We start from the raw sequence: 122214 nt of genomic DNA, 5'->3' as shown, positions 1-122214 counted from the left end.
AGCATACTATAAGATTTTAACATCATTAATTTCATATTCTGAAATTATTATGAAAATAAACTCATTTATCTTTTTATTAAGATGGCTAATAAGAAAGAATAATTGTCTGGTTGCTGGACCCAGTCCAACAGCCCATGATTAATAAGCACAGGCATATCTAAAACTCACTGTCATTGAATGATGTTTCTACATTCCATTGTCCTTCTCCTTGTCATTTACATTGAAGTCATTTCCACATTAAAATCTTCATTAGCACCCCAGTGCTTATGTCAGAGAACCCAAACTCTTGAACCTGTAAGATCTGACCCTAATTTGGGCTTTTCAGAAGTATCCACGCTAATGCCACGCCCCATCCTCCTCGAAGCCATTCTGCCAGCTAGTCCCCACAAGTGGGCCATGTCCTACCTCTGTTCCTTCTGTGTTTGTTTTCACACTATTTCCTTAACTTCAATACTGTGAGCTTCCTCCCTTTTTTTAACCTTTAAACATATTAGCCATTGTTACAGGTCTATCTCAATATCATCTTCTGAGAAAACTTTTGTTTTCATTATAGATTTTTATTTGTTGTAGACTTGTCCAATCTACTAACTTTCCATTCTCTCCTCCTGCATTCCCATAGCATTCGGTTCAGTCATACATGCATCTATTGATAACATGATTTACTTTTGTATCCTACAAACTTTTAAGTTCCTGGAGGGGAGGGACTATATTTGGTTCAATTCTGCATTTCCCATGGCCCATGAATATTTGGTAATTTAATAAAACTGAACTGACTTATATGAATTATAAACTGGCATTCTAAGAAGCTCTAGACTATGGAAATGAAGTGTCATGAGGTACATTGCGATTTGTTTTCAAATTCCTAGCCAGAGGAAAACAACTTCATTATCTTTGAAACACAAGAAATCCTAGGCTTTGGAATATTTTTGTTTCCACTCCCATATCTTATGCCCTTTTTAAGGTGAGAAAAAAATCTGAAGGCTCATCAAATTTTGTAGGTTAATCAAAAGCCATAAACATTGTGAACTCTGTTTTTTTTCCACAGGGTAACATTTTTCTAGTTCAGAGAAAGTTAATCACTACTGTGTGGAAATAAAGATTAATTCAGACAAACTGAGTGAGTGTAATCCTGCCAATTTAATAATCCTAAGGTAGAAATTTAAAGGACACTTTCTTAAACAGAATGTGTGTGCTTATCTGCGTGCCTCATCTTGTGCATGAGTCCCATGTAGTAAAAAAAGGACTTTATTGACATTTCTTCCTTGATGTTTAACTCTTTCCAATGGTGTTGGGTTGTTATACAAAGAGTATTCTCCCAGTTTAGGTAAGTCATGATTTTTTTCTAGGCTAAAATTATTGCAGCTATGCCCTATTGAGCAGCATTTGCCATCCTTAAACTTCTATTTCACTGACAGTGTCACCCCATCAAGTTTAGCCTTGTCCATAGGTACTTCCTTTGCCAACCTCTATAAAGAGGTGGAAGGGCCATTGGGCCATGTGTCTTTTTGGTTAGATGTTCTCCTTTTCATAACAGAATCTTAAACTAACCTTGTTCTGTTTGATATACAAAGCATATGAATTAATCAACATATCAAAGTTTCTGCCCTTAAGTTTAACCAGAAAAAATGACCTTGATCCTTCTATTGTCTGAAAATCATCAAAAGCTTATAGTAAGAAATGTTTTGAGGACTGCCTAAACAACTTGCATGCTACATCTTTATTACTACAAATCTAAAATGCCAGATAGGTTGTTCCGGCACCCAAAACAGACATTGTTATTTTATTACAGAACTTTTTCCTTCTGAACACGGACTCAGCCACAAAACTTTCAAAGGCAGTTATTCAGTCAGTTGACATGTGACTTGAAACTTACTTGCCATCATGGGGAATGGTGATCTAAATGCTGCCTGCATACGGCCTCTGACCTGAAATGAAAAGGAAGTTTGGGAGTTTCATAGAATTGACTTAATGCACTGTGCTTTGTGATTGTGGCAACAGTTTATTTTACATTGAGGGTACCTATATAAAACTCCTTCCGATATTTTGTTCCCTACTTAGTTCACAGTATCATGAATAAAAGCCAAGAAAAACTGTTTCTCAAAAGCAAACATGGACCTGGAGGGTATTATGCTATGTGAAATAAGTCTGACAGAAAGACAAATACCATATGTTCTCACTTATACGTGGAACCTAAAAAACACAACAACTAACAAGCAAAAAACCGAACTCAGATACAGAGAACAGACTGGCAGCTGCCAGAAGAGGGGTGAGGGGTGAGAGGTAAGGAGTGGGGGAACAAAATGGGTGAAGGGAGTCAAAAGGGACAAATTTCCATCTATAAAATAAATAAGTCATGGGATGTATTGTACAATATGGCAACTATAGTTAATAACACTGTATTGTAGATTTGAAAGTTGCTAAGAAAGTAAATCTTAAAAGTTTTCATCACAAGAAAAAGAATCTGTAACTGAGTAGTGATGTTAATTAGACTTATTGTGATCATTTCAACATACATACAAATATTGAATCATGTTGTACACTTGAAACTAATATAATGTCAATTATACTTCAATTTTTAAAAAGGACCAGCACTTACCAAGTCCTTTTCTACATATTAACCAACCCTCATACCACACCTTCCTTAAGTTTGTCATTAATTCTTGTCCCATCCAAACTCAAGTGGGGTAACTTCAGGCTGTAAGTTTCCTGTGGTTTTCTTATTTGTCACTGGAACACAGTACTTCATAAATACAATTTAAACTAATGAATACCTGAATGGGTAATGGAAAGTGCCCTGCCCCTAGGAGTGCCCCTTCAGAGATTTCCGGACAGGGAAAAAAAAAAAAAGCTGGTAATAACTGCTTCACTTTTTCTTGTGGACCCAGAATTGTAACTGGAGGAAGTGAAGATTAATCTTGGAGCAGGGGGCTATAGGCAGACTTCTAAGTGTAGCATCGTCTCCACAGGCCCTAGACAACAGGTGGGCACTAGGTGCGTAGGAAAAATCATCTGAAGCCCCCATCACGAAGAAGAGCATGCTTACGTTTCCTATCCAGATTCTGCTCATAGCTGTGGTGTTTGGAGCTTGGAGAAATATGAAAAGTCAGTTATTGGACGAGGATCTAGGATCCCCAGGCTTGTTCCTTATAAAAACGCCGCGGAGGCCTAGCTCTGAGACCCGGGAGGTTTTCTCTGGAAACTTGTGGGCCCCACCCACTCCTCCGTGACTTCCCGAGACCCGGCTCTGCCAGCGGAAGGAGGGCGGGGGGCGTGGACTTGGTCAGCGTGGAACCCAAAGTGGACAGCCTGGGAACCCAGGGAGCGGCCCTGCCCGAATGCAGCAGAAAGAGCAAGAGCCGGGCGAGCCTGGCCAACGGGTCATTCCGCGGGGAAAGGAGAACAGGAAACGGGAACCGGACGCCGACAGGAGGGGCGGGGCCTGGTCTCGCGGGAAGGAGCGCTCGCGGCAGCGCCGGCCTAAGGGCGTGGCCTAGGCGTAGCCCCAGAGCGTGACCGAAAAGGTGGGACTAGGAGCGTGAAGGGCGTGGCCGTTTGTAAGGTCTCGACGAAGGTGGTGGAGAATGCGGGAGGGATAAACTCAGGCGGAGGAATTACTATAGTTAGAAGCAGGGACGTGGGCACAAGTGAGAGACGGAGTCAGCAGAATGAGTGTGAACACCAATAGAGGCGGGGCCACGGAGAAGTGTACGGAACACAAATAACGTAACAGGAAGGAGAGGGGTGTTTGTGGGCGGAGCGCAAGGACGTACCCCAAACATGAGGGCGCGCCCCATCCGTGGGGCGTAGCTTTGTTGCTCTCGGAGGCGTCACAAAGACGGTCCAGCGGAAAGGAGGGCTGGACCCAGGCGGAGGGCAGGGGCGGGGCGACGGCGGCACGGGCCCGGAGCGACCAAAGCGGAGGTGCCAGTTGGGAGCGTAACCAGGGCGGAGCTTAATGGATTTTTGCGCCGACGGGGGCGTAACGTAAATAGGCGAGATGACGTGACCGGCGTGAGGGGCGTAGCGAGGCGTAAGGGGGCGTAGCCAAGATGGCCGCGCGTATGAACGCATCTTCCCAGTAGCGAGTGCAGGGGTTTGCGCTTAGAGAAACGTTCCGGTAAGGTTCCGCGGAGATGTGGAGCGTGGGCAGCAAGGGGACTAGAAAGGACAGGTACCCTCCCACGTGCACGACCACGCTCTGCGATGAGTCCCGGAGCCGGGACAGCTGTTGACCTCAGGATAGTCACAGTGCCGGCGGGACTCCTCTGAAGAATGGCGGAGAGGGGGCAGGGAATCGCTCCTTCCTTACTCTAATCTTGTTCCTCCACTTTGAGTGTCATTGGACAGTTACACCCTCTTGGAGTTCTGTCCCTTTAGAAGTAGAACAACTGTCCCAAAGAATTTGGGAGCCGAGGGAGTTGCAGTTCCAGAAACCGAGGCGCCTCAAGCTGGGACTTAACTCAGACCTGAAATGTTTATACCCCTGACTATGCCGGAGGCTGCGAAAAGATTCGCAGCCACCCCGGAGCAGAAGGTCAGGAGCATAGCTGTGTCATTTGGGCTACTGTGAGACTTCTGTACTTCTCAGTTCGTTCTTCTTTCCTTTTTCTTTTGTATCCCGTCCCGGGAGCTGGAGGGGAAGAACCTACAAAATACAAACGTTGGTGCCTATGATTCTTTGTGGCAGGAGTTAAAACGCTTTTGCTCTAAGGCTACTGGGAACTCGTTATCAGTTAATAACACCCCGCCCCCCCACACACACCCCTGTTTATTTTTGCTGAGAAAGTTTGAGAAATATGGGGAGATAATGAACATGTGTACACCTTAATTTGGGTAGGATTTATTCTGTCAGACAGTGAAAACCACGTTGCTTTCTGCTTTCCCTTCTTCCTTTACTTACAATCTGGCTATCTCCACTTTGCTATTTAAAAGTCTTGCTGCAATATGGAGAGAAGTCAGAAATCTCTGGTAGGAAGGTGCCCTCCAGCCTACCCATAATTTGGCCGTGCACATCCCTCAGAAAGGTTCCTGTTCGCAGCCTGCATTGGCATCTACAGTGAACCAAAGTTCACTCTACCCACCTTCCCTTTCTGGCCCTGGTAAGGAACTGCACTGTTCTTGAATATTTTGGAAATGAAAACCTTTCCGTTTTCTAGGGCTTTTCTCCTTTACTCAGAGATTGTAAACTCAGCACTGAAATTCACATAAAAGCCAAATTCGGCAAGGGCTCCATTCCTGTGCCTGTGCACACCTGCCACGTAAAAGGTTACCACCACTCGTAGTCGGAACACAATAAAAGTTAAGTGAATTTTGGCGGAAGATAAATATTGTGAAAATCTGAAGGAAAGAGGGAAGTGCATTTCATATCATAGGCTGCACTGGGGCAGCACACAAAACAGGTTAAGAAATATATTTTGAAACCTTTGGCAAACCTTTCCGAAGAACATACTCTTGGGGAAAAAAGTGGGTGAAAGGAGGAGGCTAAGCTTTCTCAGTCAAGACATAGAAACATAACCTCTAAATTTCAGAGAGTTGCAAGAGGCTGACTTCCTTTCTATGTCAGGAGGTGAGAAAATGAATCGTTAATCTGATAAAAATCAAGGAATTTTTTTCAATGTAATTGTAACCTTTAGTAGGTACTTTTTTTTTTTTACTTTCTTTCATATAGCTGAGACATTTAATAAGTACATGATTTATGAATGATTTTAAAAGGTGGTTAGAATATTTTCATCTTTCACACATTTCTAAGTCTACAAAACAGATGAAGAATGTGTAAGTAAAATCTAACAGCATACATAGTCAGTGATAGCAAAGGGAATATAGCACAGAGAGCTTACCTTCCCTGCGACCCATCCAGCCTATGTTACCATCTTTATAGATCAAGGTCTTCTCCCCCTACTCAGATCATTAAGTAGCCATCATGTGCCAGGCACTGTGTCTCTAAGGGATGCAGCTATGATGAGGAAACATATTTCCTACTGCCATGGGGCTTAGACACTGGGGAGATGGAATCATAAATTACCTTCCTGGTGAGGTATGTAATTCAACTGTGATGAACACTGTGACCAAGAAGAGGGCCCTGGGCTCACCAAAAGAGGCCCCAGTCTAGGGAGGCTTCTAGGAAGTGACATTGGATAGGGTCATCAAGGGTTGGGTAGGAATTAACTAGGCACTGAGACAGTAAGTGTGGTCCAGGGAAGGAGGAGCATCTACATAAACACTGAGGCTAGACAGCAACAGCAGTTGGAAAAACCAAAGTCCATGTGGCTGGTGTGCAGAAAGGAGTGAATTGGACATGAGGCTGAGAGGTCAGGAGGGCTAAAGCATCCAGTTTTGCAGCCAAACCACACTCGTTGTTGCTCAAATGGTGACCTGAATAGTTGTCTGAATGCATCTCAAGTAATCACTCTAAACACTTTGAAATCTATAGTGGAGTGAATGAATAATCAAGAAGAAAAGTTTGTTTTTCGTTTTTGACCTTTGCTTACTTGGTTCAGGGATAGCAGATTTCAGGAAAAGGAGATGAAGCATTGAGTGGGGAGTGGGGAAGAAGCATTCAAAGTTAACGTTACCATAATTTGAGAGCACTGTAGTGAATGCCTTGGAAAGCACCCACTTCTGAGACGCAACTGTGAACATGTGAGGGGTAGGGAGGTTATCAGTGCAGCCATTCATGAATATTCAAATTGAATCTACTTGTAGATTAGTTCAGGGTTAACCTTCTGCACTTTCCCCATTAACCAAGGGAAACAGTGTTACACCTAAAATTGTCAGTCACAGGTTATATCTAAGCTTAGATTTCAAAACGACCCATGACTGTTTTGGCAGAATGTGTCTTGGGTTGTTTTTTGTTTTTCTAAGAAATCCAGATGCAGATTGCTTTTTTTTATTCAGGCTGCCTGGAGGGAGCTTTAATCTTTGGTTGCTTCTCATATATAAATATCTTGTTGGACAATTTGGGTATCAGGAAGTGTATATCTTTTTAAATTTTTAAAAAATATATCTTTATTGATTTCAGAGAGAGGAAAGGAGAGGGAGAGAGAGAGAGAGAAACATCAGTGATGAGAGAGTCATTGATCGGCTGCCTCCTGCGTGCCCCCAACTGGGGATCGAGCCTGCAACCTGGGCATGTGCCCTGATCGGGAATCGAACCCCGATTGCCTGGATCCTAAGTCGATGCTAAGCCACTGAGCCACGCCTGACCAGGCTATCTTTTTTAATTTTAAGAAACTGTACTGTAAACAGTCTATTCATTCTTGTGATTCAAGAGGATTGTTTCTCTGGACCTCTAATATTTGCCAACCCCAAGGGAAAGGCAGGGCGCCTGAGTCAGTCATCCAGCCCCTGCCAGTGAGGTGACCAGTGAGTTTGAGGAACAAAAGTAGATAAACTGTTGGCTCTCGTTTGGGCCTCCCTCATCCCCACAGTGTGTACTGATAGTCTGGATGTTGTGGTCTGACTTAGAGGATTCCATGTGATCTTCCATCTCTACAGCTTTTCCTCCTGTGTCCTCCTGCCTCTGGGTTATTAGGTTCCTGCAAGTTCTTTGCCAACTCACCAAGACTTCAAGCCAAAGATGGTAGTGATGAGTAACCTGAGGGTCGTCCTTCAAGCCTCTCCATGCAAATCGCTGTGGGGAAGATTCCAGATTCTGAGGTCCCTGCCAGTGAGGCCCTGCAGCCTCTACACCTGCACTTACAAAACCCGGAACCGAGCCTGTGAGTACCCTGCTGCTGGAAGGAGAGCAGGAGGCTTGTTTCATAACGATCACACGTATTAATTAAGGATTTGTGGATAGGATGTCAGTGGCTTTCCAGAGTGGGTCTAGATGCCTTAAGAACTGTGAGAATTTACTAGTTGTTTCTCTATCTGTCCTCTAAAAGAAATGTGGAAACTTCTTTTTGTCCCAGCTTTACTGAGTTATAATTGACACACGACACGTGTAAGTCTAAGGTGTACCCCGTGGTGATTTGATACACGTGTATGTTGCAAAATGACTACCACAGTAAGGTTTGGGAAGCCCTTTTCTTGACCAGTTTTAACATGTTAAAATGATGTCATGCAGAAATAGGACAAGGGAGATATCCCAGTTCCAAATACTTTGGAACCAGTTTTTTATTGTTTCTTGTTAGCAATTGTCTTTTCATTATGGTTGATCCACAGACTGAATGATTTCTGTGGATCTGAACATTCTGGAAGATGCATGTTAAATGTTTGCCAGCAGTTCAGAACAGTAGCATCACACTCTGGAATACTCTTTCCTGAGTTCCATACTGTAGTTACTTCTGGCTGAGCAACTTGTCAAGTGTGTGTTCTGCTGTAAACACAGCAGATCAAGTGAGGAGCAGGTCTTCACTGTAACCTCTCGCATGTCATGCCCCTGCTTTATGGCCAGTTACCATCCACGTCTCTATGGGGCAGGATTCTCTACTGTGGCACCACTGACAGGGGGTGGATCATTCTGTGTTGTGAGGGGCTGTCCTATGCACTGTCTGATGTTGGATGACATCCCTAAATGTTTCAGGACTGCTGAATGTTCCCTGAGGAACAAAGTAACCCTGGTAGAGAACACTGGGTTGACTGCAAAGGATAATGTGTGTGCAGGTGAAGAGATGAGTTTAATGAAATGGCTATGTGTATTTTATATATTCACTTTTCACCATAATTAACGGAGTTTTCAGATGTTTGCTTCAGTCAAAATTATAGATTTTTAACCTTTTCCTCCTAGGGTTTATTCTTTTTGACTCTATATGCAGATAAGGAAAGGAATTCAGTAGTAATTCTAATCTAGCTAAACCCAAGGATTTGAAACTGCTTCATCGATACATTTTTACTGAGAGTGTATTCTGTTTCCTCCCACATTGGCCATGTTCTCATTAAAATGAACTGCCCAGAGTTTAATACAGTTCTGGTTGCTGGATGTGGCTTCCTACCAGCAAGCCCACATCCTACCCAGACTGGCATATTCTCGACACTGGCACTGTGAGGCTTAAAGTGAAAAAAAAAAAAAAGTTATTTATCTAGTTTATAAAGTTTTGCTTTTTTAACAGAAAGTTGAAAGGTATAAGTCTAAAATCCAATATGCTCATATCTTTAGGATAGTTTTGCTTCTTTTTTGCTGACAAAACGGCTCAGTGCCTCCCTCAAGTGTTTCAGTCTGACCACTTTTAGGATGGGGTGAAGCAGATTGAGCTGTCAATGAAGGAGGAAGATATGGCAAATTCAGAAAGTAGCATTTCACTGGAGCCCTGTGCTCCCTGCTTTACCTTCACTGCCCACCCTCCCCCCAGCTAATCACTGGCTGTAAGCTCAAATTGCCATTTGCTGTTATCTCAAGTAGTAGACAGTAAATGTTGACAGTCTTAACTGTGGGGACTGGTAACATGATAAAATAAAGATAAAAGCCTTGCAGCTATTACCAGAGATGAAAATAAAATGTTTCACTTAGTGTATCATCCCATGCAGTTTAGACTAATTGTCACATTCAAGTAATTTAGGCATGAGAAATAAATTTAATTATGTTAATTCTTAATTTGATGAAATACAAAGACTATTATCCAAATGGAAATAGTATAGATTTGTTATTATTCCAGTGATTTTTTTTTTTTTTTTTAAATATATCTTTATTGATTTCAGAGAGAGGAAAGGAGAGGGAGACAGACAGAAACATCAATGATGAGAGTCATTGATTGACTGCAGCCCGCAACCCGGGCATGTGCCCTGACCGGGAATCAAACACCGATCGCCTGGATCCTAGGTCGATGCTCAACCACTGAGCTACGCCCGGCCGGGCTAGATTTGTTATTATTCCAGTGATTCTTAATTTCATCATCTCCTTACTTTTAGAAGGAAGAGAAACACTTCTTTTTAGGACAACTTGGAATAGAGTGGCACTGTATATATGTAGCCACTAGCCTCATGTATGTATTTATATGTAAATATAAATTTATTAAAATTTTATGGTCACATATGGCTAGCACTTACCATATTGGAAATGTCCATCATCAGAGAAAGTTCTGTTTGACAGGATTGGTCTATATTATAACTGAACTGTATTAGAAAGTTGTTCTGTATTTCTCCATTTAATTGTGTAGAACACAAATAAAGCCTGGAGAACAGTAGATAGTAAGTCCTCACCTAACATCATGGATAGGTTCTTGGAAACTGACTAACCAGTTTTACCATAGGCTCATTGATATAGTAAATAAGAGTTACGTTTCTATGGCATATTTCTGTATATCAATGAGCCTGTGGTAAAACTGGTTTCCTTATAGGTTGTTTTGCTTAAAGTCACAGTTTCCAAGAACTATGTTGAGGACTTAACTTTATTAAAAAGCTTGTTTTGCAGTGTCTTCTTCACAAAGAATTCTGTCAATCCCCAGATAGTATAGGCCAGGACACCCAGCCTATGTTGTCTTTCATTAACTTTGAAGTAGTCTTGAGAAACAGTGGACTGATTAAGAGCCCCTTGGGATTATATTAATGGCCCCCAAGGGTATCTGCAACTACAGGGAACTAACACAGGGCTTTAGTTTCCTGTGTTGATAACTGCATGTGTGTGTTGTGGTTAACTGGGTTCAGCATCACAGTGCCTTTTACAGTCCTGATGCTCTAATAAGGCAGTTTACTATGATCATCCCCACAAAGTCACATGGAGGGTCCCTAGGCATCCAGTCCTGCACTAAGCTCTAGGCCTAGTAGGGTGGTCTTAAATTAGGTAAGGAAATAGCACATCTCAAGTTAGAACACAGTACAGAGCAAAGCACAGGAGAAAAAGCTAACAAGTGTGTAGAGTAACACTCTCCATAAGATATAATGTGAACCCTAGCTAGTGTGGCTTGGTTGGTTGGAGCATAGTCCTGTGCACCAAAATGTTGTAGGTTCGATTCCTGGTCAGGGCACATACCCATGTTGTGGGCTTGATCCCCAGTCGGGGTACGTATAGGAGGTGGCCAATCAGTGTTTCTCCCATCGATGTTTCTCTCTCTTTCCCTCTTTCTCTAAAATCAATAAAAGCATATCCTCCAGTGAGGATTAAAAATAAGTAAACAAACAAGTAAATAAAATGATATGATGTAAGCCACATAGAAATTTAAATACAAATCAAGTATTTCTAATGAATATTTAGTATCCAAATTGATATATACTGTACATGTAAGATAAACAACAGATTTTCAGGAAGTATGGAAAAAAGTGTAAACTGCCCCAATAATTTTCATATTGATTACATGTTGAAAAGGCAAATACTTTTAAATATATTTGGTGAAGTAAAATATTTTATAAAATTAATTTTCTTTTTTAAAAAAAAACCCTTTTAAAATGTGACTCCTAGAAACTTTAAAATTACCTCTGTGGTTGACATTACATTTCTGTTTTTAAGCACTAGTGTAAAAGGATAAGGCAAATAACCCTAAATATGAAATGGTTAAAATGTGAGATTAGTTAAAAAATATATTTTAAATGGAATAAAAAGATAAAGGCAAACAACTATGGGAAATGAACATGAAAGGAAGTAATATTTATGAGTGCTGTGTGACTATACTCTGGCTAAGTGCTTTGTTTATGTTCCCAAGAGGTCTTTGATGGCATTATTATCATCTCTGTTTTTCAGTTGAAGAAAGTGAAGCTCAAGGAGGTAAAGTGTTTTTCTGCCAGGTCACACAACTAGCAACTGGAGAACTGGATTGAAAACCTGGGGACTACACTCTGCGCAGAGCCTCTGACCTCCTACAGGTTCCACAGGCGCAGGCCTCCTGCAACCTCCCTGCTTTGGTCCACTCTGGAGACAGTGTTTTAAGGGGACCCAGGATTTGGTTTAATCAGGTATGGTAAGACACACAAAACATGGAAATGACTGTCACGAAGGAAGGAATTTTATTATACACACAGATCCCTAAAAACAGGAGGCCTTGGCACGCCTTACCGGGCCATGTAGGGAAGCACCAGGGATGATGGTCAGAAAGCAGAGAGAGAAAAGGAAGACATGGACAGAGCCTTTATTGTGGAAGGAATGGGGTAGACAGCATAAGCAGGTTTAGGATTGGGTGCTTTGAATAATTTCAGTGGGTTCTGGGGCAGAGAAGCTGTCCATAGTTGTCTGGTTCCTGGCCCTGGGGTGATTAGGGCAGAGGAATAGTGGCCCAGAGATTAAGAACCCTATAAAGAGGGGGTTGGGATCTAGACTCTGGATTGGTTGGTTTGCAGATGAAAGGCATGTTCCCAGTTGTTTGTTCTCTCTAGGAATTAGCTAACCCTGGGAGGGGCAGTAAGACTACAGATATCAAAGTGTGAAATACAGAAACTGGGAAACGTGGTTATTACAATGAGGCTCCTGGAAAGAGCCCTTGAGGATTCAAGGGCCTGAGCTGAAAGCTTGGCCTTACTGTACTCTGGCTTGACTGACAACTTCAGCCTCTAGAGCTTCTGCGGGCCAGGTGCCAGGGAGGCTCAGAGTGGGGAGCTAATGGAGAACGTGATACCTTTCCCAGCAGACTGTGGGCTCCAGCCCGTCAGCAAACAGGCTGCTCATTTGTTTTGTATCTGCTTTCATTCAGTGCTGTTTATAACATTCTAAATTGTCAGTTTAAGTGCAGTTTCAGTACAGGGATTGTTTTTAGGTAGTCACCAGGTGTCTGATTTTAAATCACATTCTATTGCAATCGCATGACAGAGTGAGATGCCAGTTTTAACATTTTCTCATTTGTTGTTCTTTAGCTACCCAAGCATCATAAAGAGCTAAAGAAATTGGTGGATACTGTGCTATCAATTAAGCATAAGGTAATATTTTTTTCGTAAATCACTTGAAATATATTTTATGTTTCAATCTCAGACTAGAGACAGTAACATGGCCCTTTGTATTGGGAGATGTAATGCACCTCAGTGGATTCCTTTGGTGGGCACTGACCACTCTGGCTTTGCTGCCATGCCACTGAGCACACGAGGACTCAGGAACATAATGGGGTCCCCTCCTCTGCTCCTGACACCTGCTCCTTCTCAGTCCTTGTGGAAACACTCAGAGCAGCCTTCTTGACTCTAGCTACCCTCTCTCAGGCAGGAAGTAGAGAAAAGTTGAACAGAAACTTGGCTTGTCCACCTTTAAAGAACAATTACCCATATCCTTCAGGAGGGATACCTTTGTCCAGCCCCAAGATCAGTTGTTCAATATTCAGAACCCCAAAGGGGCCACTCCCTGGAAGTCCACATATTCTCCCTCTCTTTCCCTCTCCCTCCCTTTCCATCTCCCCCTTTTTCCTTCCCTCTTCTCTTGCTCCCTTTTGAGTCCAGGTTCCTGGCTCCTCCTAATTTGCATTGCATTTTAGAAAGGAGGATGCTATTATCTCTTGAAAAAGGAAGCCTCCTTATTTATGCATCAGCCACCACCTAATGCCTCCCAAGAGTTCAGAGGAGACCACCTGCTGGAAACGCACTAGAAAGGAGGGAGAAAATGGGTTCTGCTGTGTTCCCTCTAAAGAGTGTCAGAAATACACAGTTAATTGCAGGAAAGGCATGGTTGTGATTCAGTCCTAAGGTGCCCAGAGGGCCTAAGGAGCTCCTCTGGACCACTGCTGGTCCCCAGACACTCCTAGAATCGTTGCCTTGTCATCCCATTCCTGTGTGGTTGTCACCATGAAGTGATAACTCAGTGACCTCTTCTCTTGGCCAGGACACCCTAGTGAATTTGGGTCATTTGACCCTTCCTGCCTGATGCCCACCTGCCTGGACTACTGGACATACTCGAGATCCCTGACTACCCCGCCACTCTCCGAGTCTGTCACTTGGATCATTAAGAAGCAGCCTGTAGAGGTTGATCATGATCAGGTACGTTCTTTTTATATATATATTGGGGTGACATTGGTTAACAGGATCATATAGTTTTCAGGTGGGTTTCTGTGTTACAAGATCTGTATATTACACTATGTGCCCACCACTCAAAGTCAAATCATCTTCCATCACCATATATCAGACCCCCTTCACTTCCCACCCACCCCCACTTGTATGTTTTTTCCATGTTTCCATATAAGGAAATTCTAGTCTGCCCCTTCAGAACAAGGCTGGTCTCAAACTTTGGGATCAGTTTTTTTTGTGTGTTTTTTTTAACTGTATCTTTATTGATTTTAGAAAGAAGAAGGGAGAGAGAGAGAGATAGAAACATCAATGATGAGAGAGTAGTCATTGATCAGCTGCCTCTTACATGCCCCCATCTGGGGATTGAGCCCACAACCCGGGCATGTGCCCTGACTGGGAATCGAACCACGATCTCCTGGATCCTAGGTAGATGCTCAACTACTGAACCACGCCCGGCTGGGCTGGGATCAGTTTTTAGCATTGTATAATGCTTATACTTTTGTGTTAAAATATGCTAACTTCTTGTCTAATTTGGGAATGAATTACCAAATGCTTCACTTAACCAGAGAGAGGTGTTAAAAATAGAATGTAAGCTCTTTGCTTTCATTCTTGGCAATGACATATATTTTATTTTATATAAATTAGGTAGAATTTCTGTAAAAATTAAGACTATTTTAAATGGAAAAAATGAAGCTGGAAATAGCTGTGTTTAAAAACTTTTAGTTTCCTCAGGGAATTTTACTATGGAATCTCAGAGTAAAGACAGAACCCAATAATGCCTAAATAGGAATTTTATTCTAAGTTAGGAGTTTAAACTTGGTATTTGTTCCTCCTTTAGAAATTAAGTTTAAGTGGTGATTACTGTGTCAACACACAAAATTCTAAACTATAATAACTATTTTTACTTGTTTATATTAGATTTTTATTGATTAAATTTTTTCACAAGAACAAAATCTTCAAATTCTTTTTTTTGAAGGCAATGTAACAATGAAACCAAAACCCACCAAATATTGAGACCTCTCAAAAAGAGTAAGCAACAGGCCAGTATCTCTCAAGAATATTTAGGACAAAAGAAAGCTAAATAAAATATTAGAAACAGAATCCAGAGTACATCAGAAGAAACATATACTTTGTCCAAGTGTAGGATTTTTTTAGTATTGCAGGGATGGTTTAGTATTAGGAATGATACAGTTATGATTAATACACTTCATCCCCTTAGCAAATCTAAAGGGAAAACTCATATTTTCATTTCCATAGATTCCTAAAACACATTTGACAAAATTCACCATCTAATTTTTTTTTAAAAATTTTTAATAAAACAAAAGAAAGGGAATTTTCTAACTTGATAATCTCGATTACTCTCAACTCAAAAGTAAATAGTATACATAGTGTAGAAAAGGTACCTACTAACTCCATTATTACTAGCATATTATATATTAAATTGAATTAAATTCCAGTAGTAGGCAGTAAAGTTAGATGAAAAAAGATAAAGGAAATTGGAGAAACAATTAGTGGAGTCCCATATTAATTTATAGAAGTCAATTACTTTGATGTATAAAGGTCACAATTAGAAAATATAAGGTAAGAAAGAGCCCTACTTATAATGGAAACTAAAAAATTAAAATACCTTGGAAAGAACTTAACATAAAATGTCAACAAGAAAACTGTAAAACATTCCTAAGGGACACAATTCATACCATGTAATTGAATAGGAAGACATCATAAAGACATCTTTAATGTCAGTATCCCTTAGGTTGTTATTCTCCATAAATTTTATGTGGTCCCATTAAATATACCAATGGTTGTGTTGTGGGAGGCTGCCCTGTGGTAGGCTGTTTAGCAGCATCCCTGGCTTCTACCCGCTGGATGCCAGTAGTACTCCCAAGTAGTAACAAACAAAAGTATCTCATTGTTCTTTAATGTCTATTGCAAACTCACCCCTGGTTGAGCACCACTGATATGTGCTTATCTCCAATATCAACTAACTAATGAAATCCATTACATCTTGCTGCGTGAGAAGAAACAGAGGTCTTCGATAGCTATGAAATGGGTTTTAACTAATCAACATTGATTTACCAGTAAAAGCATATGGGTAATTGACTTACACCTGTAGCTTCCCAGCAGAAGACTGGTTTATCAGACAGTCGTTAGCCTCAAACCAGAATGACACCCACTGGGTTATATTGCAGATAGGATATGTTACTATTATTCCAACGTTCCAAGTTTAGAGAACACAGATAAAAAGTTGAGATTATTGTTTACCATGAGCATCACGAAAGGCACCCACCCAGTCCCCTGAGATGGGAAAAAGAAATGACTTGTCCATGTGTTTTCATACTCCACAATAGTATTGAAAAGCTGTTTCTCAGCATATAACTATTGATCTATTGCTCTGGAGGGTGAATTAAATATGAGATCACATGAAAAGAAAACATGTGAGTCATTCTTTTTACTCATTCGAATTGCCTTTTAAAGTTTATCTGAATTGTAAACGCATGTGGGCATATGTATGCTTCATTTACCTGTAATAAAACAAGAGGTAGTGAGAACTGATGTTGCTTTTGAATTTTGACCATCACAAACAGAAATTTATTAAACCTATAGCAGCTAAATCTACAGTAAACAGTGAAACCATTTAAAATATGTTACTTTGTACATTTTTATGTTTTGGGAAATATATCTGGCTGTGACACATTAAAAGATATCAACTAAACCTTTAATCACTGAATATGGAAAGCTTTTATAAGAGTTTTTAAAAACGCTACACTTTTTTTAAAAAAAATATATATCTTTATTGATTTCAGAGAGAGGAAAGGGGAGAGAGAGAGAGCTAGAAACATCAATGATGAGAGAATCATTGATCAAGCCCGCAACCGGGGCGTGTGCCCTGACCGGGAATCGAACTCCAATCGCCTGGATCCTAGGTCGACGCTCAACCGCTGAGCCACACCCGGCCGGGCAAAAAACGCTGCACTTTTGAAACTAGCATCTACTACAATTATTTAGCACTACTCACTAATTTTCTAGAATAGAAGTGGTAGAGGTTTTTTAAAATGTGTTTTTATTGATTTTAGAGAGAGAGAAAGGGAGAGGGATAACAAGATAGAAATATCGATGAGAGAGAAACATCAACATCGATCAGCTGCCTCCTGCATGCCCCCTACTGGGAATCGAGTCCGCAATCCCTGATGTGCCCTGACCTGGAATGGAACTAGTAACCTCTTGGTGCATGGGTCAGCGCTCAACCAGTGAGCCACATCGGCTGGGCAGAAGGGGTAGAGTTTTAATCAAACGTGATCCTTCACCATTTGATTAGAATGAAATTGATATATAATAAACAATTTCAAGAGGTTTATAATAACTACCCCCAATATTTTCAGAATAATTAGGTAACAAATGATTCTACTCTCTTTAAGCTATCATCAGGTTAAGATATATATGGGGATAAAATATTTTTGCCTTACATGCAAACCTATTATATTTTAATCCAGTGGCTCTCTATCGGGGAGAATTTTGCCCCCAAAGAACATTTGGAAATGTTTGGAGACATTTTCAGTTGGTGGAACTTTAGGGGGCTGGGAGTTCCGTGGCATCTAATCGGTAGGTGGAGACCAGGGATGCTGCTAACTGCCCTACAATGCACAGGACAGCCCCCACAGCAGTGCTGTCCAGTCCCAGATGTCGATAGCACTGAGTCTGAGGAACCCTGTTTTAAGGTAATGAATGGTGCCACTTTCATTGTTCAGATGCTTTTGGGCAGGGGGCCACGTATTCCTTCCTAGTTTCCCAGTATGAGAAACAGCAACCTAGAATCTAGTATATTGGAGAGAATAGTTGGTGCTGACACTTGGTAAATTGGCATCATTACTTTTATTGTTCACATGTATGAATAAACAAGCCATATGTCATATTCTGAGGAAAACCTCCTAGCTGTAGGTACAGTGAGTTTTCTTATTACCTGCTTAGGTACCAATGATTGGGTTCAGTCCTGACTGCTGGGTACAAGCTACTTAGGAATACAATTTACCTTGAAGAGTTCTCAACTTGGACACACCAGTATTATATTGAAAGAATGTAATGAGTTTGCTTTTAATTAACTTTTTACACTGCTTGTGCAAGTGAAGTTTGACTTTGACCCAAGTCTCTTCTCTTTTAAAACTGTTTCCCTATGGTGACTACAGCATTTGACTATTCAAAGCTCTCTATTTATGAAGGTTTCTCTCCACATTGCCACCATCAGCATAACGTCACTTTGCAAACTTCATCAATCTTTGCTTCCCTTTATTAACTCCTATTCTTATTTGGGGTTATTTCCATTAGCACAACTAATAAGTAGGAAGAAAAGGCCAGTTAAAGGCCTAACTAATGCCTCTCTAAAGATTACCATTTAATAAACTTATGGGATACTGGTTAAATGAGAGATCAGTCTACTAAATGTAATATGTAATTTTTTATCATACATATTATAAGCTTATAATTTATTTGCTCTATATTCTGAATTTATTATTACAATAAGTTCATTTATCTTATTAAGATGGCTAATTATAGAGTAGAACAATAAACCTATGATCTTATTTCTAATTAAATCTCAAGATGATTCTTACCATAACTGATTTATTTTACCCTTCCTCATCTACTTTATCTGACTTGCCTAATCACAATTTTACTTTGTTCTTCTGTTTAAGCCATATAGAAAAAAATCTTGTTTCAATTTTTTTTAAAATATATCTTTATTGATTTCAGAGAGAGGAAAGGAGAGGGAGAGAGAGCTAGAAACATCAATGATGAGAGTCATTGATCGAGCCCGCAACCTGGGCATGTGCCCTGACCGGGAATCGAACCCCAATCGCCTGGATCCTAGGTTGACGCTCAGCCGCTGAGCCATGCCTGGCTGGGCTTGTTTCAATTTTTAATATAAAATTTGTACTCAGATTTTATTCCCTTTACATATCCCCTTCTTTTTTAAAAAAAATATGTTTTTATTGGTTTCAGAGAGAGGGAGGGAGGGAGAGAGAGAGAGAAACATCAGTGATGAGAGAGAATCATTGATCCTCTGCCTCCTGCACGCCTCCTACTGGGGATCAAGCCTGCAACCCGGGCATGTGCCCTGACTGGGAATCGAACTGTGACCTTCAGGTTCATGGGTTGACGCTCAACCACTGAGCCATGCCGGCCGGGCTCATATCCCCTTCTTGAGTAAATAATTATTAGTATTAAGTAACAAGACTGAAAATTTTTTACAAGAAAATACTACATGGTTGCAACACCTTCCTCTTGGGACCAGTGAGTTGATTCCCACAAAGGCTGTTTAGGGAGAAAGCCACTTCTCCCCTCCTTTATCCCCAATGGGGTCCTGCAGGCCCTCACTTTCTCCAACATTCTCTAGTTTATGACAGTGGAGCTGTTTGAAAACCCCTTTAACTGAAATGCATGTATATTGCCAGTATCACTGTGCATTCCATTCATACCTAATGCTTAGTCTTTGCACTTGATAAGTATTCATAGTTTGCTTTTAATAATAATGTTGTTACAGATTTTTGATGGAAAATTGGAGTTTGTGGAGCTTTGGATATATCACATGGTTCCAAAAGGTCTAGCTGGAAAGTAAGAATAATTGATTATAGGATTTAAAAAGTTTTAATATTATAAGGGTTGCATTTCTCTTGGCCTATCAATATTGGAATGTTGACTATAACTCAATTGACTAATCATAATCATAAATTGTATTTCTAAGAAGCCTAAAACTTTTGGAAATTAAGTATCTTGAGGTACATTACATTTTTTTCTCTCGTTCCTAAACGGAAAGGAAAAATAAAACACTTTCAGGGTCTGTCATAAACAAGGCTTTGGAATATTTTTGTTTTCATCCTGATATTTTATGCTCTATTTTAAGATGCGAAAATCTTATGAAACTAGGATATTCAAATGGCTCATCAAATTTTATAGGTTAATTAACAGCCATAACCATTATGAACTTTGGTTTATTTTTTACAGGCTAACATTTTTTTACTTCAGTGAAAGTTAATCACTATTGCTTGGAAGCAAAAATTAGACTGAATGAGTGTAATTTTGCCAGTGTTATATTCCTACGGTGGGAATTTAAAGGGCAGTTACTTAAGTGGGATGTATGTGTGCCTGTCTCTCTGTGTCTCATCCTGTGAATGAAGACCAATAAATCATACTGACTTCCATGTAGTAAAAGCAAGACTCACACCGAATCTTCTGATATTTCCTTGTAGTTGTTTAAATATTTACACTGTGTTTTGGATGTTACATTGAAAGTTTTTCATGGTCTTGGCAGACAATGTTTCTTTTTCTAAACTAAAATCCTTGCAGCTAGAAAAATCTAGTAGGACTTTTTGGTCTTTAATCGACTCATAGGCTGCATGTTGGAGTTTACCCAGAAGTGTTTAGCCTTGCCCATATGTACTTCCTCTGCCAGCCTTTATAAAGAGGTGACAGGGGCATTGGACCACTTTGGTTAGATGTTTTCATTTTCATAATACAACCTTAAAGTACCTTCCTCCTTAAAGCATATGAATGAATCAGTATCTCAGAGTTTCTGCCCTGAAGTTGTGGCCAGTGACAATGACCTTGTACTCTCTACCACATAGGATAATTCTCAACACCCTATAATGAGAAATGTCGATTTGGGAGGGCTGTAAAAGACCTGTATGCAAGACCTCTATTCCTACAAATCAGAGATTCCAGATAGGTTGTCGCTTGCAGCCAGTCACCCATCCTGCCATGTTAATCACAAAACCTTTTCCTTCTGAGTATGGACTCAGCCACAAAACTTCACAGCATGGTTATTCAGGCAGCTTCTATGAATGAATCAGAGTTAAAATGCAAGTTGAAATCTACTTGCCATCCTGGGTAGCAGTAATCTAAATGGTACCCTGGATTTGGCCAGACCATTCAGGACTTGTATACTTTGCTCAGCTGCACAGGAAAGTTTGGATAGTATGTAGCATTGATTTAAAGCACTGTGTTCTGTCTTTGTAGCAGTGGTATCCACTGAGGGGGACTGTGATTCCTGATGACACTTATTTCCCACCTAGCTCACATCACCTTTATGAGGGATCAGGATTTCTCTTGATACTAAAAATAAAGAAAAAGTGTGCTCAAAATATATCAAACAAAAACCCTAGCTTTTATATCTTATGAACACAGGAAAACTTTAAAATGATTGTCATTCTCTCGATGGGCATTCAGAAGTTTACAGTCAAATTTCTGGCCCCCCTTGGACAAGGACATTTTTCTCTGTGTTCACAAAGAAAAGTTCAGGATCCAGTGGCTTGCCTACTTGCTTATCATTGGCTGTGTTGTTCTCTTTTTTAAAAAGTTCCCCTTTCCTTGATTCCTTCAACTTTGTCTTTCATCCAGTATTGCCTATATTTTCATAAGTTGTATCAAATCATTTGTGAAGTAAGCTATTGCTAACTACATAAAAATTAGCACAGTAACTTGCACAGTATTTAGTCTCATTTCCTGTTATTTTTAAGGCAAGAAATGAATGATATTTAAAACATTTTATATAAATGAAGCAGAGTTCTCAGGGTCAGAGTGAGCCTGGTGAAAGTGTTCTGTTGAAAAGTTGTTTTCTCTGTGTTCCTTCTAGTGCAGCATTTGTGAATGTTCCCACTGTCTTTAAGGTAGAAATGGAATTGAGGGTGGGAAGGGAAGAGAAGGGAACTGATACGTGATCTTAAAATCTTTATTGCTGGCATTTGAAAAATTATATGTAGCCAATCTTGCTTCTATGGAGGGGAAATGTAGCACTCCACACGAGTTAAAGGGGCATACAGTCAGTGATGATTTATTGATAATTTATTGTGTAAGGGGCTGTAGTTTGTACTGTAAAAGTGGCTTCCTATGTTTTCTGGCCAAAGATATTCCTACTAATCAGATCAAGAATACCTGTGGTTACTGTCAGATGACAAAACAATTTAGTAACGAGTTTGATGTCCTTTATTCAAGGGAATACAATCCATGGGTTGGGAGAGGACAGTGCCTTACAAGCACAGGAGTCCTCTTCCTGAGGGATTTTGGGCAAGAGTGAGTTTTATAGATATTAGAAGAGGCAACATGGAAATAGGACAGGATGGGCTAGGAGGCAGGGGTTTTCCTTATAGGGCAAAGCAGGTTGTATTTTCTAGGGTAGGTAAGCTAGCTAAGCTGACTTGGACAGTTGTGATTGGTGTGTGTGTTGAGTTTCCTTGACAGGTGTGTCCCGTAAGTGCAGGATGACTTAGGTTTAGATTTGTGATGTGGGCTGGGCCACTGGGGTGACCCCATTTTGTGGGTCCTGATATACAAATTAACTTTACCATTACCGTGTCCTTTGCATCTATCAACCTCCTTAACACGCCTTCCTTTGTAGTAGTTTCTTATTGTATCAAAACCCAAGTTGGGGCAGCTTCAGTCTGTAAGCTCCTTGAGGTTTGTCTTATTTGTCACTGGAATATAGTACTTGATAAAGATGGTTTACTTGATAAAGTGACTGAATGGCTAATGGAGAGCCCTTGTCTCAGAAGTGCCCATTTAGATATTTCTGGACAGGAAAGAAGGCTGGTTATAACTTCTTCAATTTTTTTTTTTCTTCTGGACTTAGAGTGGTAAATGGAGGGAGCAAGGGTAGCATGGGTACTAGACTTATTGGAGGTGGTCACTCCATAAGTTATATAATATATCTAATCACTATGTTATATTCCTGGAACTAATATACTATTGTATGTCAACTGTTACTGAAAAAATTTTAAAAATCCCTCGCCCACCTTACTCAACTATTTTGGATCTGATGGCCTGCATACTTAAATGCTAGTCTTATCATTGGCTGCATTATTCTCTTTCCATTAAGTCTTCCTTTCCTTGGCTCCTTATTTTTTTTATCTAGTAATGCTTATATTTTAGTAAGCTGTCTCAAATCATTTGTGGAAGAAGATTAGGTAGAACTAACTGTATAAAAATCAACTCAGTAATTTATAGAGGCTGTATTTGGATCAATTTCTGTGAGTTTATTTTTCAGGCAAAAATGACTGACAGTTGAAACATTTTATAAATGAGTCAAGGTTCTCAGGGTCAGGGTGTTGTGTTCAAACATTCTGTTCTTTGTCTAGTGCAACATTTGGAATATTCCCACTATCTTCAAGCCAGACATGAAGTGGAGGGTGGGAAGAAAAATAGTAAATATGCTATCATAAAAAGTTTTATTGTTGACGTATGAAGACATAAAAGTAGCAAATCTTACTGCCAGGAAGTGGGGAAATGTTCTCTTTCTTCACATGTGAAAATGGGAAATATCCAGTGAAGATTTATTGAGAATTTATTGCTTAAAGAAGTGTACTAAGTCCTATAAAAGTGGTTTCTTGTTTGGTACCCAAAAGCATGACTAATATTTTGAACAATAAAAAAAAAAAAAAAAGACCTGTGATTACCAAATCCTTTCCCACCTGGCAACCCCTTGTCACATGTCTCTTGTATTCTTGTTATAGTTGTCACATCTAAACCCAAGTTGGGACAACTTCAGGCTGTAAGCTCCTTGAGGCTCATCTTATTTGTTAGGGGAGTTTGTACTTAATTATATGATTTGAATGGATGACAGAGGGACTTCTGTACGGGGGTAGAAAAGCTGGTTATAACCTCGTCTGTCACCTTTTTCTTGTGGACCCCGAGTCGTAAATGGGGAGAGTAAGAAGGCAGGCAGAGTAATCTCTGAGCTCACGCAGGGCTGCGACCCGGCTGCCTGGGAAAGTTCGTCTGGAGGTGACGGCAGGAGATACAGGAGTCGCGTTTACCCCACGCATCTGCCTGAGGGGCTCGAAGGAACCGCGGTGCAAAATTTGAGCTCAGAGCACGTGAAAACTGGCTTGAAGAAACTCCGGTGAAGCGGACATGACAACTAGCGGGAAGGAACATGGCTGCAGGAGCGGCCCAGTGTTTGCGTTTCCCTCCTGAGCCGCCGGCTCTTAGTATATCCAGTTGATGGTTGGAAATAGGAAAAACTCGAGGAAAGCCATTTTTTAGATTAGGCTCTTAAGCCTGCAGCCTGACTTCACCCGACAGAATGACGCCAGCGCTCAGTTCTCGGGCTCCGGAGGGTTGCTCTGGAGACAAGTTGGGGGGCCGCCCACGCGACACCGAATTCCTGCGACAAAGTTCCGCCCGGGAGGAGGGAGGGCCGGGAGCTGGGCGGGGCAGGAGGGGCGAGGCCCCGGGGAGCGTGAGGGCGTCGCCGTACCGAGGTGGCGGAGCCGGCGCGGGCGGAGCTCAGGGGCGTGGCCCGGGGAGAGGGGAGTAGCTGGGCCGGGGGCCGGGCGAAAGGCTGAGAGGGGCCCCGTCTGGAGTGGCGTGGCCAGGGCCGCGAGGAAGGACGGGGAGTGGAGTGACCCGTTACGTGGGGCGTGGCCCTGGCCGTGGAGCATGAGGGGGTGTGGCTATGATGGCCAAGTTTGCAAGCCCCAGTCGTGGGACTAAGTAAGGCTCGCGCTCCTGGGAAAACGCTCAGGTAAGGGCCGGTGGCCGAGCCCAGTGGGGACGACAGCGGGGGCCGGCCCACTCCGGGAGGGCCGACCTTCCTCACCTAGCACCGCACCGCCGGGTCTTGGACCCCGGACAGCTGTGTGCGTGTATCGCCACGGGGCCCGCGGGCGACGGGGCAGGCTGGTAGGGCATCACCTTCGCCGCCCCCCTGCGCAGCCCTCTTCTACGGGAGGCGCTAACCGGATGGCTGCACTTCCTTTAGGGTATTTGCACTTGATGGGAAAACAGCTGCCCCGGGCAATTTGTGGGGAGCGTGAAGATAGTTCCTGTGGAGGGAGTGTTGATTGGGTGTGAATAACCCAAGAAAGTCCACGCTGCTGTGAAATAGCTGGACACGGGTAGGGACTGCAAGTCTGAGGTTGCGGTCCTACCAGCTGAGGCGCCGCAGGCTGGGACTGACTTGGCTCAGTATTGTATTTCTTTCCTCCCCCGACGATGCCAGGGTTTGTGGATGGAGTCTCAGCCACCCTCCACCCCGAGGCAGGGGATCAGCATCACAGCTGTGTCGCGGGGACAAATCTCAGCCTTCTGCACTCCCAGTTCCTTCTCTCCCTTTTGTTTTGTGCCCTGCCCCAGAATTGGAGAACCTCTGAAATACAAAAGTTGATGGCTGTGACTCTGGCTTTCAGTGTTAAAATGCTACTGCCTTGAGGCTAGTGGCAACTCATTAATATTCATATACTGTCCTCCCCGCCCGGATATTTTAACTGGGGAAGTTTGAGAGGTACAAGAAGTTAATGTGTACACCTTAATTTGGATAGAACTTGTTCTCTCCCAGCTACTGAAAACCACATTGCTTTCTGCTTCCCCTACTTCCTTTACTGATAATCTGGTCACCTTTATTCTGATATAAAAGTCTTGCTGAAATGTGGAAAGGAGTAGCCAGATTTCTCTGGTGAGGGAAGCTGCCTGAGACTCTCCCCCTGATCTGCCCCTGCACATCCCTCAAAACTGTCCCTGTTCTTGGATATGTTGGAAATGGGAAAGCTTTCAGCTACATAAGGTTGTCCTCCTTTATTCAGCTAACTTTTACATCAGTACCAGGACTGAAAGGCCAAGAGGGCTGCAAGGGCACCATTCTCTGTGCCTGTGCGCACCTTCTTGGAGCCAGTGGGGAGGCTGTGAAGCCTCATGGTTGGAATGCAGTAAAGACTGAATTGTGAGTGAATGAGTAAACATGAATATTTTAGAAATCTGATGGTAGGAGGACAGGCCCCACTTGGACAGTGAGTTGCAGCACACTAAGCAGTCACTAGAAATGTGTTTTGAAACCTTTGGCAACCCCGGATTAGAAGCATACTCTGAGAAAAGAAGTGGGTGAGAGGAGGAAACATAACCTCTAATTTAAATTTAGAGACTTGCAAGCTGGCTTCCTTTCTAAATCAGGAGGTGAGAAAATGAAGGGTCATTCTGATAAGAATCAAGGAATTTTTTCAATGTAATCATTACCTTTAATAGGTACTTTTTTGCTGTCTGTTTTGCATACCTATAAGTGACTTACTCAAGCAGAGTTCAAACTTTGTCATTTAATAAACAGGTGATTTATGAATGATTCAAGACTTTCAGAATCTTTACTTTTTCACACATTTCTAAGTCTGCAAAACAGCAGATAAAGGATATGTTAGTAAAATCCAAAGACATACATAAATAATTAGTGATCACAAAGTAATATAGTACAGAAAACTTAGCCCTCTTGGGCCCCATCCAGCCCATGGTTCTGCAAAAATTAATGTGAACAGAATCACTTCAAAATGGAGTCAGAGCTGTCATCCCAAAGGAACGACCTTGCACGTCTTACTCCTCAAACCTTTGGATTGGGCCTATGGCATTGTATCCCATACAGCTGTTTGCAAAGCTAACAGGAAAGTAGATGAGACTACATGACTGAAAATGAAAGACATTTTTTTTAAATATAACTTTATTGACTTCAGAGAGAGGAAAGGAGAGGGAGCGGTAGAAACATCAATGATGAGAGAGTCATCGATCAAGCCTACAACCCGGGCATGTGCCGTGACTAGGAATCGAACCCAGATCGCCTGGATCCTAGGTCGATGCTCAACCGCTGAGCCACACCCAGCCATCCGGGCAACATTCTTTGATATTAGCATCACTATGCTAGCTCATCTGCATCTATAGAAATTCCTTCCTTAGCTCATTAACACTCAAAGAAATTCCTTCTATTCCTGCACTTGTTCCCCTTTCCTTTCTCATAAAAACCCCTTGCCTTCACCCCCTAATTGGAACACTATTTGGGTTTCTGCCTGAATAGCTATTTTTTTAAATCTCAAATAAATGCTTGTTGCCTCTCACTTTAACCATTTATTTTTATGTGAGCAGCCCCATCTTTAAGGACAGACTTAAGACAAATTTTCTGTGAAATCCAGTAATGTACGGTAGTAGTTCATTGTTATATATTATGTTTGATAATTAAACATTATTTGTGATTTCACAAGCTTGGATTTAATGAGATTCTGGGTAAGTTTAAATAACCACTTCTGTAACTTTCAGTGTAAAAGAGGGGATTGGCTTTAGGCTTGAATATAAATGATCTCATGTATTGTTACAGGTATTGTAGCCCAGCATTAGCTAAACTGGTTTCTGTTTACTTGGATTTTCCCCGGAACCCTCCTCACCCCTGGCCTTCCATGCCCCATTCCTTCCTTGATTGCATTTAACTGTTCCTTCTCCATCTCTTGGCTTCCTTAATCACTGTATTTTTTTTTTTCGGTCTCCCTCTATACACCTGTTAACTTCTGTGGGGAGGGGGTGTTCCTTCTCTCTCTTGCCTCATAGTCTCTCCTTAGCACCAGAGCTGCATTGCCAACTCTCCTAGACCTTCCAGCTGTACCTTGGACGTCAAATCCAATATGTAATTAGATGAGGAGCTCCATCTCTCCCTTCCCACCTGCACCTTCTGCCAGATTCTCTTTCTCTGATCAGGGATTCATGCTCACCAGCTGTAGAAGCCTTTTTCAACTTCTTCCCTTTTCTCTCCTCCAGTTGTTGAGTTTTGTTACACCAAAATGGCGATCTCTCAAATGCAAAGTGCCTTGTCCATCTCTACTCCCACTGTCCAGTTCATTGCTTCATATTCTCCGATTGAATGATTGGAATTTCATTCCAAACTCCACATGCCAAACTCTGAGCTACTGATTTCCCACCCCAAACCTGTTCCACACACTATTGTCCTCATCTCAGTTCATGGAAACTCCATTCTTCCAGTTGCTTAGGCCAAGAGTCTTCCAGTCATCCTTGACTCCTCTCTTGCACATCTTACTGGCTGTATTTCCAAATTGTAGGCAACACCCAACCACTTCTTACCACCTCCACTACGACATCGTTAGTTACAGCCCCTGGATTATCCTCAGTGGTCTTCCTGCTTCTTTCCTGCCTTCCACGCCAGTCAGTTTCCAATAGGGCACCCTGAATAGTCTCTTAAAAATATAAATCATATTATGTCCTTCCTCTACTCCAAAAACTTCAGCATGTCCCCATTTTGCTTAGAGCAGTAGTTCCCAATCAGAGGTGATCCCTCTTCTTCAAGGACATCTGCAATATCTGGAGAAGGTGTTGATTGTTACAATTGGAAGGAGGGTGCCACTGGCATCTAGTGGGTAGAGACCAGGGATCTCACTCTAAATTCTGCTCTACTTTCCATTGAACATATTTGAATTTAATTGTCTCTACAACTGACTTATGTATTAAATTGGCATTTATTCTCTCCCTCCCCCTACTAAAATGTAAGTTCCACAAGGGTAGAGACTTTATTTTGTTCTCCAATGAACCTAGAATGATGTCTGGCATTTAATAGACATTTGATTGATGTCTTGATGAATGAAAGAATAAAAGAGTGATGGGACTGAATGAAGAATGGTTGAAGCAATCACCTTGTCACTGACTTTCCTGGTTCCACTCTTTGCCCACTCCCATCCATCCTGCACTGTGCTGACAGTCCTCAGGAACCATCAGTGCTTCCTCCTGTACACATAGAATAATTCCTGAAAGCCTTCCAGTCTCTTGGGAATTTATATTCTCTGAATTAATCTCAAATTCCCATCCTTCTCTACCTTCCATTGTGTCCCCTGGGCATGTGCTTGGCCAACACCTTAACAAATATTCATAACAGACTTGGGATTATGGGAAGTTCAGATACATTTGGCTTTATTACAAAAAGAAGGATTTTGTTTTTGTCAAAAAACACAAAGTCATCTTTAGAGTCAGTGTCTCCTGCAGTGAGGTCAGCAGTACTTTTAGGAGACAAACGGAAGTTCAGACTTCCAGACCACTATGTGCAGCCCACTACTGGGTGGGCTTTGTGAGGAGGACAACCTAGAAGTTGAGGTTGACATCAGGCCCTTTGGAGCTCTTGTATCCTCCTAGTCCTAGAGAGCCAGTCTGGAAGTAGGCAAGAGACACTTCCTCTGGGTGAAGTGTCATCAGGTGCCAGGCTTGGTGTTGTGCACAGAGAGCACGATTGCAGAATGCAGTCCCCAAGTTATGGCCTCGACCTTGGGGACTGCTGCAACCTGCTGCACCAGCTCAGCCTTAGCTTAGGGCTTTCCTGATGGCTCTGGAGCTAGACCAAGGATCAGTTACCCAGACTGCTCTGGGCGCCTTGGTAACAGGTCTCAGACCCTCACATGGTCCCTTGTGCAGAGCCAAGAGCAAGCCCACTCATCTTTACAACTCCCTTGGTGGTCAGGCATGCTGTTGACCCTGTCTTATCACAACATTCTCTTTGAAGGACAGTTCCCTTCTGTTGAGTATACCTTGTTCTTGGCATTGGGTTCCCGAAAATCACTAAGTCTCTTTTTAAAAAAACCTAGGTTGTAAACAAGAAGGGAGTCCTTTTCCATACATTTGCCCACCTCCCCCTGACACTGGGATGATTACTGAATAAACCTAAGGTTCTACCTATTTCAACCTCAGTTGTCCTCTCTGGCCTTGGCTCCTACGGCACTCCTGCCTCCCTAACAATGTCTTCATCATTGCTGACATTACGCCTATTCATCTCTCTGTTTTTGTGCCTCCTGTTAAAATAGCCTCTCTCCTAAGACACATGGTTCAGATATCACCCCCTTCTGTAACTTAGAGCCTCTGCCCTCTGTTCTCATTGAATTAAGTCAGGGCTGTCATCACATCTGACTTTGAGTAAGAAATACGTGTTTAATTCTGTTAAGTGAATAAACCATACTCAGAGGAAAAATATTATATAATGCCTCTTATATGAAGTATGTTGAATAGGCAAATACATAGAGACAGAAAGTAGAAAAGAGGCTGCTGGGGTTTGGGGGTCAGGAGGAATGGGTAGAGTTTATATAGAGGATGATGAAGAAGTTCTGGATATAAATGCTGGTGATGGGTGCAGGACATTGTGAATGTATTTAATGCCACTTTAAAAAGTGAAAATGATAAATATTATATATTTTTTACCACAGTAAAAAAAGGTAACTTAAAAACCCCCAGAAGTTGTTTGGTTAGATAGTGTTTGTGGATTGCAAGCTTGTGGGAATGGTGGGAAAACAGGAGTTTTTCATCTTTACCCAGCACAGTGCTTTGGATGAGATGGTTGCTCATTGCTGCTTCAATCTGGGGATAGAAATCAGTAGAAAGAAGAACAGAATTAAGGTACATTTTGATATACCTGCTCCCTCCAAAATTGTTTATATACAAACACACACATAAAAGTACTATGAACAAAAGTGATTTTAACTTGGTTTGAGAATCTCCAACCCCTTTTGTCAGTGAAGACATACTTTAGGTGTCACTGCCCTAAAGACCCCAGGTAGGGAGTCGCCTGCAGGTGAGGAGCCTCTATGGGATTGAAAAACTTTCTACCGGTCCCCTTTCATGAGGTATTTAATTCAACTGTGATGAGCACTGTGACCAAGAAGAGGGCCCTGGGCTCACCAAAAGAGGCCCCAGTCTAGGGAGGCTTCTAGGAAGTGACATTGGATAGGGTCATCAAGGGTTGGGTAGGAATTAACTAGGCACTGAGACAGTAAGTGTGGTCCAGGGAAGGAGGAGCATCTACATAAACACTGAGGCTAGACAGCAACAGCAGTTGGAAAAACCAAAGTCCATGTGGCTGGTGTGCAGAAAGGAGTGAATTGGACATGAGGCTGAGAGGTCAGGAGGGCTAAAGCATCCAGCTGTGCAGCCAAACCACACTCGTTGTTGCTCAAATGGTGACCTGAACAGTTGTCTGAATGCATCTCAAGTAATCACTCTAAGCACTTTGAAATCTATAGTGGAGTGAATGAATAATCAAGAAGAAAAGTTTGTTTGTTTTTCGTTTTTGACCTTTGCTTACTTGGTTCAGGGATAGCAGATTTCAGGAAAAGGAGATGAAGCATTGAGTGGGGAGTGGGGAAGAAGCATTCAAAGTTAACGTTACCATAATTTGAGAGCACTGTAGTGAATGCCTTGGAAAGCACCCACTTCTGAGACGCAACTGTGAACATGTGAGGGGTAGGGAGGTTATCAGTGCAGCCATTCATGAATATTCAGATTGAATCTACTTGTAGATTAGTTCAGGATTAACCTTCTGCACTTTCCCCATTAACCAAGGGAAACAGTGTTACGCCTAAAATTGTCAGTCACAGGTTATATCTAAGCTTGGATTTCAAAACAACCCATGACTGTTTTGGCAGAATGTGTCTTGGGTTGTTTTTTGTTTTTCTAAGAAATCCAGATGCAGATTGCTTTTTTTTATTCAGGCTGCCTGGAGGGAGCTTTAATCTTTGGTATCTTCTCATATATAAATACCTTGCTGGACAATTTGGGTATCAGGAAGTGTATATCTTTTTTAGTTTTAAGAAACTGTACTGTAAACAGTCTATTCATTCTTGTGATTCAAGAGGATTGTTTCTCTGGACCTCTAATATTTGCCAACCCCAAGGGAAAGGCAGGGCGCCTGAGTCAGTCATCCAGCCCCTGCCAGTGAGGTGACCAGTGAGTTTGAGGAACAAAAGTAGATAAACTGTTGGCTCTCGTTTGGGCCTCCCTCATCCCCACAGTGTGTACTGATAGTCTGGATGTTGTGGTCTGACTTAGAGGATTCCATGTGATCTTCCATCTCTACTGTTTACAGCTTTTCCTCCTGTGTCCTCCTGCCTCTGGGTTATTAGGTTCCTGCAAGTTCTTTGCCAACTCACCAAGACTTCAAGCCAAAGATGGTAGTGATGAGTAACCTGAGGGTCGTCCTTCAAGCCTCTCCATGCAAATCGCTGTGGGGAAGATTCCAGATTCTGAGGTCCCTGCCAGTGAGGCCCTGCAGCCTCTACACCTGCACTTACAAAACCCGGAACCGAGCCTGTGAGTACCCTGCTGCTGGAAGGAGAGCAGGAGGCTTGTTTCATAACGATCACACGTATTAATTAAGGATTTGTGGATAGGATGTCAGTGGCTTTCCAGAGTGGGTCTAGATGCCTTAAGAACTGTGAGAATTTACTAGTTGTTTCTCTATCTGTCCTCTAAAAGAAATGTGGAAACTTCTTTTTGTCCCAGCTTTACTGAGTTATAATTGACACACGACACGTGTAAGTCTAAGGTGTACCCCGTGGTGATTTGATACACGTGTATGTTGCAAAATGACTACCACAGTAAGGTTTGGGAAGCCCTTTTCTTGACCAGTTTTAACATGTTAAAATGATGTCATGCAGAAATAGGACAAGGGAGATATCCCAGTTCCAAATACTTTGGAACCAGTTTTTTATTGTTTCTTGTTAGCAATTGTCTTTTCATTATGGTTGATCCACAGACTGAATGATTTCTGTGGATCTGAACATTCTGGAAGATGCATGTTAAATGTTTGCCAGCAGTTCAGAACAGTAGCATCACACTCTGGAATACTCTTTCCTGAGTTCCATACTGTAGTTACTTCTGGCTGAGCAACTTGTCAAGTGTGTGTTCTGCTGTAAACACAGCAGATCAAGTGAGGAGCAGGTCTTCACTGTAACCTCTCGCATGTCATGCCCCTGCTTTATGGCCAGTTACCATCCACGTCTCTATGGGGCAGGATTCTCTACTGTGGCACCACCGACGGGGTGGATCATTCTGTGTTGTGAGGGACTGTCCAGTGCACTGTAGTGTGTTGGATGGAATCCCTGACCTCTACCCAATAGATGCCTGCAATATCCCCTCTGAGCTGCAGTAACCAAAAATGTGTGCACACATTACCAAATGAGCCTGGGGGACAGGATTGTCCTGGTTAAGAACCGTTGAGATGATGGGAGAGGATAACTTGTGTATCTGTGGAGAGATGGGTTGGAGTTTGTGCAGAGATGAAATGAATAAGTATATCACTGAAGAGGAATTTTTCATTATTTTAAAGGGGTTGACTCAGAGTTTTCAAATGTTAGCTTGCTTCTAGGTCTGGGTTTTTCTACTTTTTCTCTTTGGATTTAGTCTCTTTTGACCCCATTTGCACATAATAAAAAAATAGGTAAGAAAGGAATGCTTGTAAATTAAGAATGCGAATCTAGCTAAACCCAAGGACTTGAAACTGCTCCATAAAGATATTTTTATTGAGAATGTATTTTGTTTCCTCCCACATTGGCCATGTTCTCATTAAAATGAACTGCCCAGAGTTTAATACAGTTCTGGTTGCTGGGTGTGGCTTCCTACCAGCAGGCCCACATCCTACCCAGACTGGCATATTCTCAACACTGGCACTGTGAGGCTTAAAGTGGAAAAAAAAAGTTATTTATCTAGTTTATAAATTTTTACTTTTGTAACAGAAAGTTGAAAGGCATAAGTTCATAACACTGTCTGGTAGTTTAAAAATGTGAGCCACAAAAACAAGCTATGTAGGCAATTCTATATTTTCTAATAATCACACTTAAAAGTGTATGTCTGTTACATCTCAGTGAAACTGGAGGGAGTAAATTTTGTTCATTTGTGAAATTCTACTAATATAGAAAATATAGGTGAAGTATAGTATATAGGTGAAATTAATTTTACTAATGTATTTTATTTACCCCAATATTTCTAAAATATTTTAAAGTAAGGTGAATGTAAGAATTATAAATGAAATATTTTACTTTCTTTGTTTTATACTGTCTTCAAAGTTCCTCAATGTTTTACAATTACAGCACATTTCAATTTAAACTTATCACACTGGGCAAGGGGGTACCATGTTAGACAGTGCAGGTACAGAGAGCAGTTGCCTAGGAGTAACAGCAGATGAGACGACATTTAATGTAATGTGGGGCTGTCAGGGAAGGGGCTTGAACTGACCTTGAGAGCCAGTAGGATTTTCAGCAATGAAAAAGAAACAGGAAGATGTGATCATGTGAACACAGGAGGTTTTCTGGGTATACCTGCTTGTCTCGTTGGAGAGACTGTGAGCGAGAGGTAAGGTTACAGAGCCTTGGTGTCAACTTGTTTGGTTTTCTCTATCAGTAAAATAAGCATTAAGTGCCTCCTTTGTGCCTGGTACCAAGTTCAGCCCTGGACCTGTGGAAAAAGTACAGGACTCAGGCCCTAGGACTTAGAGTTGACACAAGCCCCTTAAGCAGATAAAGTAAAGGCACATTGCATGAGACATAGTAAGGTGCTAAACGGCGTGAGAGTGAAGGCAGTGTGAGTTCAGCACAGGGAAAGGTCAGAGTGGTTGGAGAAAATGTCAAGAGCAGAGTTTGGGAAAATGGAGTAGAGGGGAGTGACAGGAGGTAAAGCAACCAAGAGACATGTTATGAAGTCTGGGCTTTAGAGAGCTGAACTAGGCTGCTCGTCATGGGCGAGGTGAGAAAGAGATAAACCTAAAAGATTTTTAAAGAAAAAAATAATGTGGTCAGTAGGGTAATATGAAATAAAGATAAAAGGGGAATGAAACCTCCCCAGTGATGGTCTTTATTCTATTCCTGCAGTCCACAGGCGATTGAAAGTCAGCTCAGTCTGGTTTACAGAGTGGCAGGGAGACAGATAATTACACGCATATGTATAAAGGAAAAATTATTTTCATTCTACCCTTCTGAATTCTTGGCTGAGCCCCTCCCCATAATAAAGGACAGACTAATCAAAGAAAAACAAACAGAATTTTTAAAACATGGATACCAGGCCAAAAGGGGGGCGGGGAAGGATTTTAGGAACAAGTTAACATACAAAGTGGTTTTACATAAAACATCAATTGTCTTATATATTTTGATAAGCAGCAGGACCAGCTTCGTTTGTAACATAGTTTGTGGCACTGGAAAAAAAGGATTCTGTGATTGTTTAAGTGAATTATGTTATAAATACAAAGAGAAAAAAAATACTTAAAAACATATTCTCTAAAAAACAAAATAACATGGATACCTCCTGTACACATAGGAGAGACCCAGGAAAACTGAGTAACTCCTGGAAATGGCCCAAGATACCACCTTGCCCAGACCAAATTCTCTCAGTCTTCTCCACAGACTCGGGGTGTTTATAGTCTAAATGTCCCCTTTTCATAGTTGTTTCCTTATATGCTCCTATGGATAAGCCACTGTTGCAACCCTCAGCAGCTGAGCTACTGAGTGGTTATCAATGAGAACAGATGAGATGACATCCTGACACAGTTTATGTCACTCATATCAAAACAACCTCTAAAAACAACTTCATTCTTAGATCCAAACTTCAATTTTTGTCATAAACAAGATTTTAAATCCTGTCAAACTGATACACAACAAGTGTGAATTCTCAAGTCCCCAGCCACAAGTCTGAATATCTCAGAGGTGTTTCTAGAAGCTTAAAAACAACACACAATCAAATACAGCTTTTTATCCCAACAGTAGCAGTTCAATACTAAAATTAAAGGGCGTATGTCAGATAAGGCACTACAAGACAACAAAAAGGGTGGAAGATATGGCTCTCCTGCAAGGAATTTGCATTCTAATCCAATTATAATATGAATATATTGTACCAATTCATATACATTTTCCATTTTAGATTTCTGAAAGTTCTTGTTCTTCAAGTTTTTTTGTATTAAGGGAGAAAACCCAGAACATTGGTTTCAGACCTCTCTAGAGATGAGAGTACTGCATTATATGAATAAATTAGAAAGACAAAAAAGAATACTCTGAGTTTGCCTTTGCTTTTAGCTCTAGACCAAGATTTCTCTACTTTGGCATTGCTGACATCTGGGGCCAGGTAATCTGTGCATTATGTGATGTTTAGCTACATTCCTGGCCTCCACCCACTAGATGTCAGTAGCACCACCCTCCTCGAGTTATAACAACCAAAATTGTATCTGGACATTGCCAGATGTCCCCTTGGGGCAGAGTTCTGTTGAGAACTACTGGCCTAGAAACTGCCTGGAGAGCGTTATGTCTATACTGCTGGAGCACCATTGCCCAAAAAGACAAGGTTAAGATCTTACACTTCCAGCTTTGGGCAGCTACCTCAGAAAGAAGAATGTTGCCTATGTAAGACTAAATCAGAGGCAATTTCTGGTTTTTGTTGTTTTGCTTTTTAATGAAAAGAGGAGTGTCAGGGACCCTGCTATACACAGGGAAATTTGACTGGATAGCAGCTGCCTTGTCACTTTCTCAAATCCTTAGACTCATTCGTAGCTGTGGGGTGAAGTGCAGAGGGTCATTAGTAACGATTTCTCTCAATTCATATTTCTTTTAGTTTTCCTGTTGATTTTGGTTCTACCTACCCATGGTGCCTCTAAAGGGCAGAGAGCTATAACACCCCCAATTATATATGTGGCTTCAATCCATCTTGCATTGAAGTCTGAGCAGGTCTGTCTGTGTTATCAGGAAGTCTTCTGAGATTTATCAGGGACTTGCCACAATGACTGTTACCAAACTGAAGGGGTTCATTTGCCTACATGCATCAAAGCCCAATAAAACATGAACAAGAGTTTCCAGCAAAGAAAGTAAAGGTTTATTTAAGGAAATGGCACCAAGCCTGGAGACACAGGTGAGCTAATGCTCAAAGACCTGGTTCCCTAATGGCCTGCATGAGGACAGATTGTAGAAGGCAGAGGTGGGGAATGTCCAGCCCTCAGGCCATATACGGCCCTCGAAATCATTTGGTCTGGCCCTGCCAAGGCAACCACAGTTCCAGCCACATTAGGGGTGAGTTAATTAAATGTTTGACCAAATATAGCAGGCTAATTTTTAAGTTGATAATTTTGTATGGCCCTCGAATGATGTTATAAATATCCAAATGGCCCTTGGCAGAAAAAAGGTTCCCCACCCCTGGTATACAGGAACAATCATTAATCATGATGACTAAGGGAACTGGAGTTGTGGGCTCTGCTTACTAGTTGGGGCCAGGATAGGGAGTAGTGATCATTGTATCAGGTCCTGATGTCAGTCATGGTGTCATTCTGTCCAGTTTTATGAGAGTGTGGTCAGTAAGGACATTATGCTTTCATGGATCTGGGGCTGAACATAACTGAAGACAAGATGTTATCTTCAGTTTGAAACTGTTCCCTTGATCAAAAGACCTGAGATTTTGTTCCTAAGACCATATGATGCTAACCAGAACGTGATGCTCTAAGGGCTTAATGATTAAGGGAGTGGGTGTGCAGTGTATCATGGTGCTATTAGACTGCACAGAGCTAGCTTGAATTAAGGAAAAAGTCGTATTAAAGAAGTGAAGTTCCTGTGCAGTTACAAAACCTGGTGCTTGAATCTTTGGTAGAAAAATCAGCCTCAGTGATGTTTCAGTGCCCACGTGGGACAAACTGTGTATGTACACTTAATGTATAATGTCCATAGCTATTCATGTTACAAACAGAACTCCAAGAACCTTAGCAATGGTATAAGAACCCAGGTTTTGCAGAATGGCAGCCTAATCCTCAAAGCTTGCTTACATAAGAGGTGAACTCAGCATATACACTTATAAATAGGACCATATAGTTCCTCCAGTGGGATTTATCTCTCTCTGCTTCTCTTTGCTGTGACTCAAGAAGTATTTGAGTCTGTCCTTAAGGGCTTAAATATCTCTCTGCCCTCCATTTTCTTCTTTCTTCTGTTGATATGACAGTGTAGAAGAGGAAAAATAATTTTTACTCTACCCTTCTAGGTTCAGGCAGAGACCCACCCCCCTCCCATAATAAAAGACAGATCAACAGGAGAAAAAACAAACAGAAGTTGAACAACGTGGATACCTCCTGTATCCATGGGAGAGACTCAAGAAAACTGAGTAACTCCCCCAAATGGCCCAAGCCACCACCTTAAATACTGTCTTCAGCTCAAGACAAAAGATGGGGCGGGGGTCTAGTGTGGGAGGTTATCAGGCAAAGCACAGTAAACAAGGGCAAGGTGGTTATGTCGATTTAGGTCAGTGCCTTCTCCAGCGATGAGAGTCTCTACAGATTTAGTCTTCTTTCAGGTACGAGAGGGGAGACACCCTTACAAATGGAGATTCCCTTACAAATGTAAATGTCTCTTACAAGATGGGAACTTTTACTGGGTTTTCAGAGCTTCTCATGTGTCAGCTGTTTCTTAAAAATATTTAGCCTAAAATAATCCTTATGCCAAAGAGATATTAGGGTGACTCACTCTGCTGTCCATCAACAAGGCCCCCAAACCTTGAACATCTTATATATCTCAAACTAAGAAGTTACTCCTTTTCTTCCCAGAATCATCAGTATTTTTCGTAATTTTTCTAAAACGCTAGAGTGTGCTCCAGTGTCAGCTGGAAGCCTATAATATTACACTATGTGTAAGGATTCAAGAAATCTTCAAAACAGCAAGCAAAATTATAGGCTGCATGATGCAAGTCTTTATTTCTACTAGCCAACCAATTAAAACCTTAATGGTTGATTGAACATTTGCTTTCCAAAAATTCTTTCTCCTCTTTCCCCATTTACTTTGTTGAAAATATGTGCGTTATTGAAATTTTCATTAATATGTCCCTGTTTTTAAAACTAGTTTAGCAGTCTGTTCTCTGTATCTATGAATCTCTTTCTATTTTGTAAGCAAAACAACAGTCACAACAAAAAAATCCTCCTAGACACTGACAACAGCATGGTGATTATCAGAGGGAAAGGGGGTGGGGAGGTAGAAAAGGGGAAACGGGGGATAAATGGTGATGGAGGGAGACTTGACCTGGGGTGGTGAACACACAATACAATATACAGATGATGTGTTATAGAATTGTACACCTGAAACCTATGTAATTTTATTAACCAATGTCACCCCAATAAATTCAATAAAAATAAATAAATAAAAATACAATGGGCATGCGTCCCCTGCAAAAAAACTAGTTTAGCAGGTGGGGCTCAGGAAATTATCAATCCTAATCTCCATGCATTTTTCCTGTTATCATAAGACGGTCGCACTTGGTTAGGTGAAATTAGAAGGTTGACTGAGAGGCTTCAGTTTGACAAGACATCAGAGGCTGCTCCTCTGCAAAGGGCTTCCTCTGACCTGCCCATGTCTGTGTCCCGTGCTTTAGTCAGTCCATGAAGTCCCTAACTGGCTAAGTCCCGAGACTTCTAGTTTCCAGTAGCCTTTGCAGGCTCTCCACAAATAGAACTGCCTGATGCGTGATCCCAGATAAGGGACATCTGATGGCAGTCCCGATGTGCTTTCTCCTAGTGCATCCACTCTGGGAGAGAATGGACCTGGTCCCAGGGGGTGAGCGCCAGTCGCCCATCAACATCCGGTGGAGAGACAGTGTCTATGATCCTGACTTAAAACCGCTCACCATCTCTTATGACCCGACCACCTGCCTACACATCTGGAATAATGGGTACTCTTTCCTCGTGGAATTTGAAGATTCTACAGATAAATCAGGTGAGAGCCAAACTGGTAGTCTCATCTGGAGTTAGAGGCACAGTTTCATGTTGGCACAAGCTATATCACACTGTCTCCATGGGAGCACGGAGCTCTTTCGTTAGCAATATGGGACTCAGTGGATTTACTTTTTCAATGTATGGAAGTAGTCCCTTCTAGTTTTTATGCTCATTTTCTTCTAGTATGGGTAGTATTTTAATTACTAAATAAGCATATGTCTAAGTATAGATTCATAATTGATATAGAAGATAGGGTGTGAAATTAAAGCTGTGTCCAAAATTTATTTTGTGTGTGCTTATGAATGTGTACTAATTTTCTTTGCTTGCTGACTTTACAAGATACTTTTATGTGAGTAGCAATACTGTTTAATCAGATTTAACTTATCAGATTTTAATGCCTTTGTAATGGTGAAAGGAATATTCATGTGTGCATGCGATTTTAGTCTTCATATTAGAAAAATGGAAACTCACCTTCTGTTAATTTTAATTAAGCAATGTTACCTAATTTAAAAGAAACACAATTTTAAAAGATTTTAAAATTCAGACATTATATTGCATTTGAATCTTTTTTTCCTTAGCCAGATATAAACTAATCTGAATGATTTCAAAGTTTACCTGAAACTTGAGAATGTGACGAATTCTATATAGGTTTCATTTTTTGTTTTGTTTTCAAGCTGAATTTGATGGTCTCAAATAGTCCTAAATATATTGTAATAGTGGGTCGAGGCCAGGCATGCTGCTAAAGATCCTACAATAGACAAGACAGTGTTCATGAAGAGTTATCCAGCGTCAAATATCAGTAGAGCTGAGATGGAGAAATCCTGATCTAAAGGAAATTAATTTCCTCTTATGGTTATGAGGAAATGAGTCTGTGGAAGTGCTCATAAATGAAGAAAAAGTGTAACTTAAAACATAAATATAGGTGTTCACTCCTGTGTTTATCCTGGCTCTAGGATTCTCAACCGTATCTTGTTTTTCCTTGCATTTTCCTAGTGATGCTCTGATGCCTAGACTTGGTCCTCTAACCCAACTGCAGGCAGATTGATCCTGCAGCGGGGTTCCCCTCTCTCTGGTTCTCTTCCCTCTGACATACTTCTCTGCTGTGATTCAGAAAGTTTTCGAGTCTGTCCTTCAGGGCTTAGGTCTCCCTATGTTATCCCCCATTTTCTTCTTTCTCCTCTATGGTATTGCATGATCCCAAAACCCTCATTTATATTTCTGAAACTAGAAATTACTTATTTACATTTCTCAAACTAGGAAATACTCCTTTTTCTCCAGGTTCATCAGTGTCTTTCTTAATTTTTCTAAACCCTAGAGCATGCCCCCATTTCAGCTGGAAGCCTATAATATTACATTTTGTATAAGGATTTCAGAAATCTTTATAACAGCAAGCTAAAGTCCTGTGTTCCAGATGACCATTTTGTCCTATGGTGAGCTCTACTTCTCTACCTTAGAGCTCTACCATTACTCCTGCCAGAGCCAGAGTAATGGACAGACCCAATCTCCAGAACACCAGCTCTCGTACGTTCACTCTAGATGCATAGCAGTCCTTCAGTTAATTAGTATCAGTCCCAGCTAGGTCCTTGGCAACCTTCTTCCTTCTGAGAGTTATTGGTGGGGTGCTCTCTGTGTCCCCACCTGTCATTAGTGCAGGCAGGCTTCTCGGGGTGCCATGGGAATAACAATATCCTGATGCCCCCACAGGAAGATGAGGTATTGTGGAAAGCTTTATTGATGAGGTGATATTAAGGGGTTTCCGTTCCAAGGTCCCATCTCCCTCCAGTCCGCCATGGAAAAAGTCCCATTTTGTCTTCAGCAGAGCTAAGATCAAAGCCATTGCCCAGCATTTCTGCTCCATATTTGTACAGTCCAGTACAGCATCAGGCTAGCTAAGCTTGTGTTCCCAGCTGCAGTCCATTGCATGTGGGGCTGGCCATGCGGCTTCTAGGCCCCCATGGCTATGGAGGCACCCAGTGTGTGTGGGCCACGGAGTAAGCGAGAAACAGGAGCGCAAGTGGCAAGAGGAACAAGAGAGAATTATTTGTCTGGGGGATTTTACCCTTCCAAGATTTTGCATGCTTGCAGTGGATCCAGCCCATAGCCAATTATCACTGTTCCCAGGTTAGACTGAGAGGCAAACGCCTTCCGTACATCACCCCGACTTCACTGTGTGTGCACCTGTCTTACCCTTTGTTGAATCCCTTCCCGCAGTGATCTGCAGGGAATGCACTGGTGATTCCCTGGGGAGTGTGAAGCTGTAGCTCCCTGGTGAAGCTGCCCAGATGACCGTGCTTATAATGTCTGGCCTTCCCTTTGCTTTCTTCCTATTATTAATATTAATAAACTAGGTAGTTACGACAGTAACATTAGGAACCTAAATGGTGATCAGCCTTCTAATGACCTTGACAGTCTAGGGACTATTGCCAATATATTATTGCTTTATTGAGTTAAAAATCTTAGGAAGTTGTTTAATGAATTTCTTAATCAAGTGAGTTAATCCCAAGTTCATTCAAGGCAAATAGCTTTTTGTTATATTTTTTAGTCATGCTTTTCTCATTTGAACAATAGATTCAAGAATTTTCATCCACCCATTTGCATGGGAAATCTCATATGAAAAAACAAGCGACCAACATTTTCCTCATAGCAGCTCTCCAGATACCTCCAAACACAACAAACTGAATCATTTCTTAATCTTACCTCCCCTAGATGAGGCAGTCTCACACTCTTTTTAGAAAATGCAAGAAAAATTATAAAGAGGTTGCTAATTCTTCACTTGTTTTGTCAGGAAGGACCAAAATAGGTAACTCCTTTTCATTATGCTTTAATAATTATTTTCTTTAAGATACCATTAATCTTTAATAAGTACCTAACTCTCTCTCTCTTTTTCCACATTTCAGCGACTACATCCTATTTCCTACTTATTCTTCACTGCTCTTTCTCCATGCTGTTTCAAAATAATCAATAGCATTCAAAGAGGAAGAAAGAATGAATGAACATAAAAAATAAAGAAAAACAAAAGAAAGCAAAGACATCCTAGAAAGCAAGAAAGGCGAGAAGCAACTGATTCTAGAAAAGAAAGGATCTAATATCAATGTCTATAAATTTCCTCAAAAAAAGTAGAAAATGCGGCAATAGTGTGCTTTACGAAGAACTGAGGGTAAAGTGTGCAAGGGAAGCAGCTGGGGAAGGTATGTGACAAAAACAAAACATACCAAGCCTTATGGGATGCAGCAAAAGCAGTGCTTAGAGGGAAATTTATAGATGAAAATGCCTGTACTGGAGAAGAAATTTCTCAAATCAATAACCTAGCCTTCTACCTTAAGAAAGTAGAAAGAGAAGAGCAAACTAAACCCAAAGCAAGCAGAAAGAAGGTAATAATAAAGAGCAGAAATTCGTGAAATCAAAAGTTGTTTTTTTGGAAAGATCAACAAAATTGACAAATGTTTAGCTAGGTAGACCAAGGGGAAAAATAAGAGAAGATTCAAATTACTAAAATCAGGAATGAAAGAAGGGACATCACATCACGACCAGCTTACAGAAATTAAAAGAATAAGAGAAGGTATGTGAGCATCTCAGACCACTGCCCTCTGCTGGGTATTGTTTTGTTATTTGGCTCCCCTGAATGGGACACAGTTATTTATTTTAATGAGTGCATATGAGGGGTGCAAAATATTGTAGGAAAGGCAGTGAATTATATCTGGGCTGAGTCCCATGGGTGATTCCTGTAAATTATCACCTCCTCTGAAATTACTCTCATCGGCAGTATCACCAGGCATTAAAGAGGAGAGATGAGTCCTACTGTTCTCTTAAGGATGCTTCCTGCCCTGTTTGGCTTTACTTACTTTATACTTTTAGGAGCATCACCAATGAATCTACCAAGAATGCTTTCACAAACATTTTAAGTTCTCCTACCCTATTTTTAGTCCTACATCTATGGTTTTTTGGGGGGGAAACATGTAATGATTTTTTGTAAATTTACTTAGTGGTGCAACCATCATTACAATCCTATTTTAGAGTGTTTCCATCATCCCCAAATGTTTCATGCCCATTCTCGCATTTTCTTTGTATGGGGCTTGTGAATTACTTTCCCTTCACCATCCCTTTCTCTGCTAGCTCCCTCACCTCTGCTTCAAAAGCAAAAGAAGGGAGTGACCATTCCATAAGCTGCCTACCGGACACTGTGCTAGGTGTTTTATATTTGTTAATCTACTTTTTACAAATTTAACCTCTTCTCATCTTAGAGCACAGAAAGAACAAAATATCAACAACCTCAAATAAATAAGTATATAATTATTTGATATATCTTAATGACTGCTCTGCTTTCTAACTCACTATCTTTTGTCTCCCTTCTCTGCCCCGTTTCTTGCCAACTTTACTTGCCCCTCTCTCATCCATACATCTGCCCTGCCCAGTCCCACCCCTTTCCTTGCTCTTGCTGAGGTTACCAGTAATGTTTTAACTAACAAACCCAACGAACACTTTACAGTCTGTTTTTTTAGTTCTTAGTTTCATTGAGGATCTCCTAAATGTCAGGCACTGTGCCAGGTTCTCAGAATAGAAAGCGGAAGGGATGGTGTTGCCTTTAAGGAGTTTGCAGTGTGGTGGGGAAACAGAACTGGTGGGACCATCTAAAGGGGGCGACCGTTTCTCCTTTCCAGCCTATTGTTGCCAATGGGAGCGTGTCCCCAACATGGTCAGGGCATCTCATTTTCAAGTTAAGTTGGAAGTGGGGATTTTTATGTGAAAGCATCCAGATTTAAATGTTGGCAATGAATTTAAAAATGTCTTTAGTATTATGTGGGTGAATCCAAACGCACCTGAAGACCAGTTCTGTCCCACTCCCTTGAAGCCACCCATTGGTTACATCTCCTCCCTGCCTGGCTCATCGTCTTTGGAAGAGACACACAGTAAGTGTCCAGGAAATGTTGCCAGCGTGTTTCTGGGGATAGGAGAGAAAACCTGGCCCTCTCCTCTGCCCTGGTCACATAACTTGGGACCAGAACTTCAATTGAATTCAACAGATTAAATTGAGTATTTGCCAAAGTCATGCTTACAGTATGGAGTTGGCATAGAAAAATAAGAATTGTGGGGAGGCATTTTATTTTTATATCAGTACACTTTAGTACCATCCTCTTATTAATTTAGTGAATCATGTGGTATTATTCTCTGCACCTCCCCTGAGCCCAAAGAAAAGTAGTCTTTGGTGTCTTTGCTCATCTCTTACAAAACTCTTTCTTTTTAAAAAGGAAGTTAGGTAAAATATTTTCAAAAGCAAGTACAATACATAGCAGACCATTGTAAGACATATCCAGTGTATTTGGTCATTCACGTACCTAAAATTCAATGAATGATGTGATAAACGCTAAAGATCATTAAGATAGATGAGGTGGATGGTTTTTGTGTTCTTGTATTGGTTTAACCATGGACAGACATTACCAGGGTCTGATAAGATGGAATAAATGAGGAACTAAGTTGCTTTAGCAAATAGAAGCAAAAGAAAAAAATTAGCACCATCCAAAACCTGAGGAAGGGTGACTTAGAAAACTCACATACAAATATTTTACCTATACTATAATGTATTGATTTCACTCATTTTAGAAAACTTTAGTCTAAAAAGGTATTTATTATCCAACATGGTGAAGCTAGTGGTGAAGTGTATAGATGACTCACATTGTTTACTCTGTCCAAGGAGAGATGGGTGATAATTTTTAACTTGCAAATTTCCCATTCCATTTCAATGAAAGGGAAAGAAACTCTAGTATCTGCGAAAATGGAAAAGCAAAGTATCAGTGCATAAAAATTAAATAGAATGTCTTTTGTCCCCATATTTCAGTTTTATGAGATTGGGTTGGATAAATATGCTAAGAGAAATATGCATTTTACTGTACCCACAAAAATGGTCACAGTAAATGTAGAATATAAGAATGTCAAGAACTGGTCTTTAACAATTGCATGTAGCTTGGAGTCTAGTTAAATCTCAGTGTCATTCAAAGTGCAGGTCTCCCCCTTAGACATGTACTAACTGTGGAAATCAAATTTATAAACACTTGTGTACAATACAGTGTGCTCCATTTTTTTAAAATCTTTATTGATTTCAGAGAGGGGAAGGGAGAGGGAGAAAGAGATAGAAACATCAGTGATGAGAGTGTTGTTATTGATCGGCTGCCTCCTGCACGCCCCACACCGGGGATTGAGCCCGCAACCCCGCAAGCCGGGCCTGTGCCCTGACCGGGAATCAAACCGTAATCTCCCGGATCCTCGCTTGGTGCTCAGCCACTGAGCCGCGGCCAACCAGGCTGCAGTGTGCTCCATTTAAGACAGTTCATATAGACGGTTCACCCACAGATTTGCCCTTTCCCCCATCTTCCACGGTGTGAAAAGGTGTCCCCTAAATTGTTGAATGTGCCATTCCAGTGATCAAGGGAGGACCCCTGGAACATAACTACCGATTGAAGCAGTTCCATTTTCACTGGGGGGCCGTCGATGCCTGGGGCTCCGAGCATACCGTGGACAGCAAATGTTACCCGGCAGAGGTATGTTGAGAAGCTCGGGAATAGTGACAACTGTCAAGAAGCGGGGATAGTTCTGAGTTTCTAGTTCGAAGAAATTATCAGGAAAAATCAGGTGATTCCTCTAAATCTAAATAGTTCTCTCAGGGGCATATTAGATTATTCCCATTTATTACATGTGCCCTCATCTCAAATAATATAGTGGAAATGAACCTTAAGGTTCTAAAATGAAATTCATTCAGAATTCTAAGCTAAGTCAAATCATAGGCTAAAGTGAAAACCCAGGCAACAGTGCAGGGCCACCACATCCAATTAATCCAAGTGAGAGATGTTGGGAACCTAAATGAAGGCTGCAGCAATAGACATAAAGAAAAAGAGCGTTTCAAACTTAACCAGCGTTTCTAAAATAAGAACAACAGGACTTGAGGCGGGGTCCTCTTTAGGAGAGGACAGGAAAGGAAGGTAACCATGACCCTGAGGGGCTCACTTGGGAGGCTGGGTAATGAAGTGCTCAGGAATGATGGTGAGGAATGATTTGTCGTGAAATATAGGCAGCCCGTAAGCACCTAGAATTTCTTCTCACTACTTTCCCCCTAATTTAGTTTTCTGTTACCTTAAAAAGAAACACATTTAACTGGTTCTCCCTCAAAGAAATGTGTCTTCAACTCCTGTCTAATTCGAATAGGGAGAATCTATTTCTCTCAAGATAAACATCTCTCCTTTATATGCAAATAGATTTGGGATATAAGAGTTTCATGCAAATCAGGGCAGAAATGGATGAATATTATTCACTCTGCTATATATATTTTCTTTTATTTTTCTCCCCAAATAAATGTCTCTATTCCAAAGTAATATTAATTTCTGCAGCTGCATACATTTCTTCTCGTTCTTTACGTCCATCTTGCATGCTTTTCCCAGTGGCTTTATTTTGGGTTAGGAAACAGGTTAAAATATCATATTGAATAAGGCTGTCTATTTCTGAGTGATCCTATGTGGTCTTGTGTGAAACCATCTTTTAATGGTGTTTCAGCTGCACCTGGTGCATTGGAATGCAGTCAAATTTGAAAACTTTGAAGATGCAGCACTAGAAGAAAATGGTTTGGCTGTGATAGGAGTATTTTTAAAGGTAAATAAAAAGTTGCAAACTTTAATTGATGTCTAGCATTCTAGGATGAAAACATGGAACACTGCAATACTAAGTTCTAAGAATATTGGGATAAAAAGAAACTCGTTAAAATACAAGATTATTATGAATATATTTTAAATGGTGTAAAAATACATGGTTCAGTAGAGTAGTCACAAGCCCCAGGTGGCAACTGAGCACTTGAAATGTTACTTTGACTGTGAAACAATTTTTAATTTTAATGAACTTAAATTTCAATTTAAGAACTAGTTAAATGGAGGGGCACCTTTTCCTGCAGGCACGCCGACCGTCAGCAAACAGACTGCTCATTTGTTCTGTGTCTAATTTAATTCAGTGATGTTTTATAACGTTCTAAATTACCAGTTTAAGTGTAGTTTAAGTAGTGTGGTTGATTTTTTTTTTTTTATGTAATCACCAGGTGGTTAATTTTAATTCACATTCTATTACAGTTTCAAAAGTGAGATGTCAATTGTTTTTAATATTTTCTCATTGTTTCTTCTTTAGCTGGGTAAAAATCATAAAGAACTACAGAAATTGGTGGATATATTGCCATCAATTAAGCATAAGGTAATTTTTTTTTCCCAAAAGCACTTGAAATATATTTTATGTTTCAGTCTCAGAGTGGAAACACTAACAAGGCCCTTTGAATTGGGAAATGTAATTAATCTCAGTGTAATTCAGGTTCTCTTTGAAAGTCCCCTAGACGACAACTTGGCATTTATGATGCTTATATGCTGAGTGCACCTCTGGCCCTGTGACACCTTTCAGGGGACAGAAGGGATTTCATTGGTGGGCATTAGCCACTCTGGCTTTGCTGCCATGCCACTGAGCACACGAGGACTCAGGAACATAATGGGGTCCCCTCCTCTTCCTTCTCAATCCTTGTGGAAACACTCAGAGCAGCCTTCTTGACTCTAGCTATCCTCTCTCAGGCAGGAAGTAGAGAAAAGTTGAACAGAAACTTGGCTTGTCCACCTTTAACGAACAATTACCCATATCCTTCAGGAGGGATACCTTTGTCCAGCCCCAAGATCAGTTGTTCAATATTCAGAACCCACTCCCTGAAAATCCATAAATTCTCCCTCTCCCTCCCTTTCCATCTCCCCCTTTTTCCTTCCCTCTTCTCTTGCTCCCTTTTGAGTCCAGGTTCCTGGCTCCTCCTAATTTGCATTGCATTTTAGAAACAAGGATGCTATTGTCTCTTGAAAAAGGAAGCGTCCTTATTTATGCATCAGCCACCATCTAATGCCTCCCAAGAGTTCACCTGCTGGAAACGCACTAGAAAGGAGGGAGAAAATGGGTTCTGCTGTGTTCCCTCTAAAGAGTGTCAGAAATACACAGTTAATTGCAGGAAAGGCATGGTTGTGATTCAGTCCTAAGGTGCCCAGAGGGCCTAAGGAGCTCCTCTGGACCACTGCTGGTCCCCAGACACTCCTAGAATGGTTGCCTTGTCATCCCATTCCTGCGTGGTTGTCACCATGAAATGATAGCTCAGTGACCTCTTCTCTTGGCCAGGACACCCTAGTGGAATTTGGGTCATTTGACCCTTCCTGCCTGATGCCCACCTGCCCGGACTACTGGACGTACTCGGGATCCCTGACTACCCCGCCACTCTCCGAGTCTGTCACTTGGATCATTAAGAAGCAGCCTGTAGAGGTTGATCATGATCAGGTATGTTCTTTCCATGTTTCTGTATAAAGAAATTCTACTCTGCCCCTTCAAAACAAGGCTGGGCTCAAACTTTGGGATCAGTTTGTAACATCTTATAATGCTTTTACATTTTTTTAAAATATGCTAACTTCTTGTATAATTTAGATATGAATTAGGACATGCTTCAAATTACTCAGAAAGAGAAGTTAAAACTTAGGAAACATAAGCTTTATACTCCCATATTTGACAATTACATGTGTTTTATGCATTGTGTATTTTATATATGAATATGATTGTCTATTTATTTAACCAAGACCCTTTTAAAGGGGGGAATGAAAGCTAGAAATGGATGTACTTGAAACCTTCTTAAATTTTTATTTTTTTAAAAATATATCTTTATTGATTTCAGAGAGAGGAAAGGAGAGGGAGAGAGAGAGATAGAAACATGAATGATGAGAGAGTCATTGATCAAACCGCAACCTGGGCATGTGCCCTGACCGGGAATCAAACCCTGATCGCCTGGATCCCAGGTCAACGCTCAACTGCTGAGCCACGCTCGGCCGGGCGAAACCTTCTTAAATTTTTTTAAAAATTTTGTTTAAAATATTACAGATGTCCCTTTTTCTCCCCAATGACCGATTCCACCCTATCCCATCCCCCTCCCCAGTTCCTCTCCCCACCATTGTCTGTTTCCCTGGGTTGTGCATATATGCATATAATTCTTAATTTTCTTACGGTAATTTTGCTCTGGAATCTCAGGATAAAGACATTATCCAATAATGTCTGTCTAGAAATTTTATTTTAAGTCAGTTCTGAGTTTAGAATTTATTTTTTCCTTAGAAGTGAAGTTTAAGTGGTGCTTATTATGTCAATACACAAAATCTTGTGTAATTCATAATATAAGTAAACTACAGTAATACTTGCTTATGCTTGCTTTATGGGACTTTGATTAATTACAAAGCATTTTTGTTATTGGTGAGGAGCTCTCCTTGTCCCCACCAGTTGCTGGTGGGCTTCTTGCAGTATCACAAGAAAAAGAATTTTCTGAGATTCCCATGGAAGGATGAGATATAGTAGAAGGTTTTGTTGCTGTGGAATTATACCCCTGAATTTCCAAGGTCCCATTTCTCTTAGTCCCATCATAGAAGTATAGCTGTGGCTTCAACAGAGCTAGAATTAAAGCCGTTGCCCTGAGTTCCTGTTCCATGTTGGAGCAGTGTCCAGTCCATCATCAGGATAGCTTAGTTTGTATTCTCAGCTGAAGTCCATTACTCCATTGCATGTGGGGTCCACAGCCATGCAGCTATGGAGGGAACATGGGTGAATGCAAGAGAGTTGCACAAGAGCCAAGAGCACAAGCTCCTTTGTCTAAGGGATTATGTATCCCCCAAATTTTGTGGGCTTGCAGTGGCCTTGCCCGCTCTAGCCAACAATCTCTAGTTGTGATTGAAGTTGGGGTGACTGACAGGCATCTTCCCAACGTCACCCCAACTTCACTGCACATGTGTCCATTCTCCCCTGTGTCCAGTCCCTTCCCCTAGTAATCTGCAGGGGATAGGCTGGTGATTCCCTGGGGAGTGTGAAGTTGCAGTTTCCTGGTAAAGCTTCCCAAATGACATGCCTATGATGTCTGGCCTCCCTTTTGCTCCTTTCCTATTATTAATAACTACCTAATTACAACAATATCATTTTCATAAGAACAGAAGTTTCCAAAATCTTTTTTTATGAAGACAGGATAACTGATAACAATACATATAAAAAATTAGGCCAAAGAAAAGGAAACTACAGACTGATATCTCTGAAGAATATTTTTTTAAAAAAGCTAAAATAACATATTAGAAGCAGAATATTGCAGTACAGTAGAAGAAATGTATACTTTGTGCACGTAGCATTTATTTCAGTAATGTAAGGATGGTTTATTAAGAATGATATTAATATAATTAATCATAGTAATGAATCTAAATAGAAAAATCATTTAATCACTTCCATAGATTCTTTAAGAGCACTGGCAAAATTCATCATTCATTTTTTAAAATTTTCAATAAAATAGGTATGGAGACTTCCCCCACTTGATAACAGATTGATCTCAGTTCTAAAGGAAATAGTTACCATATTAATCTTTATATTTAATTATATTCTAGTAGTAGTCCATATAATTAGACCTGAAAAGAAAAAAAATAGAGAAACAATAGAAAAACCACTACAAAAATAATATAATTCAGTAATTAATGAAGTATAATATTAATTTATAGAAAACAATACATTTGACATATATAAATCACAATCAGTTAAAAGATATAATGATATAAAGATATAAGGGAAGAATAAACAGTACTTATAATGAAAATAAAAATATAAAATACCTTGGCATAAGTTTAACAGGAAAAGTTACAAGGAAAAAGATGAATGAATAAAATTCATACCATGTAATTGAATAGAAAGACATCATAAAGACATCTTCAAAAAAAAAGACATCTTCGATGTCAATTCTCCTTTAGTGTTATTCTCCATGAATTGTTTATTCCCAATACATTTAATGTAGTGCCAATAAATATACCAATAGGATTTTTAAATGGAGATGCTACTCTTAACCTCATGGGGAACACCAAACAAGAATAAATAGCCAGGGAAAATTCTAAAAGAGAAAATGAGGGATGATTAGATCAACAAAGTTATAAAGCCTCAATGATTTGTGTGGTACTGACACACAAAGAGATCAATCAAGGGAAGAAAATAGTAAGCTTAGAAATATGTCCAAATACATCTGAGAATGTAGTTTATGAGAAAGGTAGCATGTCGGCTGAGTGCGGGGGGGGGGGGGGGGGGGGGGGGGGGGGGGGAGATGAGGTTGTTCAGTAAATGCTGTTGGGAAACAATTAAGCAATTATTTAAGGCGAAAGAGGTGGGATCCACCATCCAAACCTTATACAACAATATACTCCAGATACATTAAATGTTAAAAATATCACCATAAAACTACTAGGCTAAGCATAGGAAAATCTTTACATATAGCTGTAAGGGAGGAAAAATAATTTCCAAACTCTACCCTTTTAGGTTTTTGGCTAAAACCTGCTCTCCCCCACCCCCATAAAAGACTTAAAGATTAATAGGAGAAAAACAAACAGAAGTTTAATAACATGGATCACTCCTGTGTACATGCGAGAGACCCAGGAAAACTAAATAACTGCCTGAAATGGCCCAAGCCTCCACCTTGAATACCATCCCCAGCTAAAGACAGATGTTGGAGGGGGGTCAGTTATGGGAGGTGACCGGGAAAAGAAGAAAACCAAGGGTAAGGTTGTCGTGCAGATCCAAGTCCATGCGTTCTCCACTGATAAGAGTTTCTAGAGATTTAGTCACCTCCTCTTCCTGGTATAGATGGGGAGACACCCTTACAAATGGAGATTCCCTTATAAATGTAAATGTCTCTTACAAGAGGGTGACAGAGCTTCTATGTGCCTGCAGTTTCATAAAAATAATCAGCTCAGCCTGGCCGGGCGTGGCTCAGCAGTTGAGCATCTACCTAGGATCCAGGAGATGGCAGTTCAATCCCGGTCAGTCTGGGGCGTGCAGGAGGCAGCCGATCCCTGACGATTCTCTCATCTCTTATCACTGATGTTTCTATCTCTCTCTCTCCCTCTCCCTTCTACTCTCTGAAATCAATGAAGATATATTAAAAATAAATAAATAAAATAATAGCTCAACATAATCCTTATGCTAAAAGCATATTTTGGGGTCACAAATTCTGCTCACCTTTATCTCCAAATGGAGGAAGCTTTTCTAACTATATATCATAACCAGAAGTCATAAAGAAAGCAACTAGCAAATTAGACCATATATATTTTTTTACTTCTGTGTGATGAAACCCACTGTAAACAAATGGAAAAATATAGATCTTTATTGCCCCTAAGCCTGGGCTTGGCGGCCTGTACATTTAATCTGCTACTATCCTTCATATTTAAAAATTGACATAACACTGAAAAATAAATAAATAAAATAAAGTGTCCCATATGGAGGACTTTGGAAATAAAATTTCAACAGGGAAAATTCAGTACAAAAAAAATGGTAGAGCTGTCATCTATAATCCTAGTCACCTGTAATCTAACCACTCAGTGTTAATCATTGTTTGGCTAAATCCTTCTGGTTTCTTATCTGTTTAAATATAGGAGTTTTTTTCAACAAAATGGAATCATTCTGTATAAACCATTTTGCTGCTCTTTTAATTCGGTGATGTGTGGAACATTTTGTAGATAATAAACATTATCTTCAATATCATTTTTAAGGGGGGTGTACCAGTCCAATTTATAGATCTAATGTAACTTATTGGCATTTGGGCTATTTCTAACCTTTGAAATTTGTCAAGTAAAAATAAACCTTAGTTACTTGGACACATTCATAATCAATGAGGGTAATTTATAAGTACAGTAAGTGTTTGGTGCTTTCCTCTGGTCCCAGGCCTGCCTCTGCAGCTCTACTTGGTCTGAAGCCTTTGATTCAGACAAATTGTCACGGGCTTGCCTACTGTGCCGCAGGCGGTCCTCCTCCAGGCTGTAGTGCACCTGACTGAATAATGAGAAACCTCGTGAACAGGTTCTCCTGCTGGAAGTCGAGTGTCCACAGCACAGTTGCTCAGAAAGCCGAGGTGCTACTGATGGACTCTATTGTCACATTAATGAACCCTTGGTTTGGGGTTGCTCCTTTTGTACTGAGCTGCTATGTCTAATACATTGGCCACTAGCCCCGTGTGGCCATTTAAATTGAAATAATAACATTAAAATGAAAATTGAAACGTCACTTCTTATTCGCACCGGCCTCGGTTCAGGCGCTCAGTAGCTGTGCCTGCCTCGGCTACCCTAATGAACTGCAGAGGACCGTGCCATCATTTCGGAAAGTCCTTGTCAGTGTCAGCAGGGGGCAGTGCACTGCCTGTTAAGATACCACATGCGCCAATTTGCCGACATTCTCCAGGTGCGGTAAGCAGTTAAGAATATATTGTATTAACAATTCAGTTAAAATTTGAAAAAAGAAAACATGTTTGGCACTGTCACTGTATGCACCAGCCGTTTCATTTTTCACTGTGTGGGCTGCTGTTTTGCCCACTTCAAGATGAGGTTCCTGGAATCAAAGATGAAGTAGCTTGTTCTTGGCAAATGGCTACTATGTGGGGGACAGGGCCTTTGACCCCTCAGTCCTCGGGTCCCAAGGTCACGGTGGTCTCAGGTGGTCTCCGCACGTCCTGCTGCTCCCCCCCCCCACGTCTTCCCTGTCCAGTGGGGAAGCCATTCCCACCCAGAAGGAAGCGCTCCTGTGCCCAGTGTCGGAGGGCTGTGTCAGAGTTGCAAAAACAAGAGGAATTTATCCACGCAGTGAAGCTGGTTTTCCATTGAAATTACTTATGCTTCCTGTTTCTATTTCTAGCTTGAGCAGTTTCGGACCCTGCTTTTCACTTCTGCGGGGGAGAAAGAAAAAAGAATGGTGGACAACTTCCGCCCCCTGCAGCCCCTCATGAACCGCACCGTGCGCTCCTCCTTCCGTCACGATTACGTCCTCAACATACGAGCGAACCGCAAGCCGCCCGCCGGCCAGGCGAGCCCCCACGGCGCCCATCTCTAGGTGGTGTTTTGCTTTAATACATAATAGGTTTGTAAACTTACTAACTAAGAGGATCCGAAACACCTGCACCTAATACTAATTATAGCTGTGCATTTCCTGTCATGGCCGCGCTCCTTCAGTCTCATTGATGATGGCGTTTATCACTGAAGTGGCGGCGAGAGACACAAGTTTCTCTCAGAGCAACCTGCTGGTTATTCGAACGTCTTTTTATGTCTGACATTTTTGAGCTGTCTTTCTATGTTTATCAGTTAGTGGTCATATAGAGTAATAAGTAGGGATGATAAAGTATTTAACCACTGGTAAGAGGCACAGACCCCGAGCATCCAGAATGCAGGCCTTTCAGAAACAGCCACAGGGCCCAGACTGGTACTTTCTGTCTGGAAATTGACCCTGATTTTAGGTATATTTTATTTCAAAATGTGGATGAGTTTTCCTTTATAAGGCCTTCTCAGTGAGCATGTTTGCCCTGATCTTTAGTTATCTCACTAGTGCTTGCTTACTTACTATCAGTTTATGATACAGAAAAAATATTTTGTAATCCTAGGCAAACAAGGATTTACTGATATCTGGAAATCCTTTTGCTTTTCTGAAGATCAGATATTTTACTTAAAGGCTTAATCATTTAGAAAGCATATGCAGCGTAGAACATTTTAAAGAAAATGTTTTAAGTGCCTAGAACTTAGAATTCTTTCATGATATATTTACAGAAGTATTTTTTCAAATGACTAGTAATATAACAGTCTATAGTTTATAGTATTATTTTGCATTATTTGTACACTGTTTCATAGACTATGATAGTATTTTCCACAATGACAGAACTATCTTGGCTTCCCTTTAAAACTGTCTGAACTTTATTTCCTTAACTGAGGTTCCACGCAAGGGAGGCAATCAAATAAATCTCCCAATTTATACAGTGGCTTAGAAAACTTTTGCTACAGTAATAGGGAGAGAAACTTGTCAGGCAGACTAAAACCTAGATAATTCTACATATTCCACAGAATCTATGCCATTGTTGCCCTTGCTTCTAAATATCTTGGAATGTCTCTAATTGCCAATAAGCCTGTGTTCAGACTCAATATTGCATTAACTAGTAGTATTTCTTTCATTAATATGCTAGTCATCTGGTCTGCAAGGTAGAGTTGGATAAATATACTTAACACTACTGAACTGAACACTGAAAACGGTAAGATGGTAAGGTCTATGCTATGTGTATTTTACCACAATTAAAAATAAACAATAATTCAGTAGGAAGAAAAGATAGAGTTGGAGTTGTATGTGTAAGTTTAGGGGGATATATCTTCCCTAAAGAAAGTTGGAAGCGGGGATGAAGGCATTTGCTTCTAGGGTGCATGCCTTTTCTGGGAAAGGGAAGGAAGTATACCCTAAGAAATTAATAAAATTCTTAAAAAGATAAATGTGGGGGGGAAAGTTTATGTTAACTTAATTGACCTGTTTCAAACCATAGTTATCTTTAAAAGCATAAACACATAAGATATGCATTATTCCTCTCACACAGGCTTCCCTCCTAGGCCTCCTGCAAACTCTTAATGCAAAATTCTATTGCAGAGAGTCTTCCAAATTGGAATGAGAAGCAATGTACAGAATGCCCGCTTACCCTTATATTTTAGAGGTACAGAAGATGTACAGTTGACCCTTGAACAACAGGGTTAGAAATGTACGGGTCCACTTATACATGGATTTTTTTCAATAAATATGTAAAGTACTGTAAATGTGTTTTCTCTTCCTATGATTTCCTTAACCTTTTCTCTAGCTTACTTTATTGTAAGAATACAGTATATAATATAGAAAATATATATTATTCAATGGTTTATGTTATCAGCTAGGCTTCTTTCTAGTCAAGAGTAGTCTATTAGTAAAGTTTTGGGGGAGTCAAAAGTTATACACAGATTTTTGACTGCAAGGATGTAGGTGCCCCAACCCCCACATTACTGAAGGGTTAACTGTACAGGGTGGGGCAAAAGTAGGTTTACACTTGTTTGTATGGAAAATAATACAATAATTAATAAATAAAAATACAAGAATAAACTTAGTGTTTTGCACACTCACAGCTGTAAACCTACTTTTGCCCCACCCTGTATTTATAGGGTGTTTCTCAGTTTGCCACTCCTGATTTACTTACACCTCATGTTCTAGTGTAAATATTAACAGCACCCTCTTTCACTCTCAACCATGTTCTGATTTACATAATAAATTCTTGGTCACTTTCCCTGCAGAGGTTGTGGAAACTGCCTTGGGGGCGTGGTTTCATGCATGCCTTAGTCATCCGCCCCCAAAGGGATAATAGAGATTCCCTGGCTACTGATACAGCCTAGAAGGAAACATTTTATGTCTTTTATGCCTCCAAAAGTATTTTACTTGTACCTTCCTAGACCTGAAGGGGATGAGATCTGTCAAAGGGCTTGAGAAGGAATTTTGTATTTAAATTGCTGTTCATCTTCATTAAATAATGCTAGATTAATAAAACCATATCTATATAATATTAATATTTGTTGAATGACTTTTTCTTCCTACTAGTTGTTTTGAGTATGGGAGATTTCTGTAAATTTAGTGAGACATCCTTTAACATGTAGATTAGAAAGTGACTGGAAAACACATAAGGAAGTTGCTAGAGAAGTAGGAATGGGAAGAACCTCAGCTCACCTCTTTCTGTGAAACTGGGGCATGATCTGCTGACATCACCAATAGGACAGGCTGCCAGCCCCTTCCTCCTTTTCCAGGGCTACATGGGTTAGGGTAATGTTGGTTATACTAAAACCAGGCATCCACATCAAAAAAGTTTAGCAAGATGTCTTTCTGGGGGCCACATTCTTTGGCATGATATTAGCAAAAATACAGTATAGTAATCACTTTAGGTATTTTTCTTTGTCATTAGAAGAATCAACATTATTTACTTGACATTTATTCTACTTAATGTTTTATTGTCTTTTTAATATAACTTTGTTGGTTAAGTTCTTTCATGTAAAGTGTTATTGATCAAAATGGATATATACTTCATTTAAGTGAATAAGGTCTAATTTTACCATGGAATTAGTACATATAAACAATACCGGCTACTTTACAGATGAATAGAAATTCTTGTATTTATGGAATGTTTGTGTCCCCACCCCCCCAAGGTTCATATGTTGAAATCCCAGCCCCCAAAGTGATGGTATTAGGAGGTAGAATTGGAGGTGATTGTGTCATGAGGGTGGAACCCTCATGATGGGGTTAGTGCCCTTATAAAGGAGACCCCAGAGAGCTTCCTCACTTCTTCCACCATGTGAGAACACAGTGAGAAGATGCCTCTCAATGAATCAGTAAGGAGGCACTTAGCAGGCATGGAATCTGCTGGCACCTTGGTCTTAGACTTTCCGGCCTCTAGAATTGTGAGAAATAAATTTTGGTTATTTATAAGCCACTCAGTCTCTGGTACATTGTTATGGCAGCCAGAATTTACTAAGACATTGTCATTATATGTACATTTTTATTCCTGTGTTTTGTTTTTTTAATTCAACCAGTCTTCAGAAGTGGTAGTACTTTGGTTTGGGTTTTAAGTGGGGAGATCAACTCTGCCACCATTCATTCTCAAACCACCAGTAGTTGTGATGCTTTGACCTAATCACTAGACAAAAGAATCAAGTTCACCAGATAGTTCTCTCCTCCAAAGAAAACTTTTAATCAGCATTTTTTATATTAATATGCATTCATAAGTATTTTATCTTGCTCTTTTAAGTTATAACTGTAATCTGGAATATACATAGGCCCTTGGCATAGCAATGAGGGTTGGAGAGATGAGACCCCATTGTATATCCTTGAATAAATCTAATACTGAAATTAATAGTAAATAAAAAACAAAATTTTCTTCCTGAGGATTTCTGCTTTGACCATTGAGTGACTCTTAATACCACTGTTCTACTAGAGCAAGAAAAAAAACTAATTGAAAGAGTCCAAACCTGGCATTCAGAGAGTAGACATTTTTTTTCCTTGCTGTCCTTTTATGTTTGCAGTAACAAAAAATACATTTATGGATTATCCTTTCGTCACTTTATAATAACTAAGACTCATATTTAGTAATAACATTACTACATCATTTATATAAGTAAAATATTTTCTTTTTTAGATAATCAGCTATTTTCTACTGACAATTTAAAATAAAAATTTAGGCATTTTCCTATAGAAGGGGGATAAACTGAAATATACATACTTGAAAATAAGTAGATGTATTCAGGCATCAAGAAAAATAGGAAATATATGTTATATTGCAGAATAAAGATAACTCTGTTTTATTTATTGGAATATCATAGCAGAATGTATCTTTGCATTAATTTTTACATAACATTTTTATCTTATTAAATGATAAAATTAATTCTTATCAATTTAAATGATGGTAACTATAGTTTAGAAATGGAATTAGCTTTTTAAATTAGGAGTATCTTCCTAGAAGACATTCTTATTGTTATTATCTGGTGCAATTTATAAGAAATGTTACAGCAACCCAAACAGTGCTCTTTCAGAATGGCAGTAATTCTCAGCACAAGTCCTGGTCACAGGAAATAGCAAAATGCTGATTTGCATAGCTACATTCTGCGTCACTCAGGGCGTTCTGTAGTTTGGGAATATAACTTCCAAGTTCCCTACCTTCAAGGAGTTTAAGTGCAAGAAGCAGACTTGTGAAAGCAACAAAGTGCAATGTAGTGTGATGTTATGAAAGGTGAAATACCTATGCTGGGAGCGCAGGCAGGGCAAATACTAACCCACTCCTGAGGGGGTCGGATAGTTTTCACACGGATGGTGATATAGCAACAAGTTTGTCGGGAACAGGAACTGTTGCCAGGCAGTATGCCAACATGTAGCATATCTTTGGAAACTATTGTTACTATCTCGATTTTTACAGATGAGAAAACTGAGGACTAGACATTAAGGAATTTACTGAAGATCAGAGAGCCAAGGCTTGAGTTTCGTAGTCCATCCAGCTCCACAGCATGTATCTAGTTACTGATGCACTGAGCTGGACAAGATCAACTTGGAGGCGTGTTACTCCGAGTGTCTCTGTAAGGGGGAGTAGGGACAGGCTTCCTGTAGAGTTTGGGCTTCTGTTGAATGATTCCGAGGAGGAACTAGGGAAGCCGGGGCGGTTTAGTAATTGGATAGCTCAGTTAAGCTCACCTCGAGCTGGCAGGTGCGTGGAGGGGGAGAGACTGGAGCTTCGTCGGAGGCGCTGATAGGTGGGATCGCGGAGGGAGGCGGGGCCAGGGGGAGGCCGACTGGGAGGCCGAGCGAGCTGCTGCGGGTGGATGAGCAGGGCAGAGGGAGAAGGGGGTCTTTAACCTCCTGCCCGCGAGCCCTGCCACTGTGGGCTAGAGGGTGGCAGGAAGGAAGGAATACCTGGAGGGCGAGGTAGGGATTTCTGAGAAGGAGACAGTTATTTGTGCAGGGTTTTGGAAGACAAGCCACCTACGGAAACCTCCCGTTTTCTGTCTTGGGTCCGCCCGGGCAGAAGCTCGTCCCGCCTTCCGAGAGCCCGAGGGCACGTGGTTCTGTAGGCGCCTGCGCGCTGCGTCCCGAGCCCACCTTTCCCGGCAGGCCCTTGTGGGCGTGGTGGCGCTGACAACATGGCGGCGCCCCAGGCGGTGATGCTTCCGGACAAACTGAGGTAAGTTGGACTGAGGCAGGTAAGCTGGCCGGAAGAGGGGACGGAGCGGGCCGATCCTGGGCCGGGGGGGTGGGGCATGTGCAAGCAGGAAGGAAAGCGGAGCTAGTTCAAGCAAGTGAGCCCCCGCGGCCGCTCGGGAGGGCGCGATCCGAACTGTCACGGACACCCGTGGGCTCAGGGAGACGAGGAGGGGAACAGGTGGCGGGGTGGGGGATACCTGCGGTGCGGGCGTGCAAGGGCGAGGGATGGCCAGTGCACGTTCTGTAATCAAAACACGGGGAGCAGGATTTCACTCCCGAGCACCCGAGCAATTTCCTGTCATCGGGCGGGGAGGAGAGGGGAGCCCCACTGACGCCAGACTGTGCTTGTCTCCCTTTTCCAGCCACAAAAAGTACAGGGCTGCCCTGAAGAAGGAGAAACGAAAGAAACGTCGGCAGGAACTCGCTCGATTGAGAGACTCAGGTAACCGGCGTCTTATCCCGTTTTGTGTGTATGAATGAAATTGCTTTCCCCACTCCCGCCCTAACTGCCACAGTGTCAGAAGGATGCCAAGAACTGTGTCTGGTAAGAATCGCCGTGGCTACTGCCTCCTAGGTCAAGTCATGTTAGACCCCTGTGGGAAACAGTGCTACCTGCGGCACTGCAGAGGGGGGGAGGTCTTGGCGAGTCGTCATTCACTGATTATGTGTAAGTACCTGTGGACTGCGCAATATTACAGATGCACGCGTCATGAGTTGCAGCAGCTAGCGCAGCGCTTGCATGTACGAAGTATTCGGTGAATCTTTTTCTTTGCAAAACCAGCAGGAGTTGAGAATTTTAGACATTTTGCAAATGTCTCACAAACTTGAGTAACATAAGAGACCCTTTGTTGACTCAAGTTATTATTAATACATTATTGAAATATATAAGCATAAAACTAGTTATGAAACTTTTACTTAACTATAAAACAATATATATACAAGTTACAAAACGAAGTGAAATTACACATCCAGTAAAAACCACATCTGCATTAATGTGATGTTATGGATGATGGGAGACAGACACAACATGAATATGGCACTGATTGGAGTTTGAAATACTACTACTAATGCTGTTGCCCTGTGGTTATTTACCATGTTTTTTTCCTGTTAAAGTACTGTGGAACATTCATCTGTACTGGCCATGGTGTCATTTGGCCTTCACATGACAGAATCACTTACATATTAAACCTGCCTGTTTAATATAATGAAATTAGTACTACTAACTGAGTTATAAAATTATATAGTAGTTATAAATGCTTATGGAAGCACTGAAATTACACTGGAGTACTGGGCTCTAATGGTTGCCATCCAGATTATCCAAAATATGCTTATTAACTTATCCTGACGATTCTTGAAGTTCACAGACTATGGCCTCAAGTAACCAGGATTCTTGGGCCTTGAGAAACATAGCCATAGAAGTTTTATTTACCATTGGAGTTGCCTAGTAATTATTTTAATGCTTGGAATATTTAGAATGGAAAGAGCAGTGTGTTTAACTGCAACTTTTGTTACCACCTCCTTTTTTTATTCATTCAAAACTGCCCCACTAGAGGCACGATAAAGCATCAGGGATAAAAAGAAAAAGAGGGTAGGCTGGAGTTATTGATTCTCTTAGTGATCCCCCACCCCCTTAAAGTTCTCAGCTACCTTTGTTCATTAACCTGTTTTCTTCTAACACTTTTTTAAAACCTCTTATTTTTTCTTTCCATTTTAAACCCTATAGCTACTGTTTGTATTGCATTGATTTTTTCCCCTCCTTTGACTTTGCGGAGTGCTTTCAGAGTGAGCCTTTGTGGAGAGGCTGTGCATTGTAGCACACATTGGCTGGGTAAACAGTACCCAGAAGGCTAGAATATAGAGGTGTTCTAAAAAATTGCTATAAGAATGAGTTGACAAATGATTGATAGAAATTTCTGGAATGTTAACCTCTCAATGACAGGTAGCCTCTTTAGCACTCAGTTCTACTTAAAAAAAAACACCTGAAATGAGCTGCCTTGTCAGCAAGTTGTAAAACTGGCATGATTCTATACATAGTTGCTTGTATAATACAATTAGATACATTTTACATGTATGATGAAATGTATGCAAGAATACACTTATGTAGAGAAAATGCTACACCCAAAACTCAGCAATCAATCACCTCTTGGTTTGAGGCATGATGGGTGATTAAGTCAGGCCACAGATGTTTTTGCATATTGGCTGTGCCCAAGCAGTGTCTAGTCTGTGGACATACCTCTGTAAGTCAGTCAGTCATAGCCTCTGTGCCAGGTTGTCTGGAGGCTCTTTATGTACATTAGTTCATTTAATTATCTGAATTATTAGATATTATTCTATGTGAGTTAGAACTTAACCTAATTTTTTTACCGACTTTCTTTTAAATTTCAGGTGTTGAGAAAAAATAAAATTTACTTGCTTAAGAAAAGTAAATGATCTAGGATGAGGTGAACCTTTGGTTAGACCTAAACTCAGTATATGTGACAGACACAAAATCTTTTTCCTTTACGCCTGAGATCTCCTGTTACATTTCCTTAAGATTGCTTTAGTTTTCCTCATTTTTCCCCTCAAATTTAATTCCGAATAGAAAAGGATTGTGTTTATTATATTAAAATTTGTTTTCCCATGTTTTTATTTTAAAAGTGTGCCAGTGTAGAGAAAGTTGAAAAAATACTACCATAAACATACACGAACCCTTCAGATTTGCCCATTGTTAACATTAGATACATACGCACACATTTTTCCTGAACCCTTTGCATGTCAGTTGCAGGTATCATGACCGCTCACCGCTAAATAGTTCAGCCTGCATCTCCTAAGAATAAGGACCGCAATACTACACTTGCACTCAAGTAAAAGAATAAGAATTCAATGATATGACATATAGGCCATATTTAAACTTTTTCAAACCAAGATTGATTATTTTGAAAAGCCCTGCATCTGGAGTAGTCTGTCTTCTGATTAGTTTCAGGTTACACTCTTTATGCGTAATTACTACAAAGCTGATGCTGTATACCTCTTATTGCATACATTGAGGCATACATTATGTATTGCATACATAATGTCAGGTGGTTCCACTCCTTGTGATGCTATATGTGGTCATTGTTGCCAATCAGATGGCTCCATTGTAAAGAATGTCTCCGCCTTGTAATTAGTACTTTTTTATGGGCTAGTATTTTGAGATGGTGTAAATAAATATCCTTTTCCCAGCAGGGTTTCATCCAATGTTTTTAGCATCTTTGTCTAAAGTAGTTCTTACAGGGGGGGTTGCAAAAGTGATGGCTTTTCAAATTAAGTCTTTTTTAGTCACCATTCTTCTGCAAAAATGGATGTTTTCTCCCATACCCCCACCACCTTTTTGAGTATCAGTATGGAACCATCTATTAACTTTCTAAATTTAATGTGTTATCAACAACTAATATTATTCTTTTTGATGCTCAGATTGTACTAAATTTGGGCAGTTGGAGCCTTATTATTAGAAAGTTTTAAAAATCTTGCCCTAGCCAATTTTTCTCAGTGGTTAGAGCATTGGCCCATGAACTGAAGGGTCCTGGGTTTGATTCCAGCCAAGGGCATGTGCCTCAGTTGCAGGTTCAATCTCTGACCCTGGTCGGGCGCATGTGGGAGGCAACCAATCGATGTTTCTCTCTCACATCGATGTCTCTCTCCCCCTCTACCTCTCCCCCTCTCCCCTCCCTCTCCCTCTCCCCCTCCCTCTCCCTCTCCTTCCCCCTCTCCCTCCCTCTCTTCCTCCTTTCCATGCTCTGAAAAGCAATGGAAAAAGTATCCTCGAATGAGGATTAAAATAAATAAATAAAAAATAAAGATTAAAGAATCTATATTTTTTCCTGAATTATTGACTAAGGTTTTGTTGTACTCAGATAGTTTAATAAAACATTTCAATCCCCCCAGGACTCTCACAGAAGAAGCAGGAGGAAGAGGAGGAATCTTTGATTGAACAACAAGAAGAGAAGCTGTTGGAGATAGAGAGGTCAGCACTTCTCGTGAAGCCAGTGATTTCATTTGAATATTATGTCTTTACTGATGAATATGGGTCTTTATAACACCTTATCCAAAATAGGTCTTATAAAATACCTGACAGGCTAAAACTAGGTGTTGTCATTTTTTTAAAATGGAAATATTTTTCACTGTTTTTACTAATTCATAAATGTTTTAGAAACAAAAACACACAACCCAAATAATTGAGAAGTGTAAAAAGTGAAAGGGCTTTAATGAACTCAACACACCCAAAGATAGTCACTGTTAAAAATGTAAGAAAGAGCCCTGGCCGGTTTGGCTCAGTTGGTTGGAGAGTTGTCCCATATACCTAAAGGTCATGGGTTCCACTCCCGGTCAGGGCACATACCTAGGTTTCAGGTTTGATCCCGGTCGGGGCACATATGGAAGCAACCAATGGATGTTTCTCTCTCACATGGATGTTTCTCCCTTTCTCTTCTTCCCCCTCCCTCCCCTTTCCTATCTCTCTGAAATCAATGAAAAACATGTCTTCCGGTGACGATTAAAATAAAAGTTGCAGTGACCATATATATCCTTAGTAATTGTCCTATTATTTCCTTAGGAAAATGCCTGGAAATGAAATGGTTGCGATCAAAGGATAAATACACATACAATGTAGATGGGCAGGTAGGAAGGGCATCCCAGTTTGCAGTCTGCAGCCCCTCCAACAGTGAATCAAGGTGCCCATCTCCCCATACCTTCACTTGCACTAGGTATTATCAATTTTATGAACTCCTATAGTCAAAAGTTGTATTTCATTGTTTCAAATGTACATTTCTTAATTAGTAGGGTTGCGTATCTTTTTATATATTTTATTACCTATTTGTAGATTGCTTGCTTAAGTCTTGCATCTTTCTCTTTTGGTATATATTTTTTAAGTTTGTTGTGTAAGCAGTGTTATTACCTGATTAAGGATATTAATTCTTTATCTGTCATATCTGTTATGTATATTTTTTTCAGATTTGTCATCAGTCCTAACTTGGCTTATAGCACTAATTACCATAATTTGATTTTCATGCTGTCAACTTTTATCATTGTATCTGGCCTTGGTGTCTGACTTAAAAAGGCCTCCCCATCCCAAGATGACAAAAATATTCTGTTTTTCTCTCTCAGTATTTTTCAGGGGGCAGGTTTTTTTGTTTGTTTTGTTTTAAGTTAACCACAATAATGTGAATGTACTCATTGCTACTCACTTGTACACTTAAAAATAGTTAAAATGGTAAATTTTATGGTATATTTTGCCACAATAAAAGATAAAAAATTTTTAAAAGAAGAAAAAACTTTATAGACACTCTCTAGCTATTTAGTGTGTTCACTGGAAATGATGCTTCTTTTCTTATAATTAATTCCTGTTATCTACCTAAGCACATAAATAGGCAAAATGATCAAAATACCAAAAAGAAAAATATATAATAGTGATTGGGAATATTCAGTGGATTCAGCCAGATCTGCATTCCAGTCCTGGCCCTGCTACTTACTAGCTGTGTTTAAGTTGCTTAATCTCTCTAAGCTTCAGCTTCCTTTCCTTAATTATGGAGATAAAGTCAATCTTAGTACCTACCTCATAGAATCAGAACAATTAGATGAAGTGGTAAGTGCATAGTGCTTAACATAGTGTTAGCAGATAGGAGGGGCTGTGATAACTCTGGTTCTTATTATAGATTTCTGTTATGATGACGTTACACAGTTGTTCCTTCAACACCATTAGGATTGGGGCACCGCCTCCCTGCGCAGTTAAAAATCCATGCATAACTTTTAACATTTGCAGTATGCCAGTCTCCACCATGGCTAAAAGGCATGTTCCTAGAATCTGCAGTTGGAAATGGAATATATTTTCCCCATAGAGTATTTGAAATTGTGGTTAGGTCCCCAGGCTGGACATAAAACCTTATTTAACTCCTAATGTCACTAAAGAGATATAGAACAATTTCTTATATTTCATTTTCTGTTTCTAGATTCCATGGGGAAGTGCAATCTAGGTTCTAAACACCTGATTGGCTAATACATTTTTGAGACATAACCCATCTTTAAATTAGAAACTTGTGCTATTTGATGTCCGAGACACCATTTGAAGATAGCATCACTCTTTATAATTGGTCATTTTTAAAAATAGACTAGACACCTGCTAATTTATTTTTATAACTCCTTGTCATCTTTTCTTAAAACCTGTAGCTTTCTTCATTTTAAAGACATGATTATGATGTAGGTCCCTCCCCCCCCCTTCTTTCAGCAGTTTCAGTGCTTGGGGCAAACAACAGGAGTCTCTTAACTGCATAGAGTAGGAGTCCAAAGGTTTATGGTAGACGATGCCAGTTTTCCCTAGTGCTGCAATCCTGCAATTGCCACTTTTAAAATTCACAGAATAGGAAGGGTAATATTTTCTGAATGTGAAAAGCTAGATGTGGCTTTGAAACTTGTTACTTACTTTATTGGCATCTAAACATCACTGTGGTCAACCTACAGGGAAAGTTGTAATGTCATTGTTTTATGTAAGAGATGTCACAGATATGAAATGTAGGAGTAGTGATTTTAAGCTGTTAACCCTCTAGGAAGATAGTTGCTGAAATGTTGTGCTTTTCTAAGATTGTTACTCATGTCTTATGACCCTCTTGCTTCCATTTAACTGCTTTCTAGAAATGTCTTTCATGATAGTTTAATCACTCCCAAACATGTCATTTTTACTATTGTGTTTGTGTGTATTTGTAGGTTAATGACCATTTCTTCTATTTGATTACATTATCACATTGATAGGCTAAAATTACATGAGGAGTGGTTGCTGCGGGAGCAGAAGGCACAAGAAGAATTCAGAATAAAGAAGGAAAAGGAAGAGGCAGCTAGAAAACGACAGGAAGAACAGGAGGTACAGTATTAATCAGATAACCAGTTGACTAATTAATTGGTTAACCAAAACTCATTAAGAATTATATATCTTGAACTTAAAAACATGGATATTATCCATTTTACCAATGTTAAAAGTTTTTCATTTATTTGCCCTGTATGTTAAATGGTTTAAAAAGTGAGCCTGAAAAAATATTACTTTTCCTTCTTTTTTCCCCTCGTAAAGAGAAAGTTAAAGGAAGAATGGGAAGAACAGCAGAGAAAAGAGAAAGAAGAGGAGGAGCAGAAGCTACAGGAGAAGAGAGAAAGAGAGGTGATTCCTGTTACAGGAGGGCAAACACACTGCGTATCCTCTTAGTGAGCAGTTGTGGCAAGTGATGGGGTTGAAGACTAAGGTATAGGCATAGGAGAGCTTGGGCTCTGGGTTTTTGTTTATTTTTAGTAAAGAATACTACTATAGTTTCCTTCTGGTACTCAAATTCTTTTCATCTGTGCAGTGGTGGATACTATAATTAAGGCTTTTCTTCAGCTCTACCCATCTTACCCATTACACTAGGGATTGGCAAACTGTTTCTCTAAAGGGCCAGAGCAAAAACATTTTAGGCTTTATGGTCCATATGGTCTTTGTTGCAAATACCCAGCTTTGCCAGTGTGCTGTGAAAGCAGCCATAGATATCTGTAAATGAATGGTTGTGGCTGTGTTCCAATAAAACTTTATTGTTTTATTTACAAAAACAGGCAGTGGGCCTCTGCTTTATACTATGTACCACTCTAGAGCAAATGGTGTTTTTCTGAGGTTCTGCTGTATATGGGTTCACTTAGAAAATAGTATTTTGTATAGTTTCCACATTTATTTAATTTATAAGAGAGTTAACTGTTTATAACATCAGCAATAGTTGATTGAAAGAAATCAGGAATTCAAATATTGAGGAATTTGGAAAGTTTTCTATTATTAAGTCTTGACTTCCTTTCCAACTTGGGCTATAATACAATCACAGTTAACACACAGTTGCTCATTAAAAAAATATATATATAAGGGTATATGTACATATCTCCTGTATCTTTAGGATTCTTCTTAAAGATTGATTTGGTATATTTTGTTGCTGTTCCTTAACAGTGTATTTATTTCAAAGATATCACAGCTCCTCTTTCCTTGAGTCATTCATCAGGATGTATCTTTTCTGTAATATTGCTGGGTTTGAATTGGGTAGTTAATCACTATATCATGGGGAAAAATGCATTTATTTGCACCCTAGTCGTGATGGGGTAGAAGCAGCCTCTTTGACCTTTGTTTTTTGTGTCTCAGGCTATCAGTTAATTCCAGTGCAAGTTTTTTAGACACCCTTATTTGGGCACTGCTTTCCAGATAAGGCAAGACCACACTAGGTTTTTAGGGGCAGGACAATTGTTTGGAACCTGTCATTTTTTAATAGAGAGTAATCAATTCCCATTTTAGCAGTAGGATGTTCTTCAGTTGAGGTCTATCTGGCATTAGATAAAAGCTAAGGATTCTTTTCAAAAAGCTAAGGCTTTTGTTTCAAAGGAAATTTGATGAGACATGAAGGAGAAGTGGATAAATGAAGTAGATTCTAAGCATATGTAAAGGGATATGCAATCTGTGTTTCTGCTCTGTGTTAGATACTTCTCTAGTGGACGGAGATAAAGCATCAAAAAAGAGAGTCTCTGCTCTCACTGAATTAGTTTTCTAGAGGGGAGAGCTGGATGATAAGTACGCAAAAAAGCTCATTTTAAGATCATGTGCTATAAAGAAAAACAGTGCTATAAAGAAAAACAGTCTTGTGGTAGAGTGACTGGGGTACGGAAGTACTTCTTTAGATTGCCTGGTCAAGCTTCCTTCTCCAAGGAGCAAATGTGTGAGCTGACACCTGAGTGTAGAGATCTCAGGGAGAAAGGGGGTCCAGGCAGAGGGAAGAGGCCTGAGCATGGAGCCAAAAGAAGGTCAGTGTGCCTTAATCCTAGAGACCAAAGAAGAGAGCGGGAGGGGAGGAGGTCAGGAGGGGGAGCCAGGATCAGATCGTGTAAGGCCTCCTGGACTGGAAGGAAGAATTTGGATTTTATGTGAAAAGTAATGGGAAGCCATTGAAGGGTTTTGAAGCAAGGAGTGACTTCATCTAATTTATATCTTTACCTTTAACAGGTTATTCTAACTTTTGTATAAAGAAGGGAGGTTGGGCGGGGGTGGGAACGGTGAACAAGGAGGCAAAAGTGGAAATACGTTGACCAGTTGGAAGGCAGCTGTTCTCGATAGGACATGGTGGTGGTTTGGATGAGGGCAGTGCTTAATACAGAGAAGTACATAGATATGGGGTGTGTTGAGGCAGAGTTAACAGGGCTCTAGCTGGTAGACCGAATATACAGGGAGGGGAAAGGAAGGGAGGGGAGTTTAAATCATACACTTGTAGGTTTTTAGTTTGAACTGAAATGGAGCATTTAGAGGAGTGAGAGGTAGGGGAAAAGTAGAGTTTTATTTTGAGCATTTAAGTTACTGAGGACCCTTACGTGACCAGGTAGAGTTATAAAGCAGGCAGCTAGACAGACGAGCCGTTTATGTAACACATTAAGGGGCTAGGGAAGAGAAGTCTGTTGACCATAATTTCAGAAACATGTTTAAATGCCAATGAGGTCAAATCTACTGGCATATTGCAGGACTTCCTTTGCCTTATCAAAAAGTTTGAGATTTTCCATCAATCCTAATTACTACTGTTCATATTTTAGCATCTGTTAAATGTTTATGGTGTTTCTTCTAACATTGTGTTTTATAATACCCATAATACCTCATCTTAAAAACTAGTACGGGATATATATGCTCAAATATACTAAATATGACTGTTACTATTATAAGATATTTTCAGTATTTTGCAATCTGAGCCATTAAATGTCCTGTTTGAATAAAAACTCAATGATATACTTTGAAATCTTTTCAGAAGGTCTGTGCTGTAGAAAGCAAATTAGAAACTGAAGCTTTTTGTATGGGTGGGTTGTTAAAAATTGTTACACACGAGATTCTTAACCAGAGAAACCAGATGTGACTTACCTGACTTCCAGGTTTTCATTAGTCCTATGTTTGCACCATTTGTAGGAGGCTGTGCAGAAGATGCGGGAGCGGGCTGAAAATGAGGTATTTTCAAAACCTTTTGTTAAGAATTTGAGACTGATTTCTTTAAAAACAATACTACCAGCAATGTTAATTTTGCAGTTGGCTCTTTAAATCATGTCTGAAATATCTGGGATCACTTTTGCTACTCTGTGATTTATGCAACAAGAACCACAAAAGTTATCGATGAACAAAAGCAAATGGTATTGAATCATCCCTGTGTGCTATACTTGTTTATAGTGCTTAATGTACAGATAAGAAACAGCGCACACTCTTACCCCCGATGGACCATTTAACCTACTTCAGAGTAACCTTGATTTCTCTCAGTGAAGGTTTCCTAAGAAGTCCTTCGACCATTTTCAGAATGTATGGACAAGGGGAAACCTTGGTGACTGTTCTTAGTCGCTGCAGTGATGCCTTATAATGGGCAATGACTGGGAGCCAAGAGAGGGACACAGCTTGTGTCTCAGCCCAATTATTTGTAAAGTCTCAATTGCATGTTACAACTTAAGTGTGTATATTATTGAATTCGTCTTTATTTTTGACCAAGATATTTTAATACATTTTAAACATTTAATCTTAATGAATTTTTACACCACCAGTAAAGTCATATTTATTTTCAACAGTTGGAAAATAATGCCACATGGCAAAACCCAGAACCACCCACGGACTTAAGAATAATGGAGAAAGATCGAGCTAATTGTCCATTCTACAGTAAAACAGGAGCTTGCAGATTTGGAGATAGGTAAATTTGTTTTATCATGTCAGAATTAAGTGCCTGAAAATGAGGTTTTTGAGTTCTGTTTTTGGGGGTGACTTGGGTTTGAGCTTGAGGTGTTCGCATTCAGGCATCTGCTGTGTTCTTGCTGCTTCTCCAGTTCCCCAGCTGTCTGTCCTCTGCTTCCCCCACCACCCCTCACCCCTTCCCCCTTATAAGGGGGTTGTGAGGCTGGAATGAGTGAATGCAGGAAAGCAGGTAGAATAGTGCTGGGAAAATGGCAAGCACTCTTGAGTGTTTTTGTTATCATTGCCCTTACTCTCTGAGACACTTGTTCCCTGCTTCTTTTGCATCAGTGTTTTTGAAACAAGACATTCATGTGGAAAATTAAATGTTGATATCTTCATTCATTTAGCTAATGTTTATTTATACCTACTATATGCCAGGCAATGGTGATTTTTATAATTTGGCCTGTTTATGAATGAATAATTCAAAGTTGGTAAATAATTCATAGTGGTGAATGAGTCCATTCGAGGCAAAATCTAATTATTACTATGCATTCTACAGAAGAAAAGATCTAATCATATCTTAGTGTCCTATTCCAGAAAGGGATATGAATAGGCAATTTCGTATGTATTCAACAAGAAACTATATGTTGTCTCTTGTGTTTATCTTATTCATAAAATTATCCATGCCATGAGTTTATTAAATAGGAACCTTCTCTCTTTCTCTTCTATTTCTTTTTAAATTTAAGCCGTAATACCATTTTACATTTTTAAGAACAGTGGTCCTCAACCCTGGATGCACATTAGAATCACCTATAAAGCTGTAAAAAAATTGTGTCCTATTTCATATGAAGTAAATCAAAGTTTTTGACACTTGGGCAGCCTTAGTTTTGAAATGTCCTCAGGTGTTTCTAATGTGCCTCAGGATTGAGAGTCCCTAATGTAGTGGGTGTAATTCCTTTTATATTTTATAGTAGGATTATATTGCCCAGAAGATCTTTGAAAGTATTCACAGGATCTGGTCAATAGTGAAAGTTTCCTCTTGAGGAACTGGGAACTAATGAAACTATTTCCCTTTGTACCTTTACAAGTATTTTCCAAATGTGTGTTCAGTCTCATCAAGAAATAGTAGTGTTGATATAAAACACCCCCCCCCACCAAAGGAAAAATGTACAGTGAATTACCTTTGAAAGATAATTGAGACTCAATATGAGTTCATATTTGTGTGGATAGTTGAACCAGATTGCATTTAAAGTCTTCCAGCTGCAGGATTCCTCACTGATGATATATTTCTAACATTTCCTTGAATTTTAAGACTTCTGGTCATCTGATTCTGGATTCTCCTTCTGTTGGGCATAAGACAGAAGGGGAGATGTCCTAAATGATTTCAAGAAATCAGTTGACAGTGCTTATTTGCGGAAAGGGGAATGGCTTGTTAGGCTTTCAAAACTCACCCCAGAGAGTCATTTCAAGGAAGTACTGACAGTAGTCAGATTAGTTTGTGAACATTTCTTAATATTTTGATAGGCACATGAAATTTCACCATCACAACTATTTTTAAAAAGTAGGAGAGCGAGTTGGATATTTTCATTGTTCAAATGATGAGTTGTGAAATCCAATTCTAAGAAATTGGCAGTTACAAAATCCAGCACCATCCCTTCAGACTAAAACACTGTGCCCCTTTTACAGGGAGCCATAGGGACTTGCTCTGGATCTCACAACTGTTCCTTTCTGTTGAGGTTTGTCACATCATCAGACGAACACTTCCATAGCCTAAGCATTTCTTTGGTTTTGTTTTTGTAATTAGTAGAGTTCAATTCTAGAACCTTTCTAGAGTTGATATTTTTTAGAGTCAGAGCTTTGAGCGGGGGTTATTTCTTTCCTCGTAAAATAACATATTACTGATGAAAAATAAAGCTTAGTTATTGGAGTAGTTATTTATACCTCACCATTTCCAGAAGCAATTTAAAGAAAGCTCACAATCTCCTGCACTAAGTTTAATAAAATAAATCGAAATCAAAGAAAGCAGGAGAAAGTGGATTGTGAATGTGCAGTACATTTGGCCCTGGATTTGAATACATCCTAGGCAGATAACGAGCAGTATCTCTGGAAAGACAGAAATTTTCATGGTATTGGATTCTAAATGTTTCTCCCATGAAATATTATATAAAGACATTGAATAGGAAGGGGAATAATAACTTTGATAGGTGTTTTGTTAACAGTTGCATACGTAATTTTCACAAGAATATTTCTTACGGAGACCTTCAATAAATTACTACAGTTTAGCTGCAATATATATATATATATATATATATGAGGACAATGGTAGTGGATACCTGGAGTGTTCCCTTGAAAAGAGAAAAAGAGGCACAGTCAGTTAGCTTTACCCAAGGGTGCATTTGGAGACCCACACCGTTTATTGGCTGTCCTTAGGGTAAGGTCATGTTTCAGTATGTGATTTTGTGCCGGTCTTACTTGACTCAAGTATCCAAATAATGGCTAAATAGTATGTCGTAAACAAGGGGTTCTTAAACATGGCTGACCTTCAGGAACAGGTGGGGAGTTACTTTGAAAAGATGGATCCTCTCTCTTCGAGGTCTGAACAGATGGTCTGGAGCAGGACCTAAGAAATCTCAGTTTTCCCCAGGTGATTCTTAGAATCACACAGGCTTGGTACCACAGCGTTAGACTGCCTTCCCAAATCCCTTTTGTCTCAGCTGACTTCGGTAGGAGCTGTAGGGCCTGTGGAGATAGACCATACTCGGATTGTATGACTTATCTTCAGGCCAAGGGGACATTTTCCCTAGATGGGGACTTTGGCTCTGTTCCAGGACTCAAATGCTCATTTGACACCCTGCATCTGAATGAACTAGGGCCAAGTTCATTCAGATGCAGTAAGCCCATGAGCAGGATGTCAACCTTGTTAAATTGGTTTCTTGTTTAATTCTGTATGTGCTTCATACTTGTACAATTCTGATTCACTGCTAACACTGCCAGCCAGGTTGAATCCTTGCTCTCTGTTCTGTCGGTAGCTGTACTTGGGAAGATGGATCTCATCACAAGGTCCCTAACTGAATAATCTAGGAGGATCCTTTAGAAAAAAGGAAATTTCACATTAATGAACACTGATTGCACATTTCTGAGCTGGGCACAGTGTGTGCGGGGCATTCTGTGTGCAGTATCTCACATGGAAAGCGAGTATGAGCTAAACAGTCATTTTAGGGCCATTATTTTTTCCAACATGTGTGTAGTTCTTCAACTTTTTCCCCCCCTAAGTTCTGGGGATTTTTTTCCTAAAAATTTTGTCCTAATCAGGAAAATTTTTATGATTTGGAATCTTGAACTACATTGCCCCCACCCCCGATTTTATTTTAGGAGAAGAAAGAAAATAAACTCATATAAAAGATCCTTAAAAAATTGCTCAGCTATGGGCTGGTCCAGTTTACAAAATGAAAAGAAAATTGTTCTTCATAATGGTTAGCCTCCTTCAATGAAATAAAAATTAATTACATTTACCATACTATATAATGAACAGACTGTAGTAGACTGTGGGTTAACTCAGATCTTTTGGATCCTCTCTGACCTACCAACCATGCAACTTGGTTAAGTGTGCTTCTCTAGGTCTCAGCTTCCTTCTTTGCAAAGTACAGGGAAATACTAGCCCCAAATGTCCTAACAGGTTGCAAGGATCAGAGGAAAAAAATGTAAAAAATGCCATGAAAACTATGAAATGCTGTACATGTATGAGATTGCAATACTCCTTAGCTGACAACTCTTAGATTACCCTATTCTGTAAGCATGGGGTTAGTTGAGATTGTATAGAACCAGGGTTGTATTGTTCTCACCTTCCTCCTAAGTCCACACAGGGTATCTGAATGGCAAATGAACTTGGAAATAATTTCCAACTTTACATTTTAATGTCAATATATTAGTGAGTCTTAGAACAGTTTTTGTAAGTGTTGAAATTTGATGTCTGAATGAGTTTTATTATTTTACAATTAAGTCAAAACAGCCAAGTTACTTGAGTCTCTGTCTCCAAATTTAATTCAAGCTCTTTAAGTGTAATTTCTAACTATTGGACTACTCAATTTTAACTTTTCTTTTATATACAGGTGTTCACGTAAACACAATTTCCCAACATCAAGTCCCACTCTTCTTATTAGAAGCATGTTTACAACGTTTGGAATGGAGCAGTGCAGAAGGGATGACTATGACCCCGACGCCAGCCTGGAGTACAGCGAAGAGGAGACTTACCAGCAGTTCCTGGACTTTTACGAGGACGTGCTCCCCGAGTTCAAGAACGTGGGGAAGGTGATCCAGTTCAAGGTGGGCATGCACAGTACGCAGGAAGGAGGAGAGGATTGGGTCACTTCCCACTGAAGTAACCAGTGGGACAACAGAACTAGGATACAGGCTTTCTGCCTGGGTAGGGGCATGTGCGATGATACAGTGCCTGGCCTGGGTCTGCCACCCAGGCACTCGGTGAATGTTACTTCCTTCCCTCAGTAGAGGTACTACATGAACTCATGTACTAGCATGAAAGTCATGAAAGTTCCTGGGTGCCAGGGACTAGATGAGAAAGACTCTTTCATCTCTTTAGTACCTTTGTGATCTAACTCTTCCAACTGGTGAATTATCTGCACAAAGTCCCTATAGACAGCCATCCTAGCATTCAGTTAAAGACCACTTATAATAGAGAACACCCTCCCTCCCTCCCTTTCTCCCCGTGGGTAGTGGGTCACCTAGAGCTACAGTGTAACACCACTCAACTTACTCCACTTAGGAAGTTTGTTGTAAGTTACATTGTTCATTGTGTTGACAGTGCCACCCCAGGTACATGTTCTTTCTTCTGGAACTACTAGAATGTAGATCTTGATATTTTTTTGTTACATTGTTTTTATTCATTGGATAATTTCAATACGGAACATAGTATTCCCAAAGTCACGGTTTGTGGTGCAGCATATGGGATGAAAAAGGCATTCAGATTGCACAGAATTATTCTAACCTGTTCTTTAAGGCAAGAGTAAAGTCAGATATAATAGCCACTGCTTACGGGACCTAGTTGTTGAGTCTACCACAGTGAAGCCTCCTACTTTGTGATTTGATCAGATCCAATCCTGAATGATTCTCTTATGTTAGGGCAGGGAAAATGTCCCATAATTTGGGAGAAGATAGGAGTAAAGCTGTTTTTTTTCTACTCATTGGAAATGACAGTTGGAACAGCCAAGAATAGAGCAACTGCTAACCAGCAGCACTCATGAAATTCAAAGCTATACTTCTTCCTACCAATTTCAAGATTAAAATTTTTTAATTTCTTTTCCCTTTGCCTTTTATTTCTGTTGTGTATGCCTTTCTGTCTTCATACTACTTCTCAGCACAACCAATAAACACTAAAGTAGAAGTGCCTGTCCACACACAACGTGCGGCCGCATTAGTGCGGTTTGACTAGGCCTGCATTCTGGAACATGTCACCTTACTTCTCCATGCCCTTTCCTTATCCTGAAAGTGAAGGGATTGGACAACATTAGTGGTTTCCCTCCTAGGTTCCCTACATTATACTGCTCCGTGAAGTTAGTGGTGGAGCCACTTTCCAAACTCCAGACCACTTAGTGGAAATCACACCGTTACCTGCAACTGGCCACCTACTAACCATAGTGTATGTTTTTTCTTTTGTTTAGAATTCTATCAGCTAAGCTCATGCTGATCACATTGGCAGTTATAAATGGAAAGCTGTTTGTTTAGTAAATTTTTAGTAGAAAAATTTCCAAAACTTCAAATTTATCGTGGAAAATTAATAATGGGTCTTTGGGAACCACTGGCTTAAGTGATGTCTAGGGTTCCTGGTGCAGCTGGTGTGGCCTCCCGAACAGATCCTACCTCTTTTTGGGTGCTCTAATAAAAATACTCTGGAACAAATTTATAAAATTAAACATTTATTTTGAAAATAAAAGCTAAACATTACTATGAATATTTGAGAACCTTTTTATGCCATTATATAAAACCAAATAAAAAAATAAAATAACCAAATTAGGTATGTCACTTTTGAAGGCAAATGATCAAATGTTCATCCTAACTAGTAATAGGAACGGTGCATATTAAAATGAGAGATTATTCACACCTATCAGGTAAAAAATTATAAACTCTGTTAATACCAAGAGTAGTTGAGGATGTGTGAATTAGTAAAACCACTTCACAGGGCAGTAGTCAGTACCTAGTGAGGTTGTAAACCTACAAATCTGTACACTACTTGTGGTCATGCACACTGTAGAAATCCATACACCCACAGACATGCAGTGTTCCAGAATGCTGGCTGCTGCACTGTTTGTTGATGAAAAATTGGAAGCACCTTGGATATCTGTCATTAGAGGAGTGGACAAATTAATTTGATAATTTGATATGTCAAGTATACAGTAGTTAAAATGAGCCCTAAAGTTTATTGGATTACATCTTGAAAAAAGAACATGGAATAAATACTATTTATATAAAATTTCAGTATGTACAAAGCAATGCTATACATTATCATATATACATGTTTCTTTGCATATGTATACATAAATATGTGTATAGCTATATATACATAATAGACATACATTTCTGTGTATGTCTATATGTAACATATATATTTTATGTGTATGTGCTTGTGTGTGTATATGTGGCTATGGATATTTGTGTGTGTGTATTTATGTTTGGAATGTGAAGGATAGTGTTCATGTATGTAATGGAGGAGGGAGAATGGATGGAAGGGCTTCAACCGGGTTTTTAATGTTTTACATATTTAAACATTCTCAGTCAAAAAGGAAAATGTTAGTGTTAAATCTGGGTGGTGTATAGATGGGCTGATTTCTTTTCTCAGTATTTCTGTTGTATATGTGAAACATTTCCTATCTATGGGAGAATAAATGATCTGGATGAACAGGGACCAGATAATTGGGGCCTGCAACACCACTATGTGCTGAAGTATACCTTAAATAGACATGAGAGTAGGGTAGTGCTTCGATTTTGGACTCTTCTTATTGATAACTACTTTTGGTAGTGTTGAACTAAACAAAGTACGTTTGATGACTGAAGAGCTTCTTTTCTTTGGTGGTTTTTTTAAATGATAGAATTCTTCATTTCTCCTTAGGTCAGCTGCAACTTGGAACCTCATCTGAGGGGCAATGTGTATGTTCAGTACCAATCGTAAGTATTCTAAACATAAAATGTCTTCATGTTTTGTCACAGTATAGTGTTGTGATTATGGTGATGTCTGGGGTTCTTTCCACTGAATAATACAGCTTTCATATGCATGATATTTTTAAAAATGTAAACATTAAGAGCTGATATAGAAATATAGAAAGGATTTGAAAATAATACATTTGGATTTCATTCTCTGTATAAGTACATAGTTTTGAATGTTTTGTAATATAGTTATTTCTTACATATATAATTTTAATAATTAACATACAAACTGAAAGGGATAACTAGAATAGAGAATAGTAAAGTATAAATTGAAAAAGCCAGGAATTGAAGCCCCAAGTAATCTCAGTGTGCAGTTAGTGTATCATTTCTGCTCATTTTGCTGTTTGCCTGGGCCGCCGCCATGGCTAATGGGTTAAATTAACCATTGTAATAAGAACAGCAATCTTAGCTGAGAAACAATGGGCTCTGATAATGGAAAACACTTCTGCATTTTTAATGGTCCCATCTTTTGGTTTAAGAAGCTTTGACTCAAGGCAATTTCCATGCATCAGAACCTCTCAGAGGGTTAGTAAAAGGGATTCCTGAATAAATTGTGAGCTTCAGGAGCTGGAATGTTCTAATGAGTACTCTCTTAGTAGTACAAAAGCAGTAAGGTTGGTGGTCCTACAATCAACTAATAAAAGGGTTCATTAACAACAGGATTAATCTACATATTAGAGCATTACTGTAAAGTGTGTCCTTTAATTTGTGATTTAAAGGGAAGAAGAATGCCAAGCAGCCCTTGCTCTGTTTAACGGACGATGGTATGCAGGACGACAGCTTCAATGCGAATTCTGCCCAGTGACCCGGTGGAAAATGGCAATTTGTGGTAAAATACAACATGATGATTTTTCCACAGCTGTTCTGTTATATAAAAGGACATTCTTAGTGAAAAAAAAAATATATTTTAATGGGCTGAAGCATAGCTTTTACCTCACGCAGTAGATAAGCCAAGATCATTGTACAAAGAACATTACATTTTAGATCTGTAACAGACCTTGTGCATCTCCTTGTGCATGACATAATTGAGGTCACAATGCACTGGTGACAGAGTTGGGCTAGAATTGGATCTTCTCGTCCTCAGTCCTGGGTTCTGTGTGTCTGACACTTTAGGAAGCCTGAGAAGTTGTATCCATGGGAAGCCACCTTTCCTTATTGAGGTTTTAGAGGTGTTTGCTATTCATGGCTCCCCTCACTTGAGCTATGTTGTTTCCCCCCATCTTTATCCCTAACAAATCTTTGGTCATCTTTGCCACCTAAAACATTACCTATAACATTCCCTGCCTTACTTGAAATACATGCTTTTGATCAGTACTTTGGTTCTAGCTGTGGGATGTGGTGAGGGCGCATTCAGTCAGACTGACTCATCAACAGTGGCCCCGAATCAGGAAATGAGTCAGTCCTCTGAGTAGCCACCAATTTTGATGGCGTCATTCTTTTTTGATTTCTATCGGATGGGCTTAGCCGAACTGTATTGCTAAGGTACCCAGAAGCAATGGGATGGAGCTATTTGTGCCTTAGGAGAGCACATCCCTGACCCTTTGCTTTGCTTTACACTTGCTTGTTTAACATCTCTTATTTAAAAATCTATAATTTATAAGGTCTGAATCTTTGGCAACCTGGTCTTAATGGATGCTGTCACTTAAAAACCATTTATTGAAGAGGGGGGAAAAGATTTTGGAATCCCTTGCTTTGGAAAACCAGAACAACCATTACACCTTAAGTTTAAAGGCTTGGGGGCTGAAAGAAATGGAACTGTTTTCTTGTAAAGGTGGTTACTGCTGTCAGTTCCTGGCACTCCAGTATGGTGTCAGTGTGGTGCCTCTGAGGGTGTCTTTGACTCCCCTAAAGCAGAAGACTATTTCACTTGTATGTGTGTGTGGGGTGGGGGACATGTTTCAAAATAACAGCTTGGATTTTTTCCCTATTGACTAATGATGTTGATCATTTTTCCGTGTCCTTGTCTATCTTCTTTGGACAGATGTCTATTCAGATCCTTTGCCTATTTTTAATTAGATTGTGTCTCTTTACTATTGAATTCTGAGAGTTCATGATTTATTCTATGGACAAGTCTCTTATCAGATCTATGATTTGCAAATATTTTATCCCATTATGTGGGTTGTCTTTTCACTTCGCTGGTATCCTTTGCAGCACAAAAGTTTTTAATTTTGATGAAATCCCATTTATCTATTATTTTCTTTTTTTACTTGTACTTTTGCTGTCATATCTAACAATCCATTGCTTAGCCCCACATCATAAAGATTTTACTTGTATGTTTGCTTCATAGTTTCATGTCTTACATTTAGGACTCTGATCCATTTTGACTTTCTTTTTGTATATAATGTGTGGTATGGAAGTATTTAACTTTTAACTCTTACATATTTGGGAAATTTACTGCTTTTAAAAAAAGTTTGAAAACCCCCAAAAGATTTCTGAGGTGTTCAAATAGATATCACCTTTGACAAGAATCTTCCATGTTAAAAACACTTGGTAAATTTAAAAACATTAGGCCAGTGTTTACTGTAATCATTTTAAAGTGTTAACTGGGGATCTACATTGTCAGTGAGTGGGATGGTGAAACCCTAGGAAAAATTGTAGTCACCACTTGTGTCTGTTGCACTCCACATGGTAATCCAGTAGAGAAACGGGATATCCTGGCTAGTTAAGACTTCTGCTTTGTTACATTTCAGTGCCATTTGTTAGAGCACTCAAATATATTTGAAATTCTGGGGAACAAAATTGTGACATCAATTTATGTAAGCCCCTCCCCACATTTTTAAAACTTATCTTTATTGTTGAAAGTATTACAGATGTCCCCCTTTTCCCACCATTGTAAACCCCTTTTAAATAATACAAAAAGGAAAATAGATCTGTCACATCCAACATGAGAAATGTACTTTCTAAGGGTAAAGTGCCACCAATAAATGGAATTTCCTCACTGTGCCACTGCAGGTTTATATGAAATACAGCAATGCCCAAGAGGAAAACACTGCAACTTTCTTCATGTGTTCAGAAATCCCAACAATGAATTTTGGGAAGCTAATAGGGACATCTACCTGTCTCCAGATCGGTCTGGCTCTTCCTTTGGTAAGAACTCGGAGAGGAGAGAGAGGATGGGCCACCATGAGGAGTACTACGGCAGGCCCAGGAGGAGGAGAAGCCCCAGTCTGGCCCGTTTCTATAAGAGGAATGGAGAAGCGGAGAGGAAAAGGAGAAGTAGCCACAGGGATAAGAAATCTCACAGACACACAGCAAGAAGTCGTGACAGGCACCGCTCACGAAGCAGAGAAAGAAAAAGGGACCGAAGCCGGGGCCGGGGCAGCCGGGGCAGCCAGAGCCGGAGCCACCGGAGCAGGAGCCGGAGCAGGAGCAGGAGCAGGAGCCGGAGCCGGAGCAGGAGCAGGAGCCGGAGCCGGAGCCGGAGCCGGAGCCGGAGCCCAAGCCCCTCTAGGTCTCGGAGTCGAGGTGGGAGGAAGTCAGGTAGTAGAGACAGAACTATTCATAGTCCCAAATCCAAATAAACTGACTTTGTTTTTAAACAATTGTATATGTTATTTATTATGGTTGCTCCATACTTGGATAGAGGGCTCTGAGCTTAAATGAATTAGCAAGTCTGACAGAACCTTATGTCATCTGGAACTCTATTTTAAAATACTCTTATTCTCTGATAATTTATGCGCTTCTTTTAGAAAACCTAAATGTATAAATAACATGAATATTACTTGTAATCCTAACCCTGAAAGCTAACCAGTTAATACTGGAACATTACTTTAGTCTTTTTTTCTCTTCTTACGGGTATGTGCACATTTTTTACACAAAGATCATAGAAGGCTGCAGTTGAATATGCTTTTTCTCACACCAAATATTGTCATATTTTCTCAAGTCCTATTCTTAATGTTATTTTTACTTACTGCATAGTGTGGATCTCTTAATTTATTCAACCATATCCTTCTTGGATTTTAAGTTCTTTTAACTCTTACACTATTAAAGCATCCTGTGCAATAAACAAACAATCCTGTGGTGGATTTCCTTACTGATCATTTCCTTAGGATAAATTACATCAAGAGATATAAATACTGAAGCATTTCCAAATTGCCCTCCAGAAAAACTACATAAATTATCAATAATAAATTTTGCTATTCCCACACCCCACATTACTTTTCACCAATTTGGTAAATTTTATGTGTTTAATTGTTTGTTTCTGTACACACTGGCTAAGTGAAACACTTTTTCTGTATTTAATAGCCATTAAATTTGGTCATTTGCCCTTTATTAATAATCTATTGGATTTTTCTACGTGCAAAAGCTGAACAGCTTGTTTTACTTTAAAATTGACTTCTTCAGTTTTAAAATACTAAAGGGTAGTCAATTTTTTTTGCTTCCCTCCTACCCCATATTTGCATTCCCTCCTCAGCTAGAGGTTTTCCATTAGGGTGTTCATCTTTTTTAATAGTGTATTGAAGAGCTCTCTATATAAAGGTAAATTTTTGTCATTTTCAGGAAAACGGGTCCCTGCTACTGAATATGCCTAGTATTAAGCAATTCTGGTTAAAAAAAAAAAAAGAGAGAGAGTGGTTAGAGAACATTCTATTTAAAAAGCTTAAGGTACACCCGGCCGGGCGTGGCTCAGCGGTTGAGCATCAATCTGGGATCCAGGCGATTGGGGTTCGATTCCCAGTCAGGGCACAGGCCCGGGTTGCGGGCTCGATCAATGACTCTCTCATCGTTGATGTTTCTGTCTCTGTCTCTGCCCCTCTGCTTTCCTTTCTCTGAAATCAATAAAGATATATTTAAAAAAAAAAAAAAAAAAAGCTTAAGGTAAAATATTGTTACTAGATTTCAGATCATAAAAAAATGCTCTCACGCGTCCTCATAAATTTTTAATTTTCTTAGTAACCTCCTTTCTATTGACATACTTGGGATCTTGAATTTCAAGAGTATCTGGTCTTTGGCACCTTGAGATTTGGAAATAAGGACGTAAGAATACACAAAATAGTGAAGTTGACAGAATTAGGAATAGAAAATTCTTCAAGTTTGGTATTTCTGAGTGATAGCCGTTGAAAATGAGTCCTTTAATCTGTAGTCTATAAAAGGAAGTATGTGGTCCAGAATACATCTAATACAATTCTGTAATTATCCAGAGGGTTCACGAATGCCAAATCATCATCACTGAATTCAGTATTTTTCAGTATTTTCCTAAATGCAGCCAAGTTAAACACAACTAAAGGCAGTACTCAGCCTGCCCCGTCCTGTAGAGCACAGAGGGAATGTCTTGGAGGGTAAACACCAGCTTGTGCTCCAGGTTATTATGAGGTGTTGGTGACTTCCCAGTGTCGATAGGTAGTGTGGCATGGAAGGGAGAGAAGAAGTTCCTAAACCGTAGACCAGCTCGTTATCCTGATAAATGTCCATCTTGAACTTAAATTTATTAATGTTTTTTAAACTTACAACCTCATTACTAATGATTCAAAAACTCCAACTCTACATTGCCCGCAGCCCATAGGCCTATTTTCAGTGAATAAATAGCAATGTGTTGGAGTCTCTTTAAGTCTACAACTATATATATTTTTTTAACAGATTAGCAACTTAATTTGATGTTAGTTGTTTCCTTGTTCTTAAAAATCTTTTTAGTATGTAACATTTCCCATCTGTAGTTAATAGGAGGTCCCTTAACTAGGCTTTGATTTGCTGCTTATGAGACAGTACTTGGCAAAATCAGTCCGTTCTGTGAGTGTACTAGCACCTCCAGTTCACGGGGTGGGGGGACCCCACCTTTGGAATACCTTTGATGACCTGGAGTTATTGGAGTTGCTCATTCAGAAAGAGTAGAAAAGTCAAGTGATCAAGTTTTAAAAGCGGCATTTATTGATTGAAAATAAATGTGCAGATAAGCTCTCAGTAGCATGGAATCCACATTATTTTTTAATGAACTTGAAGTATATGAAGACTCCTTATATCTGCCATTTATCTTGTGTGTGCTTTTAACAACCACCACATTCAATTGGAGGTGAATTTTCAACATGTTACTGAAAAGAACCTTAATATTTTTCCTTCAACAGCTCTCCATAGTTTGATAAGCTTTTGGAAAGAGAGATAAAATCACACTACAGTGGTGTACATTGAACATTTATTACAACTAATTGGCGATGTGATGAACCGATGCACACGTGGCCTGAATATTGGTCACAATCACAACAAAGCTTAATCCAGCCCAGCAAATACAAATGAAAGTGTAAACAGTGAAGACATGTTTACATATGGAGTATATATAAAAGTGACATTGAAACAGCTTTTAAAAATATAGGGCCTACTAATGCCATTTTACCTCATTCAGCTCTCACTTTTATATGAAAGGTGGTATGTTTTTATTTTTATAAGATTTCTCATAGATAATGCCATGGAGGGGCAGGAAGCTGCTCTAAAGTTTGCAGCACTTTTAAGTGGAGGGAAGCAACAGGGGTGAGCAAAATAAATTTGGCTGCAACAAGTACCCCAGGAGGAACATTGGTACTTTAAATGAGTCAACACATTGCGGAGAGTAACATATTTTCCGTAGAATCTGTCATGAAGAATTCCTGGTAAGTCAATATTTCCATTTTATTTTGGGGCATCAAAAACGATCCAACTAAGTGACTAAATGGTTATGACCACAAAAAATTTATCTCAGGAGTCAAATGTTCCTTGGCCTTAAAAATAACATGCTCATCATTATAAAACAGTCAATCTCTGTTCTTCACCCCAGGTTTGGAATGTCAAAGAAATAATTTTTAGTGTAAAACAGCATGATTCCAATTTAGTCTATGTGTATTCCTTTTGTTTTCAGGTATGTAGGGGTCTTTGGTATAAATTTAGTTGTTTTTTTAAGTTTCAACATAGAGTTAAATTTTCTTTCATTTAGGATATTTTCTTTCAAGGGATATGTCAATTCCCTTTGTTCTCATATATACCGAAGTGCTCTGGTCTTTGGTTTCGTAAGTTTCCTTTGCCAAAGACAGTAATTAATAAATGTATATTGCCTGATTGTCATTTTCATGGATATAATCAGATTAAGAGAAACAGACCTATAAGCCTTAAAATACCCAGGTACCTTTCTTTTTCTCTATCACTCTAATTCATGTAAGTCCCTTAAGTTATCAATTGATTAACCAAAATTCCCTTTAAAAAAAATTTTGTGTAGGCCTGAATGAAGCAGCTTAGCAAAACAGTAATACTGACAAGACGTCATCTTACACCATTAGCTAACATGGACATGAAGGCAGTGACCATCTACAGTGTGTGAAATGCCACAAGAAGTCATCCACAAGGGAGGAGAGTTATGTCAGTCCAATCTCTTCAAGAACACTACGTGGGGTTTCGGCTTCCTGTGGAGGGAAAACGTGAGACTCTGGTAAGCAGATCGGGGGTGGCTTGAGAATGTGACACTGACACAGGACATGCAAGTTGCAGCGAAGAATGCAGGCAGGTCATGGTATGGGCGTGTTCTGCTCCTGGGAGCTAGTGGTTATTTAGAGTTTGGTACCCGTACGTTGGAAGCTAAGGGTATTTTTGGCATGTGCTGCACACTGTTGCTGTAACACAAAAAGCAGTCAAGCCCGGCCGGGCGTGGCTCAGCGGTTGAGCCTCGACCTAGGATCCAGGAGATCGGGGTTCGAGTCCCGGTCAGGGCACAGGCCCGGGTTGCGGGCTCGATCCCCAGTCGGGGGGGCTTGCAGGAGGCAGCCGATCAATGATTCTCTCATTGATGTTTCTCTCTCTCTCCCTCCCTTCCTCTCTCTGAAATCAATAAAGATATATTTTTAAAAAAACAAAAAAAGCAGTCAAATCCACTGGCAATTTAAGAAATCATTGCTACTGAATTATCTATCCACAGGAAAGGTTAAGTTATCCTAGTGTTAAAATTCAAAACCTCCCCTAAATAAAAAGCAGGGAAAAACACGAGTTCTCCCAATTCTTCACATAATTTTGGTTTCCATGTGGGTTTTTTTTTGGGGGGGGGGGGTGTCACATGTATTTATAGAAATGTCTTCCTCTCTGAGTTTTTACTCAGTTTTTGACTTCACTGTCTCCCCAGCAGCAAAGCTTCAGAAACTCCCCTCCCCAGGGCAACAAATAGCTTTGGTGGAGGCAACATACATAACGCTCTGGGATAAAAGACATTCTTGTCCTCTGTAACAACCAATACTCATCTTTAAACATCAAAAGAAGACAAAGCAGGCATATCTAGAAAAAATTATTTAAAAATTTCCCCAAGTGGCTGATTTTGCACTTCACAAAATAAAAAGGGTCCAAGTAGATCAAATTTCAGGTATTACTAGCAACAATTTTACAATTAAAAGGCATAGTATATTTTAATGAAGGAAAACAATGTAATTTTTAGTATCCAAGAATAAACTTACTTTTGCATCCTAATTGTGGTATAGCACAAAACAAGGAAAAAAAGTATTAAGCCATAAATCCATATATTAGATTGTATGTAAAGCACTACATGGAATAATCTTAAATAAGTTACACTTAAAACTCCATGGTCTGTTTCCTCATTGGGAAAACAAGGACCGTAGTACTTACCTTCATGTGTGGAGATTAAGGAACATAAGGCTCACTGCCTGATTTACAGAAAGTGCTCAAAATCTGTTAGCTGATACCATCACACAGCTGAAATCTAAATGACAGTATTTAGCATTTAGTAGTAAGCTAAGTGCTATAAACCAACTCCCTATATAAAGTTCATATGATGACCTTTTAGTATGTTTGTATATTAAGCGAAAATGGGTAAAAATCAGCTTTGGTGAAAAAGGTTATTTTTTATGAAGTATTCTTGCCCCCCAAAATTGAACCTCAACCTAACCAAACTACAGAGCTAAATATGGAAGAAAAGTGAAACAACCAGCCAAATACAGAATGGAGGGAGTTTTACAGCGTAGGTGATTCAGTTAACAAAAACGGAAGCGGGAAGAAAGCAGAGACGTGAAAAATTAAAAGAGACTTAAGAGACATCAGCTAGATACAGTGAGCCTTGTTTGGAATCTGGTTCTAACAAACCAATTATAAAAGTACATTTTCAGCCCAGCCGGGCGTGGCCCAGCGGCCGAGCATGGACCTAGGATCCAGGCGATCGGGTTCGATTCCCGGTCAGGGCACAGGCCCGGGTTGCAGGCTCCATCCCCAGTGGGGGGCGTGCAGGAGGCAGCCGATCAATGACTCTCATCATTGATGTTTCTATCTCTCTCTCTCCCTCTCCTTTCCTCTGAAATCAATAAAAACAAAAAACATTTTCAGTCTATGAGGCTGACACAGTACCTGCTGCGCTAAGGAGGCAGGTTGTTTTTTCAGACAATTAGGAAAAATTGAACCAGGAATAAGATATTAGGAATTACTGTTAATATTATAGGGTGTGGTATACTTATCTTCTAGGGATACATACTTTGGTTTCAAAGATGATAGGATGTCTAGGGCTTGCTCTAAAATACTAAGGCAAAATGGGGGGATGGAGGCTGATGAAATAATAGTAATCAGAGTATTGAGCTGATGGTTATTGAAGCTGAGCAATGTGTACATGAGGGTTCTTAGTACTATTTTATTTGCATATCTGTTTTCATGATATAACTTTTCAAGGAAGTCCAATGGAAATGATGTAACACTCCCAAGAGTGATATAAGCTACTCTTTCATTTTAAATGTCTAGCCTTAAACATATTTAAATACACTGAATCACATACACAGTAAAATGAAACAATTAAAAAGTAACCATTTTCATTTAACATTAAATAATTTTTTAAAATGTCATACAACCTTTAATATATGAATTAAAAGGGTGCCTACATTGAATTCTGTAGTTACCCATGTAAAAATGTCCCCCATCCTACTCCCTGGAGCTGGTCAGATTTCCCCTATGTGCTCACTGCCTGCCATCCTATATAGCATTTCTCAGCGAGAATCATGTTGATTATCAAATATGCATTATTTAAAATATTTGTCCTTTTAAAAAGGCCTAGTTTCAAAGAATTATGTACACATTTTATTCCTTTGAGATTTGTACAGATAGTACAGTAGAGATTTTTCAAATTGTGCTTAGAATATAAAATGTAATTTTCACATGTTCACTCTGAAATTGTAGCTCAAAATTATCAAAGAGTCAAATTCATAAAAACATAGAAAGTAGAATGATGGCTACCAAGGGCTGGGGGGAAGGGGGAAATGGGGAGTTGTTGTTTAATGGGTAGTGTGATGAAAAATTTCTAGAGATCACAACAATGTGAATATGCTTAACACTACTGAACCGTACACTTAACAATATAGTTAAGCTGGTAAATTCTGTTGTGTGTTTTACCACGATTGAAAAAAATTAGCTGGAAAAACTAAAATGTAGAATACATTGTCAAAATGGATGGAGAAGAAAAAAGTCATTCACATGAGACATAGTACATGCAATATTTTTATTTTAGACATGCAAGGAAAGCTATTTCAGAATGTACTAATTTAAAGCAAGCAGCTGTATACAGATAACAAAAGAAGCAACATCTTGTTACAGCTCAGCGCACAGCATCCAGAGCAAACAGGCATGAGACAATGCATATTTATGCAGCATAAAAACCAGATAAATAATATATTGCAGGGAGGGGTGGAGGGGGAAATGGAAATGAAAGACCAATGTTTCCCAATGCTTTCAATGTGTTATGCTCAATTTCTCATCTGATAGCCCATCCAGGTGCCATGGTAAGAGTGGTGAGAACTGATCTGCATGCCTGCCTGATGCACATTTTCATGGTCTTCCTTCAGTGCTTAACCAGTCTGAGCATCCTTTGAACTTACTGTTTAATGACAGCTTACTTAACTCGGGCTTTAAACTCTCTAGGTATAAACAATGAATTACTTGGTACTTTCCTTTGATAATAAACTATGTTGCATGTTTTATTAAATGTATACACAATGATCAATATTAAAGGTTTTAATATTCAGAAATATAAAACCATAGTTAATAAATCATTAAGTACTTTAAATGAAGACTATGATAGAACCGTAACCAGTAAAATATAAGTATTTAAACTGAATATTCAAATTTGACTATATAAACCCATTATTAATACTTTGAAAGGGTTACTATTAAATAGGTATCGCAGATGAGATTTTCTGACATAGCTTTCTGATAGTTCTTAAAGGGACTGTTTGATATTCAATAAATGTGGCATTACAAATTTCTTAAAAACTGAATGTTTTACCTTAAATGATGTCATAGTACAGATTTTACTTTCTTGTATTTCCGAATACACTTTTATGTGATACATGAAAACACATTAGCTCATATAGACTGTAATATAGTCACACTAAATATAGACTTTCTTTTCAACATCTGAAGACTAAACCACCCTATATATTATGGCACTGCTTATTTAGACCTAGCATTTCAGCTGTATTTTCTTTGGTAAACATTGTAATGATTACTAGGTTTTCCTCTTAACAAGATTAATCACAAGTGGTTCACAAATGACATGGATGTGTTTAAGATGAAAAAACATTCATAGGTCATATTTTTTCAAGAAGAAATTAAACCAGCTGCATGCAGGAATAAGCTATATCAAGATCACATATAGAATGAAGATAAAACAGAAAAGAATAAAACCAGGAACAAAATTACAATTGTAAAGGTATTGATTCTGAAACATTCTATTATTATAAGATGGTCACCAAGCTGAGGATATTTTCTTTCATAAGTATATCAGCTCTCTATTTCCTCTGTGAGAGTCTGCATACACGTCGAGTAGTCATTTAGTACACTGGGACATTAAAATATTCATGACGTGGCTACAAAAGAAATGCATATGTTCTTACACACAGTATACAAACTGACCGACACAATCAGATTTCTAGAAAGTTTAGTGCACAGCAAAGAAAACCTAAATTTTTGATTTTGTTCTTTGGTTTATGGCTGAATATTTTAACTTCTAAACAATGCCCAGGAGTTCATATCCATCTTTATTAACTTTACTATATATACAAAATGATAATAAAATGACCTATGTCCTACAGAACCCTAAACTATTTTCAGTGTAAATCATCTGGTCAATGCTGAGTTAACTGAAAATGCAAGTAGAATACTGCCTCCCGCCAGTATGCTCAAGTTCATCAGGATTTTATTACATTAAGTCAAAGAATTTCATCCCTCAATGAAAATCATTATATCCTAAGGTGACCATAAACTCTTGCACAGATCCTAAAGCAAAATCTTTCCCAAGAAAAAGTGGAAAAGTAGTCACCCATCTGGTATTTTAAGTAGCAATGGAGATTTTTAATGGTTCGCTTAAAAAAAAAAAAAAACAAAAAAAAAAAACCCCAAAGACTAGGCCTTAGAGACTAAGGATATATTACTTTTGAAATAATCCTTTAAAGAGCTCTCCAAACAGATTTGTTAAATGTGTATGCCTGGATATGTTATGTAAAAAGGAGTTTCTCACAGGTAACCTGAGGTGAGGTTTTAAACTGACCTTAGAATGTCCGGAGATGGATTTCTAGGGACTCCAAGAACCTCCTGTAACTAGAGGCAAAATTATGTGCAGATTTTCCTGAGAAGAGGACCCATGGCCCTTCAGGCTCCTTGGGATTATACCCCCACCAAAAGACTTGTGACTCAAAAAAAAGTTTAAAACTGCTTATTTGAGTGCTTTAAAAATATCCTCATTTTAATATTTCTTCAACTTGGCACTTTGAAACGTTAGGCTACAAAGTCATGTAAATTGTTCCAATAAAATATGTAATAGATCCCTTATAAAATAACCATTAAATACAAAAGTATCTGAAGAGAAAAGCCAGTTGAATTTTAATCCTCAGATAATTTCTAAACAGTTTAAAGAGATAATTGTCCTTTCCCCCCCACTCAGAATAGATTATAATAGAATAATAATATTAGCAATAAACTAAACCCCCAAATGCTTAGTTTTCTTCTAGAAGCTCTCATTTTCCCAGGGGAATTCTATATCTGTATCAATGGCATTAGTGAGTCACAGTATTTAATAATACTTTTTGTCAATGAGCCTTTCAACATTCTATGTAAAAAAATAAATAATGATGGATCAGTATGAGAGCAAAATTCCCTAATATCAGTTAAATGAAATAATTGGGACTATTCCTTGGGATTTAATGTAATTAGACTTTTCAGATAATGCTAAAATATAAATACAAACTTGACAAATTTATCATTGCAAACTGAATTACATGTCCTACTACATTTTGATGCATGTCAGTACTCCAGCACGTATTCTAGTATGCTTTCTTACACCCCATGAAACTTGCTGTGATACACATTCATTCTGTTTTCTGGAGAGAGAACAAGAAAAGTTTAAGTCTGTCAAATAACCTTTCACCTAAATAATACCAATTCTTTGAGCATTTATATTATACTTTTAATCTTTTTTTTTCTCTCTTAATTTTATACCATGGAGAACTTATGCCCATTAAAAGAAAAGTAAGTTTCCCAAAGAGGGCTGAGCACACAGCCATTCCAACCCAGGAGAGACTTACTATGAAAGAGAACAAAAAATTCTATAGAAACACTTCTCAAAGGTGACAGACCTTTCACTACCTTTAGGAAAGGGTTAGTGATAAGCCAAACTATTTTTTACAGCCAATGATCCAGATTATTGTACTTAAATAGGAAATTAGCATTCATCAATTGCGAAGAATAGTCTTCATAGAAAGAAAACCCTGTTTATTGGAAAAACACCCTTTAAGAAAAGAAACCCTAAAAAATAAGTGTATTATTTTACCACTTTTAAGTTGCTATAACATATTTTAAATAACTTCCCATTTTAGACGGCTAGGGTCTGAAAATGTGCTATAAACAAATGTCTCAATGACCACTTAATATTTAAGGTTGATTTTTTTACTTAATGATAGGTATGCCCATAATCAACCAAGGATTAATCATAACTCCAGTATTCTGGGCCCTTGGACCACACCAGTACCTCTTAGGAGCCATGGAATACTTATATTTATAACTAGGGAGGGTGAGAGTAAACTCTGTCATAACATACAAGGGGTCCTGTGCAGAGCCATACCTACTATCTTCTACCCAGCAAACTGAGTTTCTTAATGCACTAAAACGTCAGCGATGTAGACCATGTGGGAACATAGGCCAGAATGAAAATAGAAAAAAGGTTTTAATCCAGTTGTATCACACAAATACAAATCACAAGCTGCCCTTAGTACAGATTCTTGGAGACCTATTTTCTGAATAAAGATTAGGCATTTATTATCCTCAATCTGAAATAGGCCTTCAATCCTGGGCAATCCTTTTGCTCATCTAGTGATTTGCTCCCCTTAATGAAGTCTATTCCAAACCCTCAACATTTTCCTCAAGCTTTCTACCTCTTTCCTTTCTCCTCAGTCCCCAGCAGCTCTCCACTAGCTGACGTAGTTTCTCAAAGCAAGAAAATGACAACACTCAATTTCACTTGCCCAACTCGTGAGGCAAAAAACAATCTACAGCTTTCCCACGTTATCTCCTCAGGAAAGGAGGAAAAACTTGCCCAAGACCTGTGCTTGATTTGATTCCATTCCCATTCACCCTCCCAATACACTTTTCACTTTATTCTATTAATGTTCTTCATCACACTCTGCATTAGCTCCTTCCCCTTGGTATACATATGTTCAACTTTCCTTCATACTAAGAATAATCTTTCTCTCACTCCCCCTACATAGAGGACCAGATGGAGTGGGAAGTGTAGGATAACAAACATTGAGAGGAATTAAGTTACACCTGTTCTCAAAACCACCCACGTTCCCTAGAAAAGACAAGCCCATTACCTTAAAATTCCCCAGACACCCACCATACAAGGCTGATGACGCAAAGTAAACTGAGCTGGGAAAACTACGATGAAAACTGGTAAGCTAGCAATTAGCTGAGGGCTTAAGTCTTGTTGAAATGAGAACTGCTTAAGTAAACTAGTGGTATTGGATCCAAAATTGAAAACCTTGTCTGTTTTTCTCTTTCTAGTAACAATGTAGTCAAAGAGAAAGTAGTATCCTTTGTCCTTCATGTTCTAGAATACAGTTCCTGATCACCTCTCACTGAATTCTGTGGCAAAGTCCTTACTCTCAACTCTGGAACCCTATTCTGTGCCGAAGACCCAAGGGCCAAAGGGCCAGAGAGTATCCAGACTCACTCAGATCTATCTTTAGCAATGAATAAAGAGAAGACTTGAAAGCACTTTTTAAGTACTTGTTAGATGACAGGGCTCACAGTGTCAGTGTTATTTCACAACGAATTGTGAGACATTAGGAAAATCAAGTGATTTTTTTTTACATTAAGTTAGTAATGAGTGGCAAGAGCAGTAATTGCTCCAGATGGTGTCTAAAATGGTAGAGGACACAAATGCTTCACTTTACGTGCTGAAACTTTCGTTTTAGCAAACCCTACTCTTAAGTTTTACCTAATAAATAAAAACAATTGTATACTCTTCCATTCATACAGCATTCTGTCCTTTAAAAGAACTTGTAAATTAAAATTTTTCATACTTATAAATGTACTTAGAATACATGCTTATTTTACACTTCTAGGAAAGGGTGGGGGCTCAAACATTTTTAGAGTTAATACCATTAAGTTAATGTACTGCTTGATATACCTTGAGTATCTTTTCCATAACATTACATAGAAGCCGATCTCATTTCTTTTACATACAGGTAACACTTTCATGTATGGCCGTAACTGTAATTTTCTTAACCTACTTCCCATTGATGGGCACTTGTGTACGTTCCAATAGCTTACTATTATACTGACCATGTGTCTTGGTGCATTTGTACATTTGTATATTGGTATATTTGTACATTTCTGTTTGATAAAATTCCTTGTAGTGCAACTGATGGGTCAAAAAGTGTTCACATTTAACCATTAACAGATATCACCAAACTAATCCTCCAAAATGGGATACAAGTTTAAGTGTTCACGAGCAGCAAACAAGAGGCTTTCTCTCATCTCTACTAATCCAAAAATTAACAATCCAAAAATAGGTCTAATATTTTAATTTACATTCTCTTAGTAAAAGGACCCATTTGTGTCTTTTTCATCTATGAATGACTTATTCATATCTACTGCTGTCTTTTTCTATTGTGCTGTTGATCTATTTCTATTATATTTGTATTAATTTTTGTCTTAAAAATAATGATGGGGATAACTTAACTACATATCTATAAACCCTGCTCTAAAACCTCTTAGTGGTAAGTTACTTTCTCTGGCAGTTAACTGTGATTTTAAAATTAATAAAAGCAGAATAATTAACTTAGGAAATATAACTTTAGACTATAAAGAAAGTTTTATGTATATTTTAGGGTAATAGTATTATATTTGCCTTGATATCTTCTATTTGGATCATAACTTGAAATGCACTAAATTTAATCAGGATTTTCCAAACAAAAGATTTCTTGGAATCACTGAATTTCAAACTCTAAATATCTTTACTGAGTAATTTTTTAAGGCTAATGGGTACCAAAAAAACACACAACAAAAATGTCTATATGCAATAAAAGTCTATATATGCAAATTCTGATCATTTAAACTATTCCTCCTTTAAGAAATTATCAAATCCCTAAGGTGGATGGGGAAATGAGCAGAAAATTCAAAAGTGCTCTAACTGCCTGGAGGGTATATTCAATTCTGTTTCCAGGTAAAAACTCAATTACCTTAATAGATGTTAACAGATTTGGTGGTTGTTCAGGAAATTTAATTATATAGTGACATCCCACAAGCTTTGCTGTGGGTTACGTGCTGAACTCAACCATAGATTATCTCCCCGGGCACTGGTTATTGAATAAAAGTAATTTTGGTGAATCACAGAGGTGATTTCTCCAAGAATTTGTGTGTTCTTAAGGATGTTTGTCCTTTCATAATATTTAGGGTTTTTTTCTTTTCTGCCCCTCCTACCCTTTGATTCATTTCTATCTAGTCATTTATACTATGGACTATATACAAGGTGGGGCTAAAGCAGGTTTATAGTTCTGAGCACATGAAACAGTTTGTTCTTGTATTATTAATTATTGTATTATTTTCCATACAAACAACTGTAAAACTACTTTTGCCCCGCCCTAGCAGTCTTTAATGTAAATGCAATCTATAAATGGAATCTTTATATATTCCGTGGTGTTAAATTAAACCAGGATTTCTCAACCTCAGCACTATTAACCCTTGAGGCTGGACAATTCCTTGTTCTGGGAGGGCTGTCCTTGTCAATGTTGAATGCTTAGTAGCATCTTTGATCTTAACCTACTAGGCGCCAGTAGCACCCCACCGCCAGTTGTACAAAAATGTGTCTAGACATTGCCCAATGTCCCCTGAGGAGGCACGACTGCCCCCGCCACCCCAGCTGAGAACTACTGAGTTAATCTAATTGTCTCCGGTTGGCGGGTAAGTTTTATGTTCTATTCTGCTTGCCTGTATTTGTTAATTTTCCTATAATGGGATTTCTTTTTAAATAGCAACAGAGGAAACAATAAAAGAAAATAAAAAAGAATGTGTCAGTAGGGGGTGAAAGAACTCAAACCCTAAAATTATTCAGAAAGTACTTTTTAAAGAAAAAGCCTTCACCAACAGATAGTAGTATGCTCTTTTGCAGGCCCCAATCCCAGGGCTCATGCAGTCAATTTAGTAAATCCGGATCAGCACTGAAAAACGGAAGAACAGAAGAGAATAGAAAATGTGAGATTGCAAAACAAGAAATAAGAGTGTATTATTTAACAAAATTTTTTTCGGTTTATTTGTATGTAACTATTGTGATATAAAATGTATCTATTACTGTGAGTTCCTGTCAAATACTTTTGAAAATCAGATTTACTGACTATTTTAAGTTATTACAACTTTTCATTATTACAAATAACCCAGACTAGCAGGAGTTGGCTCGAAATGAATTAAAATCAAACAGTGGAGGCGAAGGGGGTCCTCAAAATTCTGAAAAGCAGGCAAATAAAGAGAGCTCAAAAACAAACACAGCAAAATGATGACAACCTGAAAACTAGTGACCAAGGACATTGGCCAAATTGTTCTTTATAAAATGTAAAGTGATAGGCAAGATTTGTTTGCCCTTCTGTTTTTTTCTGTATCTGCCCTTCTGTATTTTCCATTTTAAGCATTAATGTAACCATACCTCACGTATCCAGAATTTGTTCTAGCAGACCCCAATGAAGTTTACCTACAAAAAAATTAAAATATGGCCCTGGCTCGGTGGCTCAGTTGATTAGAGTGTTGTCCCATACACCAAAAAGGCTGCAGGTACAATTCCCAGTCAGGACACATACCTAGGTTTCAGGTTTGATCCCTGGTGGGGGCTCATGCAGGAAGCAACCAATTGATGTTTCTCTCTTTCTCTTTCCCTCTGCCCCCCTTCTTCTCCTCTCTCTGAAATCAATAAAAAACAAACAAACATATCTTCCAGTAAGGATTAAAATATGCAGGCATAAAAGACTACAGCCTGGTTAACTTTTACCCCAATTTAAAAGTAAAAGGTTTAGGCTTAAAGGTTTTAACAAATCACAGGAGTTTGTCTAAGAAGATTTACATCAAAATGCTTTTGCCTGCCAGCCGGTGTGGCTCAGTGGTTGAGAGTCGACCCATGAACCAAGAGGTCCCCGGTTTGATTCCTGGTTGGGGCACATGCCCAGGTTGCAGGCTCGATGCCCAGTAGGGGGCGTGCAGGAGGCAGCCAATCGATGTCTCTGTCGTCGATGTTTCTATCTCTCTTTCTCTCTCCCTTCCTCTCTCTCTAGAATCAATAAAAACATATATTTTTTAAAAATGCTTTTTCCTATTACATATTGTATATATTTGAAATCATCTGTTTTAAAACAATGTAAGATTCTTGAGTTTGAATAGCATGCTCAAATATTCTTAATTAGTAAGATTTTAATTAAAAAACCCAAAACTTCATATTAAAAGACAATGTTATTAAATTCTCCAAGAAGTACTTATTAAAATAATTTTAAATTACAAAATATTTATTTTTTAAAGAAATCACTTTTTCTCCTAAGACTCTTACCTTTCCGGTTTTTTATGTAGTCCAACAGATTACTACTTCTACAAAGATATTGCATAGTACTGAGATATATCATGCAGCCCCAGCACTAAAAGAAATCAGTTTTAGCAGCACTAATTTTCCACAGAGCACCACTTTCTAGACGAGGCAGATTAACAAGTGCAAATCCAGTAAATCTATTCATAAAGTGGATCATCTCGAAGTAGAAGCAAATCCATGAGTGTAATGCTTGCTTTTGGTACCTCACTTATTTTCATTTCTCAGATTGTTTTAGTGAGAAACAATACCAACAGCAAACAAAGCTCAAAAGGAAACCCCCACAAATTTCAAAACGATGCTGTTAGTATAACAAAGAAAGGCTGACATATCTCAAGAAGCACCGATGAACACCATCATGCACCTGCCGCTGAGGGTTAAAGCCCAATGCCCAGTAGCTAACTATCTGATCTTCACGGATCAAGCAAGGACTTGGTATCATCTCACGTGCAACAGTCTTTGCATAACACTCCATTTTATCCATGCCACAAAGATGGTAAATTTAGTAGTTACCAATAAATAAGTTGGGGGTCAAAGGGACTAAAGTCTTAGACTGCTCTTTATCATAAGATATCCTCAGACAAACCTCCCCATTCTTCATTCTGGCTCTATAAAATTAAGGAGCAAAGAAAAACTGTTAAGTGCTTTACTTTACAAAGAAAAGGCACTCTATATTTCCTTTGTTATATGTATGTTAATAAAGTAAATCTAACTATACCACTCCCCCTTGCACCCTCCTCCCCTAAAAAGCCTAGCTTAAAATAGACTTTTTTTAAAGTCTATTAAAAGGGGGAGGGAGAAGGATGTTCCAAGTACAGCAAAAAATTAAAAAAAAAAAAATAGAATGTCAATTTAGTACTCTCAGCACTTTAATGTTTTAAAAATCAAGTTAAGTACCAGTGGCACGTTAAGAAAACATGTTTTAAATTCCAACAGTCAAACATTAAAAAACTGGATAATGGACAAAATTTTCTGGGCTTTACCCCTAAATCTAATTATGTATTCACACAACTAAATTCCAAAAGGAATAAACAGAGTTCAGTCTAGAAATGGCAAAACTAAAACCCTTGTTTACTGAGTAAGTAAAATAAAAAAGGTATCTTTATTACTTAATCACAACGTCTGATATTTTAGCGATTATTTGAGTACACCTTTAAGTTCTCATTACTAACTATACTATGCTAATAGAAAATCTACTTTATCCACTACTGTCTGGCCTGTTTGCCTATAAAATGAAGGACTACCTAAAAAAATGGACTACCTAAACTATATGACATTTACACAAATTGGGTAAAAGAGAAACTTTAAAGAAATTGTTCCAAAGAAAATAAACATTTTTAAGGATAGAAATGTATATTTCACAAATTAAAAAGGACTAAAGTAAAAATCATTTACTGATTTGCATATATCTTTAAGCCAACAGATATTTTCATTATAAATTCAAAGCCATCTTTCGTGTTTATAAATAATTCAAGTTAAAAACCTGACACCAAATAGAAAAATCACAATGCAGTTGATCCTTGAACAACACAGTGTGCGTGTGGGGGGTGGGTATGAGGGCCACCAACACCATGAAGTCAAAAATCCAAGCATAACTTTTGAGTCCCCAAAAACATAAGCTGTCCCTCAGTATCCTTGAGGGCTAGGTTCCAAGATCCCTTGTGGATACCAAAATCCTGCAGATGCTCAAGTCCCCTATATAAAATGATGTCGGATCAATGCATACATTCGGCCCCCCACATCCATGGACTGACTCCTAGTGGAGAGTTGAAAATAGTACAGGTATTTATCGGGGAGAAAAAAATCCACATATAAGTGGAACTGCACAGTTCAAACCCGTGTTGTTCAGGGTTAGTTTTACATGATAAACTAGGTTAAAAATCAATTAATTAGGACTTTTACAAATTTAAGGCTGCATTTAGGTAAGTGTCTTTACAGCTATAGACTAAGTGAATACTATACCCCAAATTATAAGACCTAAAAAGCTTCTATAAATCTAGATGTTTAGACAAATCCAACAAGAAATTATCTAAAATATATGATTTATATCTATATATCCAATTTAAAAATTCCAACTATTAATAATTTGGAAAATGAAAACGTCTAGTCCAAAAAGTAAAAGGTGGCATCGGAAATCTACTCTGTTCAATACAGAGAAACATCCAGGGAAAAGGTGATATCTAAAGCAGAATGTTTAAAACATATATACCATGACAATACATGAATGGGGGGTGGGAGAAATGCGAAGAACACAGTGGTTAAGATTTCATACAGCTCTGGAGTCTAAGTGGACCTGGATTTGGAATCCCGGGTTTGCCAACTGCTACCGAGGACCAGCTGCTGGACCCTCACTGAGCCTCTGCCTTACTTGTTACAAAGGCTCTCGTGACACTTTCTCAGGGCATCCCGAGGATTAGTATAGGATGCCTCATATCTAAGTGCTCAATAAGCGTTAGCTATCATCATACTTCTCTTTTGTTGTCATGGTGTCCATATAAAAACTTTTTTAGCAGTTTGTGAAATGCTTTTTCTTATATGAACAAAATATTTCAAATATTCTTCCAGAGATGTAAACATGTATCATGTATCAACATATAAATTAATCCATTTTAGGAAACAAGTGTCTTGTTACTTCTAGACTTCATGTGACAGTGTGTTAGTGAATAACCTGAATAACAGGTTGGCCTGTTAACCTGAAGCCTTACTGCCCACAGCCTTAACCTGCAATGTATTATAACTCAGTCTAAGTTCATAATGGACCAGCCGCCTTCTGCCTTCCCAAGCACTGAATGGCTAAATGAAGAAAAATGGTTCGCTCCATTTTGGTTCGACCACTGAATAGAAAATGTCTTAATGTACTATCACTTGTTTATGTACAAAATAATGTACAGGTAGTGACAGATGAGAAATAGGGCCAAAGCTCTCTTCTAAAGACAAGGAACTCTAATTAATAGTTCTTTTTTTAAAAAAACTAGGGTTAGAAGAGTAAGAAAAATTTAACTTGGACCATACACATCCTATGATGTTTCTTCATTCCTACTTTCCCCAATTAAAGATATAAAATACTACTTCAAAAAGGGAGACATTACTTACTATTATAATACTTCAATAGGGGAGACACACACACACTCTCTCTCACAAATAAATATGGACCTATAATAACTTTTTTATCAGCTAGTACACTGAATACAATACATGCTATTAAGTAAACTTAGCATATTTGTCATACTGTAAAGTCTAGCAATTTCCCAGTAGAGTTTAAAAAACAATCCAGACACAAGGAGCTATTAATACCCTAAACATAACTCTCCAGAAAAAAGCATTAAAATTGAAAGTTGAACTTCAATAACTTTAGAAATGTTTTAAGGCAAATATAATTAATCAGGAAATAAACTTGGAGGAAATACCGGAATCTGACAGAACAGACTATAGTTCCATAATAATGAAATATAAAAGTGATCAAGGGAAGGGACAAATATGGAAAATCCCCAATTCTTGATTCTGGTTTTGACCTAATTTTTAGAAAAGTCTGATTAGTGAACAGAAATAGGGAGCTACTAACTTTGAGAGACTTTGAGCTTGTAGCCAGCACACCTGATGTTAAAAAATTCTCCCCAATGACATGTTTGCAATCAATTAATAAACCACCATAGCAAACTGTACACACGGGGAAGAGAAGCTATGCTTATTTCACTACTGAATAGCAAATGGCGTCAGGGTAGCCAACAAAATGCTTCACTCTTGCAGGTACCTTAACCACTGCCTTGGTAACTCAAGATCACTAAATGCATAATGCATTGTCTCATATTTTATATATGTATGGCCTAGATGATGTCATCCCAACTTTGAGCAATTCCCACAACTGACCCAGTCAGTGAAGGATGCAGAGAGATTAAGGAGAGCTGCCCTGTTTCCTTATACAGGCTGATGGTTAAGAAGTTATAATGGAGAAAAAGAGATTTATTCTTCTTCCCTTAGTTCACATTTCTGTTATAACAGAAGTGCTAAAAAATTGGATTTAAACAAAACATATAAATAAACAAAACAAAAAGACCCACATATACAGAGAACAAGTCGAGGGTTGCCAAAGGGGGTGGGGGAGGATGCAGGGATGGGTGAAATAAAAATTTTTTTAAAATAAATTAAATTTAAAAAAAAAGGATTTAAAGCTTCCTCTAATTAAAAAAAAAAAAAAATCAATTACCTTAATGAAAACATACTACATTTGTTATATTGAGTAGTCCCTTCTTCTTATGCTATAAACCTTGTTTGATTAAAACTACAATTATCACTAAAGAATAGTTCTACCTGGTACTGAATTAAGGTATCATTAAGTTTTTAGGAAAAGGTAGCCTTATCTTTGAAATTTTAAACTTCAGAAATCAAAGGTACAGAAGCATCAAGTATACAATTAACCCAGAACAACTGCAGAAATTAGAAAGGGAAGGGAGTTTATTAATGGCTCTGGTGATATCATGGCAAGATAAGAATGTAATTGCTTGACAGAACATGGTTTGTTATCTAAGAGCAAAGAAAAGTACTTTTTAGTTAGTTTTCCTAACACAACACTAGAGGGTTCTACAAAAAGTCTAATTATAACACTATGATTTGCTTGGGACATTTGCACTTAATGGACATGAGGTGAAAATATAAAATTTGGAATGAAAATGCATTAATCTCAGTCAGCTCCTAATTATCTACATTAATGAAAAAAAGGGGTTATCTTAAGTAATTCAAAACAATGGATGGAGAATTTTCAAATTACTGTTAACTTTTGATGACTCTTTTCCCTTCTTAGTTTGTCTTGTAAAGGTTTAGACTCTAGTGTTTTGGGGTCCAAAATGGGACATTAATATGGCAGACCATTTTCAAAGTAAATGATCCATCCACAGATAATGGAGTTGACGTGACTGACACATATTCCAATCAATAAACTGCACATGGACACCGCATGCTGAGCATGCTTCAGAGTAAGTTCTGAAACTATAAGAATGAGGGAAGATGACCAACACTCTCTAACAAGAGCAAAACATGCTAGTATCTAGAAAACTCCAAGCTTACCTCCTGCAGCAGATCGGCCTGCTCGATTGCTTTAAGGACATTTTTCTTGGATGTTTCCTGAACTTCCCCTCCCAAAAGAAACTCATCCAAAATAAAATAAGCCTTCTCAAAATTAAAGATGATATCAAGCTCACACACCTGAAAAACAAACAAAAAATAATAATAAAAGCAAAACATACTTATCCACTATCAGCTAGTGATAAAATCTGACCAGAGTGAATCCATCTAAATTCTTTCTAAAATACATATCATTGATTTAGTCAGTTTAATTTTCAAATCTCAAGTACTTGAAAACACAATACCTACACTCCAAGTTAGACCCAACTCTGCAAGCTCTCAACATGGGCAACTATTCTACTCATAAAAACTGATATTTTAAAATGCCTATTTCCTGAGTAATGTGATTATAACTGCCAACGAACTCTAAATTCTTCACTAAGCACTTCTATATATAACTCCTTGCAGTTGGACTCCTTTCTACTTCACTATTTTAAACCTCACTCTCACCACCATAATTAAATGAGTAGGTCTGTGGGGTCAAAGCAGTCTTGGCCAATAACTGATTGACTAGGCACACTGACAAAAAATAGTCATTCTTTCCCTCTCCCATAGTTACTTTCAGACAGTCAGAATCCCCAAGACAATCAAATAATAAACTTGTTATAGAAAAGATTAAAAGAACAAAACTATGGCATTCAATTCCCTAAAACAAAATACTACTCACACTGCCAAAATACTTGTCAAGTAATTCCACGTAACGATGAATTATTTCCAGGGTAATTAGCTCATTGTCCTGGTCCTCAATAGCACAGCAAAAATACAGACTAGCATATCTGTAACAAAAACACAAATGTGAAAAAAATTTTACCCTATAATCACAGTTCCTAAATATATTTTCATATCCTATTGTGAAAGACCCCATGTTTATACGGTTTATTTCCTCTTTTATAACAGTACAGATTATTTTTCTCCTACATTACAAATGCAATAAATGCTTAAGAGAAATTTTGAAAAGTATAGGCAAGCAAAAAAGAAAAAAGTAATAATCATTCCATCATATAACCTAGAAAGAGTAACTATTTGGCTCTTCTTCCTTTCAGGCTCCTTTCTATGTATATTCTAAAACATAACTGACCCAAGTTGTTCTGAAGTTTACTTAATTAAAACAAAATACACTGCATGACTAATTCAAACTACATGTAAACAGGGAAAAAATAAACTCTCCAACTGAAGGACTTATTGATACTGAAGGTATTGTTGAAATGAAGTCAACATTCTAGAATGTTTTATTAAAGTGTAACATACACACAGAGAAGAACACAAATCATAAGTGAGTTTTCAAAGTGAACCTGCCCATGTGCCAGCACCCAGATCAAGAAACATTACTGAACCCTCCAACCCCCCTTTCCTTGCCTCTCCAGGTCACAACCTCCCACCTCACAGGTAATTACTATCTTGACTTCTAACAGCATAAAATTATTTTTAAAAAGGAAGTTTGTAGGATTGTGCAATAAACCCCAAGAAAAGAACAACAGTTCCAAGTTATTACAGAAGTTAGAGAAAGAGAGCAGAGGAAACTGGGGCCTCTCCTCAAATTTTCATATTTCTACCCTGTTGAACTGAAGTTTAGTTATTCACCCTTGAAGAAGACTAACGTTGGAAAACTCATAGTCTCCTCCAACCAAATTAGCAGTTTAACACATGGTTATACTTAACCCAAGAAAGCCCAAACTCATTAACATACAACCCCTTCGAGGCATAGCAAATGATGACCAAGTCCTTTGAGGAGGGTTAAAAGAGCATTTCCAAATGGTTTGAGTATATTTAAGGGTTTTTAAAAAAATAAATAGTAAAAACCTAAGACATTCTAAACAAATTTCAGTTGAGACTGAGGAGCATTCAAGTGGTTTTTAGACAACACAATGGGCAATTAATGCTCAAATCATTAATGTAAAATAATATATAAATGAGCACATCTCAATTCAATAAATTCCTGCTCTTCAGTATGAGAATAACTATTTACATAACAATCTACTAATTTCAATATTATCAAAACCATTTCATCTTATCTGATTTTTCCAACAGCAAATATCCTCCTGCTTGATTACAGGAAAAAAAAAAAAGAGGCCCAAGAGTACAGGGCCTGCCAAGTAGTTGTACTGGGACAAATCTTTTTCAGTCCTTTACCATCTACCCCACCCCACCAGCATCCCGTCATACACATGAATTTTTGCCATACCCGTTCTACCTGATTTCTACATTCAGTAAGTTACTTAAAATGTGGGGTCTCCTGCAGAGAGCAGGTGCTCGAATGCATTCATTTATCATCATAAAGGACATAACAGGGCACCTCCTCCAACTTCAAGGAAGAACTTCCTCTTTTTCCCAGCGTTAACCTGTTTCTGTTTATGTTTAAAATGTAGTGGGATGTTATAACTCTCCATCCTCCTGAATCCATGCTCACCGAACAGTTTTGAATTTGGGGAAATTGATACAAATGACACATTAAGGTGCCCTGAATTAAGGAAACTAAAGATTAAAGGGACTGACATTGAAAATGGTAGATTTAAAACCAGACATGACTAGCTAACATGAACAGAATGCTAAGTGATTCCATTAGAAAGAATTTACTATTAGTTTCAGGTAAAATTCTTTTTAAGATTTCTTTTTCTTTTTTCACTTAAATCAGTTTACTTTACTTTCTAAGCTTAAAACTATACACATTCTTTGCCCCCTCCCCCAGGAGGATGCAAAAACCAACAGTGAAAGTGAAATATTTAAATTACTACAATTATTTGGCCAAAAGGATTTTTTTAAATTTATCTTTATTGTTGAAAGTATTATAGATGCTCCCCTTTTTCCCCATTGACCCCCTCTGCCGGGCACCCACCCCCCCAGCCAAAAGAATTTTTAAAACTAAATTTCATCTGGCAATACCCTATAGCTACCAACATGTTGACAGTAGATAGGAATTTAAAATAACAAATCCAATCTGATCAAATCCACAATTAAGTGAAGTTTTCATTTTATTCAGTTGTGAACAAAATAGCAGCCATTGTTTTATACAATGTACTAATGGTATCAATATCAACTTCAGAAGAAATTATCTGCCCAGTTCGTGCAAAACAGGAACAGTTACCTTCTGTTGAAAGGATGTGAGCTTTTCAAACTTGATTCTTTTTCATTTGTCATAATTTCCAAATAAAATAAATGGCTCCAGCTCCCTATGTGACCGAGTAGGTCTCCCATGAAGTCATTATACAGCCACTTAGGGGTATAATCTTTGGAACATTCTATAGTTCAAAAGGCGTTCAAAGTCTCGAGAGTACATATTAGTTATTTTTGTTTCTTCCTTTTGTCTTGTTTGCTTCAGTATATCCACTGCATCAACGGACTCAAAGATTTTTTTCAATGTTACTGTTCAGTAATCCAATGCTTGCACCGCCCTTACTCCTTACCCACTGTACTGCCTCTACTTACCAACAGCACTTTAACACTAGTCAAAGGTCCTCAATTGTATGAGTCATTCGAAAATATTAATTTAAATATCACCAGATTGATGTGTCTAAGCACCAATCAGTAACATTAAAGCACACACAAACAAACAAACAAAACCCCGGAACACATTATTTAAATGTTTGCTCTTGCTCAGAATGGAAAAAAAACCACCAAATTAAATGAATTCTTCATTGTAGGTGAACATCTAGTTATCAGGATTATAAGAAGGTATGTCTTTCCAAGAAGCTTAGGGGAGAAAGAGAAGCATAATAATAACAGATAACATTCATTGAGTCCTCATATTTTACCATTTTAATCCTCACAACAATCCTTCCAGAGAAAAACCATTGTCACTTGCATTTAGGAGACTCAGGCTTAATTGAACAACCTCCCCAAGAATGGCAATGATACTCCAGAGCCCAAGTTTTATATTAAAAACTACAGCCAGGAACTGTATTAAATAAAGTAGTCCTGCATCTGGCTAAAAATTAAAACACATTCAAAGCAATATTTTAACAGCTTTGAAAAGAGATAAAAATTGTTTTACTTATTTAGTGAAAGATTACCAAAAGAACCTGAAGTGTACTCCCTATTTTTAGAAATGGCTTTTAAAAACTGAATAATGAGCTCATTTTGTTCTCTTAGTGCATATTTGTAAGTCTGAATATGAAGTAAAATTAATAATAGACTAGTAAGAAGAAAGGTATGTTTGGTTATTTTTAGCGAGTGGATTAAGGCTTACTCTAATTACTGGCACTCACAGAACATCTGAAAGTGCCTATTCTTATATTCAAAACACATGACTTCTCCACAGTCAGCTAAATATCAGCTGATGGTGGGTGAATGTAACTAAACTGTTCTCAATACCCACGGTGTCATTAAAAATTCTTTTGTTAGTAAAGAAAATCAATACAGTCCTCTTCAGCGAATTCTCAAGTTAGTAATTTGGAGATGCATGTATTTTTTAATTTTAAGACTTTAATCCAGTGCCTCTTCCATAACATGCTGCACAAAATAGGAAAAGAAAAAAAAAAAAGATAGTGTTCTATCTTCAAAGGATCTCAAGAGCATTTATTTTAGAGATGAGGAAACAAAGGCCAAATGACTTGTTCAAAGTCACAAAACTAGCTAATGGTACAAAAGGAATAGAACTCAAGTCCCCAGACTTTCAGTCCATTTTTTCAGCTATACTAATTTTAACCTTACTCCCTTCCTACTACTCCAGATAACTGTTATGCAAAATGCTCAGGAGGGAGAAAGCGGATGAGACTACTTGAGGGAGACAGAAAGATCACTTGCTGATTTGAAGAATGACAGACAGTGCTAGCTCAGAATTTCTCAGGAGCTAAGCAGTAATTCTTTTGCTTAAAAGGTCTTCTCTTCCATCTGGACTAATCACTTGTTTATATCAACAAATAACTATGTCCTTAGTAGAACTGGTGGTTTTCAGTATGAAATGGGGGTGGTGGTGCATAGAAAAACCAATTAAATTCTAACTTTTGTATGTGCATTTTCTCTCAGTAAAGCTGTGTGTGTGTGTGTGTGTGTGTGTGTGTGTTTATTGTACCTTTTATTTATAGGAGCTTGATGCAAGTATCAGAGTCAGGTTACATTTCCCTTTATAGCCTTTAAAAGAAAAAATTGTGGCCCAACATGGGTGGGCTGAATGCTGCATGTAGGAACACCATTAGAGCTTTCTATCCTTCCGTTTAACACGAATCTCCATTCCTAGGATTCATTTTCTTGCTGGTATTTTCCTCCTCCACACGGGGGACTCCTTCCCCTATCTAGAAATAAGCTTAAGTCTCTCACACCTATTTTAAGCCCTGTCCCTCACTCCTAATCTATGGGTGGTTACCACCTCTTCTGTCCTTCAGATCAAAGCTCCCCAAATAATCTACATTTGCTGTTTAAATGTTTCCAGGTCTTCATCTTTCTCCCCATTTCTTCAAGAGTTCTCTCCCTACTATTTCACTGAAAATGTTCCCACAAAGGGCATTTTATGAAATGCCCACTGTAAAATCTGAGAGTCTTTCTTCACTGTAATTGAACTGTATGCAACATTTGGCACTGGTGACTCCTCTTCTCCATGTTACTGACCCTCTTCCCCTTTTCCTCCCACTTGAATGTTAGTGATGAAACACATTATGCCTAATTATCCCTCCAAGCAGACTTCCACACCTATGCCCGCCCCAAGAAAACTAGGCATCTCCAAATGGAAGTCACACAGGCATCTCAACGTCAACTTGTCTACCAACTCACCATTCAGCCTGTCAGCAGAACCAGAAAAGTGGAATCGCTCCATTCCTCCCCTTTTGCTGCCCTCCTCCCTTCTAGAAGGGAGCAAGTCTTATAAAATTTACCTGGGTAACAGCTCTTTCCACCTGCTGAGCACACAGCAAGAGGTCTTCTTTCAGGAACTCATTATAATTCGGTCTCCTAACAAATTCCCCCTCAGGTTCCAGTCTCAGTCCTTTCCCCACCCATTCTCCAATTATAAAGATCTGTTAAGAAAGGCAAATCTGCTCTTTTTTCGTCCCTGTTCAAATCCTTAGCTTCCACACTTAAGATTTGAGCTGTAGCCCCTATGCCAGTCACTAACTAGCATATGACCTTGGACAAGTCACTTCTCCCAAATTCTAACTTAAAAAAAAAGTTGACGTTCCATCAACAGTAGTGGTTTTCAAACTCAAGAGCCATCTCATAGGCAGAGGGTAGAGGCCAAGTGAGCAAGTGGTATAGGACCAGTCTTTATTTCACAAGAGCACCTCACTTCCACTTGTTTCATTTAAGGTTCCATCCTTGGGGCAAAAAGCTTTTTTTTGTTTTTAATCACTTAAAAAGTAATATAATGTTATATACCAATTCACCTAAAAAAAAAATAATTAACTAGATATTCTAAGAACTCTCCAAGATCTAAGATGCTATGATTTTTCCCCTAGCTGGTTTGGGTCAGTGGTTAGAGCGTTGGCCCATGGACTGAAGGGTCCCGGGTTCGATTCCAGCCAACGGGCATGTGCCTCGGTTGCAGGTTCAATCCCCAGCCTGGTCAGGGTGCGTGGGGAGGCAACCAATATATGTTTCTCTCTCTCATCGATGTTTCTCTCTCTTTCTCCCCCTTCCACTCTCTCTGAAAAACAATTGAAAAAATATCCTCTGGTGAGGATTAAAAATAATAAAAATAAATAAATAAAATACTATGATTTTTCTCAACAAGTACTAAACAAAACACTGGACACAAAATCACCCAAAGATGACTAAATTAGTTTTATTGGAAAGAGGAGTCTACAGTATTTTTAAAATTCTTGATGTCATATAATCTCTATTACTTCCTGTCATTTCTCCCACAAAATACACCACCCACACTTGGAGTGGAATCCAGGAAAGCTGAGACAAAAACCCAGATTTCTCTTCAACCCTCCTTGTAGCCCATATTGTTAGTTCCCTACATATCTCCCATAGAAGAAAATTTTTCACACGCAGAAACCCTTGTACCTTAAAAACAGTAAATTATTCCTAAGGGTAGAGAAATGGGGAAAAAACAGAGTAAGTATATTTCTTTTAACATAATTAGAACAATTTTGAGAAACTTATTTTAAGGTATTAAAAGACTTTCAGATGCTAATAAAGATAAATGCATTTTTTTAAAAGCTTAGTGTTAAAAATATTTTATCTATTCTTGGCAAATTTATCTGTCAGATCTAATCACACCTCCAGCACAGCAACAAGTCTACGTCTAATTAAGAAACACTACTAACAGATCCTGTATATACACAAAAATTTTAAATATTTATATGACTCAAATGGTCTACGTATTCAAGGTGTTTATAAGTAAGATTCTAAAAGTCAGATGAAAGGCATGTCAATTATCAGTCATTACGTTATAGATTTTTGGGGAGAAGAGGGAGGGAGGAAATGCTTATCTAAATTCAGAGAATTACTCACACATTTTAAAATACTGATCCTATTTCCCCCCTGCAAAGGGATGAATTCATTGAATTTTTCTAAAAAAGATGATTAAGGCTTTAATTATATAATTAGCTTTAAAACAACTTCCCTGATTTTATCATGTTAGCCTGGGTAACCAAAACAATTTATTTTAGAAAATACAAAGCTTTAACTTAAAACCTTTTTCATCTAAATCCTTTTTAATCATTATCTATAAAGGTTATCTCTGAAAAATCTGTAATTTCCACATTACAAATGACCAAACATTTGATTCTGCTATTTCACCTTTCTGAAAAATAAAAATGATACCTCTTGTAAACAATCTTCAGGTCTCGCCACTCAAGAAAGCTGCACATTTTAGGCTTCCGTGCTAAAACGGTTTGAACAAGTTCTCTTGTGATCTTTTTCTTCTCTTTGTCTGATAGTGGGACATACCATTTCTGCAGTCGAAGCTTTCCCTGACGACTAAAAAGCAACATAAACTGCATCTGTTAAGATAAATAGAATCAAAATTACATGCAATACTTTGATTCAATAAAGTTAAGATTAAGATGATGTTTCACAGAGCTTTGTGGGCAGGGCATTTAACTGACAAATGATTAGTAGCCATCAATATTTCTATGCCAGTTAAAATAGCAGGAAATTCTCGTAGAAAGATCTTCCCACCAGATGCAAATCTCCCCACCCCACCCTGTTCCACCTAAGTTTGGAGCCTGCAGAACAAAAAGAAAAGCAGGCATTTAGTTGAAGTGAAAATTTTGAGGTAAAAGAAAGACAACTCTTGCAATTTAAGAAACTATTGTCTATCTGTGCTATACATTCCACACTCTCTATATGCATCAAAAGAGAATTGTTAATGTCAACTGATTTAGGTACATTTGAAAGAAACAGAAGACCTACTATTTTTCACCCTGAAGCTGTTCTTGTTCCAGGATGAATTACTTGTAGGCAGGCTGCTATCACTTAGAATGCTTTCTTCCATTTATGCTTACACATTTTATTTTACTTTATTTTTATTTTTTTCAATTACAGTTTACATTCAATATTATTTTTATGCTCACATATTTTAAGCAAAAGATCTAAAATATTAGCCAAAAATCTCATAAACGCACACTTTCCTTAATAAAAGCCTAACAGTAAAGTCTCTCTTCTCATCTCACTTTTTTAAAATTCCAAGATAAATATGCACACAATAAAGTGGTAATTTTTATGAAAGAGAATATAAACCTTTAAAAAGCCAAAATAAGAGCTACACACATTCAGAAACATTACAGAAAATACTTCATTTAAAATTTTAAAAAATAGCATTTACAGATGGAGTGGACGCTGAATTCTAGTGTATTTTACATATACTATTTTGTATTTATTTGAAATCTGCAAATCTTGATTAGCTACATGTTTCATTTTCAAGAAAAGCTTGTAGTTCAACTCATCTTAAATGGAAACAGATAAACATTGTTTCTAGGAAGGCAATTTAAAGGTAGAATTCAGACAGGTATTTTTTTTTTCTTTTTACTATTGTAACCTCCTTTAATAATGTTGCCAGAAGTAAGATTCCAGCCTGATTCTTATTATTCACCACACCATCTTGAATTTGAACATGGGGTGGGGAATTCATGCAACCAATTTAGGATAAAATGGGCCCTAAATTTCGCTAAGAAATTATTGTCGCTTTTTGTAGTAATCCAAACAGGCATCAGCGAGATACTTAGACATTTATGTTGCGGCTATTTAACTTTATTAAAGTTAAAATTGGCTTATTACACCTTACTTAAAACACTTCACTGGCACAAAATGAACGAAGGATATTTGTGGTATCTAAGTGCCTCCCATACAGGTCCTGTTAAGCTAGCGGCATTCGAAGAGGACACCAAGTAAAGCATCGACTGGACAGCGTTGAATGCAAGCCCATTACCAGAACTTGGAAAAGAACAGACCCGTCTTCCAGGATCTCGGTGACCAGGAGGGGGGCGGGGGGTTGCTTTCGAAACGATACGGACTTCAAGGCTGTCGGCAGCAGGGTCCTACCTCCCCCTCCCTACTAACTTTATAGGATGAGTAAATAATTCATTCTTTAAAATAAATGATGTGCTAATACGGGACGAAGAGCAAGGCACAAGTCTACTCTCCCTCTGGTTAAAAACAATGCTTTGATTTTGCCGCCAATCCCGGGGCACCTCAATTCCTCGAGACTGGTCTTAAAATCAACGGGCTCGGCCGCGGAGCCGCGGATCGCGCTCGGGGCCAGTGGTCCTGGGTCCGGCCGCCTCCGACGCGTCCCCGCGGGGCCGCACTCCATCACTGCTCCAGCCCGGGCGAGGCGACGGGCACGGAGCGGGGCAGACAATGGCACCCGCCGCCGCGCAGGGGGCGCCCAGAGTCCTCGGCCGCCGCCGCCCCCGGCCGCCGGCCCTCCCGAAAACGTTCCGCAAAACTTGAGGGGATTCCCGACCCACAGGTGCGGCCGGGCCGCCGCGGTGTCTGGGGCTGTGACCCCACATCCCGGGACGCGGACGCGGAGAGAAGTGAGTTGCGAGCATCGCGCCCCGGCGCTGGACCCGGCGGGCGCGGGGTGGGGTCGTCAGGGTGCGCGCAGGGCGGCTGGGGGCGCGCCCTCCCCTCCCAGCCCGCTGCCGGTCCCCGGCACCCCGGCTCGTCCCCCGGGACTTACGGCGGCCGCGGGCCGCGGGCGCGGCGCTGCTCGGCCGGCGGAGGAGGCGGAGGCTGAGGGGAAGCCCCTGTCGCTGAGCTCAGAAGAAGAAGCCGTGGTGCTTGTGGGGAGGGGACCCGCTTACTGGATGGAAGGCAGAGGAGGCTAGGGGAGGGCGAGCCGGCAGACCCCGCCCCGGGGGCCGGGCGAGGGAGGAGCCGGGGCTGCGGCGAGCGGAGGGGCGGGCTGGGCGGCGCGCGGGCGGCGCTGGGCAGCCTCCAGCTGCACCGGAGACGGCGCAGCGGACTGCACAGTCCGAAGAAGCCGATTGGCGGGGTCCCTACCGAAAGGGGTGGTCTGGACCGGAAGCCGGGCCACGTGACCCGGAAGCGGCCGCTGCTGGAACCCGCGAGGCTGCGCACACCTACGTGTGCCTTCGGAACGCGCGCGGGCGGCCCCTTCGGCTCTTTCGTGGCAGGGAGACAGGGTTCCGCGGTGTCCTTTGTCGACCCCGCCGTGTTGGGTAGGGCAGATCTGGACGGCGAAGAGCCTAGTTCGAGCTCCGGTAACTCCGCGCGCCTCCAGACGGTGGGACCGGGGAGAGTGAGAGCCGGTGATGGTGATGGTGATGGTGATGAGCGGAGGGAGGGAGGGAGTGCTGCAACTCTGGGGAAAACAAGTCAGCTCTGCCGTGGAGCTCGTGCACACTGTGGTTCAGAGGGCCTTTTGCGATGGTTCTGGCTCTAATCTCCGCAGTCCGGCCCCTCCTCATCCTACTGCCACATCCCCAGACACCTTTCACCCCAGGCTGTGCAAGTGTCTGCCCCGGGCTGGCCGGCCTCGCCCACGCTCGGCGCTGTGGACCTGGTGACTTACTGTCCGTTCTCTGCTGAAAAGCCCAGACAGCACCTTATCTTGGAGATCCCGCTTCCCTCGCAGCGAGACGCCCCCTCCCTCCAGCCGCTGGGCTCCAGTTCAGCCTTGCTGACGACTTGCTCTGCCTGGCACGCCGTTCCTCTCAAATATCACATCCCCTTTGAAGCCTCGCCCTCAAACCCTGTAAGAACGAATCCCTCTTTCACCCACATGCCCATTAAGCCTCTGTTTAGCGCATCTGAGAATTATATTTTCATCCCAGCCTAGTTCACTGCCTGGTATGCAACATAACTAATAAATGTGGGTTAACTAATAAGGGCTATAAAATGATAGATTTGTTAAGAGCCATAGTGCTGAGCATCGTGCCTGGCACGTAATGGATATCCATATTTTTTTGAATGAAAAAAATAGATGAATCATCTTGTCCCACTCATCTTTTACAGATGAGGAAAGAGGAGCCCCACGGGACTAAGTGACCTTGTTTGAGCAGACACGGATTTCTTATGTCGAATGCTATTCATTCACTCGTCACCTAGGTTCTTACAAAGGAAGCTAGAAAATTGCTTTTGTTGAGCTATGCCCTTTTTGCAGAGGTTCCCAAACATAGTCGCCAGAAAATTTTAGTGGCCCAAAGTGAAAAAAAATGCTAAGTTTTTCATGAAGCTAAATTTAATCAATTTAAAGGAATCCTTTATTAGGGATTGTGTTCTTTTTGTGCGTTACAGATAGTATGTAATAGGAGTTTGGGGCATTTAAAAATGCTCTTATTTGGCAAAATAAAAATGTATAATACCTCCTCTTTTAAGCACTATTATGTTGCTTGGATAATTTCCTACTAACGTGAATGACTAATGTATACTGGAATATTAAAGAGGTGGTCCACCCAAAACACAGAGCTGGCTTTCTGTAGGTCTTTAGGTCTCCTGCCCAAATTTCTCTCAGTTCCCTGACTAATCACGCCCCAAGGCACGTGTTAATGACCCATTTCTCCCTCACTACAAAAACAGATGCCATGCCATGAAAACTCGCCCTCTGAATCCAAACTGCTTTTTTCTTTTTCAGTACAAAACATATATTCTCAAGGGTCCTCAGATAACCACCTCCAAGTCTAAACTCATTGGTTAGGCTCCTAATGTTGGTCTGTTCTGAAAATGAGGACGGGAGACTTGCTGATGACATATTGGCAGACTCTGGTGTTCCTAGCCAAGAAAAGGTGGGGGTTGGAGGTAGGGAGAGAAAGGAATTGTGGGAAAAATAATTAGCAGCTGAAAGCAGCTATTACATAATCTTGGCTGCTTATTAATTTAGCAGAAGGAATGGCTTATTAAATTCTAATAGCAACAGCACAAATGCAAACAACCTAGCAATTAACAGTGCAGGGCCCATTATTTTGTTAATATGTTCTCTTCTTTTGGCAACTGTATAAGAACAAAATTTATAGAAGCAGATGGTCTTTTTCAGTAGATTATAGATGGTTTATTCCTCAATCTTCGTATTAAGTGCTAATTGTGCACTTAACCCTGAAAGACAAAAGAAGCTCTGTTACTGCCTTTGTTAGTAATTAATCATTGACTTTGATTCCCACAATTTTTAAATAGTGGGCTTTGTTATATACATGTTTCTTCTCACCTAGTATCTTCTTCATCTGTCATGTTAATAGGGTGTCTTTTTTAATCCTCTGCTTTTGTTACCTGAGTGGTCCTGATTTCTTGGTTGTTAATGACGGTACAAAACTTATTTTTTATGGAAAATTAAAAACCAGGTTTTCTACTTGTTTCTCTTTTTTTTGTACAAGAGACAGTTATTACAAAACCATTTTTCATGGAACAACAACATGTAGTGTCTTGATGCAAGGCTGCCTGATGTTCCTTGTTTCAATGGCCCAGGTAGGTAAAGGAAAATTCAACAAGGTCAGAAGAGAGAAGAACAGATTTATGTAGGAAAGATAACTTTGTCCCACGTGTACAGATGGGGAAGAACTGAAGTATATCTGGTAACTTGCCTTTTAATTATTTTTTATTGAGATATAATTGACATGTAAAATTACTTTCAAATGTACAACATAATGGTTTGATATTTGTATATATGTACTGTAAAGTGATCACCACAATAAGTTTAGCTATCATCACTTGTTTCTTAAATTTAAAAAAGTGCCTGGCTTTCATGTATGCTAAATGCAAGAGCTAAGGGTGAAATAGGGAGTCTACCTTCTAGCAATAAAATGTCGAGACTTTTTATGTAATCTTTTTTAGTTTTCAAAAATAGTTTTAGTTTCCTGTCGAATGTGTGATGGCCATATGCTTTTATCTCCTCTCCCTCTCAAAATGCCATTAAATGAAAAAAGAGAGAGGAAGAGAGAGAGGACTATTTAACGTATGTATCTACAAGGACAATAAAAGAAGGAGCATTAGCATGAGGAAGTCAACAGGATGTCAGGGTATACTGTCGCTCATCTATAACACTGCAATTTAAGTAAAAATTGTAATATGTGTATAGTGAGAATATGAAGAAGCGGAAGTGAGGGAATGTTGAAATATTGCTAAATCCTCATGCACTAACAGTAAGAAAACAGATAACATCTAACATAAATCAAGAAATAGAATTTTTAGTAAATTCCAGAAGCAATAATGACTCTTTTTCCAGGGACTGAATCTTGAGGTAGGATGTAATAAAGGTTATTTTGGCATTTAATTTTACTGCAGGTTTTTACTTAATTTTCTTAAAAATTGTAATAAAGTAGATTTTAAAAAAAACCTTCTGTTAGTGCTTATACTGTATTATGAACTCGTATAGAGTTCCTTCAGCTAGTCGATGCGATATTATTTCTAAATTATTAAATCAAAATGTCTTGTAATGGAATTCAGTGCTGAATTGGTGTAGAAGATCACAGTAAGTGTAGAAAAGACTTCCAAAGATAAAGTTGTTCCTAAGAGAAAAGTGGCCTAAAATGAGAGTTCTTAACCAAAGCATTTCAAAGAGATAGAGCTGTCACTGCCAAAGTCCTCAACAATGAGCTAAAGAGAAATGTGGAACATATGCTCTTTCTTGGAGCCTGTTTCTATGGCTTTGAATAAACTTCAGGAAAATAATTCTTCCCTTTTAATATTGGGTAAGAGCAGCGATTCTCAGCCTGAGCAATTTTGCCTTACCCTGACCCCCAGGGGACACTTGGCAGTGTCTGGAGACATTTTGGCTGTCACAGTAGGGGTGAGGAGGAATGCTGCTGCAATGTACAGGACAGCTCCCACTGAAACAGGACACAAGGGGTCTGGGGCCACATGTCACTGCTTGAGCCAAATTAAGCAGAGACAGGGCTGAGTCATATGTGAGCATTTATTCCAATAATGCCGGCAGTATGGGGAGAGCAGTCGGTCACCCTGGAAATTCTGCTCTGACTCCCCTCGCCAGTTGGCTGATCATACATGTGCGAGGGAGAAGATAACTACATGCAGCTGCGAGCTACCAGCGGAACAGGGAAAGGGGAGGGGAGGGTCTGCAGGCTGGCCTTCAGGAGCTCCAGACCCAATAACGAGGTGGCGAATCCTCTGTGATGTTACAAACAGCCCAGCCCATTCCTGGGACCAGAGGATGGTCAGCGTTCCTGAGGCAAACTCCCGGAGAGGGTCAGGGTCCGGGGCACAACAACCAAGTCAAAGCATGTCCTGTCCTTGGTCTGTTCTCAAAATGTATTTCTTTTTACAGCCCTGCTTTTCTTCTTACAACACATCCTCCACTTTCCCAGGGTCTGTAAGAAAACCTCTTAACCATAGTTAGGTGGATAATTATTGAACAACTGTGGCTTTATTCTTATTACATGCCCTTCCCCAGTATCACCACCACAAAGAGTTATCTAGCCCCAAATGTCAAAATGCTGTTAGTCACTAAAAAGGGTAACATGCAATAACTGAAGTCTTTTATAGACATTTCAAGAAATGAAACACACACTATCTTCATATAAGTGTTTTGGTTTTTTTCTCTTAGAGGAATCGGAGGCATTATTCTTAATATCTGATAGGTAAAATCAACTGCTGAAAAGACCGGCCACATACGTAAGGCAGTTAGTATTCTTTAATAATAACTAGAATAAACTATTCAAATGGGATTTTTTTCAAAGTGACCCCAAAATATTAGTAGAAGTTATTTTAGAACCTGAATTACTGAAATGATTATTTCATCTATTCATTGAACTTAAGTGTTTATTTTGTATCTATTCTGTGCTGGGCACTGTAGAAGGTAAAGGATACAAAGATGTGTAAGATGTTGACTCTTCCCTAAAGCTCCAAAACCATTTCTCCTTACATAGAATCCCAAGGCTTTTGGAGACAAACCCTGGATAGTCAGAGGCAATCCCCAGTCAAACATATGGATACTTTTGTTGTTGTTTTGTTTGTTTGTTTGTGGGTTTTTAAAAATATATATCTTTATTGATTTTAGAGAGAAGAAAGGGGAGGGAGAGAGAGAGATAGAAACATCAATGATGAGAGAGTCATTGATCGGCTGCAGCCCGCAACCCGGGCATGTGCCCTGACCGGGAATCGAACCCTGATCGCCTGGACCCTAGGTCGACGCTTAACCGCTGAGCCACGCCCTGCCGGGCATTTTTTTTTTTTTTGGAAATGCCTAAAGATGCTTCATAGAACCTTAGATTTCCAGGACTGACAGCATTAAAAACTGTTTGCCCTAACTACCTCCCAGGGCTCTTAGCTATTTTTTCATTCTATGAGTTTTCTACAGCACTCTTAAGTCACAGCAGTTTAAGAGACAGATTTGATATGTTTTCAACAAAACAATTTCAGATAGTATTCTTTTGACCTCGTCCTTGAAATGAAATGTTTCGTCAGTAATCTAACCAGTGCTTCTGGGATATTCTCCAGAGGACTTGTGAAAACAGATTGCTGGGCCCCATCCCCAGAGTTTCTGATTCAGCAGGTCTGAGGTGGGCCTGAGAGTTATATTTCTAATAAATTTCCAAGTGCTGCTGATGCTGATAGTCCAATCATACTTTGAGAATGACTTTTCTATACCAAAAAGAAGCTATGATATCTAACTGGAAAGTTCTCAAAGCCAGCAATTGTGATATAATTTTCCCAGACAAATGATCTAAAGGTAACTTGAGATCTGAATATTTTTATAGCTAACATCATTAAATCTGATAACATTAGGAGAGTAGTATTCCCAGTTCTATGTACCTGAAGTTAAATCTTTATGCACAACCCAGAGTGGCATGTGATCATTGTATGCTCTGTGCAAACTAATATACAATAATAGTCTAAGTTAGAAATTAGAGCGCTTAGAGAAACCTGAAGGTTGAGCCATAAAAATCAGATGCTTACTTGACGAATATCACTAGTCTAAAAATATTTTCCAACTACTCAGGCCAAGTAGGAATCACCTCTGAAATATTTTGTCAGCAATTATAGACATAATAAGGTAGAAGAGAGAGGCTTTAGAGGGAACAGCTAGACAGAATCAATATCCCTGAAGATATTGGTGGAAACCACTATGTGGTAATGAAATCTGCCCTTTCTCTTCCTTGGCACACAGCTAGGCCCTGTTCCTCAGCCACACCTGCAATTAGGTGTGCCCATGGGGCTGAGATCAGCCAAGGAAATTTGGATGGAAGGGATGTCAGGCCAGGCCCAGAAAATCCACAGGAAAGCCTCTTTCCTCTCTCCCTCCTGAACTTTGCTTTTGCCTCCTGGATGTTGATACCCAGAGTAACCTTGGAAGTCAGGCTTTGAAGATGGCTGAGTCTCTGTCAGCCTAGGCTCTTGAATGACTTGCATGGAGCTGACACACACACGAACCACTACCCCCATCATCATTCCTACCACCAATTATACTTTGAGTAAATGAGAAATAACTTTGTATTAATCCATTGATTTTTCCAGATTCATCTGTTACAACTGCTAGCATTTACTGGCCATTCTTGCAAGCTGTTAAATGTTGTTACAAAAGAGAAGGAACCAGAGTGATGGGGAGAGCAGTGAATTTTCAGTGGATAGCTCTTTTTCTCAATTCTAAACCTGCTTTTTGTGCTACTTCATGCATCTCATTTACATTGAAATTCGAAGGGAATTCTCAAACAATCTGAGTCCAGAATTTAAAATTCCTTATCTATCAAAGGGGCAAAAAAGACTGATTTGCGGTTCTTTTTTACAATTCTCAAAGGCTACCATTTGTATCAGGAAGTAGGTAAGGCAAAATATTTAAAATCATAAGACTGAAAGAACCAAGGAAATGAAAAAAGGGTCAGGGGGTACACATTCCAGTAAAATGCCCCTCATTTTCCAAAGTGAACAATATTGTCATCTATTTCTTAGAATTAAGAAACCAAAGTTTACAAGTATTTTTGTGACCAGATTATGTCCTTGTCTTCTAAATACTATAGAAGAAAGTTAAAACATCCTAAAGCACTATTTAAAATACATGGACATTTAAATTAAATGATTTGAAAAAAATTTAGAATTACAACACATTTTAAATATAACAAATAGAAGTTTACCCCAATAAATTTAATAATAAAAAACCAATCAATTTAATTTTTAAATGGGCAAATAAATGGTGACGGAAGATGATTTGACTTTGGGTGGTGGGAACACAATGCAATTTACGGATCATTTATAATAGAAATATACGCTTGAAAACTATATAATCCTATTAACCAATGTAACGCCAATAAATTTATTTATTTTAATATATCTTTATTGATTTCAGAGAGAGGAAAGGGGAGGGAGAGAGAGATAGAAACATCAATGATGAGAGAGTCATTGATCGAGCCCACAACCCAGGCATGTGCCCTGACCGGGAATCGAACCCGGATGGCCTGGATCCTAGGTCAGTACTCAACCGCTGAGCCATGCCCGGCTGGGCACCTCAATAAATTTAATAAAAATAATTGTAAGGTCATTTTATTGAAAAACTTGGTTTTACAAATGAGGAAATTAATCCCCAGAGAAGTTCAGTTGTTCAAGATCATAATACCTAGTTAGTAGCAGATGAGGAACTAAGACCTCTATCTTCTGTCTCTCTAGGTGATTTTTTTCCAACACAGTACACTCTCTATTGCCCATAAAGTACTAACACCTGTCTCATTACTTCTTGAGTTTTATTAGTTTTTTCTGCTCCCCTACCCCTACCATAGCATGTGAAGTATTCTTCTTTTCATCCCCTTTAATATTACATTATGTCAGACCAACAAACGACTATCTCAGCCCCTTCCTTCCGCCTGATCCCATTTACTTCCTTCTGTATGTGGCTACCTAAGTGTTTTTTCTAAAACATAAATCCATTAGAGATTAGACCCTCTGCTTAAACTGCTTCAATTTGTTTATTACCTCATCTAGTAAGTCTGGGCCAGACACACTCACTGGGTACTGGGGTAAAATAGAGGATGATTTAGACATAGAACTTTCCACCATGTTCATATGGTATGATTGGAGTGGGGGGCACAGTTTACACTCAGCAATTCCAATGTAGTGGAGTGTTTCAAAGGGGAAAGGCCACGGTGCTGTGGGGGCACATAAGAGTGCCTAACCCAGAGTCTTCATGGTAGTGATGGATGGTGGAGTCAGAGAAGATTTCCTTGAGCATGCAGCTTTTAGGCCAAGATTGAAAAACAAGGTGGGAGTTAGCCAAGAAGGCAGGGCAAGAGTATTCCACACAGGGAGAATAGCATGTACAAAGATGAAGAGATGAGTGCATTACTGTCTTAGGGACCTGAATAGAAGGCCAATGTAGCCAGGTACTTCTGGGTAAAGATGAGTCTGCAGAGGATAGGAGGACCATATCATGCAGGGCCTTTCAAACAAGATTAAAACATTTGGGCTCTATAAGGATATTGAGAGACATTGAAAGATTTTTTGCATGGGCAATGCCATTATCAGATTTGAGTATTGGCGTTTCAGGAAGCTCACTCTGGATGAAATGTAGTTAATTGTAGGATATATTGTAGTCAGAGTTTAGTTGCAGATAAAATAAACCATTGTAACTGATACAAACAGAAGTAACCTAAAAGTGATTGAAAGAGCTGGAAGAGAAAAATCTAGGATGAGTTTCCAGGAAAACCTTCCAGAATAGCACTGTACAACCTGACTGCCAGGGAACTGCTGTGTCTGCCATTATAAGTGAGCTGGAATATTAAGAAGCTGTTTCCATAAGTGCTGGCTTCAGGCCTATACTTCCTCTGTTGTGATCGAGAAATCAGGAAGTTGCTGCCAACAAAATGGATGCCATGGGTCTTACTTCTTTTCAATCATGTGGCTAGGGACTGGACAATGGACTTCCTCTCCAACTGACACTGAAAGCCAAATGCTTCCATAACCATACTTGCCAACAGAAATAGCAGAGGCGAACTCCCTGTTCATGATATACCATTCCAAATCTTGTATGGGAGCACCTTATTGGAATCTACATCACAACCAGGAGCCTAGCTAATGAATGTAGTTTTCCATTTTCTGGAAGGAGCACCACAAGGAGATTGAAATGGATATTGAGCAAGCAGATTCACAATGTCCACTGCGGAGGTCAAGACTGGTGACTGAGAGACCAACTGAGAAGCTGTTGAATAATTCATGAAAGCTGAAGGTAGCTTGAACAAGAAATAAAGAAAAGGAGATAGATTCAAAAGAATGTAGGAGGTAGGATTGATTGGTGCACTTTGGTTTGATGTGGGAGAAAGGGGAGTGGGTATAGAGTCAAGAATGATACTGAGGGATGATTCCCTGAGAAATAAAACTGGTGGAGAAATGATGAACTCATTTTTCAACCTTCAAAATCACATATTTGTAGAGCGTTCAAATGAACAGTAAGAGTTGTTGATACAAGTCTGAAGGCTCAGGAGTCAGGTTAGGACTAGAGCTAAAGATTTGTGAGTCATCACCATAGAACTGGTAAAGGAAGCTGAGTAGGAGGATGAGATCACTCCAGAAGAATGTGTGCAACAATAATATATATTTTTAAGTACTCCTACAGAATCGTAAGATGGTTCCCATGATGTTCTTCACCTGGTGTTACTTCTATGATTATGTTAGGTTATCAGGCCAAAGGGAATTTTCAGATGTAATTAAGATTACTAATCAGTTGACCTTAAAATAGATTATATGGAACTCTTTAGAATAAGAGAGTTTTCTCTGACTAGTAGAAGAAGAAATCAGAGTGATTTGAAGCATAAGAGGGATTCAGTGAGAGGGGGTTCTTCATTGGTGGTGTTGATGGCATGTGGAAGGACTTGAGAGTAGCCTCTAGAGGTGAGAATGATCCCAGCTGACAGGCAACCAAAAAAACAAACAAACCAAAAAAAGGCACCTCAGTCCTATAACCACAAGGAACTGAATTCTGCCAACAGTCTGAATGAGCTTGGAAGAGGACCCAGAGCTCCAAATGAGAGCACAGCCCCAGCTAATCCATGACTAGACTCTTGATCCACAGAAGCTGAGAGATGTTGGATGTTGTTTTAAATTGCTAAGTTTCTGTTGATTTGTCACACATTAATAGACCACTTATACAAATACCTAGGATACAACTCAGGAATACTT

At 39.4% G+C, this 122214-nt stretch overlaps 3 protein-coding genes and 1 long non-coding RNA gene across 7 annotated transcripts; 3 read left to right on the top strand and 1 right to left on the bottom strand.

Annotated features, from left to right (window-relative positions):
* The first annotated feature begins 4045 nt into the window (after positions 1–4045).
* LOC148090646 (uncharacterized) lies at positions 4046–12943 on the top strand. 2 transcript variants are annotated; one of them, XR_015716469.1, is made up of 4 exons: positions 4046–4117; positions 7532–7718; positions 11612–11823; positions 12715–12943. It is a non-coding gene; the product is annotated as an uncharacterized LOC148090646 (long non-coding RNA). The 2 variants fall into 2 exon arrangements; XR_015716468.1 differs by lacking the exon at positions 4046–4117 and having other exon boundaries at positions 7508–7718.
* Positions 12944–13685: 742 nt separating this feature from the next.
* CA5B (carbonic anhydrase 5B) lies at positions 13686–56005 on the top strand. Its single transcript, XM_087813320.1, has 8 exons — positions 13686–13818; positions 31518–31704; positions 38913–39110; positions 45524–45642; positions 46649–46744; positions 47267–47329; positions 48278–48433; positions 53831–56005. The coding sequence occupies exons 1-8, from the start codon at positions 13705–13707 to the stop codon at positions 54023–54025; spliced, it is 1128 nt and encodes a 375-aa protein (XP_087669446.1). The 5' UTR covers positions 13686–13704; the 3' UTR covers positions 54026–56005.
* A 3602-nt stretch (positions 56006–59607) lies between these two features.
* On the top strand, positions 59608–81142 carry ZRSR2 (zinc finger CCCH-type, RNA binding motif and serine/arginine rich 2). Its single transcript, XM_087829380.1, has 11 exons — positions 59608–59678; positions 60061–60140; positions 63602–63680; positions 66458–66566; positions 66771–66857; positions 69645–69683; positions 70286–70404; positions 74495–74708; positions 77506–77561; positions 78320–78429; positions 80553–81142. The coding sequence occupies exons 1-11, from the start codon at positions 59638–59640 to the stop codon at positions 81119–81121; spliced, it is 1503 nt and encodes a 500-aa protein (XP_087685506.1). The 5' UTR covers positions 59608–59637; the 3' UTR covers positions 81122–81142.
* Positions 81143–83710: 2568 nt separating this feature from the next.
* Positions 83711–111924, bottom strand: AP1S2 (adaptor related protein complex 1 subunit sigma 2). Of its 3 annotated transcripts, XR_015716467.1 has the most exons (6): positions 111824–111924; positions 109462–109640; positions 102431–102539; positions 101707–101844; positions 90079–90907; positions 88014–89398 (listed from the first exon to the last, which is right to left on the bottom strand). XR_015716467.1 is itself a non-coding variant. In XM_087829378.1 (5 exons), exons 2-5 carry the CDS (start codon positions 109638–109640, stop codon positions 84914–84916), a joined length of 474 nt encoding a protein of 157 aa, XP_087685504.1. In that variant the 5' UTR covers positions 111824–111924; the 3' UTR covers positions 83711–84913. The 3 variants fall into 3 exon arrangements, 2 of the variants coding, with proteins under 2 accessions (XP_087685504.1, XP_087685505.1); XM_087829378.1 differs by lacking the exons at positions 88014–89398; positions 90079–90907 and adding an exon at positions 83711–84961; XM_087829379.1 differs by lacking the exon at positions 90079–90907.
* Between the last annotated feature and the right edge of the window lie 10290 nt (positions 111925–122214).

Source organism: Miniopterus natalensis, chromosome X, assembly GCF_054644295.1.
Source record: "Miniopterus natalensis isolate mMinNat1 chromosome X, mMinNat1.hap1, whole genome shotgun sequence".
NCBI classification, from domain to species: Eukaryota; Metazoa; Chordata; class Mammalia; order Chiroptera; family Miniopteridae; genus Miniopterus; species Miniopterus natalensis.
This window is presented reverse-complemented; position numbering and strand designations above follow the sequence as displayed.

Excerpts from the sequence above, each read along its gene's own strand:
- ZRSR2 (XM_087829380.1), top strand. The coding sequence starts at position 59,638 with ATGGCGGCGCCCCAGGCGGTGATGCTTCCGGACAAACTGAG. Across the intron at positions 66,858-69,644 it reads AGGAGAAGAGAGAAAGAGAG|GAGGCTGTGCAGAAGATGCG; the intron begins GTGATTCCTGTT and ends CACCATTTGTAG. Across the intron at positions 74,709-77,505 it reads GGAAGGTGATCCAGTTCAAG|GTCAGCTGCAACTTGGAACC; the intron begins GTGGGCATGCAC and ends ATTTCTCCTTAG.
- CA5B (XM_087813320.1), top strand. The coding sequence starts at position 13,705 with ATGCCCACCTGCCTGGACTACTGGACATACTCGAGATCCCTGACTACC. Across the intron at positions 46,745-47,266 it reads TGATAGGAGTATTTTTAAAG|CTGGGTAAAAATCATAAAGA; the intron begins GTAAATAAAAAG and ends TTTCTTCTTTAG. Across the intron at positions 48,434-53,830 it reads TAGAGGTTGATCATGATCAG|CTTGAGCAGTTTCGGACCCT; the intron begins GTATGTTCTTTC and ends TTCTATTTCTAG.
- AP1S2 (XM_087829378.1), bottom strand. The coding sequence starts at position 109,640 with ATGCAGTTTATGTTGCTTTTTAGTCGTCAGGGAAAGCTTCGACTGCAG. Across the intron at positions 102,540-109,461 it reads CTGAAGATTGTTTACAAGAG|ATATGCTAGTCTGTATTTTT; the intron begins GTATCATTTTTA and ends TTTTTGTTACAG. Across the intron at positions 101,845-102,430 it reads TTGACAAGTATTTTGGCAGT|GTGTGTGAGCTTGATATCAT; the intron begins GTGAGTAGTATT and ends TTTGTTTTTCAG.